The sequence below is a fragment of the Oreochromis niloticus genome, linkage group LG11 (assembly GCF_001858045.2).
Source record: "Oreochromis niloticus isolate F11D_XX linkage group LG11, O_niloticus_UMD_NMBU, whole genome shotgun sequence".
NCBI classification, from domain to species: domain Eukaryota; kingdom Metazoa; phylum Chordata; class Actinopteri; order Cichliformes; family Cichlidae; genus Oreochromis; species Oreochromis niloticus.
The window spans coordinates 17,621,216-17,765,394 of NC_031976.2; the positions used below are offsets into that span (position 1 = coordinate 17,621,216).

At 42.3% G+C, this 144,179-nt stretch overlaps 3 protein-coding genes and 2 long non-coding RNA genes across 9 annotated transcripts; 3 read left to right on the forward strand and 2 right to left on the reverse strand.

Annotated features, from left to right (window-relative positions):
- Window positions 1-6,485: 6,485 nt before the first annotated feature.
- On the reverse strand, window positions 6,486-40,600 carry aplp1 (amyloid beta (A4) precursor-like protein 1). 2 transcript variants are annotated; one of them, XM_013277027.3, is made up of 17 exons: window positions 40,314-40,600; window positions 18,970-19,149; window positions 17,796-17,925; window positions 16,194-16,306; window positions 15,597-15,790; window positions 15,195-15,505; window positions 13,825-13,952; window positions 12,926-13,000; window positions 12,679-12,837; window positions 12,382-12,510; window positions 11,680-11,779; window positions 11,401-11,568; window positions 11,281-11,304; window positions 11,108-11,166; window positions 10,935-10,997; window positions 10,672-10,815; window positions 6,486-9,387 (listed from the first exon to the last, which is right to left on the reverse strand). In XM_013277027.3, exons 1-17 carry the CDS (start codon window positions 40,377-40,379, stop codon window positions 9,289-9,291), a joined length of 2,142 nt encoding a protein of 713 aa, XP_013132481.1. In that variant the 5' UTR covers window positions 40,380-40,600; the 3' UTR covers window positions 6,486-9,288. The 2 variants fall into 2 exon arrangements, with proteins under 2 accessions (XP_013132481.1, XP_013132480.1); XM_013277026.3 differs by having other exon boundaries at window positions 6,486-9,390.
- LOC109204235 (uncharacterized) lies at window positions 22,822-26,308 on the forward strand. Its single transcript, XR_002063813.2, has 2 exons — window positions 22,822-23,628; window positions 25,471-26,308. It is a non-coding gene; the product is annotated as an uncharacterized LOC109204235 (long non-coding RNA).
- A 3,361-nt stretch (window positions 40,601-43,961) lies between the features above and the next one.
- On the forward strand, window positions 43,962-65,195 carry st14 (ST14 transmembrane serine protease matriptase). 2 transcript variants are annotated; one of them, XM_005472501.3, is made up of 19 exons: window positions 43,962-44,282; window positions 51,617-51,761; window positions 52,389-52,549; window positions 54,329-54,399; window positions 54,766-54,935; window positions 55,657-55,692; window positions 56,134-56,362; window positions 57,887-58,026; window positions 58,132-58,232; window positions 58,581-58,690; window positions 59,386-59,516; window positions 59,955-60,059; window positions 60,208-60,315; window positions 60,690-60,803; window positions 61,294-61,413; window positions 61,871-62,051; window positions 62,719-62,987; window positions 63,380-63,519; window positions 63,633-65,195. In XM_005472501.3, the coding sequence occupies exons 1-19, from the start codon at window positions 44,256-44,258 to the stop codon at window positions 63,792-63,794; spliced, it is 2,520 nt and encodes an 839-aa protein (XP_005472558.1). In that variant the 5' UTR covers window positions 43,962-44,255; the 3' UTR covers window positions 63,795-65,195. The 2 variants fall into 2 exon arrangements, with proteins under 2 accessions (XP_005472558.1, XP_005472559.1); XM_005472502.3 differs by having other exon boundaries at window positions 63,383-63,519.
- Window positions 65,196-65,678: 483 nt separating this feature from the next.
- Window positions 65,679-99,549, reverse strand: kirrel3l (kirre like nephrin family adhesion molecule 3, like). 3 transcript variants are annotated; one of them, XM_025911541.1, is made up of 15 exons: window positions 98,872-99,549; window positions 77,617-77,769; window positions 76,839-76,988; window positions 74,753-74,910; window positions 73,157-73,307; window positions 72,911-73,016; window positions 72,504-72,652; window positions 72,250-72,377; window positions 70,915-71,041; window positions 70,485-70,585; window positions 69,577-69,775; window positions 68,630-68,749; window positions 68,328-68,437; window positions 68,089-68,178; window positions 65,679-67,968 (listed from the first exon to the last, which is right to left on the reverse strand). In XM_025911541.1, the coding sequence occupies exons 1-15, from the start codon at window positions 98,909-98,911 to the stop codon at window positions 67,477-67,479; spliced, it is 2,274 nt and encodes a 757-aa protein (XP_025767326.1). In that variant the 5' UTR covers window positions 98,912-99,549; the 3' UTR covers window positions 65,679-67,476. The 3 variants fall into 3 exon arrangements, with proteins under 3 accessions (XP_025767326.1, XP_005472555.1, XP_005472557.1); XM_005472498.4 differs by having other exon boundaries at window positions 77,617-77,772; window positions 98,872-99,548; XM_005472500.4 differs by having other exon boundaries at window positions 67,477-67,968; window positions 68,642-68,749; window positions 77,617-77,772; window positions 98,872-99,547.
- LOC109204223 (uncharacterized) lies at window positions 72,956-95,681 on the forward strand. Its single transcript, XR_002063793.2, has 3 exons — window positions 72,956-73,093; window positions 73,193-73,333; window positions 94,793-95,681. It is a non-coding gene; the product is annotated as an uncharacterized LOC109204223 (long non-coding RNA).
- Window positions 99,550-144,179: the final 44,630 nt, after the last annotated feature.

Below are 144,179 nucleotides of genomic sequence, written 5' to 3' on the forward strand. Positions count from 1 at the left end.
CCACCTAAAAATGATTAGAGACCACCGTGTGAACCACACTCGTCATTAGAAATAGTTGCATTTACAAATTTAATTGCAGTTACAAATGCCCGACAGATTATTGAGAACGTGGGCGTGTGTCTGTCTGTGAATGTGGGCGGGCCACATTTTGCCATTATTACACAAACAAAGATACGTACACACACACACACACACACACACACACACACACACACAGAGGCAAGACTCACAAAGTGAAAACAGTAACTGCCGAGTGGTTAGGAGGGCAGAATGATCAAAAACGGCATTAAAGCTTGTTCTCGAATATTTGTATTAGAGTCCTGCTGTTCAAAGAGCTGTGACCCACTCAGGCATGATGTGCATTGTGGATGCTCATTTGGTCAAAATCTGGGGAGATTCAAGGCTGATTCAAGATCTTTGGCTCTTATTTTAACTTCCTTAAACTGTTCAACTGAAGGAAGGTATGATGTTTAGGCAGGCAGATGCTTTTCAGGAGTGCCGTTGTCAAGAGGGGGTTACCTTGGTCTGCCGCAATATTTACTTAGGTGGTTGGTATTACCTTTATTTCCACATAAATTTAATGATCCTTGGTTTACCAATATAGTACGCCAGTGTAATAAGATGACCAGTGTTATTTACTTCACAAAGTGGTTTTACCACCTTCAAGATAGTTCCGGCTATAATGGAACCTTTCTTTGTGTACACGCATGTGTGGACACATACACACACACCAGGTACACACACAGTGACAGTGACAGGGTGACAAAACAACATGAGGTATGCTGTCATGGTTGGTACAGAAGAAAGACAGTAGACTATTTTTGCACAATTGAACATGCTGCAAGTGTAAAAGACAAACAATCATGGGTACAAATTGAAACAAAACATATGTACAACATAGAGCTAGGACTTTATGTAGTGTTCATTTCAGCAGCATGGTAGCACATAAACTACAACTGGAAAGCAAGTATCAGTATTTCTGAGGCTGTCAGTAGTATTACTTGTAAACCAGTGTTGTCTAAACTTATGTAATATTGTAGAAGCTCTATAAAATAGCTTTTAGTTTGAGTCAACATGCAAAAACTGTTAAAAGAGAACATGGTAAAATACTATTGTGTGTGGTCAAAAGCCTGAAAACACCTTTTTGCATGAATTATATTAATTTTTGCTTTGCCTAGTGAAATGATTTCTTTGGTTTTACTGTTGACTGCCATGTTTACTTTTACTGAAACTACAAGCACAATAAAATGTCATGTTAATGACATATCTAATACTCCATTGCACACAGAATAATGGTTCTCTTTGGCTAACTTGCTAGCTAGCATTACATAGACTCGGTTCCAGTAACAAGCCATTTGTGGATGACTAAAGTTTAAACAGTTTCATGTAAGTATTTCAGTTCTTAATTGAGTAATGCTTACTAAAATGTAGTGTATATACTTGATGTTTACAAAGTGCAAGAACATTTGCAAAGACATTTTTAAAGCGTTATACAGTCATGAAAAAAGAAAGTAGTACAACTTTCATTGCTAAGGTTTTACATTTCAGAATGCAATATAAAATCATCTGGTCCTTACCAGATTCTAAAATTATTTCAATAGAAGCCCATTTTTACAACAACACAGTTAATACAGAAGCCAAAATACAGAAGCTATGTGGAAAGTTCATACTAAACTGGTGCTACTTCCATAGAAATTAAGAGAGCAAGTAGCAACCAGTTGGTGCTAATCAAATGCTCCCAGTTAGCTGATCATCAGCAAGTTTAAGCATCTCTACAAAAACAAGACTTTTGGCAGCTATGGAGCATTCAGATGTACATTAACACAATGCCAAGAAGGAAAGATCAGGTATGTTATAACACAAGCAATTGTTGTTGTCTGTCAGTCTGGGAAGATTGATGAGACAGTTTCCAAACAATCTGAAGTCCATTATTCTACAGTAAGAATGATTATTCATAAGTGGAAAACATTCAAGATATGACATGTGGACGCCCGGCAATTTCACCTCAAAATCAGAGCATCTATTTCTCAGAGAAACTGCAAAACGCCAAGAGCTACATCTGAGACTCTACATGCCTCAGTTAGCATGTTGAATTTTAAAGTTATTAACAGGAACTGGTAAAAATCTTCTTCTCTCTAAAAGAACATGGCAGCATAGCCTAAGCTCTGCAAACCGCCAGCTGTGTTCCTGTATTTACCAATATATTCTAGAGACAAATGAGGTTGTATGTCCAACAGCTAAAACTTGGCTGAAATGGGGTCACGCAACAGGACAAAGATCCCAAGCACAGCAGCAAAACTAAAACAGGATGCCAGAAAAAGAAAAGAATCAAGGTGTTGCAATAGCCCAGTTAAAAACCCGGCCTCAACCCAACTGAAATGCTGCGGTGGGACCTTAAGGTAGTTGTGCGCAAACAATTTCCCGCAAACCACAATCAATTGAAGCAAAGTTGTAAAAAAGAGTGGTCAGAATTTCTCCACTATTATGCAAGAGACAAAATCATTATATCTTTAGTTATACTAGCTAAAGATGGTTCTGCACGCTAGTGAATCACAAAGTGTTCTCCGTTGTTGATTCACTGATTCTGATTTTTTTTTTTTAAATAAATGGTGGCACAGCGTTATATTTCATGTGTTTTTGTCTTGTTTGTCTGAGGTTGTAGGCTTTTTTAATTATGTCCTTGCATGTAAAACTATAGAACTTAGAGTGCACCTTCTTTTTCAAATCAAATTGTTAATGCTCTGTTTACTAGGAAACAGATTTAGTACATTTCTGCATATGTCAGTATGTTTCTACCACCTGTTTTTCAGTGAAATATTAGAAAAAGCATGTGCGGGAACTAGCAAGGCCTCACTGGCCTTCATGTACTAATACACACACCCAAGACAAGCAAGGGAAGTGCCCATTTGTTGAAAAACAGCTCCATAACACCACTTGAGGTAAAAACCTCAGCAGGAAACTTTTTTTCTGTATTTTCTTTACATTCAGGAAGTTGCTCTTGGAAATGCAGAAAACAACAACAACACTGTGTTCGACCTACTGTTTAAAGTAAATCTAACATGTTATATTACACAGTAAAAACTGCATTACTTTTATTTTACTATCAGCTTATTATAACTACACGCATTTCATATTTACGTCAACACCTTCAGAACCAATCTTTGATTACATGCTGAATGAATTACTGACCTTGTCAATAACATTTATTTAGAAACACATGGATCAGATTTTTCCCATTGTGCACTGTATTTTTAAAACCTACCAAAGAATCCTAATTGTCTCATATAAGCTGTATAAATCAAGCTGTTTTTATATAGATTTTTTAACTTAAGTCTCGTAGAGGAATCATAATGCTATTGCTATCATTTGCTATTTCTGTTGTATTAATAAATTGCAAATCGTACTGAATGGATATCATTTACCCTCGTTGTGCATGGCTCTTAAGTTACTATAAAGAACTCTGTTCCTGCCCTTATTGTTCTTGCTATGTCCAGTTGTCATGAGGGATATAAATTGACATGATTACTGCGTCTTATATATTACAATAAACACCACCTAATGTGTTGCATCGTATGCTATATTTTGGTTTGTGGTGAGTAGTTTGTTTTAAGCAGAGATAAGATCTTGCTCTAGAATTTTTTTTCTCTGCAAGGTTTCTGTTTGCATATTAAGACAAAAAAGAAATGAATAGCGTATTAAAACCCCCCACTTGACTCTGTTCAGAGTTGCAAAATTAAAAAAGCGACACATAAAAAGTGATTTTGTTTCTCCACATGCACATGCACGATCATGCATGATCTTAGAGAATTTTAAGTTAACTTTGGGGTTTTTTTGTTTTTTTTTTCCATCCATTTTGCCATTGGCAGCATGTTTTGTGAATGTGAACATTTCCTATGTGGTGAATACAGTGCGCAAACTGCTTTTCCCAATAATTTTCAAGAGGTCATCATTTACATGGAACTTAATTCCAAATATAAAGCACTTAAGATTAAGTAGTATTCGTCATACATGCTTCTCACCTATATGATAAAGGGACATGCATAAAGTGTGAACCACAAGGTGGTTTCCTGTAATGGCTGTGATCACAGGTTTGACAGGTTGTTGCATTAAGAAGGGAAAAAACTAGAAACTGTCATTTTGTGTGGGTTTTTTTTTCAGCTTACCTTTTTTTTAATTTAACAGGTTTTCTTGCAGTTATTAGTGCATTACTGCCATACGTTACAATTCCACGATGTAATATACCATATCTGACCATTCATGATAACTTAATCACGTATAGGTATCGTGCTGTGTGCATGCTTACAAATAAAGGCGGTGACATTTGAGGGCTATTGTTCATACCCTTGTTTGTGCAGTTATTGTCAAATGTTGCTCAAACCACTGGACAGTCTGATCTCATCGATTCCTCTCAGTCAAATTAGCAATTTACCAGTGCTTAAATGTCACCTTGCATTATATAGGAAGAAAAAGCCAGAGCTGATGCAAAGGGCTTCACCTACCAGTAATCTCAAGACTCTCAGGCCCCCCTAACACCCCACTCCACAACACCTGCTGTCCCACCCGTCGTCAGTTGACAATCACCATCAGACATTTACCCATCATCACTGCTGACTCACCGAGGTGTCTAACTGTGTGGGGTACTTGTGCTCATCTGCACATTCCACATTAGTGCATCCACCACCCACGTGTCATATGATGAAAATGACATTTATCTTTTATTTGCTCAAATGCGCATTTCATGCAGTAAAATCTTTGATCCACCTACGGAGGCTTTTAATCTCTGCATTTTAAGGAGTTTCATGTTGTTGTTTTGTTGAATGAATCAAAGTGTTACTGAACTAAACAAAAAGCACACTCAGAATGCAACTTGATTAAAGTCTGGTTTAATATGAGTTGTCGTACATTACCACAGTAGCGGTATGTGAGCAGTTGACTTCAGAGGAACCACTACCAAGATGAGTTATGTGTGTTGGAAGCATCAATGGCAAACTGTCACTGTACAGCCACACAGAGTTTTCACAGTAATCTGGGTAAGCAGGACTACCCGTCAGTGTTGTGGTTTGGAAGAAGTGAACCTGTGTAAAGACAGGGGCTGGGGCTTGACACTTCTTTGTAATTTGTGGGTGAAGGAAATGTGAGACCTGCCCACGCTGGTGACTCTCAGGTGAATAGCTACTTGAGAACTGTGTCAAGGCAACTTTAAAATTAATAAAAAAAAAAGAAAAAAAAAGCAGGCATAAAAAAAAGAAAAACACACGCAGCGCAGTTACAGTATAGCATTACTCATTGCATGACATTCATTTCAAAGGAAAATACCAGTAAGCTACTAACGTACTAAATACCCATTAGAATGAATGGGTAATTAGTACTGTATGTACTGTATATGTCTAGAACTGCAATGCAAGTGAAAAGTTTTCCACTCTGACACCTCATACAGAAGTCATTTAAAGCTGAGCTCAAGTGTATTTGTTGAAACAGTTTTGTTTTTAGAGGTTAAAGAAATGATGGTATCATAGTAGCTTTTCCTGACAAAGGAAGTGAACTGCAATTTTGGCTTCACAGAAGTGACAGTGTGGCTTTAGGAGTCACTGAAACTCCATACTGAAAGCTGAGAGAAAACCTTATCTTAACATTGGTTAAGATTTTTATCATGCACAAAGTCTTACTACCAAATATTACATCAATGCGTGGCACACAAATGAGCAGGACTTTGAATTCACATACACAGCTGCTGACAAATTGCACCTTTAAGTTAAGATAAACAGGCAATTCACTAATGAAACTAACATACTGTTAATTAGCAAAAGAAACAGTGTAAACTGAGATCACGTTAGGTTTCTCTTTCCCAAGAAAAATGAGCCAGTAGTAGAAAAAAAGAAAAGAAACTAATTTTCCAGTGTGAGTAAGTCAGATTTCCCCCCTTTGACTGTGGCTTTTACATCATAGGTTGTATTGCACAAGTTACAACTTGATCAATATTCAATATTCATTTTGCCTCTGTGAGGAGCATGACAGTGAATTTCCTTTTATGCGATTGTGGTAAAGAGGAGTGGTGTCTATTTCTAACTCACTACTGTTGTGCTTTTGTGCTGGACCAGCATAAGCACTGCATATAAAACTGACATGTATATGTCCCTCTCTTTAGTGTGAGTAAGATCTTTTCACATAAAAGATGATGAAGACCCAGATTACAAAGAAATGTTAATGTAGTTAACCAAAGAAATGCATCATCGCTGATCTTAGCTCAGTGTGGTAGGCTGTGCCATAAGTAATGTCTTTGGACAGCTCTCATGGTGTGATTTGTCATTAAAGCCATGCTTTACAATGCTTCCTGGTGCAAAACACAATGAAAAATCCACCATTTTTTCTTACATTTTCACCATTTTCAGAGCCATCAAGCCTGTAGGCCATCTGTTTGACACCCCTGGTACATTGTATAGACAGAGAAACACGCATGTAAGTACATTTAAAAAGCACAGACAATATTTTATGGGTCACTCATTTTTATTAGACTGTTAATTAGCTTCACCAGTTTCAGTTTGTCAGATTGCTTGCAGTACAGTTACACAGGAAAACAGTTTGCCAAATTTGATGATCTGTCTCATTATTTATGGATCATGTCTTTGGTTAAAACTCTTAATGAAAATGAAGACCAACATTACTATCAACACCCCTAAAATTCTGCAGTATAATTGAATCCAGACAGACGGGATCGGTGTCTAACATTTAGCAATCTGTACGCAATTAGATCAATTTGGCTCATCTTGTGCTTAGTGCCACCCCTTGTCAATTAGGCAGAGGCAATGTGTCTGTCTGTAGTTCACATTTACTTGTCAGTGTTTCTTGTCCAAGCTTCTAAAATTACACGTGAAAAGCACGACCCTTGATCCAAATGATTATTACATACAAATAAAAAATACAGAATCATTACATCCAAAACACAGCATTGTAAAAGGCAATAATGCAGCAATTAAAATTTCAATAACATTGTTTATAGTTCATTGGGAAGTAAGGGGGACAGACCAACAAAGAAGTCTAGAATTCGACAGAGGACATAAGTACAAATGTGATTTGAGTAACTACAGTATACACCGTTCTAAGTCTGCTAAATGCTGGTAGGAAACCTTCAGTGGTTTGGGAAACACAGGCAAGCTTATTCTCATCTATGGTTTCAGTAGTATCATTACAAGATCAACTGACTTAAACTGCGAACGTACAATGTTTTCATTCACTAACGTAGCTGTACAAATTATACAGGAGCTATGACTTCTCTTTACCTGTCATAACACGACCGCAACCTGCAATGAACGCACCTAACAAGAAGAAACAGAAGATTGGATAGTCCAATAGTCAAAATCTCTCGCTTATTTCAAAACAAGCTTCACACAAAAACAAATCTAACGCTCGTTACAGTGAACAAAAGCTGCTTTTCTTTCTTGCTGTCTTTGTTTTTTGTTTTTACAGTAAATGTCACCCAGAAATAAACAAACTATAACCTGATTTTGGTACTGATTTTCTGCACTATGTCGCACATAGTTAAAGACTGATGAATCAAAAGCAACATCCCACAACGTGACCTTTTTAACCTAGACGATGTGACACGATGTTGCTAAATGAAATCAAATCGATACACTAAGCACTTAACAATTAATCAGAAAAAAAGGGGGGACAGTCCCTTTTTGTAGTACCTATATGGTGTAGTATGTTGTTCATAAATATGACAAACTACCATGAATCATTTAGTGAAAAGCTTCTTGATGATGATAGGAACTTAAGTACAGCGTCTATACTAGATTACTAACGCTCAAATGTTGTAGTGTTCAAAGGTGTTAAACAGTACGACTATCATGCCAGAGTGTGGTCAGTTTTTTGGGAGTTACTGCACACGCTGACACTTCACATTACTATAGCTGTGCCCTCTTTCCACTCACTGCTCTGTGCGGTACGATACGTCTAACCGTTAAGCCGCTCCGCTCTAATTCAAACCTGCCAAAAGATGTGACGATGAACAGGCTGCTACACAAGGTGATGAGAAAGGGCATCAGGCATGTAGTCTGTTGGAGGTGCTGAAGTTAACTACTCCTACTAAGGTTTTCTAAGGGAATGATGCAGTACCGAAAAGAAGATGGAGCCTCAACATCTACCTTAAATACATTCAGAAAGTAGTTGCTGTGTCGTTGTCTTGTGCTGGTTTTTACAACAGTCCGTTTTCAATCAGCCATGTTAGGAAAATGTTTCTCCTTCTCATAACAGCACAATGTACTATTTTTATGTATTATTCCATTACATCAATGCAAATTAATCATAGAAATGTCTACATCTAGCAGTATGTACTTCTTACGTTATTTACAGTGTCCATTTTGAACTGTGACATTTCCGACTTTTCAAAAGCAATGACAGGAACAACACAAATAAATACTGCAGCATCATACACCAAGTTGTCATGCTTTCATCAAAATAACGGACTTCTGATTATTCTGTTTTACAGTTCTTTAGATAGCAGAACAAATAAAACAAACTCATTCACTGACTAAATAAGCTAAATTAAATATTTGGTGTTTTTTTTTTGTTGTTTTTTAAAAAAAAACATTTTTCTTTTGTACCACCAGCACATAGCTCTGTATCGATTAGTGTGGCCTATTTCTGTGTTTCCAATCAAAGCCTAATGTCTGACACATTCAAAGTTAACACCTCCCCATTCTTGCCTAATGTAGTCGTGCTTTGCACTGTGCGATGAAACAGTAGCTCATGGAGGTAAGTTTAGTTTAAGAATACACTGGAAATGTTTTTGTTTTTATCACTAACTCTTACTTAAATTGGGATTTATGCCATGTTTAAACTCAGCTGTCACTCACACTCATCTACACAGATACATCACATCTAACTGTGGTACAATCTGAACAGAGACACTACTACTGAAAATAAATACTATAAAGCATTATGCACCGTTCAAATTCAGCTTCTCACGAAGAGCAGTAGGTCAAGTCATGCCACTGGGAGGAGGTGAATGGTTTTAGGATTATGAAATGTTGTGACACTGCTAATGCAAAGAAACATCCTCAGACTCTAAGCCAAAGGAGTATTACATTATAGGTGATGAATCGGATGATTGGTTGTTGTCGGGTCATTTACAGTGGGTTTGGGAAGTACCCCCGTACTTATTCAGTTACTTTACATTTGCGACATATCATAAATCCAACATAGGGAGTGTAGCTGGGACATCACTGTTGGGAGGAGTCGAGGGACGCAACGTGTGGTCAGGCATGACTTGCTGGCTGCCCCGACGCTTCAGTTCATCTGTTCAAAGAATTTGTAGGTGGGGTTTTCGTAGCCATGGTTTTGCATTTTGTTGAGCTGTCGTTCTTCTGGCGTGAGCATCGGGTCAACCTGCTGCGAGACACACAAGACCCTGAGTCATAACACACTAAAGACAAAGTCAGAAGCAAGGATCGCACCATGGCCTGAGATATAACTAAACTGTGGGCTAGATGTGACAGAAGATGAGGTCCACGATACTTTAATGTTTTTTGATGGATTCAACACAGTTTTTACACCTGGAAACTCACAAGAGCTACTTGGATATTACTGATGATACAGTTGGTAAACCTGGGATGCCTGGAACAGCATGATTCTATGATAACATGATAAATGGCATCTTAGATTGCAATTACAGTCTGCAAAAAATGAGTTTGGAAACTTTTCATATTGTTTGCAGGTTAAATTTGCAAATGAATCTGCAATTCTGAGGTTACATGCTTAAGAAACATTGAATACACAGGCAAGAAGGGCAGGAAGACATTTAGTGACGCACTGTATGACAGGAAGGATACTGTTTGAGGTCTAGCCCAGATTCTGAACTTCTAAAAACTTGATAATAATCATTATATGGATCTTAAAGTAACAGTACTGTTATTGCTCAATAGAAAGACTTGTTGTACATGTAGCTGGAGCTAGCTGCCCATCAGCAGTTAGAATCTCAAATTCTCAGTGTGCTTAATCTATGCAGTGTTGTTACATTGTGTATAGAGTGCAATGTACTGAATATACATTTTATTTTAACAAGAACCTTTTAACATTATTCATGTTAAATAATAGCAACGGCTTGCATATTTTAGCACAGAGGAAGTTACTATATTTTACATTTTGGCAAGAATAATGCATTCCTGAAATGTTTGGATTGACATCTATCCTTCCAATGAGTTGCTATGATCTTCACAGCTGAATATCAGACTGTAAAATTTAAAAAGAGTCTTTAAAAAATACCTAAACACCTTTAACCTCCTAGGACCTGGCCTCCACATATGTGGATATCACATTTTGGGTTGTCTTGACCAAAATACTAAATTTTGCTCTACAAGGGCCTGATATCCACTTAAGAGGACATTATACTGCCACTGTTTTATCAAAATTTAAAAAGAATGTCCTCATATGTGGATCTCATTTTTGTCAAAAACAAAAATCATGCTACAAAAAAAAAAAAAGGTAATTCTTTGTTTTTACATTCATCAGGTCCCAATCAGCCCAAATAACAAAGAGAAATTAGAAATGCATGCTATGAAAGAGTTTGGGTCTTAGGAGGTTAATCTGAATAAGTAAAGTGTTTTAAGGTCAAGTATGAATTGCATGTTCATAGGAACTTCACTTAAATGAATGGTCTAGCTGGGGTCGTACCTCAACAATGCCATGGCTGATAGTGCCGTATGGCTTCCTGCGCACGAGCAGCAGGCTTATTACCATCACCATGGCGATAGCAACAGCTACGACCAGCAGGCCCACCATGGCACCACGGTTAAATGTCTCCAACGCATCAGGCTGCTGTGGAAAGACAGAAATGTGTGCCATTAAACACAAGTCGAGGCAAGAAATGGGTCTGGTAATTTATTTTCTTTTCTTTTTTTTTGGCTTAAAGGAAATTATAATGCATATACTCTTACCAGTTCATCTCTAGCGATCTCATTAGGTCTGATCTCCTGCTTGAGCTCTACAGACGTGTTGATCTAAGAGCAGCAAGGGTAAGCAAAATTTTGGGTCACAGAAAACAGAACATTTACACACACATAAGTCTATCAAAGATATTAAAAGCCTTTTAGACTGGCTACAATCTTACCTTTTCCTCATATTCATAAGTAGGGCCTCTCTCAGATGTAGTGTAATCATATTCATCATCTACAGACAAAAGTGCAGCAACAGTTTAGCTACGAGAAGTGTAACTCAAAACATACTACAATTCATACAAAAGGGGAAAATTCAGAATTAAAACGATAGGAAACCCTAGCTCACCGTTCTTGTTGTTAGGCTGCAGCTCTATGGAGAAAATCAGGGGGGGAAAAACGTCATTAACGAGAGCAACCCGGATGTCAAATTTTGCTTAAGTGCATATGATTAACAGGGACTGTGTACCAATGCGAGGGGGATAGGGCCTGTTCTGGAAGGCTCTCTCCTCTTCTTCTTCATCATCCTTCTCCTCCTCGCTGTCAGCAGGCAGAAGCTCCTCAGTCGTGCGAGTCTCAGAGAAGGAGGTGGTCATCAGCTCACTGATGTCACCTCGCTCTGCTCTGACCAGCTCCTCTGTGAATGAGACACAAAGTCATCAACACAGATTTTAAAAGCATTAAAACAACAACAGCAACACAGAACAGAAGCCATAGATGTGAAAATCTTCAGGGCAGTATAGCTTACGAATGTCACTGTGCAGTTCCTCAGCCAGTGTAGGATCCTTGTAAAGCAGGGCAAGACTCTGGTTCATTCTCTCCTCAATCACATGAAGGTGTGTGTACACCTGCAGGAAATACAAATCGATTCTGCTCATGCTTCTGACCAAAAGAGCTTAAACTGTAAGTTACAAAGGGGCGATATTAGCTTAAAATGCATTACTTCAACTTTTTCATCTTATTACCTGATTAATGTCATAATATTACATTTATAATCCAAATTATTACTGATATCTTCCTGTTTTTGTGTATTTTAGCAGGTTACTGTATAGCCTCCAAAATATTAATATGCTACTAGTGTCTTTAGTGTATTTCCTCTTTATTAGGATATGTTCCTGATCCCTTAGCACCCTATAGCAAAAATATGAGTCTTAGTTTTAACCAGATATACCCACTGTTAACACTGTGTAATGACGTAATTAATACCTGTTTATTTTTAAATGTTATTACTGAATTAAAATGAAAAGTGCTACCAGATTGTAAATCTTTTGAAGTCAGAAAAGACCGGCTTCGCTTATAGTTGAATAAAAAGAGGATTTGTAGCTGCCTCACATCGTTGAGTTCTCTGTTTTCTGTGTGTTTCAGGGTCTGCAGAAAAGAGACTCACATGTGCAGAGCACAGGTGTGTGCTCACCTCAACCAAATACCTCACACGCTCTCACACACACACCTGGAATTTCATCTGCTCGGCCTTCTGGGGGTCAACTGCCACAATATGCTGGTAATGTCTCAGTGTGTGTCTGCGGTCCTTCTGCTCTGCAGCCATGTAGCGCTTCAGCGCCTGCAGCACACGCTCTGGCTGGAAGACACAGTTTAGGGGAAGATAAGGGTGAGAAGTAAAATACCAGAAAATGAGACAAAGGCTCCTCTAATTTGCTGCCGGGTATAAATATAGACAGATCGACAAGAGATCTGCGATTGTTTATCTCTATCTTCTCTCCTCCTCCGTACTCCAGGGTAGTTTTACCTGAGGGGGATCAGACTGTACAGCTGTCAGGTAGTTCTCCAGGGCCAGGCGGCGGTTGTTGTTGAGAATGGCCTCAACTCGGGCAAGATGAGTCTCCACAAGTCTCTGTCTCTCTCCAGCGACTTGCTCCTCCAGCGTCTGCAGCACAGACTGGAAATGCTGGTAGAGAAAAGACCATAATTGTTCATTTTATCTGAGATACTGCAACTGTAAGTCAGTAAAGCAGGTTTAATAAATGCCTGCTTACCTCATTCAGGTCCTGTCTCTCTGACCTTGGCAGATTTTTTGACTGGTTGTCTGCTTCTGCCCATTCCTTCATGATCTGAGGGATTCAAACACACAGAATGTGTCCAGAGTGCGTGACAGAGACAGTCCTCTCATAAAACTGAGAGCACAAAAGACACCATCTTTTGTCTCTTCAAAACTGATAGGACTTGTAGATACAGCTATCTAATTTGCAAACTAGGTTTTCTTTTTGGGGTTTAGGCATCAGTTCAACAACATGGTCTGACTGCATTCATAACAAAGAAAACGCTGCAGTGGTGCTATGCAATACCACAAAGAAAACCCAAATCAAAAAAAACAATCTTGAAGCTGTATGACGGCTGTCTTGTGATCATGACGAAAGACGCCAGTCAAATACCCCCGCAGTTATTTTCTTCTTTAATCTATGTTTTGTGAAGAAATGTCAGAAAACAACTTGAAAATCTTGTCGCAGGATCGTCAGAGTAACATCTTCCAATTTTGTCATGATGTGCCCAACAGTCCAAAGATGTTCACTTTACTGGAACCATCTACTGTTTGGCATGTATGTGCTCTCCAGCCTGGCACTTTAACATCAGGCAGCAACACAAGTTTGTTACGTTGTAGTATTTACTAATGAAATGAAAGGGGGTTTCCACATTGCACGATAAAATCTTAAACCCAGCCCTATTTGGGAGCTATTTAAGAAATGTCTTTCATTATCAGCTCCCCTGAATGCAGGCAGAGCATGGACAGGCCTACTGTACTGTCTTTTTCAGAATTAGATTAGAGGACATGAGCAACGGATAAGCAAATCTCATTCCAGATTAATGAATCACCTGTCAAAAGTGTGACCTGCCAGCCAAGATGCCATTAGCCTGCTCTTAGCCCTGTGAAATTCACCTCATTGATGCGCTTCATCCTGCGTTCCTCCAGGTCTGTTTTGGCACGAAGGAAGTTGGCATGTTCAGTGTCGTCTACTGGCTTCTCAAAATAAACATCGACACCATCTGTGGGCCTAGCTGTAGTCACTAGATGGGAAAGACAGGAAACAGGTTGTTACTGTCATGTAGGCTGCAAGAGCCAAAGTGAAATTATCTTGCAATTAAAAAGGACAGTGCAGGTCACAGAGCGACAGCATCAAGAAAGAAGCAATGTTTGAAAGACTTGGATATGTTTGAGTTCAATCTATTTCAGAATTTTTTTGTGATAAGTTACACCACGTCTTTTAATGAAATTAATACATATTCAGTATATCTAAGACAATGTTAGGATCAATACTTCTAGTGGTAACAGGTAATACTAAGCCACTGGATTTAACTTTTTCGTTTTTTTATAGTTTCTTTTACTTGAAATGAGCAGAAAGTAAAAGAAAAAACAGTAAAAAAAATGTGTAAATATACAGTCACAGAGTTTAAACAGTTTAATCCCTAACCACATAATTATTAATGTTAGTTTGTTGTACTTGACAAGGTTTTTCTTATTTAAAACCTATTTTTTAAATACAATAAAATAATGATTACAATTCATTTACATTGATATTTTTTATTACATATTTTCTTTTCGTGCTGTAATTTATTTCTTTTAATTTTTTAAATCTTGTATAAAACCTGCCTTTGCAGTTTACGTTTTAACGTTTCCTGCAGTTGTTTACTCCCGGAGACCACAGTTTGTAGTACTCATAGTTCAGTATAAGATAAACATACTGATGGGATGAAGGTTAAAAATATTTTGAGTAAAAATAAACCACTGACAACACCATAACATCACCCAACACAAATATGACTAAAAATGATCAACCAGTTTTGGTTTTTCTTTGCTTACTGTGTTTCCCACACATAATGAGTACTATCAATATTTACTGCTCTGAAATTTAGTGTGAAGTGGTCAACTGCTCCATTTATTGCAAAACCCATAGTGAACCCTGCTGGGGCCTTGCTGTGCTATGCACCAGACTGATGCGACACACACACACACACACAGACACACACAGACACACAGACACACACACACACAGACACAGACACACTCATTTCATGAACTGAGCTGAGCTACTGAAAAGTAGAGCATGAAACCGACATGTGTGCATGTTTGTGGCGTATATTTGCTACATCCATGCATGAGGCGCACTGGTGAGTCCGTATGTGTTTGGAAATGGCAGAGAACCTAGTTGATGTTTTTGGTAACAACAGTTACTAAACCATGAGTGGGGCATGATTTTTTTCTCTCTCTCAACAATAGAAAGATGAACAGAAACAGTGAGGCAGACTTACGGCTGTCTCCCTTCATCAGAGGAGAAGAGGTGGTGGGTTTTTGGCTTTTCTCATAGTAGAAGGTGTCCAAGTAGTCCGATGTTTGGTAGGGACCCGAGTCGATAGGGTATTCATACTCTGTATCCTTCGTGGCCATTTCCTCTTCTTCCTCCTCTCCTTCTGCCTCATCCTCATCAACTTCTTCCTCCTCCTCTTCCTCCTGCTCCTCGTCCTCGTCTTCGTCTTCTACCACTTCATTATCTTCAAATTCCAAATCATCATCAAGATCTATTTCAGGAAAGGGGCTTGGAGTGGGTGCTGTCACTTTGGTTCTGTGTGGGAAAATGGGTGACTATAAATATTTCACACAAACCACAGCCTCATCCTACAACATGTCTGCGTGGTCAAGCTGAATCATCTTACACAGAGCTGAGTTTTCCACTCGTCTGGAATGCAAGTGTCTTAGGACCAGCAGGGACGTCTCTTTCTTCTGCGTCTCCTTTATCACCAGAACTTCCGCGTCCTGGGCAGCACACGTATTCAACACCCCGGTAATGGTCCCCGCATGGCAGCAGCAACCCGTAGCTGTGGAGCTCCAGATTGTCTGAAGTGCACTCCTAAAACAGAGTCAAATTTCGAGTGTATTCAGAAGCAAATACATAGTGTCACAGTGTTTCGATATAGTGTCAAAAATACGTTGTTCACGATAGAAATTTCATTAAAAGTAGACAATTCTAAAAATAAAAACAAAATGATTAATTTCTATTCTGAAAGCAAAACTTTAACATGAGATGTTATGAAGGAGTCTGGCACCTCTCTGCCAGAAAATCATCTCTAGTGGGAGTTCTGACGAAGTATGACATCAAGAACAATACACCACAAAGACCACCTAATAGCGCTGGCTGAATAATTACAGAATGTGTCAGTCACATAAAAATTTCTCATCTTCTTTAAAATGATTGACCTCTCATGTCTTCATTGTGCAATTTTTAAATTTGTCTACAGTAGTCTGCTTCACACCTCCTTAGCAATGTTGTGCCAGTACACGAAACTCTCGCAGACATCCATCTGCTCCTTGTGGAGAAAACGGCATCGGTCGGGCACGAGCAAGGCTTCGCTTACGTACTCGCCCTCTGCAGCAGGAGAGAAAAAAAGGTATGTCAAGCAGTAGGACTATGATAACAGTTGAGATTCTTATTTGAATAGACTTATCAAGACATATGAAACATGGACAGGCTATAGCAGACACTAAATGCAAGAGTGTACACAAAGTTGAGGGACTCCACCTAATAAAAAATGTTTGTTTTTTTAAAAAAAAAAAACCCCAAACATAATGTATGTAAGTATGAGCAGTTACTCATACTTATGTATGTCATCACTGTTGATGAGAGCATGGTTTTGGTCTACGAGCAAGAGACGAAACAACAGTTTTCAGTTGAAAAGTCTGTAAGTTTCTAAGCCCAAAGGCGCATTGTGTCAGAAGCTCAAAAGCCCAATCAGGACCATCGTCTTACACCAGTTGTTTTCATGGTGGGGTGTACAAATCTAAGCGGACAGAACAAGGAGTTGTGTGTAGTGGTCCAGAGGTGCAAGAGTAGATGACCACAAGGCTGTGATCAGCTATATTTAAATCTGGTATTTTATTTATTTATTTTTTGTATCGAGTCCAATGAACCTTATCATGATGCCTCGTGTGAGTGAACAGCAGATGTGCGTTGCATAGATTACACTGATCAGAGGAAGGACAGTGACTTGGAAGACTTAAATGAAGACCGGGTGCACCAGCAACAACCGAAAGAGCATAAATGTATAATGAGCGAGCACTTTAGACAGATAAAATGCAGTTACAGTAGCAAGTCAAGGACACAGAAAAAAATGTACTTTGCTTAGAATGAATGTAAAATATTTATTACAGAGATGATAAATGCAGAATATTAACTGCCTTTCTTAATAAACTGAGAAGAAATGAACAGTTTACACTGTTTCCTTTTAATCTCTTACCGTTATCATTACTCTTCATTTAGGTTCATGCATGAGGAAAAACCCATATGACAGGCACTGCCGTAGAGATCAAACAGGCTATAGCAGGTTTCACGGTATGATGCATCAACATGTAAGTTTTTAATTAATCTAGAGTGACTTACTATTCATTACCCTTTCATTTAATCACTCATCCATCGTTAGCCTATTTGGCCACCTAGTGGCCTATAGCATGCTTGACCTGCTTGTCTGCAAGTCTTTTCTGTCTCACAGTCCAGTTTTTAAGTGCTGCCTAACTACAGTGTACAAATGTGTAGTGCTGGGAGACATGAAAATGCTGGTATTTGAACTGTAAATTAAACATCTTATCTTGTTAGCTTGTGTATTAGTTACATATGTGTGAACACATTCACTTTTTTTTTTACCCAGAATAAAACAAAACAAAACAAATCAGGATCACAGCCTTCACAGTTTAATTTAGACAATTAGCTTTTAAATTGCACATTAAAAACTAATTGGAAAAAAAACAACACAACCAAAGCACAATCATCATAGGAATATGTGAAATATACTCTATTGTTTAAAAAATATATAAATCGGTTATTTTTGTTATTGTGTTAGAGTGATTTGTGTTGTTCTTACCCAGGCAGCGGTAGGGCAGGACTATGAACGGGTGTGTCTGGCAGTGCCCCCAACCTTTCTTACACCAGGCAGGGATGGTGACTGGTCTTTTGGACTCCTCTATATGGGAGATTGAGAGCCCTGGGTACATCTGAGTGTATAGGTACATGCAGAGATAATGGAGACACAGAAACAAATAGGTAGATGGACAAAACAGAGGGAATAAAGACAAAAGGAAGAGCAGATAGGGGTAAAATTGGTAAATTTGGGGTAGAGCAGAAGCAGCAGGATCAGGGAAGAAGAGGAGGGAGAGCAGTATCAGTGGGGAGAAGACTAACAAGGGAGAGCCATGCAGTATATATAAATATATATATACATATATGTATATATTTTTTTAAACTTCATGAAGCTGTGTAGGGGCATTTGTCTAAAGCCACATTAGATATAATCATTTCAATGGCCATTCTTGTCTTTCAATATTTCTAATTTGACACTGGACTATTTCCATTTTCAATTTAGGCCAATCATTTGAAGCACAAGCACATAATGAGATTTAATAAGCGAAAGAAATATAGCTGTAGCCTGCAGTCTGAACACACACTAAATGCTTTCCTCACAAATATCACGGAAAACGAGGGCTTTGTGTAAAAGCCGTTTCAAATGCATAATATGTCAGCTAATCGCATTACTGTCCATTCAAGCTCATGGCTGCTGCTGTCTGTAGCTGCTGCGTCTGCTTTGGCCTCCAGATGGTGCTTGGCTGCCTTTTCTATCATAATGTCAGCCTAAGGAGTGTGTGGAGAGCATGTGTACCACTAATAACTTTACAGCAGATGCTAAAGAGTACACATACAGTAGCAGGTAACAAGAGGACAGAAAGGTAGATGGTAGGCCAGGTGAAATATTGTAGTATTCCAACAGGCCGCCATCACTCCACTATATATTTGTGAATATATAGGTTTGATAGGACACGTGTTAGACAAATCAAATTAGAGAAAAAAATGTGAAATTTTACTCAACTCCCTTTGTTTTATACAGTTTGTTTTTTATTTTTTTATTCATTTTTGCTGAGACCATGGAATAGTATTCCTAAACCAGCAATTTTATAATGCTGCTGTTCTAGTCTGGTCTTCATCAGAGCTGTTTAGTTTCCATTCGCTGAATTTAAATCTCCCTGCAAAGTTTTGCTTCCTACCTCCTGACAGTAGGACTGGATTTGGCTGGGCTCTTTGAAGCAGCCCTGGCGGCCCTGAGGATCCGGTTCCCACTGGCCGGTCTGTGTGTTCATGTGCAGGAGCTGACGGCCACAGAACATGGCAATCTGCGGCTCGGCCACCTGGGGGACTGGCCCGTTCACCTCGGCCATGGCCAAAGCCTAGAAAGCAAAAGGGGAGGGGCGGGGGCAAGACAGATGAGGAGGAGTTAATATAAACACAGAAGCTGAGAATATTCTGTCTGAAGCCGATCCATGGTGGAAAGACCACAGATAATTCCTAAATGCACTCTAGCACTCTCCGACATTATAGACCAAGAGTGTAAGCCTGAGTGCAAGACAGAGTGAGCGAGAGATCGAAAGAGAAAGGGGAAAATGTAGAGGAAGAGAGAAGAGACTAATGTAGAAGTCTGCACACCGCTCGCTTTACGAGAAAACTTAAAATTCAGAAAAGATAGAACCACAGAACCGTCACTCTTGAAATGCCCCAAAATGAATGAAGGAGCAAATTAAATGCCCAACTGTGAACTGGAGGGCCTGTGCTCCCTGTCTGCTGACAGCACTGACATCTGAGAAAACAAGGAACGGCTGGCAGAAGAAGGCGAGAGGTCTGTTGCAAAAGAAAAAACCCATACAAGAGCACGTAAAAGACTGCTTCCCCTCTCTCTTCTCCTTCCCCTCATCCGTGGCCTTCTAGGATGTTGCTATTGATTGTGGGATATGTTGCCTCTGCCTGGGGGGAGGGCCCAGGGGACCCCGGTAGAGGAACAAACAGCAGCTAGGGCTGGGAGTCAGGTGTTAATACAAGCTCATTGACCGATGCGCCACTTCACTACATTAACACACAGGACAGACACAGAGAGAGTCCAGGGAGGAATAAAGAAGAGGAGGGGTTAGGGAGGGAGGAAAAGGGTCTAAAAAACGAACAAACACAGACTTCTTTTTTTAAGAAAACATAACTGAAGGGAGCCCTAAAGCGAAAGTGAAGAAATACAGTGTATGCTTCATGTTCAGCTGGATCCCTGAGTCATGTCTGCTGGAGAAAACATTTATGGAACATATTCAAAGACTCCTGCAGGCCATGTAAAGTAAAAGGATGCAGGTTTCTTAGTAACAATTGAACAAAAACATTCACAGAGACAACATGCAATGTTATTTATTGTCTAACCACGAAACTCCACAAAAAAGGGAGCCCACACCCCAGAGTCTGTATACAGCTCATATGCTTTCATCTGTGCTGACAGACAGAGAGACAGGCCCACTGACGACAGACAAGATGAGCGACGCTGAGCCAATTAGAAGGAAGTTGCCCAAAGGGAAGAAATAGAGGAGGAAAAATATGGGAGAGTGACGCCTGATCAAAGGAAAGCCCTGCTTTGGCCAAATGGAGCTAAAGTGTTTGAAGTCCTAATTAAAATTCATACTGGGTAAAATAAATATATAAACCTCTCTGAGTAAATGTACAATAAATATAATAAGCCCTGAGCAGTCTGTGCATTATAATTATGCTGGGCAGGGTTTGTGTTTCTGCATGTCTTAGCAGATTTCTAACAAATTACGCATCTACTTTTCATTACCGCTCCCCGTTTCCCAGAGCAGTTTTTTTTTAAGATTTGTGAATGACTTTATAGACCTCTTTAGAAATTGATTTATGTCTATTCATTTACATTATATGAATATCTCTTAGAGAGATATGCCTGTGATGACACAATGAACACAAGTATCTCTTTCTAAAATCTAAACTACTTCCAGGGTCATAGGCTGTTAACATAATGCTCATAAGTGGTAGTTGTGATTTAAAGTCTGTCATTTTCTATAGTAATTTTACAAAAGTACTTTCTCCCTAATGAACTTTTTTTTTTCAATGCTGCAAAACTGATTCTCTGAAAGAATGACGTTCTAGCGTTTTTAGCCGTCAGCACTTGCTGACATATTCATTGGGATAATTTACCCATCAAACAAGTTTCGGGTACCTGCAAGTCGCAACGAGTTAATAACGGTAGCGCAGATAAGCAAATGGAAACAATGGCTGCTTAGAAGACGGGAAACGTTCCAAAAATCGAAATGTCTTGATTTACACAACCTCATTTCCCAAAAGCGATGTGATGCTGTGGAAAACTGTCATTTAACGACTGTCTTAAACTGCGCTGGAAACGGAGATGATTTTCTGGTGAAAGTCACTGCATAACGCAAAGGATCATGTCAGTGAATGTCAAGATAAAACGTTACTAACCACACCCCCCTCAAAAAAACCCAACTCCAGAGCAAGAGGTTGTTTGCATTGTAACGCTGCAGTTATTGAGCCAGCAGAGTATTGACGAGTTTGATGACCATCAATCAACCAAAAACTATAGAACAGATAATAAACCAAAGCAGGTCTTGAATTGTTTAGCATATTAAATTCACACAAGAGAAAAGAGAAAACTCCTCTTAAAAGAAGAGATGATTCAGCACAGGAGCTTTTTGAATTTAAAATATCTGTAAAATTTAAAAAGAAAGGCAACACAATTCCACACAGTTTAAAAACATGAGAACTGGTACTATATGCATCCAAATATGGGTTTAAACCATCAACTAACAGCAACAGGGTTCTGTGCTTACACCTGATGGTCAGCTAGGGCTAAGCATGAAAGCCATGTTTCCCCAGTGCCTGAGTGGGTTGTCTCTGGGTGATTTACTCCCACATGCCAAAGACTTTCTTGTTAGGTTAACTGATGATTCTATATTTGCTGTAACTGTGGATGGGAATGGTCTGTCCCACCAATGTATGAGCCCTGCGATGGACTGACAGCCTCTCTGGAGTCTATCAAAGCTCTCCCCCGATATCAGCTTGGATAGGCTCCAACCCCCTGCAATTCCTGCTGGGTAGTTGGTTATGTGAACAGAATTATATTCAGTAGTATGACATGTTTAGGTTAAAACTCTTTTATTGCAGCTCAACATTATTAAATATTACACCTGCTTAAAAACCAACTGTTGCTTGTTACTGACAGAGCTGAATTGGATCGTTTAATTGGTTAAGTGTACTGTAAGATAAGCAAAGGGGAAGACTGCTGAAGTTGCTGAAACAATCTGTCTAGAGTAGCTGCTGAGCTAATGTCTAAATAGATATATCTCTTTGAGTCAGGGAAGGTCAGTGCCACAATGAAAAAAAAAAAGAAAGAAAAAAAGAACTTCCGGATATTTGAGAAGATAACCTGGCAGCTCCCTCTGGTCCAGCTCTCTCATTCTGTCCGCTCTCCACTACTGCACTTGCAGAAAATCAATGCTCAGCGACTGCAACTGTATCGCCACGTTCCCCCAATCAATAGCAGTCCATCAGGAGCCTGAGGCCCTGACCTCGAGCCTCACAAGTCTGCACTCCCAATCTCCAGTCAGATGCAGGACCAGATTAGAACTCTCTTGACATTCCCTTATAACCAATACAACTGTATGATCTACAGTGTGTATGCTTCTGGTCTGCTGCTCCACAAAGAAGCAGAAGCCTTAATTGTTGAACGAGACAAGTAGAAGCACTTCTTCTCCACATTCTTTTCACCACTATAATCATCAACAACATCACATAAACAGCAATCAGCAGCTGAAATCACATAAGCTACGAGACCCATTTTACCCTACTGCGTGAATACCACGTAATGTCTTTGTTTCACTGTTTTTGTGCCATTGTATTATTACAGCAATAACAGGAACTGTCATCAACAAGCATCACATCTATTTATTCTTACCAAAATGGTAAAAATGCTTTTAAGAAGCATTAGTTGGGGGGGCATAAATACATTTTATGGTATTTCACTTTCTTTTTTAAAGAAATGGAAATGGAAAATCACTTAATTCAATACTTAACAATCCCAGAAATACATTTGCTGAGGCTGTCTATGAATCTGATCGTGGCAGCTCTTATGTGTCATACCCCGGTTCGACACAGTCTTTAACTCCAGTGAATATTGCTGCTGAGTGTCCATATTTGGAAAACATGGAACGTTCATTTGCTTTATTTATGTGCTCATAATGCAACTTTATTGCTATGGCAGAAACTAATCCTGACATATATACTACCATGCAGCCATACTTGAGCGCACATGTTGTTCACTTCAGTAAATAGCATTCTGACTACTGCCCTTAAACTCGAGACTAGAATGGGCAGTTCATAGAGAAACTGACGGCTGAAAGCTGATGTGGCTTGCTCGAACCTGTTGAAGCTTGCAGCAGCCTGTAGTTTCACCTGCTGAGTGTCAGGCGTCGTTGTGTAGATGTGAGGAAGAGAGGACCCAAACGCAAGACTCACATGTTGGTGAAGGCTGATGTTTATTGTGATGAACAGATGAACTCAACATGAGAAGTATAGCTGATTGACTGGAAAGACTGGCTGAATGACTGAACTGGAACACAGATGCGGGATCGACGATGACAAGACAATGAACTGGAGGAAACTAAGGACTTAAATACACAGGCTAATGACCGGTCAGTACACAGCTGAACATAATCTGACTAATAAGACATAGGAGGTAGAACTAGACATGATGCACATAGACAGAAAGCTGGCACGGTAAACCAGGAAACATGGACATGTGGAAAATAAACAGAACAAGAAGAAATTGAAAACACTGGGTCAACGGCCCAGGAACCATGTGAGATATGGAAGTAAGTTTATATTTGAGTGTGAGAACAGCTGCAGTGGCTGGCCACTTGATAGTGAAAGGTTTTGACTTTGTTTGGAACTTCATTGCGGGCCAAATTCAGTAAGTTGTAAAGTTTTTAAGGAAATTATGTTTCTGCCATTAATATCCATCCATAGCACAATATCAACCACATATTTATAATTGTATGGCCTAATTATGCTTAATATTTAAGAACAGAACTATGTTTCTAGTGTTTAATATGTAGTATTCCTACTATAGGGTCACCTGGTGGAAAAATTGTGTGAAATTCAGCAGCACTTGACGCACCAAAAAATGAAATTGGTAACTTAAGCAAGTGCAAAATCTGCCTTGTGAAGGTCAGTTGCGCAAGACTTTCTTGACAGGTTGCGGAAAAAGATGCGTACTAACATTCATCCATTTTGTTAGCCATGTAAACCAATCCAGGGTCATGGGCATACCAACGAACACGCAACAGAGCCTCTGCTGAGAGCACTGTTCTGTATATTAAAGAAGCTTTGATTATCACGTGACTCTTCTTCTGCTGACATGTTCGGGCTAAAAGTTAAATGTGTTCAGAACTCACACATACCCATTATCAAAGTTGTGAGTAGAGTTCACCACTAAGCACTGCTGTGTTTCTGTAGAAGCTTACAGAGCTGGTAGACTTCAGCCATGTCTTAATATTAAAAAACATTATTTAAAAATTAGCTTTAAAGAGTTTTTAACTGTAATAGGTAAGTAATGTTTTCAAATATTCAAACACCAAGTGTTTTCATCAGAATGCTGTACTCACTGGCTATATCAGTTAAATAGACAATGTGAAGGATCTGGCTTTCATTCAGTTAAAAATAACTTTAGCTACAATTAATTAATCACACTCTTGTGCTTTGATTAAGCATTTCCATCAATGTTTTATGCCTACAAATTATGGCTATAATTCCCAACGTGCAGTACAAGATTTTCAGTGCGTTCCTGGTATGTTATTCCCATTTTAAAGCCAATTAGACTTCAGAGTGCTGCCACTGTTGTGTTGTGACCATGAACACTCTGAACGCAGCGATCCAGCTGGCTTCCCAATAATGCATCACAATCTGTCAACAGTGACACTTCTCCAGTAACAGACAGGTTGCAGAGCCGCCCGCCATGTCTCGGGGAGAAAATGCCGTGGTGTACTGAAGCATCTCCGTACAGTACAGTCTGCAAGTATGCGGGGGAGAGTGAGGGCTTCACAAGTCGTGAGGAAGTGCTGTTCAAACATCCTGAGCTCCACATATCATGTCCTTGTGCTGATGAGGCTGAACAGGCCGACAGCCCAGAAACCTGACAGCTCCCCACTGCAGGGGATGCTGCATCATTAATAACAACCTGGTGATATAAAGCCAGGAAACGTCGATTGGCTTTCTGCCTTTTCCCCGTATTCTTTGCCTCTGTTAGCTCTCTTGGTATTTTATTATTATTCCTCAGCTCTGCTTCTCCATATGCACTGCATACTGACTGTTCCACTTTGTAATCACGGGTGTACCTCCACAGCAAAAAAAAGCATCACAAGAAAAACTAGAAGCTCCCAGAGAGACGAGCGCACAGTCCACTTGGACCAGACGCAGTGGAAATTTTTGCTTGGATATAATAATGTGTGATTACACTTTAGCAGATGCCTGTCCAGTAGAGCAAATTATGTTACGAGCACACAAAATAGCAGATATGATCTGGTGTATGCTGAACATAAACATAAACTGAGTTGTCTGTCGGGGGCGAGTTTGGGCAGTGCATTTACATGTTCCACCAGCATCTCCCATCCTTCTCTAATTAAATTTTCAGCACCTGTTCCACCCTTATGTTGCAGGATGACTTCATCCTCTGTAATGATGCAATCTCCTGGCCTTTGCAGGCAAGCCAGAGGAGAAGAGGCAGAGGGGAGAAGCCCACCCATCATTTTTCACTTTCTACAAGCCGCTGTTAGACGGTAGTTTGAAGAACCAAACCAATTGGTCGTAGTAATTCGGATGCTGACGAGCTGGGAAGAACTTTGCTTTCATATCAAAACTCACTTTTACAGTTATGATTGATTTTGCTTTCATGTCATCATGTTTTGTGTGACTGTAGTTTATTTATTCAATAACTCCTCTCAGTTATTAGAGGTACACAATGTGCATGTACCTTCATGTGTGGTTATCATGCATTGTTGTGTATGTATAAATCAACTCTCTCTGGGATATACTGAGAGTTTAGTTAACTACTGATAATGAACTACAGACATCAGAGCCCTAAGGAGCTCATCCTTACTAATTCTCTTCCACTATGCAGCAATCTCTTTTATAGTATCTTGTGATGATACCTTGATAATGACATCAGTGGGATATTGGACGAGCTATTTAAACATCACAAATGACAAAATGTAAATAATAAAAAGAAATATGTAACACTTAGTGCTAAGTGCTAAATATGTGCCATAAAAATGATTTAACAGGCAGTCAGTAGATGATTATGGACCATCACTTTACCTTTTGTAAAGCAGAATCAAAGTTCCAGGCAGCAAAACTTGCACAGTACATATCTGCTGGCAATACAATTTTTAGTCAGTGAATTCCCAAAGACAAGATTTGATTATGTCACGATACATAAAAAGTATCAAACTTTAGGCAAACTATGTGAAAAGCCTGATTAGCTAGGATCGCTCTTGATTAGTGTAACACCATCCAACAACCGCTAACTCGTGTGGAGGACTCACCCACACCCCGTGTGAATAAGCCTTACATGAGTAACCCATACATTTATGAAACACACACACACACACACAGGCCTTCGTCTTTGTGCTTTTCTGCAGCACAGATGGCTTAATAGTGGGTGTCTTCCTGCTTCTGAGCCCCTCCTTCACTCACTCTTTCTCCATTTTCCTTTTTTTTCCCTCTCTTCCTCTGCCTCCTCTACAGGCTGATCCACCTCCCTCTTCCTGATGTCCCTCTTGTCTCCCCTCTCCCTCCCTAACAGCTTTCACACAATGCGTGACACTCCGCTGTTTGGCCTCCCTTCCTAGACTAGTGCTAAATGGCCAGATAGATTTAGGGGCATTCATCATTGTAATCATGTTGCTTAATTATTCATAGGCTCCATCAGGCCTCTTCCTGGTGTTGCATGTAGTTATAAGAGGGTAAGCCAGACTCTCATGATGCAAAAGGGACAACGGGGGATAAAGCAGGTTAGCTCTGCATATTGACTCATTATTATACATCTCTAGCTAATGGCTAATTGAAGCCATTAATTTTCAATTCAGAGGAGACTGATGGGCAGAGCGGAACATATTGCATTGTGTTTTTTTTCCTTTAGCTTCCTACTGTAAACCACACATTGCTGCAATGTTACTTATGGGATAATAAACTGAATGCTTTATTTCGATATAAGAAAAAAAATATGTGAGAGGCTTTTGGTTTTAGAGATGTGCAAACATCACAGGCTACATCAGTTCAGATTACAGTGGTCCAGCCTCCAGCTGGGCACACTGGGAGCAGATGGCCCTATAATCACCAGGGTTCATCTAGGTCTGGAACAGCAGCCAAAGTCAGCTCCCAATATTTGATTTAATTTCAAGTATAGCTTAAAAATACAGGACACGTCAGCTGGCATCACTGCAAGAGACTCCACAGAGCTCGAGGCTGGCAGTTTTATGACTGAGGTTATTTAGAAGCAAAGATGTTTACTAAAAGACAAAAGCCTATATCCAACCAGCACTCAAGGATCTTCCCTGCCATTGTTAGTTTCCAAAGCGTATGTGTTTCACGGAGGGCCTTACACAAAATTAATTAGGTTACCAGCAGAGGCAGTCCATAGGATTATGCAAATACATAAAAACTGAACTGATGCACTGTAAATATTATCTAAGCCTATATACATAAGCCATGCAAATGCATAAGAGCATCTTTTTTTCATATGCCAAGAGTTTATGTTACATAGGAGGCTACACCAATGCCAGCTAGAAATTCTTAGCATCCATCCAATTTTACTTCTCAGATTAATATTGCTTAAATAGCTCAACTGGCATGGATTTCAACATCTTGATTCTTCCTATGTGTCCAAGTGATTTTTAATATTAAATCTCAAGCATGTTAGTCAGTGAAATAAATTGAATATTGTTTGTAAGTACAATAAATATTGCAAGCGTCAGCTCATAAACATGGCACAAATGGAAGTCAGAAACAACATGAAAAAAATGTCGGCAAGTTAAAATTTCCTCCATAAAATTCCAACCACTAACCCCTGACCCGGACATCACCTAAGCCCTCTGAAAAGCCCCGGGAAAACCCCACATTGTGCAGACTTCTGCAACTGGGCCATAGGAAAGATTTTGAATTTTGTCTTCTCTAAAAAGCCACATTGTCATCCTTTATGCCCACGTATTTAACTGGATACAGACCTCCCACATATACAATAGCAGCACGAGACCCAGCCAGAAAAACAAGGGCTCGCTTTACTTTTTCAAAATGAAGATCCAATCTAAATGTCCTACAATATCCTTAACCTACTTAAAGTGGCACCTTTATTGTCCTTCCATTATGCATGTATGCATAATCTCGCAGCTATATTTTCAGCAAGCGTCTTGCTTGTTTTCCTATGTAGCCTTCTTATCAGCTTCTGTAAAACTTGGTGAAAAAAAAATGTCGACTATATAACACAAAACGAAACTCCCGCAGAAGTAAAATAAATTTGGGGTGGTGTCCCCACTTCAATGGAAAGGCAGTATTTAGCTATATTCAGACTGAGACGAGTGATTGCGATACTTGTGTTGCATAGAGCAGCTATACAAATGTGCCTCTCAGTTCCACCCACGTTTCAACAAATGCCTTATCTGAGTCACGCACCATAATGACGCCACACTGTGCATGTTTTTTTTCTTCAGAAAAGACAAAAAAAACAAAAAACACAAAGCATCGCTGGTCATTTTCACAAGCCTTTCTGTGCAACCACCTCCTGGAGATATGTGGGAGGGAAACAACTGCGTAATAACATTTCACAAATCCAGCCAAAAACAAGAGAGAGTCCGGAAACATTATGTGCCTGCAAGATTCTGTTCCTCCAGCACAGCCAAGCTGAAATGGTTTTGTCTTAGCGGTGATGAATTTCTGATGTTATGTAACACAGCTGAACCTCCTTCACAGTTAAGCAAAAACAACAGGGGAATGCCAGGATTTTAATGCCAAACACTGTGCGCCTGCAGATGCAATTTCAAGCTGAAGAGGTACCTCGGGGGATTGAAGGAATCAGCAGCTTAGTAGAGATTTAAGCACTGCAGGTCTGTCTGAATCATCCTAATGTCAACACAATTGACATTGAATAGTGGATTTTCCTTAGGCAGATTGAGATTGACACAATGCAACACAGCTTTCCAAATCTGTATTTATGCTGTAAACACATTCAAAAGGCTTGAGTAATGTCTGGGACTCGGTGGTTCAAATTCCTATTAGTAAACACTTTCGTGCCTTAAAGAATATTGTTTATTGGCACTGCTCAAATGTATTGTACACCAGACTTATTAAGACAACTGTTTTCTATTACAGCAGGCTATTGTTACATCTTTTTCCTGTGTAGTTAAATACTGCAATTTAGTTCTAATAGCACATAAGCAAGACTGATAAGCTGGGATCAAAACACAGCGATGGGCATGCTTTAAACTGTCTTTCTAAAACTGGCAATCCACCCTGAAACCAAATTGTCAATTGAGCATGGAGATTATGGAGTAGGACGGTTTTCAGTTTAAGACACATGACATATATCTAGACGATAGCTCAGTTTTACAGCCGAGTAAGGTATCAGATAAGAGTGTATTTGTGCAGGCGAGACAAGGCTGAAGTCTTAAAGCAACATCATCGTGCCCTTGAGCATCTTTTAAGTAGATTAGGGCAATCTCGAAGCCTAAATGAGGGCATGTTTAGGTTAAAACACTGCAATAATTGATCCACTTAAGGACAGGCTGTCTTTCCATAGTGCCTCCGACAAGCAGCAGGCAGCTGGCATCAGTAAGATCTGATGCTTCCTCTTGCCTGCTTCTTATCTTCTACTTGCACTTTTTGCTTATTCCTCTGTGTCTTTCACTCTGTTGTCTTTGCAGCAGATCTGGATTCTTTCTTCCTCTGTATTCTCCTTTGGATCTGCATGTCATCTGCCCTTGTTGTGAGTGCTGCACATAACTGTTTTTCACTTATTGCAAAAAATTTGGATAAACAGATTTTCTGATGCTTGCATGGCAAAAAAAACTGCATGAAAAACATTAAACAGAGGCGGAAGTTTAAAACAAAATTTGTGATTCAAGATTAATGTTTTTAGAAGCCATTAGGAAATTGTGAATTGAAGCAGTTGGCCTATATGTAGTGTGCTGAGTGTAGCTGTATAATGGTAAAGCAATAATAATGTCCCGCACTGAGAGAGAGGCGGCATAAAGGAGAAGGGGAAAGAGGGGCAGGGGTAGAAAATGAGAGGTTAAAACATTCATACATCTTTTTTGCTTCTGTCTCTTTATTTATGCACATACACAATTCTCATCACTGTGCCAGCTCCCCTGAGAGCCTGTCTAGCAGATGCACCTCATGCAAATAAGGCTTTGAGGTAATGTGCTATAGGTTACGCGAGCCCAAAGAAGTGTGGAAGAGTAGTATGTGCTGCATGTATATATCAATATCATTATTATTACTATATATATGTATATATAGTATATATGTATATTAAGTTAGAGATGTGACCAGTGACAGAAAGCAAAAGTGTATAATCTTTTTAGCAGTGGACACCCCAACACATAACATAATACATGCCACAATAATTGTAACAGTATGTATAAAACAGCCTACTTCACACCATGTTGATTCTGTGCTTTCATTCAGAGACATGTGGTATCACCACAGTGAGGACAAACTGGTCTTTTAACTCCCAGTGAGAGGTCAGAATGCTCACGAGTGGTGATAAAAGAGCCCAGCACGGCTAGCGTGACCCCCGCAGCTGCAAAAGCATATTGAGGGAATAGCCTCCTCTTCCCAGGTCTCTCATATAGCACGGTTGGCCTGCTGTTCAAAGTGTTCAGGTGCTCTGTTAATGAACAGCAGGACAAGCAGCTAAGGCTGGGTCAGCTCGTGCTGACTCGTCAGGCCGCTTACACAAAGGAAGCAAACCGAGGGAAGTTGATGAAAGCCTGCAGCAGCGTGGAAGGTGTCGCTCTCCCACATGTTATATCAGCTTCCGCTCACTTGACGTCCCCTTCATCTGTCTCATCAAACACGTAAACACTATTTTTTTTTTTTAGGCTTCTTCTCCACATTCTCTCTCTCAGCATCACTTGGCCACTGAGGGTGGTTGTCATGGTAACACCACCTACAGGAGCCAGCTACCTTCCCTGTTACCGTAGCAACTGGTTCCCTACTGAATTTCAAGCATCTCTAGCACGCTCTCTCTCTCTTCTCTTCATTAAGAATCTGCCTCTATCTCACGTTCCTTCTCACATAAAAGAGTCAGCATATGTTAGCTTCAACTTTCTGTCTTCCTCAGGTCGATGTTTGTTGGCTTAATCGTTAGTTAGCGTTCTCTCGTCACTGCCTGTTGATTGATTCCACTACATACTGCAGCAATAAACTGAAGGTCTCCTTTGTATTGTACTTCTTTTGCTACCCAAATGAAACATGTAAAAGGAGTATATAATAATTACTCGTTAATAACTATCGATTATTATAAATACAGACAACACAATAATAGAATAAACAATAAAACATGTTAACTGTTAACTGATTGGACTAGTATTCTTTCACTGTTTTCACCCTTTTTTATGATCCGTCACTGTTGGTGAATCAGTAGCTGACTGAATATGTAATTTTCTTTTCTTCAGGGTCACGCCTGATGAGCTTTCCATCTTTTTAATCAAGATCAGCAACTGTCTGTCTTTACACGACTTCCTTCAGTTGTACTCACCCAGAGTATTTCAAAGGAAATGATGAGTTATGAATCTGACTCATCCAATTGTCATACCGTCACCTGTAGGCTGGTTTAAGTAGCAAGGTGGTGCCGCTGCTATGCAATCCTGAACTATAAAGCACAGTTTCATAAATCAAATGACAACATATTAATGATAAGTGAGATCTTGTCAGGCTGGCATGTCCTGTCTTGCTTTGACTCTGGTGTTTTTAAACTGGCCCACTCTGGTAAGATAATGTGCGCTGGCTGTGTAGTCTGCAGTAGATTAAATATTAGTGTTATCTCATTTCCTCTGGATATAAAGTCTCCACAGCCTCCCCAATTGAAGAGAAAATGATTTAATCATTGAGACAATCTGTACAAAAAGATCGCTCACATTATGGTTTTTTTTCCCCAAGCCGGAATCACACGCGTGTGAAGTATCCAATTTGACAGCCTAAACTTGTAGAAGTATTGGCTGTTAACTGGCACAGCTTGGCCATGGCAACTGAATGACCCTGAGCTCAGAAAAGAATGACATAATGTGGCTGAATCTTACAATTAACTGCAGCCAAAACAGCGCCTGATTTTCTTTATCCTCTTTAGCTGTCTGAAAAACCAGCACAACCCATCTGTGTACACGGTGTAAAACAGGCACAGGAAAATGCAGTGGGAACATTATGAGCTAGATTTACTTGGTGAAAAAGAAAAAAGAAGTACCGCCAGTATTTACAAAGAGAGCGCAGAGACAAGAGGAGATTTTTGTGACTCACTGTACACAATATGTATTTTGGGGACTTCCTTGCTTAAGCACAAAATATAGCCGGGGGGGGGGGGGGGGCATTTAAATCAAGCACGCAAAGTGATTACTGGTAATCACACTAATATTTAATGCATCTCATCTCCATTTACTTTGATGTGGTGATGAACTGACTGCAAAAGCAGACACAAAACCAACCACACCTATGGATGCTATTTGGGGGTCATGCTCACACAGATTGTAGGTGCTTCCTGTTTCCTGAAACTGTATCCTCACATTTACACCCTATGAATCACCACATGAATTTAAGGTAATCAAAGGCCTGCTGATCTTCATTTTGGGGGCTAAGTATCTATTTTGAGTCTCTATTTTCATCATCAGTTTAACATTTTCTCACAAACTAGCCCTTGAAATGTTCCTGGTATCTTACTACTAAGTGTAAGTACAATAGACACTGGTGATGAAAAGAGAGACTCAAAATACTCTCTTAGCCTGCAGACTTGTTTATATTATATCAGAGATGAACCCAATGTGAAATGTTGGGCATATATCAATGTTTAAAATAACAGTTTGGCTGACAGGCTGTTTGTGTTGTAATTTATTCCTCTTTTAGTGTCACGGAAACGTTATTAAAACATAGCTGAGCTGTTTCAATCTTTCAGCTCTGCATGCCACTCTCTTTGATCATTTAGCCTGTGCAAAATATATTTAAATCTGATGTAAAAAGTGAAGTAAAGGGGGTTAGTAAAAGATGTCAATGCAAATTCATGAAGAAGACAAATAACCTTTTGTGTCTTGCTGCAATTCTAAAGCTCCGAAACGTTTGACCCTGAAGGCGTTAGAAGAATCAGACTTTGATGGCGTCAATTTCAAAGCATGAAAAAGAAATCATTGTGTAGATCCCCTCACCCCCGGCCAGTCGTGGCAGATGGCTCCACCTCCCCAAGCCTAGTTGTGCTGGAGGTTTCTTCCTGCTAACGGGGAGTTTTTCCTTCCCACTCTCACAAAGTTCTTGCTCATAGGGGGTTATCTGATTGTTGGGATTTTTTTAGCGTCTTTACCTTATAATATAAAGCATGTTGGGGTAGCTGTTTTCGTGTTTTGTTGTTATAAATTAAACTGATTTAAATTGAAGCGATTTTGAGTATTTCAACTACCATTTGCAGTTGGTCTGTTAATATACGACAGACGGCAGTGAAAGCAGCAAATCTCTCCATGTACTTTCTACCCTTACACCTTTTGTTTGGACATACCAGATAAAAGAGACTTCTGGTGTTCAGACCAATTACCATACTGTGCATTTGTATTCAGTGGAGAGCTGCTGACATCACGCCACATGGGACACAAGTAATCATTTTTGATTGGCTATTCGCCATCTATTGACAGTGGTTGAAATTTGACCTCACTTTTAAAGGGGACGAATTCTGACATTATAAGTTATATGTGTCCACTGGGAATCGAAGTCACATTGCCTGCAGTAGTTTTTAATTTGGCCCTCGGTGTTGACAGATGAGGCGTTCAGTGGGAAAAGGAATGCGGAGTCAGATCTTGGAAAAAAATCTCAGAAATCACGGAAATGTAGCAGGAGCAGGGGAAAGAAAGCTAGGGGTGAGGAGCAGCATGAATTATTCAGGAACAATCAAAATACACACATGAAAAGGGAAAAGATGTCACCGGCTACTGAGAGCTGCCGAGGCAGATGGCGAGGCAGTGTCTGAGTAGGGGAGGGGTAAGGAGTGCCCTTGGGATGTGGCGGCAGAGAACAGAGGAGGCAGGGACAGAGAGAGAAAGGAAGGACGAGGGGGGCAGAGCCAAGGAGGAGACAGGCGTGGGGATTTTCTTTTGTATTATGTAGGGGTGGATGGGGAGTGGAGTTGGATGGAGGGGAAGTAGCGGGGTACACAAAAACCAGGTAGCATGAAGAGAGAGGGGGGGTGGGGTCTGGCTTCTCATTGCTGAGAGGCGGCGTGACAAGTGCTAAAGCCCTGTCGACAAGCGAGAGCCCAGACCTTTTCATGGCCTTCAATAATTGATGCAGCTTGTGCAGTGTGCCATCTTTAGTGTGTGCTGCATGTGTACGTCCACGTTTGTGCCTCTGAGCCTCCCGTCAGTGCAACTGTGTGACCTATTTGTTAGCAAGTGATTTCTACCCATCTTTGTTCAACTTGGAGGAAAGTGTCTGAAATTAGCTTTTTGTCCTTCTAAGAGAGATGACAGAGCAACAAAAGTGCATCGAATCTCCTCCATAACTGTTTCTGTTCCTCTTTTTTTAACTATTATTACTGCTTTGATTGGTCATAGTGGACCCAACAACCCTGCACACTCTCACACCGCGCATCCAGCCTTGTTATTAAATTAGACTTTGCAGTCACGTTTTCATACAACTTATAGCTTCACTCCTGACATGGTTTTTTTTTTTTTCTGCTGAGGCTGAGCAGGAACAAGGATTGTTTCCTCCACAGCACAGCATGCACTCCACCCTGCAACCCACACAACACTCTACATGCTCCACATCCCTTCCACTCTGTCTCTTCCTCTGTTTCTCAAATCATCCGCCATGCCAGGGCAATCCCCTCTCTCTCACTCTCTCTCTCTCTCTCTCACTTCACCAGCCCTCAATCTCTTCACTGTACACTCTCTCTGTCTCTCTCTGTCTTTCCTCCCGAACATGGAGGACAAGTGTTATCGCTACACTGCAGATGTTTTTCAGGAGGCTCTGCCGAAGCCTCCCACTGGCTGCGGCAAGGCTAAACGGCACGCTTTGCCCCGGCGTTAAACTTTTCCACAGAAATACAACCCCATTAGGCTTACTGAGGCAGTTATGAAGGATGTGAAAACCTCGGGCGGCAGCGATATCTCTGCCCTGCAAGACTCCAGAGAGGAGGCAGAGCTGGATGTCATCATCTACTCTCTCAATCCCTGTAGGTGACACTGGACAAACTTATGATGTGCAAACACAAATCTTCCCCTGCACACATCAAAAATGCACAGTCCCATCTGGGCTTCAGCTGGTACAGACACAGGTGCAGAAAGTCATAAGTGAAGTGCTTCAAGCTTGAAATTGCCCCATGAATCTCTCTCTCGCGCGTTCTCTTTATATAGATATATATATATATATATACATGTATATGTGTTTTATGTGACAGTCAGTAGGTGGATGATGAAAAGTAAAGTAATCTTCAGGAAACTGGGAGCAGCTTTAATCTACATTCTTTTTAAATCTTATCCTTTGATTACACATACCCTAAAAAAGGGCTGCACAGTCTGGGAATCCAGAGAAATTAACTCATCAAATGCAGCACGTCATGACAGGCTATAAGGGATGGCACTAAATGACAAGCCTCCGGAGCAAATTATTAATAAACTTTAATTTGGGAATGACTCCATTTTCTAACCGAGACCTATAATTTGAACGATTTCAGAGAGGCCAGAAAACAAGATGAATCATCTTGAGTGGGATTTGGCAGAGATTCCCCGAACCTATCGGGGAGGGTGCTTTGCAAATGTGCAATTAATGTGAATTTATTTTCTGCACAGAATCTGGATGAACTCTACGCCCCGGGGATACACAAATGTACACTTTTTAAATTTCTACCCAGGCACTCAAAACAACTGGCAGCAAGAACGAGAATGAAACCTCCCAACAGTACTAAACATACGGCACCGTTCCGATGAGATGGGTTGCAACAATTGCCCAAAGGGTGCATTAATGTCATGCATTCGTTTATCAACTCTGGTAAGAACTCTACTGCTGAGGCACTTTTACAGCGGCCCCTTTCCCCCGGTACAGTACAGCTTTTGTTTCGCAATGACTCTGCAAGATCTAATCCTGGAACTGTGTGTGTATGTGTGTGTGTGTGCGTGTGTGTGTGTGCGCGCGAGAATGCGTGTGTGTGTGCGCGCGAGAATGTGTGTGACGCATCTCAAAAACTTGGAAAGGAAGCGAGATACGGAGAACAGGGAAAAAACATGTGATACAACAAAATGGTACGTTTTAATGCCCACTGGCACACGGATATAGCAGAGAAAAGCAAGCACACAGGAATCCATTAGTGAAATACGATTATCTCTTGGCTCTAAAATTAATTAAGTGAGTGTAGGGTAGTGTGTGTGTGTGTGTGTGTGTGTGTGGATGAGAGAGAGAGAAAGAGAGAGAGGGAGAGGGAGAGAGAGAGAGATCTGGTTGTCCTTATCTTTCTTTTTTCTTTTTTTGTTGTTGTTTTTTTAAACAAATCCTCTCGTGTTACTACACTGAGAGGCAGATGGGAGTGGGAGGTCGTTGCATTTGTATGGCCTGAAATTGCTCCTCCTGATGTGGTGGTGGTGGCAGCATGGAGTGGGCAGGTTACACAGCAACTTTGTGAATTACTTTGACTGAATTACTTTGAATTAATTTGACATTCAGGCTCACTAAAATGTATTTTTTGAATCTTCCTGCCTTTTATCTTCTCCACATAATTTCCTGTCACGGTCCTGGGTCGGTGACTGAGCGGTTTCAGTTTCTTGTGTTTTTTGTCATTTTGTATTATGTTAAGTCTTCCTTGTTATTTCTAAGGAGTATTCTGTAAGTGCCTGGGTTGTTCTGTTTAGTTTTGTTAGTTTTGTTTATTGAATCTCCCCTCGTGTCTTTGCCCTCTGCGTCTCCCTTACAGCATCTGTGTTTGTGTTTATGTGTCTTCTTGTGTCTTCTTTCCCCTTCTTGTGGTTTATTCCATGTTTCCCCAGCCCGCCACTTCTGCTCTCTCTCTCGTGTTCCCTCGCTCCCTCTCGTCAGCCTCTCCTCCACTCCTGCATCATGTTTCCTGTTTTATTGTGAAGGTCCCGTGTTTTCATGTTCATTCTGTTCAGTCTTGCTTCCCCTGTCTCGTTATGGTTATTCGTGTCAGCTGTGTTTCTCATGTGTCCTCACTTCCCTTGTTATCCCTTTTGTATTTAGCGTCTGTTTCTTCCTGTGCTCGTTATGGCGATCTCCCTCATTCATGGCTGTGTTTCCCTGTGTGCCTCGTCGTATGTTTCGTTATGTAGCTCTTTGTAACGTTTTCCCTGCCAGCAATTAAGCTGTTTTTTGACTTTGAATTTTCGCCTCTGTGAAGTCTGCTTTTGGGTCCTTTTCCTGCCTGCACACAGCCGCATCAGGACATTTCCCTGCTCTCTCCTTGTTTTCCCTCTTTATGCTTAAAGCTTTCCCACACAATCTTTCGAAACAGCGCATTCGTTTCTGGGTCTGTGCTCGAGCATCTCTGTGCTGGAGAGCTCAGGCAGAGGTTTGCACTGCAGTTATTTATCTAAAACTGAGCATACCTGTAGATCCTACAGTGGTCTTTAAAAAAGAAATATGGCCACAGAAGAGCACAATCACTGTATGAGCGCTTTGTCTAACAACAAACTGCAAATGGATAGAAATTTGTCCACTGTGCAGGTTTTGTGCAGGCATTTCTCCAGGGCAGCTGTTTCATTAACATCTCTGGTTCTGTTAAACCATTATGGGTAATGCTGCAAATCATCAAACAAAATCTTGTTTTTTTAATAGACATGACTAGATTATGGAAATTAAGGCAGTAACCAAGAATTGTTCTTGATGGGAAATTTTAGCCATGAAATGTTTCTATTCTCAGGAATAAAAATCACCCATCCATCCTCTTCCACCATTCCAATTAAGGGCCGTAGGTGGGCTGGAGCGTATCCCACCCCTATCCCAGTTATCATCAAATCCAAAGAAAGAATATTTTGTAATCTGAAGTTGTATCAGTTCCAGCTTTTCATATAGGTATGTTTTTTGGTTCTCTCACACTTGTATTCATGTAGAATACCTTCAGGTGTTAAAGTGCAGGTTTGGACAGGATAAGCAGTCTGAACATGAAATCACAACCAGCGTCTTTCTTCCTGATATATTTTGAAGGCCAAATAAATGGTCCATTAAGAAAACATCCATTTTAAATAATGGACAATGAAAGGAATGTTAGAAAAAGTATAATAAAATAACTGTAAAATGATGTAAGAAACTCATAAAAGATCTGCGTATTTGTGCAAAAACTCACTGAAATTCAATATTGGTTCCAAACAGAAATCACTACAGTTCTAATGACATTTGACCAAATGTGATGTAAGTTATCTTTATTTCCCAGTCTTATTAAAATGGGAAATGCTCCTAACAAATAAAACACATCTTCTGCATTTCATTCAGGTCAGACAGCATTGCACAAGTTCACAGGGTGCCACAAAGGAGTTGTTTCTTTGACCTTTTGCGTCAGGGGAAAAACTGCTTTGTATGTCAATTTGCTAATGTTTTCAGTGTTTCTACAGGTGAGTGCTATTAAAGCTGAGAGAGCAGAGAAGCTCTTATTGGACATACGATACATGTGATTGTCTGGCATAAAAATGTCTGTGCACTCACAGCAAGAACACAGGATAATGCTGAATATGTGTTTGAGTTCCAGTTAAAGGCCTTATGAATACAGAGTAGAGTCTGAAATGTCCATTTTCAAGTGAACATGCTCTGTTTAAATGGCATGCAATAACAGAGAGATCAAAACAATTTTGCACTATTCATGTTTGAACTGTATTCATGTTAAGTGAATTAAGGGAGGCTGACAGTTTTATTAGGACTAATACCACAGTGTAATCCAGCCAGTCAACCCTCTCAATGTGTAATCTTCCCTGTAAACCTTCACGAGCAGGTCTCCTTGTATGAAGCTAAAGCCTGTTCCTCGGTATAGCAGTAATCCCACTAAGGCTCTTACAGAAGTGAAATCATTTCAGAATGAAAGGAGAGGCTTTATGACTGCTACCGATTCACTGAGGATGATGATTAATGAATAAACATCTCACAAACTACCTCAAGATCTGTCTCAACCTGCAGCCAGGGTCCTCCATGTATCACCTCAGACGTTAGAGGTGAATGCAATCACTCTTCATTAGAAGAGGAGTGTTTGACCTAAACCACAGCTGGGACGTCATGACTCATCCATCCCCCTTTCTCCTCCCCCCTCTTCCTCCTCATATCCCTCCCATACTCACACACCTCCAACAAAAACCTAGAGCACATCCTCCAGCCTGAATTCATGCCTCATGATGGGTGACTGAGGAGTTATTGAGAAATAAAGGTCAAGTCCATTAAGCTGAGGGTCGGCTGTAAGTCACGATCAGCCGGAGAGGGGGTTGGAGTAGCTGGTGGCCCATTGATCTTCCACTCTGTACAAGAGACTTTCAGTGTCTACCCCCTAACTATGGGCAGGTACATATGCCAATAGAATGACCCCATATATGTCATTATGATGGATATCTCAGTATGACGCTCCCAAACACCTTATGAAACCAGAGCTATCTGCACAAAGACGCCTCAGTGCAAATCTGACAGCAAATCTGATTCCTGACTCTTCAGCAGGGAGTTTTTAATCAATTCAGTGTTCTTCCATGAAGACCAAATGTACAACAGAACACCAATTGAATATGCATGATGGCTCCATCCTGCTCAAGAGCTGCACCACTTCTCTAAAGGACGGATGCGAGCTGATTTGCTCCTCTGACAGCGCCAGATGGGGTGAAATGAGATGGGATTTAATCTCCATCTTTCCACAGAAGCGAAAAAAAGAAAAAGAAAACTAAAAAAGGCCTGTAACATTCATCATGTCAGTGCAGGCCCAGGCTTGACGCAGCGAGCCAAATATACTGTAAACCATGTTCACGGAGACTCTCCTGAGTGTGGGCTTTCATTTACATCATATATCAGTATTTGCATCTCAAACGTTTTCACTATCACTGCATTTTCGTGGGCGATGCGTGTCATTACTCTTGTTGACACAGGACGGTGCATTTACAAATTAAACCTGTCCCAGATGATTGTGAGCAATTCCGGAGAGAACAGCAGCTGAATGAGAGAGCGAACAATAATAATAATAATGATATTAATGATAAAAATACATTTTGTCCTCTTCGCCATTCAGTGAACGAAACAAACAAACAAAAATTCAGCTGGCAGAGATAAAAGACTGTTTTGCTCTTACCTCGACGTTTTTCCGCACGCATAATGACAATACAGCCATCAATATAGGTATTGCAGTATGTCCCATTTTCTCGCCTTCCTCTGCCTCTTTTTTTATGACGAAGTTGCTGCTATATAATAACTGAGTCCAGCATAAGCTGTCTGGTTACATCGGCTGAAGTGATGGACACTGCGTTTCCTATATATCTCCTGCGTCTTCCTCCTGTTCGCTCGTCTTGCCAACGGGTTCTCCAATGGCAGCCTGGGCTTTTATGTGGATGAAGTCTGACAGAACCAAGCCCTGTTTCTGCGGGTATTTATCACACAGGCTACTCCTGGCGTCCTCGCTGTGGCTTAGTGCAGAGAGACATCTGGTGGGGATCAACTGAAAATGCAACCGCTCACTTTCTGTGTCACATTTAAAGTGTGTACGAGTCAGAGGGTTAGAGACAGAGATTGGGGGGCGGCAGAGATTCACGTAGTTCATGTCTTAGCCTGTGGTCCTACTGCTGTTTGAGCTGAAGACAAAGCAAGCTGACTTGCCATGTAGAGAATAATCTTGCTGCTGATTCACTGAATAACTCCTAATGCGCCTGGTTAACTGATTCAACTGCGTGCAAATTTATGTACGATGATTTTTAAAAATGTATTTATTAGTTATTGCATTTATGTTACCAGTAATTTACAAGCAAATATGCATTCACTGATCTTGAGCTAACTGTCACTTTTCTTTAAATCACAGTCCTTCAACGGAAACAGACGTTTGGAGGACATTTAAGTGGATATGAGCACTCTTGAGAATACAATTGCAGCTATTGTTCCACTGCTGCCTCAGCAGCACATTCCCACATAGCAGACAGGTCTGGCCCGGATCTGGTGTCAAGCCGGCACTGCTGGCTGACTTCTGGCATGGTAAGTGGTATTTCGTCCACATATGGGCCAGGCCTGGTGTAGATGGCACCGTTTATGTGATGGCATGCAACATCTGACCCGATTGTGGTTTGGTTTATGTGGCCCAGACTCATAGAAAACAGGTCTGGCCCGGATCAAGCTGGCACTTCTGACTGACTGGTGTCATGGCAGGGTGTATGTCAACCAGATGTGGGCCAGGTCTGGCAATGATGGCACTATTTATGTTCCTATTTTCCCATTTTAGTTAGAAGACCCAAATGCCATGTTGCAATACTATACTGCTATTGTAGCCAACGTTTCAAATGCAGGTTATACAGGTTTGTGAGTGTACACTTTATCCAAAACCTAGTGAGGGTTTACTCATGTTTACCACTGGGTAGCTGTAGCTCAGGAGGTAGAGCAGGTCACCTACCGATCGGAAGGTTAGTGGTTTGATCCCTGGCTCCTCCAGTCTGCATGTCAAGAGAGTGAATGTGTATGAATGTAGTTAGGAAGCACTCAGTTTGGAGGAAGTGTGTGAATGTGGCATGTTGTATAGAGCACTTTGAATAATCCGGTAGAGTAGAAAAGCGCTATATAAGAATCAGTCCATTCACTGTCTGAACAGAGTTTCGTCATTTTACTTTTGCACTATTATGTTCTGGCACATGTTGTTATTACATGGCTTGATTAAGGTACACATTAGGCTAACATCGGGGGCCAGAGCTGAAACTGTTCTGGGCCAGAAGTGTGTCTGCAACTGGCCTTGTGCTGGCCCGTGTGTGGATTACCTCTGGCAAACCTGATGTGGGCCACTAAAGGGCCGTCATTCTTTGCGGTATGTGGGCCACATGTAAGCACATTATGTGGGCCAGATTTGGGCCATACCAATTTTGCTATGTGGGTTGTTGCTGAGTAGCACTGTGACAGTGGGAAACGTCAATTTCAGAAGTCATATTGTTAGCCTGAGTAAAGAAGGTCTTTCTCACCATTAGGCCATGACAGGAAGGATCCATCCATCCATCCATCCATCCATCCATCCAGACAACCACTGACACTCACATTCACATCTAGGGCCACTTTACAGTCACCACTTAATCTAACATGCATGTCTTAAGAGAAAACTGGAGTACCTTGAGGAAATCCAGGCAGGCACATACAAAGTCCACACAGAAAGGCTCCAGCTGGTGGATTCAAACCCAGGACTTTCTTGCTGCAATACCCTTAAGGGGTAAATACCCTGGTTTGTGAAAAGCAAACAGTAGTATCCAAAGGTTGACCAAGAGTGAGAACACCACCATTAGATCAGTCCATTAAGCTTTGTTAACTGAGAAACAAAGACGCAACCTCATGCTCAAGAGTTAAAGCAGCAAAGGTCTTATCAAAAGATCATCACCTAATACTTATTTGTATTTCCTTCCTCAGGAAGGAAATACAAATCTAAAAACCACGTGTATGTACCAGCAATTAACAACACAATACTATTAGCAGACCAGTAAAAAAAAAAAGATATTTTTTTTGTATTTTATGTTTTTTTAATGATGGCTGGACAATTTACATAGTGCCACCCCACCAAAACATGGTGGGGGGATTTTATTGTCATAAAATCTGCTAGGGGTTTACCCGCTCTCCTCCATTCTTTAGAGAATTGCTAGACCTCCTGCAGGATAGTGAGCCCAAACTTTACACAAGCTACCTTAAGAGCAAAGAAGAGTGAGCAGTGCTGGCTCTCGTGGTCTTTCCTAATCATTTACCTGACCTGAACCTCACTGATCATTTATGTAAGCAAAGCATTGCCAACAACACAAAAGGATTTTTGGAGGCTTGCCAGACCTTTTGTAATCGTAAAGGTCTTAGTAAAGGTCTTGAATTTTTGTACTTGCTATAATAATAATTATTATTTATTATTATTATTATTATTATTGTTGTTGTTGTTGTTGTTGTTGTTGTTGTTGTTTTTGTTACAACAGCAGTGGCTAAGTACTAAAATAACTTAATCAGTAAACAAATAGAGTTATTAAACATCAAAGTACTGTAAAGTATTACTGTCAAAATGATAAAACATCCCAAAAACTTCAGTTTATTCATTCTAAATTAAAGCCCGTATGCTGAGTGTAGTACATAAACTAACATACTATATTTTGAAATAATACAACACGGAGTTTATGCTCTGTAAACAGTCCACATGAATGCAGAATGGCGGATTTTTATGGAAAATTAACTTTTGATTTTTTTAATACTTTGCAGCAACCTCCCTAAATGGTCAGCAGGGGGAACACATGTCTTGAAAATAAAGAAATAAAAGCTTCCTCTTTCAGAAAGTCCCCAAACAGAAAAGCAGCTGGTTTAACAAAATGTTAGTATGCACTCCCGGACAGCATATAGGGGCAGTTATAAGTTTAATTGTTATACATCAGGTGACTAGTTAATACTGCGGTGTAAGGGTTATGATGTGGAGAGGAAAGTTCTGCAGAATAGATTGAAGGAGCGGGGAATTGGGGAATTTAATCTGAAGAGAGTGTTGGAGGGTAGTAGGGCACAGGTGAGGGAACTGGTGGGGTTTCTGAAGGTTATAGGTGTTTATGAAAGAGTGTAAGGTTTTGTTTTGTTTTTTGTTTGTTTTTTGAATACAGATTGTAAGCTCATTGTCTGACCCATACTCCTGAACAGTAGGAGGCGGTAATGCTCCTTTACGTTGGTTGACAACCGCCGTTAAACACAAAGAAGAAGAAGAAGAAGCATCAGGTGACTAGAAACACGCTTTCTATTTTGGGTGGGGACAGGACCTACAGGTGTTTGGGGGCGTGGCTTGTGTTATAGGTGTGTGAGTAAAAAAGTCGGTTTCAGGTGTTTTAGCATTCCCAGCCCTCGACGACTCAGGAAGTGAGTGCTGAAGCTTTGATTCGTCGTCTAAAAGCTGCAAGATTTACTGATTTAGTTTTTACTGAACACTACAGCTTCAAGGTCCGAACCTCTGCTGAATTTTTGTGAAAGGGAACAAACTAACAAGCTACAAAAAACAAAAAAGGGTTGTCTCCATCCCGTGGGACTTCTCTTGGATCCTTCTTTGAAGATGTGTTCCGCCAGATATGACAAAGATGTAAGTTTTGTACAACTTGATATGGGAGTATTTATTTATTTATTTATTTATTTATTAAGTCTTGGGTATCAGCATTACCTCAGTGTTTCCTGTTTGGTCGCGCTCACACTCGCACAGATTTTCTGAAGTTAGACTTGCTGCTGACAGGCTCTTTAGGGGCCGTGTCCACGACAAGAAGAGGCACTAATACAACTCTGCAAAATGTAACCTTTTATCCTCGTATATTTAGCACCTGACAGCGTTTCTGCTAAATCTAGTCTTAAATGACTCTTGTTTCTAGGCCTCGCCCACCTTGGGATCAGCGACGTGATGTCCCCTCATCATAATGAATGGATAAACTGAGACTTCTTGAGTAGAAAAATGGGCCCTTCTCCGTTTTTCATTTTGGGCAAAGTGTCCAAAAGTTTGTGTTTGACATGTTATTAAGACAAACAAACAGCTTTTCAGCTTTTTACAAATCAAAGTTGCATCTTTTAGGCAGGTTTAGTGTGATATCAGATCAAGTATTAATGATTAATTATTAAGCCTGTGAGCTATTTCTGGTTACCACCTGAGAAGAGTTGTTTTCTGTTCCTACAGTAAGAGGAGGTGAAACTGAGACGGTCTCAGACAGTCCTCTTTTGTCAGAATAGCTACTGTTACTAGAAATTAGAATTATCTTCAAGTTTAACTGATTGTCATTTACAGCTTTGAATTAAAAAATCTAAACTGTAGATTGCCCCAATCCAGAAAACTGGGTAGCCTGTGCTGGCAGAGAGGCCCTGAGATTTTCTCTTAGAAGCACACACATTTCTACGAAACTATTCTAGTATCCAGAGCAGCGTCACATTTCCAGTGATTTCCCAGCAAAAAGGTGTGGTGCTTTTGTAGAATGGAGGCTGGCGGATGAGCAGGACCTCAGTTTTGACAATAAAGTTATTATTATTAGCATTAAAAGCTTTTTACTGAACAATATTTACTCAGGCTTGCATGTTCAGTGCTAATAGGATGAGAAAACTGCCGAGAGCGTTCTTTGCCCAGCCTACAGGTCAAATTTTCCAGGAACATGCATACATTATTTAAATGTCCATACCGTTCTACTTATTTCATACGGTAATTCAGTCTTGTTTAAGACTCTGTGCATTAGCAGTACATCATGTGGGTGGAAAGAAAAGTGACAGAAAGCCAAAGGTGAATTTCTCTTAGCAAAGGCATTCATTAATGGTTTCAAGGCTTTGGTCAGTGCTGCTTAAAACCACCAGCACTTCAACTTCTCAGCTTAGTGAGAAATGTTCAAACTTCCAGGCAAGTTCACTGTGTGGTGTATTGTGAGTAAATAACAGGAACTATATATTGAATGACATTAAGAAAGAGCTAACTAATAATGTGTTGAAATATCTCCAGTACCATCGTGTAGGTTGAGGATGCTCTCAATATATGGCATTTGACCCAAGTAAATGGAAGAGTGTTTTCTGACTCGACCTCTGGCTTCTACTAAGACACAGAAAAATACTACCTTTTATATGAGTTCTGAAATGATACGCATATCTACAAGACACAAGCACAAGAAGTTGTAGATGGTAAATCTGGACACATCTGTATGAACACGTTCAGTAGTTGTCCAGCCTTGATCATAAAGATGGTAAAAAATGCACCCAGTCCTTTAGGGTTGTGGCAAAATTTGAAATCTGCAAAAGCTCTTAATGTCTCTAAATTTAAAAGTGTGCATATTGAAATGTGATAAAACAAAATCAGTTTTTGTAAATGTGTGCTTGAAGTCTGTTTGCAACTGCAGAATTACTACATTGTCACATCTAGACCTCTTATCTTTACTATATTTACCACCACCTCGCTGCCTGACCTATTTCCTTTTCCGATGTGCTGTAAAAAATACTCGAGTAACTCAGAACCTCTGACATGTATACATGCTCAAGGACAGAGTTGGGTATAGATAGATTGATAGATGGATGGATGCATAAAACCCAAGAAGAAATGTTTTCAATGCAGAGCCACACAGCTGACATGCCACACCTTAACTTTTTAATCTTAAAGCTATGACAGACTGTTTCTTGAGCGAGACGGTGGTTGCATAGTTTCCCAAAGTTTTTTTTTTTTCTTTTTTAAAGATTTGATTACTCACAATGAAGTTGATCTTAGATACCGGATCAAATGGGAATACTGTGATTAATGCACTCTGTCTGCTGTTTGTGTGGTGACTCAGCAGAGTTGGTAAATAATTCTTCAAGCAAGGCCGTGCTGCCTTTTTCCTCTGTTTCAGCCTACATTTCAAATCAGCCATGTTAAAACATAGCAACAAAAGTGACGGGAACATGATGATGATGATGTCAAATCTTATTTTGACTTAACCGAGTGGTACATCCCTGTTAACGCTGACAAAACTGGAGACGGTTTAAATCTTACACTGTCTTAAATGCGGTCATTAATGTTCAGCCTGACAGACTTTATTGCATAAATCAGCTTTAGCCAGCGTCTGCATCTTTGGGTACAGAATGTGCCAGTGGGCACGACCTGATGTATTGTTCTTCCTTCAATACTGGGAAAGATGCAGTAAGGGATGATTTGTTGAATTATCTGTTCCCAACCTTCTGCCTGGTTCAACATTTTTCCCACTGTATGCTTGGAGCTATTGTCAGGTGAGAAATGTGTGTAGGCGTCTGCTCACTAAAACTTAATGACATCGCTGCAGTCTGTATTGTGCTGATTGGCTCTTTTGGTTGCCGTACCAAAGGCATATAAGTTAAAGCCATAATTTTTAGACAGAAGCGTGTTTATGGATTTTAAGGTTAACTGCTGCATATGTTTAACAAGCTGCATAAAGCCTGCTGTGGCTCCAGAGGGAGCTCGGTAAAAATCTGCATTAATTGATGTCACTTAGGTCACCATCTAGTGAGACTGCACACTAGTTTTACAGAGAAAACTCTGGGTGTCTGGAGTTAAAAACAAGTGGCCAGCCTATCCTCGTCTCTGCCCGAGGCGATCAGCTAGAGGCTGTATTAGCTGCTGCTATCATAACGCAATGGATCTGTATTGTGTGTGTAATGTAGCCTCTTGGGCTGTGCAAGGGAAAAAATTTCTGGATTTTAGTCTATTGATTTTGATATATAAATTGTCCCTCAGTATTCTAACAATGGTATGGCAGTACAATACTTAATGCTTGGCCTCTTGTGAGCTTTGTATCACTGTGGAGCTGTGACTCTGCAGCCCCCCCGAAAATTTCAGAAAGTGTACGTCTAAGAAATGCACAGGGCTACACTTGAGTTAAAAGAACAGAACAAAGTCGTCGCTGTCCTTGGGCATTTTTTAAATATCTGATAGGATTGCACAGAATACCAGGTGGCACCTATGTGAGCAAACACTGGTGTAGAAACATGGCTGCTTGCATGTTGCTTAAATTTTGTTCACACCCATTTTAGAGTCTTAAAGGATCAGTGGGTGTGTAGAAGTGTGTATCTGGAAACGCGTAGTACTTTAAAAAAAAATTTTTTTGATGTTTTTGTGGTACCACAAGTTAATAGCAACATGTGCAGTACGATAACTGCTACATATATATATTTAGATTTATGGCTTTGCATGTCATTATTTACCATCTGTAACCACTTAGCAGTTCACTTTGGCTGTGGCTTAAATGTCAGCTGTCAGTTCTGTGTGTTCCTTCCTCACTAGTGGTGGTTGACTACCGCAAATTGCGTAACATTTGTCTTTGCCTTTCTTAGCAATTTATTATTATAGTCATTAGATAAATGATTATGTCAACAGTGAAGATGTATAGAGTCCTTTGAAAAACAATCAAGTGAAGTGGTAGTATCTCAAAGTATAAGAAACTGCTTTTGAATATACTAAAAAACACAGTAAAAGCTCACAAGTAAGCTTTGAAGCCACACCTCATGGATGAACTTTCCTGCTTGTAAGACTGGTTAGATGACAAAGACGCCTTCAGTGACGACTGTGGAATTACAGCTCACATTTTATGTTTAACACCCATGAGGTGAACCAGATTGTTTTCTTGTTAACCATTAACAACTTTTTAAGTTTGAAGCCAGTAATGGAGTTTGGTGTAGCTGTAGACAACCTGTCCTTGAGCAACACACCATATGCAGCTCCAAAGTCATGAAACTTGAAACACTGGGGGCAATGGTTTAGATCTTCATTAGATGACTGCACTGCTTTAAAGTTAATTTGGGGCTAAAGAAAAAAAAGACTCTCCGCTTTGCTAAAAGGTGTTTGCTTCTTCAATTGTTTGGCAAATGCTCCTTTTGAACTGCGGCAAGATGATGCATCTGTCTGATAACCCCTCCTCTTCTTCTTATTCATACTGTAGTGTTTTTTTGTGTGTGTGTTTTTTGCGCTCCTCCTTCTTTGGTTGTAAAGATGGGGCAATTGGTACATACCACTCAAATCTCCTCCTCCTCTCTCTTCTCCTTTTTTTTTTTTTTTGGATTTTACTGGTGGTGAATAGATCATAAACACATATTTTTGTTCTGTTTAGGTTATACATATTTAACCAATAATTGAAACACATCAACCGATACCAGATTATCTAAATACAAACCATCAAAGAGATAAAATGCTGTTTACTAGATGGGCAGCTTTTTAATTAGTTCTGTTTGTGAGTTTCTTTTTTATAAGGGTTTTGCCTTGTGATTTAATCAAATACCTTTATTGTCATTGCATATAGCACATACAATGAAATTTGTTGTCTCTTTTTAATAAAAGAAACTTGTTTTCTTGTTAACCATTAACAGCTTTTTAAGTTTGAAGCCAGTAGTGTAATGGAGTTTGTCCAATAGATGATATAATGATATAAAAAGCCAATGTATAAAAATTTCAATGTGCTTGAGAGGTAAAAATCTTGCAAGAGTTTAAAGTACTTTAAAACCATACATGCCACAAAAACCCACTTAAATGCCTTAAAAATGAAAAATAAAACATTGTAGAAGGGCCTTTACTGTGCCTTGGAGCAGCTGGACTGATGCTAGGAAATTGAGAATTGACTTTAGTTATGGCTGCTGGATTAAAAACTGTTTGTAAAACTGGAAGTACGGGTCTCTAAAGCCCTGTTACATGTTCCAGATGGCAACATTTGAGAACCATTGAGCTAAGCTAGCTAGCTAAAGATCCATTTTGTTACTATGAGTCATCTCCTGTTGCTGTGGAAACGGGTAACTTCCTTCAATACTTCTACACTTGCGTCTGTCTTATTTTGTTTGTCTTTTTTTCTTTTCTTTTCTGTTTATATCCACAGCCTTGAGGTCTTGCCATAGTTGGTTACCACCAGATGCCAACAATAACGAGCCGTGTAACTGGTGCGCTCTCACTTTTGTGTGGTATGCTCACACAGAAGCTTGAGTGCTTGTGTCTTTGAAGGTTGACGTTCTGTTGCAAGGCTGTGTTGTTAAGTATGCTTCTGCATTTTTAAGTAGGCATATTTAAATGCCAGAGCTTTCTTAGCAGGTATACGCTGTAAACCTGCACATCAACTAGGCTACATTAGTTTCTGCCAACATCTTCATAGTTCAGTGTTGACTGATGGCCTACAGTCATTTAGGATGGCATAGCTCACTGAGTTGGTATTTAAAAAAATGCTGCACATTCAGAATGAGAGAGTATTTCCTTCTTCTAGCAAAGAATAGAATATAATGAAAAGTATGTAATAGTTTTATTAGGCTATGATCAGGGTGACTAATAAAGAGAGACCCTGGAGCACTTGCTGACCCCATATCTAATGATTCCCCTCATTTTAGCCCATGATTGCTGTTGCAGATTCCAATTAGAAAGCATGTGTGGAAGCCCTAGCTGGGCAAGAATAGGCCTTAATTGCCATGAGTTATCATCTAGACTCATGTAATTGAGCCCCCATCTTAAGGGGCAGCACATCTGACAAATTGATTTAATACCAAAGTGATTCTCCATCCCTAATGGCACTCTGGCTTCTTCACTCAGGGGCTACTGGCACTGAATTCATTGTGTGTTGATTACTAACAGGCCTAAAACCTTTCTCTCTGTCCACCCACTTGAGCGAGATTGGTAACAGACTTTCATACAGTATCGGCAGCCAACACACACACACACCCCCTGAAGCACATGTCCATATTATGATGTTTTATCTTGGTTATCATGCTGAATTTCTGAATGTAAAGCATGTGTGCTGCTGCGTGAATAAAGAAGGCACAGTTACTAAACTGGTTTTGTCAGTCTTGTGTAAAAACAAGTCACCTGTTTGAACTTGTCACTCCTGGAAAGTAGTCCAAAGTGTTTCACAACACATGTAACTGTTGCATTGCAGCAACATATTACTTGGAATAAAACAGTTTTTTCTACCTTGTATACAGGGAGCTCACTTCTTCATGACAAACGATGAAACATATGAAGTTTAAAAAGATTAAAAAGTAAAGCTTGAAGAACTCACAGATGTGCTTTTCACTTCTGTTGAGGGATTAATGAGTTTGCAAAGTTGTTTCTGTAATTAAAAGTATAAAAATCACTTTGGATCTACATTTTCAAAATTTCATAGAAATGGTAGGTTTGAACCATAGATGGAGAAGATAATAGCCAGAGGCAAAAATAGTAACCTACAACAAACCCACAGCAGACCTGGGTGCACCTTCATGCTTTGCAGCATCGTTTATTTGCTGTATACACACAGTTGGCTGCAGCTTTCTCTCGCTGCCAGCCACACAGACGACAACAACAATACTGCAGGACCCAGTTAAATCTTTAAGTTGGCGGGGCATGATTGCGGATGCCGTGCAGGTGCGTCCACCTTCGCTGCATGGCACCACAGGCCATGCCCCACCACAATACCACTCCATGCAAAAGTCAAAAACATGTATTGATCATAGTAGTCTGTATATTACATACAGAGATTTGACTTGTGCAGACAAAAATCTGCCATTAAACACTATAGGCACTACATGCAGTGCCACACCCTAAATGACATCATCCTCTAAATGGCACCATTATTTATAATGTCAACAAGTAGTTTTTATGAAACTAACTAACAATAAAGACCATAAGCTAATTAGGAAAACCTTTATTCAGTATCAATCAAATGAGCAGTACAGTAATTCTCTAATAGACTTCTATACTGCTGACCAGAGAGAACTAGCTGGCCATTAGGATACATTGGCTTCATTTTTCAGACCCAGAGGCTATGCCCATCTTCTCTACAGTCTGTTTTAAAGACCCACTTCTTACGGATGAATTTTGGTCACTATTTTAAGGTTTAGGAAAAACTAAATATTTCTCTGTAGCTCGCGGTGTAAATGTTGTCTGCACTGACAATGTGGCTTCCTTTCTGTTTGCTCACTGTGTTTTTTATTCTCTTTCTGCATCAGGATCACAGCAAACATGAGCGGATCGACTTTATAAACCAAAAAGAGAAGGCACCACCAAAGAGCAAGACTGGCATCGTGATTGGTGTTGTTGTGGCACTTCTAATCCTTTCAGCCATCGCAGCTTTCCTCATTTGGTTTTTTGTCTGTGAGTATTAAAAGCTTTCTTTGAATATGCCATCCAGGGTGGGTGCTTGGTGTGCGTGCTTTGATATGCTTGATAAATTCAAGATGAAGACAAGCTGGACATTGTGCGCAGACGATCTGTCCGAAAATCAGAGTTGTCCTTGACAGAATGTAAATAGATAGTTGCGTTGTTAACATTGCTTACTGCCAAACCTTTTAGAGCATGATAAACAGAGAAGTGGATCATTTACACTTGCTGTGAAGGCACAGCTCTTTGGATGTGAGTGCAAGAGTGGCTTGTTTGGGTTTTGTAATTTCCCATTAGTGTTAGCCTGTTTGACAGCTCTGACGTTCTTTTTAATAACGCAAAGGAGAAAAATGTCACAGAGACCATGGCGCAGCTTTCTTGTCATTTACACATACGGAGCCTGATAAAAAGGCTTCTGAAGTCTTGATAAACACCGTCTTGATTCGACTGACTGTTTTAATTGCCCTGAGAAGCAAACTGTCGTCACAGCATAAGATTGCACTGTACAGCCTCAGCTAGTGCTTCAAGGCCTGTTGAAAACTTTCCCCCTTTCATCAGAAGCAACCATCTCATTGCATTTTGTTGATCAAACACTTAACTCTCATCTGCTTCTCTTCCAAGTTAAAGATGCTGATTCAGATGCCGCCCTCAGTAAGCAGCTCCGTCAATCAGTACCGGTTTTTAGCGGGCGTATGAAGCTGGTTAATCAACCTTATGACCAAAACCTGGAGGACACCAGCAGCCCAGAATTCCAGGCTCTGGCAGAAAAATTGGAGACAGTTGTAAGTCTGACCCCCAGTTTTGTTCCCTTTCTGTCATGTGCATTGTTATTGTTAACTATTTTGAGCAGAGTTTTGAGTGCTCTTGTTAAGGATTAGCACTGAATGTTGTTTGCCATTGAGGAAATGCTTTTTTAAATATGTCCATCCCAGTGCACAGAAAGCGCTAAAGGGCACATTTGCGTGGGTGGAATAAAACTCTGTGCATTCCCTGAGTAATTCCCTCAACAGCATCTCCTATTATTGGAGGCAGTGGAGATGTTTGTAGCACCACTTAGGAGAATGTTGATAACAAAAAGCCCTCCCTCAAACCCATCAAGCGCACACTTTCTCACTGAAAGCTACATAAGTGAGGGTGTTAGATGAGAATTAGAGTGGAAGTGCTGGACAAGAATATTAGATGACTAGACAATTGGATGAAAGCTTTGCGATGCGCAACCCCGCTTCCAAAAAAAGTTGGAAAGGATGCCGAGTAAAATCTAGACAACGGATAATGCACTCATTTGCATATCACTGAACCCTTATATTTAAACTAAAATAGAACCAAGAAAGCAAATTACATGCTGTAAGTGAGAATATTTATGAAAATCTACACACACTTTGAATTTGATGCAAGCAACATGTTTTTTTAAGATACACAATCACGTTTACCACTGTATTGCATCATCTCTCTTTTTACCAGCACACTGAGTGTCCTGAGGAAGCTGTAGTTTAGAAAGCAAGTGTTTGCTAATTTTTGCTTGATATAGGATTCTAGCTGTTCAGAACCCCCTTTGTTTTATTTTTCTTGTAATTTTTTTCAATAGACTGATGTGGTGTCGAGGTACTCCAAGAGCAATTCCCAAGTTTTGATTTGTCAGCACACAGGAGAGAATCCCAGTCCCGTCAGTCCATCTTAAATGAGCTCGGACTTGGAGAAGGCCGCGTTTTTCTGACGCGAGTCACTAAATCGTCTGTGTTTTGATGCCACTTGAGAAATTAGAGATCGCAGCCATTCATACTGGTTTTAGATCTTCCCTGGAGTTTCTGAATATTTTTATTATGGCACACTGCAGGTGATGAAGTCCTGAAGTTTTTCATTGAAATACATTATAAAATCGTTGAACTCATTATTCTCCCCATTCTGACTTTTTAAAAGACTCTGCAGTCTACTCATCAAAAAGTAGCCCAACTTTCCAGCATTTTCTTTCCCTCAGTATCTAATTCAAAATGCTAAATGGACCCGTTCTTATATAGCACTTTTCTACTCTACCTGAGCACTTAAAGCGCTTTATACAACTTGCCTCATTCAGCCATTCATACAAGTACTTTTTTTCTATGCTTTTTCTAAGTGAGTGCTTTCTGTCTAACATTCATATACATTCATACTCTGATGGATGCATCGGAGAGCAACTTGGGAATAGTATCTCGCCCTAGGATGTTTGACATGCAGGCTGGGAGCAGCCAGGGATTGAACCACCAACCTTGTGATCAGTTAAAAAAAAAATAAAAAAAATGAGTATGTAGTTTTCAGAAAGACCAAAGTATTTCTCCGTCTGTCTTTTTGCTGTTTTCAGTCAAATATAATTTATAAAAAGGAAGCTTTTGTTTCAGCTCTTATCACTAACTGCATAAATGAGACCTTGTCAGCTCTAACATTTTCTTTTTTTTTTTCTTTTTAACATTATGGGCCCTAGCTTTGAACTTAGTATACATGTTTATGATGTATGCCATTTATATGTTGAATATGAACACATGCACAGATCTTGTAAATGTTAAGTGGAATACATTGTCTCTCCACAGCTGGGGAACTATCTAAAGAAAGATCCAATCCTTGAAAAATACTACACCAAATCTGTAGTCACTGCATTCAGGTACTGTTGTGATCTTGAGTTCCTCTATTTTTTTAAGGAGTGGCGAACAGTCCGCTACAGTGCTTGATTAGGTTTGATGTCCAAAAAAAAGGAAGAAAATGGTTGTTTTGCACAAAGGTTTTTTGTTCTTGCTAGCATTACAGGATTCAATGTGGTCTAATATGTTAATACCACCTGGAGCTATGCTTGTAGTAATATATAAATTAATGGCCAGTAGCAGTAACTACTAATATTAGCCATTTTATCTTTTGGTATTTCGCTTTTTACGTTGTATTAGTTCACCTTTTGTGAGGCACATGTTCATCTCATTTTTGAATGCTCAAGTCTGTTTCTTTCATTCCATTTCTGTTTGTCTGCTTACACCAGTGAGGGCGTGAGAGCCTACTACTGGTCTCAGTTCAACATTCCACACAGCGACCTGGAGATGATACCAGATGTTTCAGAGGAGCGGATCTTGGATGCACTGGAGCATGGCATCAGGCAAAGCCGCTTGGCAACTGCCCCGGATGTCAAGATCCGTGAAGTCACTGCATCACGTATGTAACACCAGGGTCTGGTGGTTGGGGAGGAGGGAGGGGTCACGAGAGGGCAGACAATGGGCACATTGGTGTTGCCCTAGATGGTTTTAGTATTTCTTATTTAAAAATCAAGAAAGATAAAGCTTTGTGAATACAGATCAGAATAACATTACTGTTGTATGCTATCCAAATTGGTATTCTGTTTGCTTTGTATTTATATTACAGGGGCTTGCTTTGAGTTGTGCTGATAAGATGATAACTGATAAGCCAGACCTCTCAGCTTGTGCTGCATCTGAGATTGCACATTTTATGCTGTTTGGATCCTCTAATGATATTAGCTGGGGCCTGGCCTCACTCGAGACAGCCATTTTTCTTCCTTCTGTCTTCTCAGCATTCACGTTGCATTTGTCCACATCCTGGCCACCAGCCAAGTGCTGGCCCTGTGACTCAGTGGTTTCAGTCCTCCTTTAAAAATGATTTCTGTGGGTATGATTTGATGTTGCTGTCCCAGATAGTTAGACAGAGATGTATGAGTTGCTGCTGTAGGGCAAGGTGAGATGGAGCAGAAAGCGCTACACACCATCACCGGTTCCCTTAACCGCAGGGAAATGGAACAGAAAATGTGCAACCCAAATATTTTAGGCTCATGCATCAAATTCTATCAGCCTCCCAACTTTAGTGACCCATTCTTACCTTTCCTTCTGTTTCTCTGTCACCCACCCCCTCTCTCTGTCTCTAGTCACGGATTCTCGTATGGCCAGGGACCCAAGAGCCAGTGAGTACCGCATGTCCCATTTCAATCACTCGCAGTTGTAATTTTCCAGCTGGCTAGATGCTCACACTCCTGCCAGTCTGTAACGAATGGCTGGTCTAGCCTGTACTGTACATGTGCTGCTGCTCTAGTCAGAGATTGAGAACGGAGTATCAGGCAAAAGTGAGCCACTTTTCTTTGACTCCGTCTGATGGGTTATAACCTTCAATGTATTATTTGGAATTACCGTAATTGCCGTCCTCACGTTAACATCAAATGACGGTATAGAACTAACTACAGATGAGTTATTTCTTCAGGCAAAAATCTATTCATTTATTTACAATATTTGTGTAAATGTGTTTTACAAAGTCACTACAGGCCATGATGATGATTGTTTTCTTTTGGCTGTTTCCTAGTGCCACATGTCCCTGCACACTCTGATTTAACCACTGTTCTCATTCCCAGATGATTGTTTCTACCGTCTGGAAGCTGACACAAATCCCCAGAATTTTTCATCTCCAGGGTACCCCACGAGCTACCCCCCTAAGTCACGGTGTCAGTGGCAAATCCGAGCCTCGGAGGAAAACGTTATAATTGTCAATTTCCTTTATTTCTACATTGAGGATGACTGCTCAGACGACTTTGTCTACATCTATGACTCTTTGAGTCCAGACGATTCTCAGGCCATTACAAAGTAAGTAGTGGTGTAAATATCGAGAAGGTTTGTGGTAGGAGTAATAATAATGATTCTTTATTAAAGGAAATTAAAGGATGATGCCACTATACTATTTACTAGCTAAATGTCTTTTTGTTTTCGCTGCCGTATTCCCTGTGAAAGAAATTCCATTATTTAAAAAAATACAAAAATTGTGATCAAATATGAAGTATGATATCAAATAAGCCATAACACCTATCAACATGTTGGCTTTTCAGCCCATTAGTATAAATGGTGGTCAATTGTGCACTTTTCATAGAGGTCTGCTGTGCATTTTTCCACAGACACACCTGTCTATTTGCCTGATAAATTACCAAAAACTGTGTTTGTAGTAGTTCCCACTATGCTGTGTGTCTTCAGGACCACATTTTGTCATGACTAATACAGATAAGGTGACAAAAAGTAAACCAGTAAATTGGGCTTTTGTTTCTACAGTACATGAGTTAAACTGTAGTATTGCCGTAAACCTTGGTAGGAGGATTTCTACCAACATTTGTCTTTTTAGTCCCGATCAAAGAGATTCACAGAAGAGAACTGGTTACTTTATGTTTGAATTAAAGGTTGCAAAAGGATATCTGAACAAATATTTTCTTTCCTGTAGGTGGAACATGTTCCACTCCAATCCTTTCACTGGATTTTTGATTACATTTTTTGGGGGCTCTGAAAGCCTTTAGTGCTATATGTCCCGTTTATTGTCAACTTCTGAGACCTTGGTGAGATTGAGTTGGCTCAAAAGGGACCTCTCCTTTCAAACGTGTGAAAGGTGCCACCCTGAAATCTGCTACAGCACTGTCTGTAATTGCACTTTGTGATCAGTGGGATGGATATGATTCTGAAACTACAAGCTCCTGAATGCAACATCAGTTGTAGCTGCAGGGAATTTCAAACCCAGAAGCCACTGCCAAACAAATGCATGTTACCAAGTGATGCATACAATTTTTATAATACTATTGAGTGATCAGCTTTATCCAAGGTGACATGAGGTTTATGAGAGCCATAATATAATACTCTGTAATGACATTATTCTACTGAGGGTAGATGTATTGCTGCTCTTGCAGCGTCATTCACACCTCCGTGGCTCTGCTGCCAGCAGAGCCATGCTAAAACATTTTTGCTAATGTCCCTGTTGTTTGACTTTGAAAGTCGGCCTAAGCAATTTCTGTCCATCTCTCTCTCTTCTTCATTTTCTTTCTCCACTTCCCACTGCTTATCTATTGATTTCTTCTCAAATTATTATTATTATTATTATTGTTATTATTTTTTTTTCTATGAAGCATTTTAAATCTGTTTGCTTTATCGGTGTTTTAGTGCTTCTGGCTAAAATTGCATACAGTTACGTTTGAGTGCTCCAACTAAGAGAGGGCAATCTCCAGTCAGTAAATGCATCAGACACATGACTTGGCTTCACGGTTGTCTTTCCTGTTTTCAGACTGTTTTTTGGATTCCCAAATCATAATCAATTTTATTTACCTTGCTGCTTTACCGCTTCTCCTTGGTTCACAGGAAGTGTGGTCAGAGGCCTCCTTCTAACCCTCTGGAGGTTGTGTCATCTAACAACATCATGCTGATTAACTTTATAGCTGAGACTGATGCTGAGAAGCCTGGTTTCCAAGCCTCGTACAGGGCGATCCCCAAGGCTGATGGTAAAAAGCAGACATGCATCATGTGCCTTTAATTACCTTTACACTTAAATCCATGACACAAACTCTATTTTGTAAGAATCTAAATGTATGACATGTTCATTTCAGTTAAGTGTGGTGGCAGCCTTTCTCAAAAAGAGGGAAACTTCACCTCCCCACTTTACCCAAGCTTTTATCCTCCTCGTAAAAACTGCAGTTGGACCATCACGGTATGTACCGCTCCGCCTTTCCCCAGCCCCTCCTCTGCTTGAACCTTTACCCACACACACCCCCTGCTCCTCCTCCTCCTTCACCATGCTTAGCCTGCCATGAGAGAGATGCTGAGGCAGCACTACTGCTCAGTACCTCTTCTATCTTCATCTGTCAGACTGCTGTTTCTGCTGCAGTTCTAGCTGGGCTGCAGTGTTTTGTGTGTTCGGTTGAGTTTGTTGGTGTGCATGTAGTGTGTGTGTGTGTGTGTGCGCGCTCAGTTCCACGATATCTGTGGCTTGGTGCGTATCTTAGTTCTGTGTGTGAAGGGGGGAAAAAAGACAATCAGCTATTCTTTTGTATTACAGGTCGCTCCTGGGAGCAAAGTACGGTTGAGGTTCACCATGTTTCGCATGAAAGAGCCTGGGGTGGACACGCGTTTCTGTCACAAAGACTATGTGGAAATTATGGGAAACAAGTAAGAGATTCAGTTCCTCATATTGATGTCCAAAATAACACAAAGTTGATTCTGATGCCTTTTTGTTTGTTTGTTTTCCTCATTGTGCCGAGGCCACAAAGAAATATTATTAGAATACGAAAACTAAAATGTGGCATTAACAGGTGCACATTTGGTGTGTATCCTATCAACCTGTGACATCATGATGCACCAATAGCGTAATTACCTCTGACCAGTTACAATCATGTGGTTTTTATAGCTTTATCACGTGAGGAGAGATAAGCAGTATTTTCATCTAAAAATATCAGATAAATATGTTTTTCAAAAAAGCCTTTCTGGGATTCTTTTATGGCATATAGAAGGTGAATTTCTCTCATGTGCTGTTTTGTTCCCATAATTTCAAACCTATGAGTTTTGTGATCAGTGAGTTACAGTGATGGTCGTGGAGAAGTAATTTTCTTTGCTAATAGGCCAATACCACTCAGGTTAATACTAATGTTGGCTGATATGTGTACTATATCTACGCATATGTATATATCTGTTAACAAAACTCTGTTTCCTTACTTCCTGGTCTGCTTTGACTGCCTTGTGTATTTTCCTTGTTTATTTACTTTTCTGTCTTGTGCTGCCTCCTCATAATCTGAGCAATTACTTTTTCACCAAAGCTACCAAAACCCTATCCGAAACTTAAACTGAATTTTGCTTTTGTGTTCCAGGTATTGTGGAGAAGTCGCATCACTGTCTTTGACCTCTGACACCAACGTTCTAGTGGTTAATTTCCACTCTGATCAGTCTCACACTGACAAAGGCTTCAGTGCAGTGTACAGTTCCTATGATCCTTCAAACCGTAAGTCTTGTCTCTCATCTCAGTTTACACAACATGTTGTGTTATGAGTGAAATGTCTGTCACAATGTGACAGTGACGGCTGTGAGACTGCACGGTAACAGTGTTGGTCGATGGTAACTGACCGGTAGTCAAACGGAGCTGTTCAGTGTTCATGCTTTCGCATCTGTGGCAGGGAAACTCAAGAGTGAGTCTAATCACTGAAGAGCTTATTTACTGACTCCATTTTATTTGTCACTGTCAGTCAGGAGCACGTCACTTTCAATACTCTCCACTCTTTGTGGTCTCCAAGTTTGACCAAAATGGATTTATAATTGCTCTGATCAACAGGGACAAGCATTGGCAGCATGACTCGTCTTGTGAACATGCATAACTCTGTTTTGCTCAAATTGTCACTGTACCCCCACCCCCACCCATGTTTTCTATGTGTTATGGGATAAGCTTGCCCTGACCGGTTTTCCTGCACCAATGGCCTGTGCATCGACCGGAAATTGAAGTGTGATGGCTGGAATGACTGTGGTGACATGAGCGATGAGAGGCAGTGCAGTAAGTTCACCCTCATCCCTGCCCTGCTTTTCTTACCTTTATTCCTCAGAACTACTTCTTTTGGCATCTTTATTTGTAATGTCTCATTTCCCAGTCATTCATATATACATCTTCTTAAGATGAATTGTTGAAATTTCTGTTGTTTCAGGTTGCGATACGGACCAGTTCCATTGCAGTAATGGTATGTGTAAACCGAAACTCTGGGTATGTGATCGTGTCAACGACTGTGGGGATGGAAGTGATGAGAAAATGTGCGGTAAGTATTCCCACCTCTTTGAGGACTCTTTAGGAAATGCAAAAACCCTATTTAGCCTATTTGCTGTGCTAATTGTGTTAACATTAAAAGTCCATCACCACTACTACTACGGCCAGTGACGACTTGGCTGTGTACGCTCATTATTCTATCTAGAATGGAGTTGTTTGAAGCCTTGCCCAGTTTACCCAGCGTCCTGTCAGATGCTTAATCATATACAATACATGCAAGAACTCTGGAGGCAGATGTTAATGGCTCCTGTGGCTGCACCACTAATGTCCTTCTAGAACTCATTAGATTGTCTTTTGTTCAAGTTTTTATTTATTTATTTTAAAATTTTATTGCAATTTCTTCATCTTGTGTTCTATTGCCTCAAGGTTGTGCCCAAAATGAGTTCCAGTGTGGGAACGGGGTTTGTTTGCCACAGAGTGTTCAGTGTGATGATAAGCAAGACTGCAAAGATGGGAGCGATGAGGTTGGTTGTAAAACTGGTGAGTGTCTTCTGTTATTCTCTTCCCTTAAAAATCCCGCCAACATTAATGATTTATTTGGGTTGTTTGTTTTTAAGCATCTTACACAAACCATTAAATAATGAACCTTCATCCACAGCTCAGCAGTTATAGCAGTTTAACAAAGACGTTTCTCTGATGACCTGTTTCTTAACCCGAAACATTTGATGTTAGCTTTGTGTTTCTTTTTGTTTCATTCCCTCCTACTCTGTACTTCGCTCTTTATCAGCTTCCCTTTCGCTCACTCAGACACACACAGGGGGCACCCTTGCGTTTCCTTTTGATTTTCACTTCTGTGAATAAAGAGGGATATTAGACCTGAACCCCAATCAATATGTCCAATCAATGCAATCAGCTCCTCAATCACTCTGCATTGTGTATTCAAGCGTCACTTTGAAGCCTCTCTGATTGCATACTGTTTTACTGGTTAAAGCGTGTTTTCATTTTGGGACGTGTCTCCACCCCACTACAGATAGGAGTATATGCACTGACTATAGCTTCAAGTGTAAGAACGGAGATTGTATCAACAAGGTGAATGCCGAATGTGACCGCGTCCAGGACTGCTCTGATAACTCGGATGAGGCCATTTGTGGTAAGACGTGCTTTAATCGCTTCACCCCTTGCGAGATTTGGGTTTTTAAAAATTGCTGCAAATGGTCCTAATCTCTTCACTGCCATTCAGGTTAGATTGGAGAGGCTGGGCTGAGCTGCATGTTGGCTGTCTGTTAGAAAAGAGCCCCAGGCCTCGACTGCTTTTATTTCATTTTTCTTTGAAAGCAGCTCTTGTTATCTCTGAACTTTTTTGGGGGTTTTTTTTCCTACATTTCAGCCTCAGGCTTTGTCTGTATTTATTAACTTAATTTCTTTTCTTTTTTTGTTTTGTTTTTTTGGATCGGCTAATACGCATGTATGCCTTATTAAGATTCCAAAGAGTCATTATTACATTTGAAGCCAGGTTTGGGGTTATGATGGCCTTAACTTAGTCTCAGTTTCTGATTTTTCTCTCTTGCTTCCTCTCTGCCTCTGTTATATTTTCTGTCAAATTACAGATTGTGGCACCAGGCCTTACAAGCTGAATCGCATCGTAGGAGGGCAGAATGCTGAGCTAGGGGAGTGGCCTTGGCAGGTTAGCCTTCACTTCTTAACCAACGGGCCGACTTGTGGTGCCTCAATCATCTCTAACACGTGGCTTCTTTCGGCCGCTCACTGTTTTGTCACCAGCAACCCAGCGTAAGTCACAGATCCGTAGCACTCATACACAACTGTGGTTCTTTCTGTGTTGCATACGAACTGTTCAGAAAAAAGTTCAGTTCTGCAAAAAATTGCATCTGTTGCAATTCAGGAAGGAATCTTGGTGGTGGTGGTATCCTGGGAATGTTTTCATCAGAGTGCCCTATAGGTGGTGCACTAAGCATACTGTTCAGACTGAGACAATTGAATCATGACTGAGCTTGAGATGGGTTTATTTTCACATATTTGCCATACAGAGCATTTAGTATTCCTAACAGTTCTACACATTTTATTTTTTGAATAATTTCTTAATCCGATCTAAAAGTTGAATGCAATACTAAAGAGTGTAGCAGGAGCTGCATTTGTGAAGTTTTTAAATAAAAAGTTTTTGTTTAGCGTGTAAGAGAGGTCTGGTCATTTTTGTGTGACACCAAAAAATGTGAGATGTTTTTTGCTTTCAGTTCAAAACTTTTTTTTTTTTTTTAAATTTATTTATTTTGGTCGAGCTGACGGAACCAACAGCAGTGATTAAAGTCTTAAATGTTGTTGCAGGGCTGTTGTAATGGATTACATTAGATTATGCCATGCTTACTCATATTTCTTCCCTATTTTATACCTAAATATATACAAATGTCAAACTTTCCTCCATGATACTGTACTACCGCAGGAACAAAGATCCATCCAGCTGGCAGTCCTACAGTGGCATGCAGAACCAATACATCCATGACAACGTGCAGTTCCGCAAATTGAAGAGAATCATCCCCCACCCGCTTTACAATCAAATGACATCTGACTATGACATTGCTCTGCTGGAGCTCAGTGAACCTCTGCAATTTGCCAATACCATACAACCCATCTGCCTACCCGATTCCTCCCATGTTTTCCCAGCAGGCATGTCCTGCTGGGTCACAGGCTGGGGCGCTCTCCGAGAAGGAGGTATTATAAATGTAATGGTGATTCTCTGAACAACTGTAGTCATTTTAAATTTAATTTTTAAAAAAATTCATTTATGTATTTATTTTTTGGTGACCCACTCTGTTCTTTACATTCCATTCACTGTCCATACCATTTCCTAATCTCTCCAATCATGACATACTCCTCTTGCACTTCTTCCTGTATCCCTTTCTCTAATCTGCTTTATTCCCTATACATATATTAACACAGACGTCGGCTCTCCTGTGTCACCTCTTAAACCTTCATTAGCTAACATTAATCTACCCCGTTAACCAGTGACTGTAAAAAAACAGTCATTGGTTAATACCTTTTTTATGACAGCACTGGAAGGCGAGGTCATGTGGCACAGTACTGATCCCTTTGTCATCCTCTAGCAGGTCAAGGTGCACAGATTTTACAGAAAGCATTAGTGAAAATCATCAATGACTCCGTGTGTGACGTGGTCACAGAAGGCCAAGTCACCTCCAGGATGCTCTGCAGTGGATACTTGTCTGGAGGAGTTGACGCATGCCAGGTGAGATTGTGTGCACATTTCCTAAAGACATGGGGAAAAAACAATTTGTTGATGTGGGCAGATCGCATCCAAATGCAGTCTAACAACCATTCTCCTCCAACCATGATCACCAGGGTGACTCTGGAGGCCCCCTCTCGTGCTTCGAAGAGAGCGGGAAGTGGTTCCAGGCGGGCATTGTGAGCTGGGGAGAGGGCTGCGCTCGTCGGAACAAGCCTGGTGTCTACACACGCGTCACCAAGCTCAGAGAATGGATTAAACAGGAGACAAATATTTGATGTTTGTGTGGGGAACAGGCTGGGTTGCAGAGTTAACCATCCTGTAGCTCAAGGTCATCAGTGCTTTAAAAAACCCATCAGACTGAACATGTTATTCTGATCAGAACAAAGCTTGCCAAGATTTACTGAGGATACTGTTGCATGGACAAAGCTACTCGCATCAGCTACTTGACTTCAGGCACGGTATTTTATGTAATTTTTAAAGACAATCTTTAGCACAATGAGCATAGTTACCCCCATCAATTCATGACCCCTTTAAGCGGTAAATACACAGAGAAATATGAAATATGTGTAGTTTTCACTCTTTTTGTCCACTGTGACTGTTTTAAGGGATCCAGAGTGTTTCTGAGTACAGTATCATACTATGGAAAGTGGTTGTATTTTAAAGTTTTTAATGTGATTTATTTTTTTTTTCTCTCTTTTGTGAGATGCTTTCATCCTCTTGCTGCAGTAAATATTGCCAGTAGGCTCATGCGGTAAGTGGCTATAAATTTATGGTTTTATGTACTGACAGAAGTTTCTTTAAAAGCAAAACAAAAAAAACAATAGCTACAATAAAAACAAATAACACAAGAACAAAAATCCAGGTATGGGAATTTTCATATCCTACTAAAATGAATGAAAACCAAAAACTGCCTTGAAGGTAGAAAATGCAGTAATCAATCTAAAAGCCCACAGTTTGCTTTGGAAAATGGCCAGCAATAAAGTACACCAGTTTGTAGTCAGCAGTCTGAAAATAGGAAAAACACTAGCATGAGCATTGAAGAGTTAGACTGGAGTGATTCATAAAAAGTTGTAGCAACCCAGATCAGTTTATTTGATATTTATAGAGGGCCCTGCCGGTGAATGATTTCTCAAAATTTCATACTCAGGAGAAGGGCAGAGGGTGGTGTTTAGGTCTCGCTGGCTTTTGCACATGCCTGCAGTTAAGCTCAGGGCGACTGGGGTCTTCAATCACAGAGCCTGAGTGTAAATCAGTGCGGTTTTCACTAGTTGCAAGAGCAATGCAATCCATTCTTCACCGTGAGAGCTTCCTCTGTTTGATCACGACCAAGTTCACCTTAAGCAACATATCTCACCCGATGGTTTATTCTAACGCACCTGCAACTGTTACACTCAGGATAAGAACTAGAATTTTTCCAAGGATTATTTATTGACGGGAAGGAAATTTTAGAATAGAAAATTGGCAGGGTTATATACATATGTAATTGTGTATTATTTTTTTCAAAATATGTATGTAGAAAGTCAGGAGAGGCTGCAAATTTTAGAAGATATTTTCATGAGCATTGTATACAGACTGTGACTTGGATTATGGACCTTTTATTCCCTGTATGTGTGTGTGTGTGTGTGTGTTTGTATCTATTTTTATATGAATCATGATAATAAACATCTTTTATCTGATTCCTCTGCACCTAATTACATTACCTGTATCATTTGTCTTTGATGGGGCCTTGTTTTGTATTATGTTGTGCATAATGAATGCAGGCCTTGTGAGACTTTGTCCCTTCTCACAGTAGAATTGTAATGAGCGTGTTCTTCTCCTCCCTGTCGTGAGCAGCGGGCCTACCTGGGGAACAAAGGTGACAGGGCGAACTCATATTGTCAAATAATACCTACCTTTGTCGCAGCTCTATCCTGTTACCCTTCGAGATAGGCGCGTTGGCTTCAGGAGGCGGATACACATACAGTGGGGGTTCTACTATCTCATCTGTCTTCATTAAAAGCAGCACACCACTGGGGGAATAGGAAAATCAACATAGACAGTGCTGCTAATTTATGTATTCATCATTTTTGCTACATGGGAGGCTTTGTTTTTCACTGTTCCCCATGCCCAATGAAGCAGCTCACCAGGCTGATTAACTCTGAGGATTCACGTGAGCCGTGTTCTTTATCGGAAATGGTTTTATTTAAATATAAATATGTGTACAAAGGTACAAGCAACAATAGCTCATATTTTTTTAGCAAATAAAATTCTTAATACAATATTAAAAGAATGAACAAACAAAATGGCAATTAGTTGTGTTCCAAAGCATGGTAACTGCATTCAGAGGAATGATGAACAACTCAGACAAGAAAATGTGTGAATACCAAATAAAATAAACCGAGATAGATACATATGTATATAAAGATACTTTACAGTAGAGCAGCTTACACGCTGTACTTTAAGGCGTATACAAAATAGAAAAATAAAGACAAGCGATGATGTTTGCCTCCTCACTTTAAGTGGCATTTGTTCTCTCATTAGGCTGCCTGGGGACGTTTCATTTCTTTATATTTTTAGACAAATGGCAGTACAAGCGTCCACACCAAAAACGCCCAGGAAGAGGAATGCGGCCGGGTCAGGTGCAGTAACCGATGTCTCGAACATGAAATGGACATGAATATAAACGCTGAAGAGTTTCACTAGACACATCATTTGCATGCAACAGAGAGAAAGTATGGACTCAGCCATTTGTACAGATACTCAGTTTCAGGGTAGTACTGTTTCTTGTAAACATAGCGAGACGATTTGATTGAATTGAGTTGTAAAACTTGAGAGCGGGTGGTCCCCCGTCAGGACCGCCTTCCACGTCTTACCCCACCTAAGCCTGCCGAAGTTGACGCTGCGTTCAAGTTTATTTCAAGTTCAAGATTGCCACCATTACAAAAAAAAAAAAAAAATCACCACTTTTGATTGTTCTGGTAAGTTCCTACTCTTGATTTTACAATCAGAAAGTACAGCAGGAAACGATGCAGGGGTAGATCCACAGTTTTCAGCATCAGCCCCTATTTTTATTACCTATACAATTTGTTACCATCTTTGGGTTTTCACTGCCTTAACTCGTCCGTGTCAGTACAACATAGAGTCCTCCATTAGAACGAAGGCAATATGCACATTCTTTTCTCCCCACTGGCAGACGACACTCTGTGTCCAACGTGTTAAGGTTATCACGAGAGGCTCCAGAAACACAGTTCAGTCCAGATGTATTCCACATACAATAGAGTGCCTGTAGCACTTGTTGGTCAGTGCAGCTAGCCTGTTGTGCAGAATAGTTCATGTCTGTCTCTGTGGATAGCTCAGTCATTTGTAGATGATAGAGACACAAATGTGCTTACAATTCCTTTCGCATGCCAACGAAAACATCAAAATGACAGACAACAAAGGTTTTTCACACCTTTTTACCCCCCCCTCCCCCTCAAATACTGTACGTGTTAGCTCGTAATATCTTCTTTCAAAGTATTTACGAGGTCATGTTTACAATTAGTGTCGACACAAAGTAAACTCTGGAATGCAGGTAAACAGCTACCCCAGTCGTTTTGGCCACCCAAATTTAAGGGATGCGTTTGATTTATTTTCTGGTTGGCCCACGAACTCGCAGAACATCTCCACAAGTTTGGGTGGTCATCATGTAGAGACAACCTAGTGAGGTATCGCACTGTAATGTTCATCATATGCTTGACTTGAACATCACAATCTGCTTAATTTTCTAGCTCTACAAGTTCACATTATTGTAGATGCTGCCGTCCATCGCAGGTTGGTTATTCATAACCGAAATCATGCCTCCCTTCTTATACTGTCCTAACAAATCCTTGCAGGACTGTCCGAGTAAAGAAAGTTCATGTTAGTCCGCCCACACATGTGGTGACAAATAGTTATCTACTCACTGCTTCTTTACTCTTTTTTTTTCTTTTTTTGTTCCTATCAGACATGAGTCTGCATACGTTGCGAGGGTCGGCCATAGTCGGACTGCTGGGAGGACACTTGTGACGAGGCGTAAGAGAAGCGAGATGAGCTCGAGACCTTGCTGGCCTGATCTGATTGGTCGTACGCATCCACCTTCTCATAGGAAGCAGGCTTAACATAACTGGTGAAGGCGTGGCCATAAGTAGCAGGTAGGTAAGCAGTGCCACTGTAGAGGGGGTCAGTGGGATAAACTCCCCCTTGCTGGGCAGGCTGCTGCTGGGCAGCCTGCTGCTGTTCGTATGAGGTTCTGCTCACTGTGGTGGTTGCGTATCGGTGGGAGAAGTCATAGGCACGAGGTTGGGTGCCGTGCTGACCGTACACGGGGCTCGGGGAGGGCAGCTGCGATGGAGTGTAGACCGGCCGAGAATTGGGCACGTATTCAGAAAATCCGCTGCTGCGAATATGACGGTCGTCGTGGCCGCGAACATTGTAGTAACCATTGGTAGGATCCTTTGAAAAAAATAGAGGGGAAAAAAAACCATGAATTTGACTTTAGTTCAGTATCATGTGGAAAAAAAAGCATGCTTGCTATTTTGAGAGTTTCTTCAAGGAAGTGTTTTTCAGTTTTACCTTGATGTCCGATCTTTCGTCCTCCTCCTCTTCCAGGAGGTCGCTGTGTTCTGTGCGCGATGTCCCGGGAGACTCGCTGCTGTTTGGAGCCTGAGGGAAGACCAAGAATTATTAGGATGAACAAGACCTTACTAGAATAAGAACAAAAGAAAGCCTGAACATTATGTTATAATAGTAGTGATTTCTCTCTTGCAGTCCATGGAGATGTTTGACAGAGAAGCTGAACAAAATAGACCTACCATGGGTTCTTTGACATCTTCCTCGTCGTCGTTGCCGCGTGTAGCATTGTGATCGCTGTGAACAATCTGAACTCTGATGTCACTCTTGGAAAGACGAGTGCATCTTTTGCCTATGGGAAATGAGAACAGATTCACTCGACATTGCCGGGAAGATTTGTAAATCCAATTTACACGAAGCTTTCTATTCAAACTCAAGGTGAAACGGCACAAAATTGAACATAATCTTTTCAATTTTCAGCTCGCAGGCACTTTATTATGTTCGATTTGAAGAATTGGCTGTTGACCCTCCTGCCCATACTAACCGTTGAGCTCACCTTTGCCTGTGTGCCTGCAGCAGAGGGAGACCAGAGTGATGACACAGATGAGCAGGACACAGCCGCCACCCACTGCCCCACCTACAATTATCAACATCGGCAGTGCTTCTGCAAGAACAATGGTAACAGAAGAAATGCGTGGCAAAGAGGGTGAGGGTCGATGGTTTGTCAAGAGACGGGGAAGGGATGAAATGAGAGATAGCAGAACATAAGTGTCTGTGCTAAGAAAGTGCATATTGGAGCAAATGAAAGAAACAGAAGAGATTCTTTTCTCTTTTTTTTTTTTTGCCTTGCTAATCTGAAAAACGCTCTAGTGCCCATAAATTGATCTGCAGTAAGCCCTGATCTTCTCACAGTGACTGTAACATATGCTCATGTGGGCAATCCAGCATCTCGCAGCCTGGCTATTGTCTCTAATCTCTCTGAAAGAAGGGTAACAAGGCCTGACATGCAATGAAGCAATAGACAGTAATCTAATTAGAGATTCCAGGAGATAGCGCTGCCCATTTCTCTGGAGACCCTGCTCTGCTACGTTGATGTAAATTACTGGCGAGGACCTCATTTTTGGTGTCTACTGCAACAAAGGTTTCCCCTAGCATCAGTGGAGTCGTACCACCGCTGTTTAATTTTAAAACCACTTAAGGGGCCTGCAGCCCGAGATGCTGAGCTTGGCTATAAGACAGTGATAGAGACTATGATCCCAACTGCAAACACATGTGGCTTCCTCTAATTGACTTTTGTCCCTAATCAATATCTATGTTATGGGGCAAACATATTCATTAAAGAAGCCATCTGCTGATTAAATCATATCGATTAGAAGAGCATAATTAAGATAAGCACGAGACGGGGGCACTAGTTTTACCCAATCTTCACAGCAAGAACCGAGACTATCGCTATAACTCCTGTGCAGGAGTATTACTCTCGCCCGTGTGTACCTTGCTCCTTTAGCGTGACCAGGGCAGTGCCTGTGCCGAAGCGGTTCCAAGCAGTGCAGTTGTAGCGCAGCTGGAAATCTTGTGCCAGAGTCTCAGATAGCACCAGAGAGGACACGACTCCGTGGTCACTGGTTACTGTCTGCACTGAGTAACGACCGGAGGAGCCGGAGGACAGGCTCATGTCCCCAAAGGTCCACACCTGTGGAGAAGAGTGAGAGAATAGACAACAGGGAGTAAGTCACCGTTCTATAAAGAATCCTTCACCTGTGAGCAAAGCAGAGGCCGGCACGGCTGTTTATCCTTAGATCCCTGCCTGCTGCTGTGTGAATGCCGGCTCTCTCTCTCTCTCTTGTGCTTTTTCCCTGCTGACCTCTGAGGTGCTCGGTGTCTGACACAACTCACAGACTCATGTTTAAGCTGCCTCCCACGTTTGCCCTGCAGGTGAAGCCTAAGGAGGGTTAGGTAGCTACACTAGGAAATAAGGCTACTTTTCGCCGTGTCTAGCACAGGGCCAGCAGGGCACCTGTCTCTCACTTCTCCTCGCACCCTAATTATCCTCTCTCAGCCCAGCGTACATTCAGCAGTTCAACAGGGTCAGACGACTGATGCCTCTTGGGCCGCTAATTGAATGTGGTCTGGCTGAAACCTGCAGGAAGCCATTCTTTCGGCAGCTCCGATAACTCCACAGTCATTCCAGTCAGTGTCTGTGTATACGTTTTGTTTTAGCAAGCGAGGTGGAGATGTGCTGGTGCAAAGGTGTAGAGGTGAGGTTAGGGGTAAAGCTCATCTTAGTGATGCTTCTTATGTGGGCGGGGAAAGGAACGCGGAGTATGTACACACGGAGTGTGTAAGCTGATAAGCATTAGTGAATGACAACACACCGCAACACAAATAAGAGGATCACTTACAATCTTATCAGGTGGGGGGCTGCTTCCCACCCGGCACTCCAGCTTGCCCTTGGAGTGTTTGACAGCATGCTGCGTGGCCTCTGCTGTGATGATAGGTGGACCTGTGGGCAGATGAAAGAAAGTGAAGGAAATAAAGAGAGTTTTAAAAAAGCAGTACAAGTTCAAGCATGCAAAAAAAACCCCAACTAGACAGTAAAGTGGCGTTAAAAGTAGAGGAAACTTGGTTTTTGAAACTACTAAAAAATCTAAAAAAAAAAAAAAGAACTACACAAGTAACTAGACACAGCAGTTGTCAAATAATGTAACAGAGTAAAAAGCTTAAAAAAATATAGGTTTTTAATGTAATGAGGAGTAACTTTAAAGTAAAAAAAAAAACCCCATATACTTAAGCGACTTATTATTTTCCTTTGTTCTTTAAGAAACTTCTTACCATTTACAGTTAGAGTGACATCTCTTTCTGCAACTCCAATACGGGGTACAATGGCCTTGCAGGTGTATGTGCCAGCATCCTCCTGAGTAACAGCCTTCAGCTGCAAGGTGTTACCATTACTGAGCACCTAGTGAGAAATCCAGGGAGACAAGTGAGAAGTATGTTAGAGACAGAAAGAGACAGAAAGAACAAGGTGGTGAGCAGAAGAGGCAGGCGAAAGCAAAGTGGGACCTTTGTCAGTGGCCCACTCACTGTGCAGGCAGCACAGAGGTGGGCTGACCATTGTAACAAATGCTGGTGGTTTGAGTTTAATTTCATTGTGAAGAGCTTTAATCACAGCATTAAGCACTCCAGCCACCGCTGAGTGACCGTGCTGCTGTGGAGATTGTTGCAATTAAACAGTGGGGACAGAACGAAGCATGTGCGAGTGGGCCCTAGCCTTTGGAGCTGCTACACTCACTCACTCCTTAGCTCATTGATCCTGTCATTCCATCAAGCTGTGATTAATCCATTTACCCCCGCTCCATCCTCCTCCCTCCTCCCTCCCTCCATCTTCACATCTCCCTCTCACTCTGCATTTTTTTTTATTTCGCCACGCTTATGGAGTAACCCAATTAATCTATTACTCATGGCTGTGTGAGGGACAGTGGCAGTGGGTGGATTAGAAAAAATGTCTGCGCCGTTCCCTGAGTGTGGCTGAAAGCATTCTCTCTTCTAGATGACAGCATTGCTTATGCCATCCCACAGCATTCTTGACCGGGGGTGCTTTTTCCAGCATAGCTTCAGAAATTACATTAGTTGCCAAGAGAGATCTCCTATGGGATGCCCCCACTAATGGTGTGCACGCTAGAACACTTTTACCAGCATGATGTAACGTGAAGGTGGAAGTGTCCCATTTGTTCCACCTGCAAAATTGACTTTAAGGAGATAGATACGCAAGCGTAGCCGGGCCTTTGTGCTGTCGAGAAGCGGGGGATGCTGCTCTAAAAGTTACAAGTACAAGTAGTGATTCACCCCTTGAATGACTGATTGATTGACCGATTGATTAAGTCGGGATTGTGACAACATGTCATGTGCTCTGATGGTGCTCTATGAATCTGTCATAGGACAGGCAGTTTTCTGCCAGAGGCTTTAGCCCTCAGGGAGAGTGGTGAGAGGAGGTGTTGAAGTTTCTGCCTGAAAAAAGGAAGTGTGGGAAAAAGTGTGAGGGATTCATGCCTCAAGGCCATGTGTGAATGTTTCTCTCCGGAGGAATGGTGCTGAGGTGTGGTGCTGAAGCTTTAGCATCAAGAAAATGTGGTGACTGGCTTTTTTTTGTTGTTGTTGTTGCCTTACCACACTGGAGCCTTGCTTGGTCCAAGCCAGGGTCAGAGGAGGGTTTCCAGTCCACGCACAAGTGAAGGCTGCATCCATGCCTGTATCCACTGTCATGGGCTTCGGCTCCGCCAGCAGTCTGGGGCCAACTAGAGGGGAAGCAAAGCAGGCAGACAGTTAGAATCAATAAGAGACTTTTTTTAAAGCTGCTCTACCGCCAATATCTGAAAACACAAACCACATCGCATACAGTGTTTGCCTTCAGTTAAACTTACACTGGACATCAACCAGAGTGCTGACATTGGTGCTGCCCACAGAGTTGGACACTTCACAGGAGACGGGGTCTGTGAAGTAGGAGTAGTCCACTGTCACCTCAAGGCTATCCCCATTTGCTTCGGAGATGGGGACTCCTCCTTTCGACCACCTGGAACAAATGAATGATCACAGCTCCATTAGTTCAGGTAAGGAACGGTGTGATGCGTATCAAAGTGGCTGTTAGCCGATTTGTGGCTTGTGCCAATCAAATGTTGCCAATCAAACAGCCCATTTAATCCACAGAGTCTACTTGGCATCTTTTTGTCTCAGTTTATAACATTTTTGCAGCTTATAAAATTCATTTTATTAGGTTTTTATGTCTCAGTGGAACGCAGAGGTTTAGAGTGGACACAGAAAAGACAGATACCTGTATCCAGTGATTTCAGGATTGGCTGAGGCAGAGCAGATGAAGAGAACCTTGGCTCCCTCTGTTACAGTCTGAGGCTGGACTGACAGAGTCACTGAAGGGGGGTCTGTGAGAAGCAGAAATATTCATGTCACTGACATGCATGACTTGGCAAAAGCATTCATTCTTCTCCACAGAACACCGGTGACTGCATGCTGCACATTTATAATTTCAGAGTGTTTGTAGGCAGGTGGATGCTGGACTCACGCTGGACATTGATAGTGACTGATGTCTGTCGTCCAGCAGGGGCAGCTGGGTTAAGAACCCTGCAGGTGTAGGTGCGTCCGGAGTCACTGTCCTCTGGAATGATCGGAAGCATACTGACAGCCGCTTCCCTCTTCCCATCTTCCATTAGGGACTACGAGGAAGGACAAAAACGAAGAGGTGAGTAAAAATCAGCTCAGCGTCACACAACCAAGTCGCATGTCATTAGTGACTTCACCATTTACACACTGCCAGTCTTATTTTATTTTTTTCATGCGTGAAGCATTAAAAATCGCCATCCTGTTCCTTGGCATGGCACTTAAATCATATATTTTATGATGCAGCAGGGGATATTGTGCTGTTCCCACATTTCTGAGAGTGTTCCCAGTCAGCGCTCCTTGTTTGTCATCATCTTTTAAATCTATTTACTGCTCACAGAAATCAATACGCCTAAGTGAGGAAAGGTGTAGATTCTGAGGATATGGCTCACTGCTCTCTCACTTTCTTCCTCTCTTCCTCATACACGAGAAAAAAAACAAAACAAAAGAAAGTGAAAGCTGAGCTGCCTGTGTGTCCTTTTTTTTTGGGTTGGTGACAGCGAGGGAGGGGTGTCACACATCATTGGAAAAGAGCAGGGGCGAGCTGAACCTTTTCCCTGGACAGCCAGATCAATGGAGCAGGTCTTCCATTTTCTAAGCCAGACACACAAAAAGCATTTTTCTGCTAGATCAAATCACATCCCTCCCTGTCGCCAGCTCTCACTTGGACAGAGCACTGCCTACCCCCAGTTTCACTCCTAAACGTTAGAAATTCTCTTGTTCTTTCGTTCTTTTTTTTATTTTCACAAAGCTATTAACAACACTTTGCTCTGTCTTCACTCCCCCCACCCCTTTCTATTCCTCCCCTCCACATCTCATCTCATCTCCTCTCTCTCCCCCTGTAGCCAGCTTCCTTCCCTCCTCACTGTGGGCTCTCGCCTCCTTAAATGTGGCGTTTAGCATCGTTTAGCGTGGTCAGAGAGCATGAAAAATGTGACACTTTCCCAGCCGCGGCTGGCTTACGCTCTGGCGCATCCCCATTGTGTTTTTACAATTGTTGTGGGTGATTTCTTCTTTGCAGAAACTCTACTGTATGAAACACTCATGCCTGTCTGAGCTTTGGCATGCTCCAGTTATGCTGTAGTGTGGCTGCATTAGTGAGCAAAAAAAGGGGAGGGAGTAGAGAGTGAAGAGGGCTGAGGTGGTGTGGGGTGAGGTGGGGTGGGGAAGGAGAGAAGCTAGGGTGGAAGGGGTGGGGTGGATAGGGGGGGTCAGGAATGAGTGGATGCGGGAGGGGGACTGCAGAGAGTAAGCGAACAAATCTTGTGAGGAAAGGGTGGCGATGGAAAAAGAAAGTGTGAGATACCGTGAAAGATAGATGGAGAAAAAAAGCATCCAAACAGAAATGAGGAAAAAGATAGGAGTATTATACCCCGAGAGAAAATATTTCTGTTTTTGAATAGCTTTGCATTTATTTTTGCCCGCTGTTACAGTTTGTAATATTGTGTAGGTGTGTGGTGATTGAATGATAATGCAAAGTGCGGATCTGTTCTCACTGTACCTTGGAATAAATTGCAGTTTCCATGACTTCTCCATCTCTGTACCAGGTGATTTCAGCAGCAGGTTTGGCTCCTGAGGCTCTGCAGGTGAGGTTGTGCGGTGTGTGGGCCTTGAGACGTACAACGGGGCCGCCTTCCACCACAGGGTCAGAGGGAGGAACTGTAAAGCAGAAACAAACATACAGCTCAAAACAAAAAGACTCATTGCAGCTCCGGGCAAGCGCAGAACCGCAAAGACGCATTACTGATATTGAGCTTGCTGTTGCTCTTAGCCCATCGTCAATATATAACAATACCTTCTTATTGCCAAGTGTCTATTTAACAAGGTGTAGTTTCAGACAGGAGAAAAGGCCGAGAGCTGTTGTCATTTGGTGAAAAAAAAAAAAGCACACACACACTCAAACTTATTTATTTCCTTTCTTGGGGCTAGCATTATTGCTCTATTTGCTCTTACTGTTGCAGAGTGATGTTTCAACTGAATTGCTTATTTGTTCATTTATTTGCATGGTTTCGCACGCACCACTGTCAAGCCAAGCGTGCCACCCCTGATGAAGGCGTCTATCTCCCCAACCAATAAGGGAAGGCGTAAACATGGGGTTTGTGCTGGCCTTTCTTGCACCCTCTACCGAACCAATTTCACTGTGTGTATCTGAATTGTCAGAGGTCCTTCCGCTGCCGCGGCACGGACACTAATGGAATCCGAGTGCTAGGTGATTTTAATTTCCATGCCGATTCCCCTGACTGCACTCCCACCGTTGACTCCTTTGACTGTGCAGGATTGCTTTGGTCTCATCTGGCCACATTGATTTACGCACACACAGACACGCACATACACTCACAAGTTAGGCACACGCTCCCTCCTCGTGTCCACACAAAAGCATGAGCAATGCATCTGATTTCATTTATGTGTTTATGAAATGCACATAATGTTCATGAAGCACCAGCCTCGGTGTCGGGCTTGGTCTTTCGAGAGTGCATTTAATGTTGAAGAGGCAGTTTTATCAAGTTTTCATGACTGCCTCCACACATGCATCTCTCTGGTTGTGTGTGGGCATGTGGCGACCACACTGCTTCGCGCTACGCTGCGCAGCTTTTGACGGTGACACGAGGCAGATAAAGGTGGGCAGACGAGCTCGGGTGAGTCCTTAGATTCTGTTCATTTAGCTGAAATGTTTCTACCTACCACTCAATTTGCCCTCCCAATGTAGCGCTATCTGCACCACTTGTCACTCTGCCTCAGCGACTTTGAACAGACACCTCCATGCAACGGATGGATTCAGTGACAGCAGGGTCTTTGTGGAGAAATGTTCACATAAGCTGCAGCAACAGATCTGTATAATTGTTCCCTTTGAGTTTTCCTTTCTTGATGAAAAATGCTTGCCTTGCAGGTCCATTTATGGGCAATTGACAGGGCTAATTTATAGAGTGATATTCCTTTTCATGCCACAAGATGCCAGCAGTACTATGTCAACTCCAATTCCCAAAAGATCTGGCCCCCCTCCTCCCCGTACTCCCCCATCCCTACCCCACTCCGCTCCACCTCACCCCACCTCTGAAGGTCTGTGTGAAGAAGTAGATCACTCACATCACGTTAATGTAAAAACCGCCGTGCGGTTGACAAATGTTGTGGCTCACTGTAAAATGTGCTAACTATGCAGACTTTCAAGCGACTACGCAAGTCATTTGTGACTGCAGCAATCACATTACCCTAGACGTCGAGAGTCTTGATTATCGCGACTAAGAGTGCTGGTGTTTCTTTTTTTTTCTTCTTCTTCTCATGGTTGAGTCTTATTTGGTTTGAATTATGCTTTCAAGGCATGTTTTCCACTCGGAAACTGTAGGATAGTGTTATCTTTAAGTGCTGATTGAAAAGAAACAAACAAACAAACTATGAAGTTTAAGACATTTAATGTTGTGTTTTGAAAGTGATTCATTTCATGGGATGAACATGTATTATTAGGGTAGTTGTCTGCAAGCTTTTATGCTCTGCAATGAAGACACTCCCCTGATTTTTCCCATGCACTGCCAGCCTGCAGGCCTTGGCACAAGGGCCGGCTGTGAGGATCATGCGTGAGCTGTGTATCTTACCTAGTACAGTGAGCTTGGCACGGTGGGAGCGAAGCGCTGCCTGTGTAGCCTGACACTCATACACCGCGTCATCCGCCAACTCTGCTGAATCGATCTGCAAGCTGTGCTCGCCTGATAGCGGGTCGCCCATTAAGGAATAGCGTGTCCAGCCTGCATGAAGCCAGCACAGAGAATAGAGTCAGAGACAAACAAACCAACCAACAACAAACACATAATGAAAGGACTATAAAATGAACAGACTTGTGCCCCGAACAAAGCCAAAAGAAACGTGGCAAGGCTCTTTAAGACACAAATGAAAGCAAGCAGCACCTCACAGGGCCAGGCATTGAGCCATTGAGTTAGCAGAGCAGCGTGAGCCTAGAGATGCAACACGTGAGGAGGCTGCTGCATGGGAAGACTGTCCTTTAAATGCAGGCACAATGAAGATGGGGTGGCTAAGGTCAAGAGGAAGCTTCTCCACCTTTACGCTAGTCAGCCACACATTTAAATGTCAATGTGTGGCAAAAGCCAATTGATTATCCACCTTCTTACAAGAGTTAAAATGCTAAACAACAAATTAAAGTTCGGTGTGTGCAGCAGTAGCCGACCTGTCTGCAGTACATTGTTCACTCACCATTCATTTGTGTAAAACCCCAAAGGTTGACAGAGAGAGACTTGATTTCTAATGAGGCCTGGCATTAATTGCAGCAGGACAGACAGAGACAGAGAGAGCACTAAACACAGAGAGGGCAGGAGAAGAAAAAGGAGGGGGCTGGAAAGAAGAAGTCAGTGATAATACCTGGTAGATCTCTCTCTCCTCCCAGTGCCAGGCCATCTTTGGTCCACTGTACCATTCCCCGGTAACCCACGATGACACAAGGCAGGGTCACCGACTGACCGGATACAACCACCTGGTCCTGGGGCTGCTGGGAGAAGTAGGCTGCTTGGGTGGCTGCTGGAAAAAAAATAAAAAAGAGACAACGTGAACATCTAAAATCTTTAAATTGACCTTTTCCTTGATGGCAAATTGCAAATTCATACCGAGAGTCACAAAATGGGTATAAAATCTCGACGTACTCAATTCAGAAAATGTAATCACAGTAGATTTCTGCAGTGCCAGCAGAGACGCATCACGAGGAAAGTGAAACTTTCTCTGGACAAAATAATGCAACTATTAAAAAAAAAAAAAGCAGACTGACACAAACTGCTCAGCTTACTCTCCTGTTACCACAGCACTTGGTGGGAGAATGGACATGTGTGAAAATATTATTTGTTCCCCCACTACAAATGCGTCTTCTAAGAGGAAGAGTCAGCTGTTACTCATAACTTATTTAACTCTTTCCCAAGACCATATGGTTACATGCTCACTGACATGAAGCAAACACGCTTGTGGAGAGAAAACACAGCCACTCCTTCAATGTGCTTTTTGTAAAAACGGATGTTAAACAATCAAAACTCCATTAAAGTTCCCGGGGGACCCGTTCATTCGAGCTTGCTGAAAGTCAGCGGAGACAACTGCCGCCACCGCTGCCGCCGTTTCGCTGCTGTGTTTAAGTCAAAGTCTCCCCGGATTGGCTGGCTTGCCTTCACACGCATGCAGAAACACAGCGTGAATACGGATTCGCAGCTCCTACAGTTTGTGCCACTATGCTTAAGATTGTGTATTACAAACCCCACTGGCAGGGGGGAAGATGGCAGCACTCCAGAGGGAACTAATTCGTAAGGGAAGGCAGGAGGTGAGAGGGAGAAAGGCAGTTGGTTGGTTATCTAAGTAGGATGTCTGTGTGAGCTGGGAAGGGGACTTAAAAAACCTTCCCTCATTCTCCTCTCTTTGTTGCTCGGTGGAGAATGGAAGGGAAGGGGGACGGTGGAAGATAAAGAGGGTTCTATTCAGGCAGTGCTAAGCCCCCACTCCCCCCACCCCGAACTGCTTCTCTTGGTGGGAACGCTTAAACAGACAGGATCCCCCCTCCCTCCCAACATGAAGAAAGCCACTGAAAGGAGGGCAACATACGGCGGCCAGAGACGCGCTATTGTCCTCTTGTCCCTCTCTTTTAATAGGCCTCTTCATTTCTAATCAATCCTGCTAAATGCAAGTTTAATAGCTTTTCAATAGCAGCTTTTCCCCCCAGAGGGTAGCTGGGATTTTCTCTCTCCCTCACCCCTTTTCTCTTCCCCCACCCCGTGTTATCCTCCCCTTCTTTTACCCTCCATTCTTTCTAGTTTTTCTTTTCTGAAGGGGTGGTGTGTTGAGGGGCTTCCGTGGTTGTTGGCACTGTTTATCCTGCACTCAATTAACCACTTCATCTCAGGACTGAACCCTACCCTTTGCCTCCCTCACCCCTTTGCACCCTCCTGCCTCTGTCATCCAACAGCACGATTAAAGCCGCCAAACAGTGAGCTCATCAGGAACATGAGCGCTCAACACTTTAGACCGTTGTGGCTCTCGACAACTGCCTCGAAATCCATTTTCACATGCTCCCATTGTCTGTTACTCTCCATCTGGGCCAAACGAGGTGTTAATAGATCGAGTCGAGATGTAAAAAAAAAAAGATGAGAGAACAATGCATGTCGGCTCTCCAGTATTGTCTCCCTGTACATCATTTTTATGAAAGAGCTTTAAAAGCCGATTGAGCTGTGGGTGCAAACAGGTAGACTGCTGTATGTGTGTCACGCACTGGGGATCAAAAGAGGCCAATTTGAGAGCGTCAATAAGAAGTGAAACGTCTTCGAGTGAAGGCCATTAGGCATTTACCGAAGGCTGGCATTTTCCAGTCATACCTTCAAAAAAATGCTGTTTTAACAGTCTGCCCGCCTGTCCCTTACATTCTGCCGTTATGAGCTATTGAGCGTTTTCATTTTCCTTCCGTTGCAAAGCGAGTTGGGGGATTTTCCTCTTTGTACTTGCAACAGTACAAACATTGATTGTAATTAAGTATCTTGCCCAGAGTATCTAAATGTTTACAATGGGTAATAGTTCACTGCATTGGTTGATTGTTTAGATGGATTACATGCATTGAATTACTTCTCTTTACCTCGCCCACGTACGATTTCTCATGCTCACAAATGGCAATTAACACCATACGCACAGACACTCACGCATATGCAGCCGTACAAATATAGAGTACGGAGCATGTGCTGTAGAGAATGTCTTCACGCCATATGAGTGATTCATTGCTCTCCAGATCCCTTATTGAAAATGCTCAACAGAACATCTCGACTGGCTAATGACTCATGCCAGATTCCTTTAATTCCTCCTTGCTGAATTAGACAATTCTTTGACGGTGTATTAGCAGCTTAATTACATGAATACATTTCTGACAGGGAGAGAGGGAGGAACGGAACCAGACAAAGAAGTAGTGGAGGAGAAGCAGTCAGAAGAAGTAGGGAGCTGTGGGTGTGAGGAGGCTTGTTCTTGGTATGCTGCAGTGTCACGTACACACATGCATGTACACAAACGAAAACACACAAATAGTTTTCGGTGATTTTCAGCAGACTAAAAATGGGGAGCTTGTCTATTGGCTGCAGTTGAATCGCAGTCGCAAAGAAAGACTTGAATCCCCTTGAAATTCCAACATTTCTGCAGAGGATGTGAGTTTATTTATCGCGTTGTCTCGATTGCTGCGCAGGTAAATATGTGCAGAGTAGATTAGTTATACAACACGTTGTGTGCTTAAATGTGACACTGACACCAAAAATGCAATATTCGCTCTTTCTCACCTTGCTGTGCGTATATGTATGTGCGTGAGTGCTTTTCCGTCCCCTAGTAACAAGGTCAAAAACACATTTGGCCAGATACATTTTAATCCGGATTTCTCAAAATGGAATATCATTTCACACCGCTGGATGCACATGGGGCTAAGTTTGTGTGTGTCTGTGTGTGTGTGCATTTCTGCCTGACACCGAGTGCTGAGTGTGTGTTTGCCTCTCTGAAAATGGGCTATGTATGTTTATATCTGCCGTTTCATCTCAACGTGTGAATGAGTGTGGAGGTTGGGGCAGCGTTAATAGGGTAAGCAACTTGTCAGGCACTGGAGGGCACATTTAGCAGTTACTTTGACACAGTGACTTTGCTGTTTCTGTCACATGGTTGGTGTTAAGTGCAAAACAGCCTCCCCGACTTGGGCGAAACCTATTAAAGAGCTTTGCGTTGACCCTGGAACTGCTTGCTCTCTCTCCTTCATCTGAACTGATAGGGGATGCGCTCACATCAGGAAGGATCAGGAAGGGATGGACAGATGTCGGCAATGATCCGTCCTCCACTGGACATCTGCCTTGATAGAAATAGATTGAAGCAGTCATTCTGCGTGTGCGAGCGCGCGTGCATACGTACGTGTGTGTGTTTCGTGTGCATTTATCCCGGTGGGGACTTTAACCTGACTGCACACAAACCCGTGGGGACTTGTGTCACTGTGGGAACAAAAATCAAGGTCCCCAGAGGTATGGACTGCTTTTTGAGGCTTAAGACTTGGCTTTAGGGTCAGGGATAGCATTAAGTTAAGGTTACGTGGATAACTGCGGATACCCAGACAAGTAGTCGTTCAATGTCATGGTCCGAAAGCGTTGTTGTTGCTGCTGTACTGTAGTTTCTGTGTGGACAAGCTGCGGTCACAACAAACTCAAGGGCGCTCGGACACCCCCTGTGGAGTCTTGCGTTCAGCCCTCATGACAAAATTTGCACCAGTAGGATCCAAGCTTACTCTCACGTACTTGGTAAAGTGGAAAGTGTAACGCTGCCATTAGGATTAGGCATTCATTTATTGTGATGGATAAGGTGAAGGCAAGGGGATAAGAAATGCATTATCAATGAGGGAGTCCCTCTGGGCTACAGAAACAAGATTGTGTGTGTTTGTGTTGACCTTTAGATAAAATGTGGCTCTAACACACAGTGCATTTACAGCCAAATCATTGCACTAACAATCAGTTACACTGTCTGATAAAATCAAAAATAAAAAAAAAACTTAGCTGCTATTCATTTATTTATTATTTGAGGGCATAAAAGTCAATTTAAGTGCATAAGTCGGAACCTTCAAATGAAAAATAAAATAACATCAGCCTCTCCGCTCTGTTCATTTTCCTATGTTTTACAATGACACTCAGCTGCTGATGGCAGTGTTTGCAAAGAGTCCCTATTTTAGTCCCGATTTTTTTTTGCCATGTCCTCATTCCCATCCAGTACGAAGAGTACAACATCCAGTCCTGTGGGGTCTATAAATGTAAGTGCTCTCAACTTGACTGGACAATTTGCTCTGTGCAGTAATAATTCAAAATGCTAAAAAGAAAAAAAAATAGCACCCGATATCTACTTGCATTTCAGCCCTATGCTAACGGCAAAGACTCCCGAGCCCAGCTGGTGTGAGTTTTCCCACAATAAGAGCCAGAGATGAGAAAATGAGGAGGAAAAGCAGACAAAAAAACATTACAAAACAAGGCAATTGGCAAAAAAGTGTCAAGCTTGGAATAAACAACCACTTTCTCCAAATGCCATCCATTGTGCCTTGTCTAGATAAGGCTTCTAAATCGGGCTGGAAAATGGGAGCTCCATTTCTCTCTGTATGGAATTATTATCCCTTTGTTTTGAGTCAGCCTCTTTTGTCTTCCTTTTCCTGTGTGTGTGTGTATGTGTGCTTGTGTGTGCATATAAACAGAGAGTAATGCTGAGTAGTAGCTGAACCAAAGAGTATGTCCCAAAGGGGACACGGCACCCATCTTATGTTTGATCTGGCTACTAAGCTCATTTCCGTGACTCTCATAGAACTTCTAAGGGGCTTGAAAGGCGCTAACAACAGATACCACCCACCAGCCCATGGCAGTATGGCCACCCGCCCCATCACATGCACTATATGGGTGAGCACATCTGTATTTTTCTTTAACTGTTGCAAACAGCTTCACCCTGTGCCTCTGCAGATGTCTGCATCTAGCGTACCTTAATGCAACTGAGCATCTCTTCCATCTTTTCTCTCCCACATTGCATTTCAGCTGCACTCCCAACCGCCCACTCTCACTATCTTCTCTCCCATTTTGCTTTTTTGTGCCCAAATTGCATCCTAACAGCTTTTTAAGAGCTGTTTTGCTGGAGTTTAATCCTCCTAGCCTCCCCTTTCAGCCTTTATTCCATTGTGAAAATCTTGGCTCAGACCTAGGCCCCTTTTTAGAGAGTAGACCCGCTCATCCACCCAACCCCCCCCGGTGTTCTGCCGAAACCCCAACTGCGGGCATTCTCTCCCATTCCTGCATCCATTCACAATCCAGCCCGATCCCCTCATTCCTCTGCTCATCACCTTTACGACCACACTCAGTGAACCATGATACCTGAAATCAATACTTACCAGCCCCCCCAACCTTGCGAGTTATATAAGGTGCTACTAATTGTTGATTTGCTTTCTCCGTCGCTCTTCCTGCCATCACTCTGCTTTTCCAGACTCTGTGTCAGCTGTCATCTCTTGCCAGACTCTCCCTTGCACTTTCAGTCCCCATCCCTTCCTCTACTCTATCCTGTATCCCCTTCCCCTGTCCCTTTTCTCTCGCTCTCTGCATCCCTGGTGTGAAAATCACAGGGGTTTGTGTCAGCTTGTCAACACAACACTCAAGAAAGCAGAGTAGGGGGGGAACAACAGCAAAAAAAAAGAGGCACTATATTTTAGAAAGACCAGAAAAAAACTGAGGTAAGGTAAAAATGGAAAAAGTGGGCTCCTGTCAGCTTCCAATTGCAAAGGAGCGAGCCTGAGAGGGGATTGATGGAATGCTGTAATCAGTCTGTCTCCGAGGCTGTCACCATGAGGTTTTTTCCCCTGCTGGAATAGGGCGCTGCACACATCAGGGCAGCAGTGAGGCTGATCGCATGGGCGAGCAGCAGCCGAGGTTCTCCCTGGGTAGCTGCTAACAGATGCAGTGGATAGTGTAATAGAGTGGTATGCATACGGGGAGAGGAAGGAGTGAGGGAAGAAAAAGGGAGGCTGGGTAAGAACCCAAGACTGCTGATGTGACATAGTCAGCGTGTGAGTGCACGTGAATGGTTCGCACAGTCAGTGTGCTGCAGTGCCCGACAATGTGCCATAAATACACCCATTCTTATACTGTCTTCTCACACTTGCCACTCACATGAGCACATTGATGCGCACTCAGTGTCAGAGGCCCATATCTTTAGGGTTTCTAGTGGGCAAAAGCATCTCTCCGAGTATAATTCCAGCACGGCTTTTTTAAACAGCTCCCCTACACTGAAGCCGAGAGCTAGGGGAGCTGAGAGCTGACTCCATGCAGACAGATAGTAAGTGACTGGCTGGCTGGCAGGAGGACAGGAAATAAAAAAGCCATATAAAAAGGAGAGAAAAAGGGGAGGGAGTCAGTGGCAGTGGTATGAAATTGTCTGTACACATCAGCCAGCAATGTTGACAAGATGTTGATTGAGCTAGTCTTGTCATTGTGCTCCTGCTTACCCCCTGGTGTTTCCACCACAAGACAGCTGCTGGCGGGATCTGTGTCACAGTTCCAGCCCTCTTCTGCCCCCCCCCCCCGCACGTCACCAACCCCTATTTGCTCTTTGCTTTCTCTCTCTCTCTTTCTTTCTGTCTCTATATCCCAATTTCTCTCTCTGGCTACCCCCCAACCCCCACCCCTCCCATTTTCGCCAGTGTTTGGATGGAAGGGCTTTCAATATAATTCACTGTGCTTTTACATCATTAACTTCTTGCGCTGCTTGCAAAAGCCGTGGTTTAGTGTGTGCATAACAGCTGACATGGTGGATAAAATAGCAGTGGTTCACAACATGTGGCAGTGAGGCAGCTCAAAGATGAGACAGGAGTCGGGGGGGTAGAAAAAAAATGGCAAATCTTTTCAATCTCAGCTGCCGCCATAAAACAAGTAAACAAAACAAATATATCAATAAATGACACGTTAAAATCCATAAAACAATGAAGAGATAATGTGAAAATTGCTTCCATATCTTGCTTTAAAAAAATGCAGTGGAAATGAAAACAAAGGGATTCTCTGCACAGATTCGGTACTGGGACTCTGGCTCTAATGCTCTGGGGTATCAATTAATTTAGTCAAGGGATTTGCGGCCTGCTCTCCCTAATTGAGCCCAGTGGAGACCCCCTCGGCTCTTCGCGATAGGAAGTAGTGCGTTTCATAATTAATACTTTTTTTCCCCTTTATTATTATTATTTTTTAATGAGGGTGGTAATGTTGTAAATGTATGCATCTTATTACAGTAAAGGGGCCATCTACGCTATTGTTCACTTACGCAGTGTTTGCTGCTGGTGAGATAAATAAAAAAGACAACCTCATTGAGAAGCTGCAACGGCACACTGCAAGTCAAAGCCGCGCTTTTGTGTGTGTTTGAATATAAAACACAGGCAGCTCAATGAGAGTCTCATTAGTGTTGCTTAATATGTGTGCTTTTTAAAGCTTAGAGGTTAATGCCCGACTTGCCTCCATTTCAGTGGAGCTCTCTTTAATTTGATGCATAATTCTTTTTTGTCAGCAGCTGACAAGAGCCTCTTCAGAGAAAGCAGCTGAGCTCTGTAGTGAACTCTGCATCCAACAGGAACACAAAGGCACACAAACACTCCTAATTAAACCTGTTCACAATATTTCTCTGCGCTCTCCCTCTCGCGCTCACGCCACGTTGCGGAGCATATTTCTGAACGGTCCTATCTTCCCATCTCTCTGTCCGGAGAACATAACTCTTGGCGATTAAACAAATTACCTCCTCTCCTGGGAGACCCGTGAATCCGGTGAAGAGAATAAGTGTGTGATTCACAATGCTGCCACCTCTCTGTTCTTACAAACAGCCTTCAAATTGCCGCGTATTAATCACTGTCTCAGGATAGTCCGTGACCAGAATTCCTACTCTTTTTTTTTTTTCCTCATCCAGAGGAGATGAAAGTGCGAGTTTTAATTTAACATCAATTTTATATTCTGTTCATCAGATTGCCCGTTACTTGAAACATTCCTTTAAAATTCCTGATGACTAAGAGCTTCCAGAACACAAGAAAGTGAGAGGGTGGCGGTGGGGGGGTGGGCGGAGGGGAGGGGGATGTTACCTGCCGACCTCAATACGTTCTGCTTTGTGCTGAGAAAAAGAAGGGAAGGGGAAAACTAATTTCCTGAAACTCGATTTCTTAAGCGTTGATTAGTAAAAGGAGCATAATTAGAGTGAAATGTGAAGTCAGGGGTTTTTTTTTTTTTCAGATTGCACCACTTCCTCTAGAAAAATCAGGCCATGATTAATGAATAAATGATTAATGAGCGAACTAATTAATCAATTAATTATTAAGCAAGCACTCGGAACAAGAAATGGGTAGGATGACAGTGAACAGTGGATAAGAGATTTTGAGGCTGTGTGTTAGAGAGAGAGAGAAAAAAGGATTTAGGATAATCTGCCTGTTTGTTCTGTCAGTTTGTTTTGTCTTCTGATAAAGAGGAGGATGATGATGAGGATGGAAGCGGAGGGGAGGAAATGCAAAGTTCAGAACTTCATTTGAGCTTCCTGAGTCAGACATTAGCAATGCATCGCATGAGAGCAGCGACCCCCTCCCCTGCTTCCTCCAAACTGCTACCTCTGCAAGTTCCCCCGTGGTCAGGTCTCTGGGTTATACGGCGGTGAAGCCCGACACAAGTCAGATGCAGTGATGATGTTTGCACTGGGCTAGACATTGCCATGCGAGCCCTCCAATCATCACCTCTGAAAAGGATCAGGGTATAGTTCCTGCCACTAACCAGTCATCTCTCCTCCCCTGTCTTTAACTAGGACACCCCATCAATCTTTGATAATCTGCAGCGTGGGTCTCCCCAGTGTGACCAGGCTGATGAGACATCACAGCAGGGATTGATGTATGAAACGCCGCCTCCAAATGTAACTGTGATATACTGGACCGTTTCAAGTCGGGTTTGACCTTTTTTTCCTAGATATTAATCGCTGCGGTGAACGAATATATGTGAGATATATCTCTCCCCCAGGAGCTCTGCACTCTTTATTCTTTGGCATGAGGTTTTCTCCTAGGTGGGTTTTTCATGTCTGCCAAAAAAAAAAAAAGTTCCCAGAGCTGTTGCTACACACAACAGGATATGGGACACAAAATATTATTTTATAAGCAGTTTATTGTTTCTATTAAAATGCAGCATTACTCTAAAGCTGCATTTCTCCACCTTCCCCTGACACCCGGAAATACATCCTCAAAGCGAGAACATGAGAGAAGGATCTTTCATCCCTGCATATTTTTCTTGCCGTTTACTGCTGGCCTTATTAAGAGAGTTGTGAGTGACGGAGGCAGAGTGTGTCGGGGAGTCTCAGGGGGCTTTGATGGAGGCAAGCGATGGAGCTGTAGCAGGCTGAGGGCAAGATCATTCTTACGTTTATCCGCTCAAAGTGCTTTTTAAAGTTCTTTGTCTAGATACCCCTTCTTCCCTAACAGTCCTTTTATTTCTGCGTTTGTTCTAGTCTATTGTTTTTCTCTAACGGCCGAGGTCTGCGCCAGTGCTGCATTCTGTCCTAATCATACCATGGCATTGCAGATTTCCTTAGAGTCAACTGGGTGTGAATGGGTCTTTGTCACAGTGGGTGGGTTGGCTCATTGACTGTGAAACCCCGGACATATGGTGGCTGTGTGTTGGGATGTATCACAGCAGAGAATGCCATGGGTCGGGCTCTCGACCCTTGCCTGGCCTTTAACACCTTACCGGCTGCACCGAAGTCTGTGGTTTAATGAAGTTAAACACTTTATTGTGTGTTTTGTCTTGGGGTGTGTTTTCTTAGCGGCTTTTACTCGACCTTAAGAATGCGCAGTTTGCAGTTGAGGCAGATGCACTGTTATGTGACTGTTTTACCAAACATGTAACGCATGCCTGCTCTTGGGCTGCAGTGACGCACCGCTCCTCAGCATAACACTTTGTAACACGCTGTTTGCATGGCAAAAGTAAAGCAAAGCTGGTATCTCTGGTGGCCAGGCTTCTGGAGAGAAATCTCCTTTTGTCACGGTGTGATGTGACTGTTAAGTGCCCAGCCTTTTCACGCATCCAGCTGCACCTCAGAACTTTTCTAGACACCGATGATGACGCTGCATCCGAGGGACGCAATTGTCCCGTGAAGTTGAAGCCGACATTATACGGTCCCGCCAGATCGATAGTGTAAAGTCTGTTTGATGGCCAGTTGAGCTGATGTGAGAATAGTGTGGTTAACAGTCAGAAGAACGCACAGCAGGCAAGCAGGTGTCTCGTCTCCTGCCTCCTGCAGGCTGCAACCAGTAAGGGCAGGTCTAATCTGGAGTATCTCTTATGTTTGCGAGGTGCAACACTAAAACCCAAATGTAATGCAAAGAAAAATCAGTTTAGCTTCAAACCATATCTGATTATGCTACAAAAAAAACAAACATTTTAGCTTTTAAAACATGCCCCCCTGAGCTCTCTCCTCCCTTTCATGCATTGTATCTATCTATCTGCAAAACAAGAGTTTCTTTGCTGGTCACATTTATGGAAAACATTCTAGTTCGGGGCTCTGATAAACAAGTGAGGCGTTACAGGCTCTTAAGCTCATCGTGTGAGATGATCGATCATTAGACAGAGTGTGGCGATAACTCCCTCGGCTTGCCTGCTGGTTACCACTGATCCCATATCACCCTCACAGGATATGGTATGAATCACAGGAAGTTTAGATCAATCTATATAGATTGTGCCGTGTGATTACAAAAAAAAAAAATCCAATTTGGCTTATCCATCCAAATGCCTCAGTGTCTGCCTGTGTTTGCATTAATGTGTGGGCGTGTCCCGCGTGTTAAATAATAGCTTTTTCACATTCTCCTTTTACCGATTTCTGATATTTGCTGAGACATCTCTACAATCTGTCCTACCTTCGCTTATTTACTTTGCTTAGTCCATCCTGCTCTTAAATCTCCCTTCTTGAGGGAGTCGTCTTTTAAATCTTAATTAAAACAGACTCCAAAGCCCCCCACCCTCCCAGGGGCTGAAAGCAGCTTAGAACAATCAAGAGGACGGATTAGAAGTGAGAAGAAAAGAAGAGGAGAAGAGATGCAAGAGAGAGAGATGGGGGGAGGCTGGATGGGGTTGCAACAGAAATGGAACGTCAGAGAACAATATTGAGGGGAACGAGAATAATGACCTCTTCCCTTCACTCCCCCTGATTCTCACTCCTTCCCCTCCTTTTTTGCTCCGTCTCTCCCTCTCTCGCAGGGCTCTGGAGTCTTGGCCTCACCTATTGACATTCAGCTTCTCGGCAGATTAAGCAGCGAATGGAGCCTCTGGAAAGGGTAAACACACTGGAGGAACAATGACCAACAGGCGGCAACCTTATTGGATTCTAATTAACTGCCAGGAGAGATGGCCAGGGGCATGTTAAGTGCTGTGGGACACAAGTTAGGGACCCAAACCTCAAGTTCCACAACTCACATCACCTACTCTCCACTAAATTCTTGTAGATTGTTTCTGTCTTTCCCTTTATTGTTCCCGGTATCGCTGTCTCCTTTTTAGTATTCTCCTATCTTTGAATCTATTTGCCCACTCTTTCACATATGGCCCATGAGAATGGCAAACAGAGGCATTTAAAAGCACTCCTTGGAGAGCTATTTGCCATCCTTCTTTTCCTGGGCTACCTCTTCCTCTCTGCTCCCCCCCTCACTCCCCCCCTTTTTTAACAAGGTGGAACGAGGCCCAGCTCCCTGAGGTAGCTGTTTGAGCGATAAGGTTAAAACAGGCTGAAAAATTGTGAGAGATTATTTGATATTAAACAGATTGAATTATCTGGAGTGAAAAAGAGGGATGAAGAGATGAAGGAGAGCTAAATCATATTTCTGCATCGCCCTCGGGAGGAGCACTACCAGAGGGAGAGAGGAAGCTAAATGGGAATGAGCAAATAACCTATCCTCAATGGTCAGAAATCTGAAAATATAACCACTTTTCTTTTTTTCTTTTTTTTATACTCCTACCCCAATGAACCAACACGTTAATTTGAGTGTGAGTCCAGGCAGGTCTCTCTATATGTGTGAACTTTCTCACTGGTGCAGTGGGTCCTCGGTCTTTTGAGTGGTCCCCTGATTAGGCCAGCTCACAATGGTGCTGTGTCTTCCAGGGCCCCCCTGTCTGGAGCCACAGGCACTAATTAGACCGGTATCATTAATGAGTTAGTGTGAAAGAAGGTCCAGCCCACCTTGAGTTATCACTGAAGCAGGCAAAAAAAAAAAAAAAAAAAATCCAGCGCCCCACCGGAGACAGGCCATCGTCACCTCAGCGAACATATAAAGCAATTCGTTAATTGGTGTGAAAATCCGCACACAAACTTTGAAGCCATGCATGTGCAAACACAGACACGAATGCGCACACTCTCACACCTTAATGTGAATACACATACTGATGTTAAGGGTACTCCATGAAGGCACTGCTTGTTAACATGCTACCTGGGATCAAAGAGGCAACAGCTGGAAGGAGAGAAGTCTGGAAGAGCCATTATTTGTTGAGGAAAAAAACTGCAGCCCAGTGTTGTGTTTGTCCTTCGGCAAACCTGGCAGAAAAAGAGGTTTCCACAATTCCACAAAAACGAAGGGATATTTCTTTTTCCTTCTCACCATCATGTGAGGGACTCTTTGAAATACTCAGAGTACTTTTTTTAAAAAATCAAAGCTGGGAGGAAATGAATCACAGCTTCACTTGTGATCTAAGCCCGGAGATATAAAAGGGATCCACATGACTACTGTCCATTTCCACACCATTACAGCAACAGTCATGGCTGTAATAGGTTGAATTGGGCCATTGATTTCTCTCATGCACCCTCTCTTTCACCCACAAAACTAGTCTCTGCCAGTTCCGAGATACACCCAGTTCTTTTTTAACTAAACATCACATGCTCAAAGACTCACACACACACACACACACACACACACACACACACAAACACACACACACAAAACAAAAAAACACCACCAAATCTAAGCCACAAAAGGGCACAGACACACTCAGTCGCACACAAACACACACGGCCAATACAATATGTCCCAGCTTGAGTTCCTGGGGAGTTAAACAAAGAACTGAGTTTAAATTGGCTTTTAAAGAACTCCCCCAGAACAATCATGGAGTTGACTTGAGCCACTATAGAGTGTCAGAGGACTGCTTTAGAGAAAGAAGGGTAGTTAGGCTGAGGTCTATAGTGGAGTGAGTGGCTAATCTATAGTGTGACGACGCAAGAGCTTCTCTTGACCGGCTTCAATAGCCCTCCAATCAGGCCTGACTGCCCCTCAATCTTCGGTTAGCTGTTTTAACTTGCCTGTGATTGTGCGGCTTCATTAAGGGCCTATTTATCTTTCCCTGTACTACAGTCCTAAAAGGCTACATGACATGTTCAGCACACCCATGCACCGCCTACACAAGGACCTGAGCAGATGCACGACTCCATTAGCACACAAAGAGAATCTAACATAGCAAAATCTGCTGAAATCACGGTCCAGTCAGCTGCAAACATTGCTGCTTTTATTTTTCTTCCTAAACTGTGATAGTTTTAACAAATTTTTAACTTCTCTGTCCTCTAAAGCAGGCAGTCTCCATCTGCTAATCAGCGTTCCTGCTGCTTGATCGCTTCGTAAAAAAAGAACAACAGAAAAAAGTCTCTTAAAAACAATTGTTCAGGTGATGAAGTAGCCTGCGAAGCGTTCGGTGTGTGGCTGCGCTGCAGCGTAATGCCGCCTGAACAAAATAGCAGACCGGGTGAACCCATGACCCCACAGAGACAGAGACCCTCCCAAACAAGCCACAACAAACAGCCTTCTGTAGCCACTCTCTGCCTTTGATCTGAAGAAGCTGAGATGAGATCTGTTTCCTCTTCCCTCTCTTCTCTTGTGCCCTTTTTCTCTTTTCCTTTACAACATCTCCTTATACTTTTCCCTCCCCTCCCCGCTGAGCAGGTGTATTAAATGAGGTGACTATTCCGGCGGCACTGGGCCGCACCTCAAAGTGCAGTCTGTGAAGAGGGCTTTTCTCTCCCTCCCTCCCTCTTATCTTTTATCCCTTCTATCGGCCCGTCTCCTTTACTCTCCCTTTTCCTTTCCCTTTATCCCTCTCCATCCCCTTTACTGCGTTTAACATGTTCCCTCGTACTCTTGAATTTGAAATGGAGAGGGCCAGGCCTCTCATCTATTCGGATCTATCTACACCTCCCTGTCTATCTCCCTCTGCGAATCTCTCGGCCTATTGTCTGTTTAGCTATATGTCTAATTATGCTGTCTCACTTATGCAATTAGTGCAAAAATAAATGGCTGCCATAGCTTTGTGTCTCCCCTTCACCCCTCCCATTGCAGGCTCTGAGAAAACAAATTATAGAGAACAATAGGTACAAATGGCTTCTGCACCAAACCACATGATGGATGCAGCCTGGGTTCCCTGCATCTCATCCCTTCCTTTTTTCCTCTCCCTCACTCACTCCCTTTACTCTCCCTCCCTTCTCCATTATCTTCGGCTCTATATGTCTCTGTTTGGATACAGGGGAGGACTTGAGCACTCTTTCGCCCAACTACCCGATCACTGTATGGCTGTATCATCCGTCTTCCCTTCTTGCCAATGACACTATATTCACACTGACATCATATTAAGCAGGCTCCCTTTTTTCCCTATACCTTTCTTTCTCTTTCTCCCCCTTGCCTTGTCTCTTTCCCTTCCCCTGCTGTTGTCTCCGCAAGAACTCTCTTCTCCTCTATCCCCAAGAGCATTCTATACACCATGACTGCAAAGCAAACGCTTGGGACTTTCTAAAGCAAACAGCAAGCATCCTGTGCCATAGCCCCATCTGTGGATAGTCTGAGCAGGGAACAATCAGTCCCTCTCCTCCTCCTCCTCTGCTTCGTTCTCTTTCCAGCCCCCTGGGATCTGCACAGCACTAGGATGCCTCAGTCAGACGGGTGCAATGTGCTGGAACAATGGTTGGGCTGCTTCCTCCAGGAGGGGTGTTAGGTTTACCTCAGCCAGCTTGGGAAGCACTTAGCCATGTGTTCTTGCCCTCCTCGCTGATGCTGCTTCGCAGGAATGTGGCAGAAAAGCTTCTTTCCAGCATACGCCTCCCTTACTTCTCTCTCACACACCTGCTTCCCCCCCACCCAACCCACCTCCAGCACACACACACACACACACACACACACACAAACACAGGTAGGCACACAATCACTTTCTTTGCATTCAAGTGTACACTTGAGATGTAATGTTTAGCCTGAGGTGCTATTAATCCCCCTCGGACTTGCAGTCAGTTACAACTTTTCTTTTTTTGTTTTTTCACCTCTGCCATGCTCAAAGAAAAACAGCAGGTTTGGTTTCCACTGAAACAAGCATATCCATTACCTGAAATTCTAGGCTCCTGGCAGTAAATCCCTTTGACCCCCTCTGCCTCCCTCTGCTCCCTTTCTCTTCCTCCCCCTATTCTCATGCTGAGCCCATTGTTGTTTTTGCATCAGCTTTCTTTTGCCAAAAGCAGACTTCAGGAGAGAGAAAGGGAGAGACACACCCTTCAACCAGTTAACTGCCACCCATCTCTACAAAACACCCTCCCACCCACACACACACACACACACTTCGCTGCTACTCACGTCTCAACACGGCTCGATAACATTAACATGTTTTGCCATTGAGGGAGCTGCAGTTAAAGGCTTGATCAATACGCTTTGACTGACATCCCTCAGTTGATAGCAAATTGGTTGCCTTCTCTCGCAGACCTCCCAGCGAGAGTTTCTCAGCCCTGTCTGAAATTCTCCGCAGAAGAAATGTAAATAAAAGACACGGCTACACTTTCTCCAATCCTTCACACAGTCTCTTCCAACAATAGGAAGAACAACAGCAGCAGCAGCACAGGACAATCTTTCATTGTGCAGAGGAAGACAAGGACAAGCCACAACCAACCCACTATTTTGGTTAATGGTTGAGTCACCAACACAATATTAGCCACGGCGTTCCAGGCAGTTTCAACTGACAGGGTGGAGAGATGAAAAGGAGAATAAGGAGTGAGCGTGGACTTCTTCAAGGAACAAGTAGTTGGAATATTTATTCCCACAAGGGTACACACTCTTTCCATATCTAATAAAGTGAGCAGCAGGCAGACAGTTTCTTGTTTCCTTGAATGTGTTTTTTACCCTTAGCTGGTTAAGGAGATGACATGTCCTGAGAGCTGGAGCATCATTAATTAGACAGTTGGACTTTGACTAATCGCTCCAGAAAGAGCACACAGCCCTGAAGATGCCAAACACTCATCTCGGCTCATCATCCACAGCCCCAGCGTGCGCCCTTGACCTCTGTGGGTGCGCGTGTGTGTTCAGGGTGTTGCTTCCGTGAGCTCCTTGTGATTCATTTCTGGATGATGTGCACACGCCATATAAGCCCTAGTGCACTCTGCTGAATATTTCACATCTCCTTCTAATCAAGTGCCACTGCCAATCATAGTTCATGCAAAGAGAGTAAAAATAGAAGTAAAATAAATCTGCATCTAGTGCTAAATAAATGTTGTCTGATGGGATTCCCAACTGAACTTTTTTCTTTTTCCTGAAACTCTTCCCAGCTGCCAGAATTCTACTCCAATAAAGCTATCTTTAATACAAGGTTAAGGAAAGCGGCTGGTGAAGATAGCACAGGAACAGATATTGCTGCAACGCAGAAGATAAATTTCAATTTGCTGTTGGTTTCTGCGTCTCGGCAGGAGATATGAAATTCTTGTCTTGCAGGGCAAGAATTGATTGGAAAATAAAAATGAATGTGTGGTCTAGTGCATCTGTTGTATGTTGGTTTCTGGGCTTAAGGTCTTTTGAAATGGTGATATATCTCTGCAAAAGGAAGTGACACTTGCATTTTAGGGGGGAGATAAATGCAATACAAGTCTTTCTTAAAATAGCTGCTACTGTATAAATTCAACTCTTTCCCTTGGGGGCCTGTTCTAATGACATGCACGGAATTAATCCCACTTTCTTCCTCTCTCTGTTCTTTCCATTACTGTGTTTGTACAGAAGAATGAAAGAGTCAACAAATTTGTGCCGTCCCCGCCCGTGTGTATGCTCACAACACAGCCCCGAAGAGTCACAACTGGGGAAGAAGACTCTAGGAAAATGGCAGGAAGCTCCCATTGTCCTGTTCCCTGTCATATCCTTTCCGGCTCCTCAAACCACCTCAGAGGAAGACACGCTGAGGATGTGCAGACAGACACAAGGAGAGAGTGAAGACAAAAGGAGGATGGGTGGGAAGAGTTAAAAATAATACCAAAGAGGCCAAGTGTCATCAACAGTTTGCTACCTGGCTACTTGAGCTTCCTGTGTTGAGCCATACCAGTGCGCACATCCACTTAAGTTGCTAACAGCTGATAACAAAGCCTCGGGACACACTGCCAAGTTCTTTATCTGTGTTTACCCACATGGCAAAGCTGATTAGAGATGAGCAACATTATGAAGCCCCATTGTTTCCTTTCTCAATCCAGTTTCTCCTTCCGTAAAAATGCTGCAAGTGTGTGTGCAGGAAGGGGGGCTCGGAGGATATGAAGAACAGCAGAAAGACAATGCCTCGTGTGCATGACGGGTCTTCGGGATGAAAGGAAATAACAGGTCTTTATTGCAGATTTTGGACATTCATTTCTGTCGGCTTGGGTGTGCCTGTGCGTGTGTGTGTTTGCATGACCACATCATTTGTGAAAAAGAAAAACTGGATGCCTTGCTCTAAAAATATTCTTCCAGTCATCAACTGACCTACAGTAATCTTGGCAAAACTCTTAAAATGCACATGTTGGGATAAAGTTTAAAATATAAAAAAGCACATGTGAATCTTTCATTTTGTGTCTAGTTTTGTGGCAATCTAGAAATTTCAGATACAGCGTTAAAAACGAGCAACACGGACTGAACATCGAGTTGACCACATGTTATCTATCTTTGCCCTGACTTTGTCTCCTAAATTTTGCAAGGCACTTCTGTTCAAGAGTCAGCTGCATTCAGATTCTGCTGTGTCTGCACTTGGTGCACCTCATATCTTACACTCCTCCCTGGCTGGCTACAGTTCTTACCTCCAAACTTTCTGGCACTTAGTCTCTCTCACTTTATCTCCGATCTTTTTTATCACAGAGGAAAAGAAAAGAAAGGAGCATGATACAGGGAGAGGAGGTAAAACGGAGGCAGAAAGAGAGCGCATTGGTTTGTTTGTGTGTGTGTTTGTGCGACAGACACAAGACTAACAAGACAGGGAAAAGGTTAACAATGCTCAGCGGTCTTCTTCTGTGTTTACCCGCTGCTTGTCCGCTTAATCTTCAAGACACTGGTGACACATCCAAGTCTTACCCCTCCTTTAAGACTCTCCTTCCATCTTCCACCCCCCAACTTTGTCTTCAGTCTGACTCCCCTCCGAAAGAATTCAAAGAGCAGCAAAACAGCAGTTCATAAAATATGCGCAGCTCCCTAAAACAAAACCTCCCAGGCCATGTTGTCACTGCATCCTCAAGCATCGTTGTACTCTATATTTTAAAGACAAATCTGGTAATGGGAAAACCCAGGGTGGTAATGCGGGGAGGAGGGAGCTGGGGCTGCATTTATCACTTTCTCGGCTCGAGTTTATTTCTATGTTTGTGTCTGTATGAGGTATGAATGCGAACAGGCTTTCAACCGTCAGTGAAAGTCTCCCATCTGCCTGCGGCCCATTAACCAGATACGCTCTCCTGTCCCCGTGTTCCACAGTCACACATTCTGCGACCGGGCAAAAAATAAAAAATAAAATAAAATGCTGTGAGAAGAAGCAAGGTGGAAAATTTCCACACTGCCACACTATAGTGAAACATGAGTGGCGACACGACTTAAGAGGAATGGAGAGAAACTTGTAATCTCAGCTCACAGCCTTTGAACTTGGCCCGATGAGACGCAAGCGACCCAAAGCAAAAGGTTCCAAAGAAGAGCTCACTGAAGATTACTCGGAATACTGATTCAGTGTGGAATCCAATTCCTGTGGGAGCCCAGGGGACTATCCGGGAAAGTAAATTATCTGTGTTGTAGTACAGACTACATACTTACAAAATGTATGCAATATGCCATACATAAATTTCAAAGTGAGTCCATGTGTTGGAGCCAAATTTGGATACCACAAAATACATTTATGAGTGCAAAGAATTTTGAGCATCTGTGACTCTTTATAAGACTGACACAATAAATGAGGTCTAGGGTCTCTTAGGTTCTAATTAGGGCAGCTGTTACCATTTTCATTATTTGTGTGCTTGAGTGTGAAAGGGGGGAGAGTGTGTGTGTGTGTGTTGGGGTCCGGAAAATATGCCACTGTCTGGCTACTGCTCCTTCTCATCCAGCTGTTGCTAGTCTATCAGGGAGTGGAGGTTTACTGGTTTCACATTCTTCCCCCGAGCCTTGAATGATGACAAAACCACGCTGAAGGTAAAGATGTACGCACAACACATGGTCATTTGGCACGCTTGGGCTCTTGGTGAAAGTCCGTCTGAGGCGAAAATACAATAAAGCCTAAAGGATTTCAATTTCATTATGCTATCTTTCCTGCCTCCCCACGCTCCTCTTCCTCCACTCACCCCGGAGAACATCTGTGTTTAGTGCGATGTTGTTGTCTATTCTCTTGCATTCAAATTTAATTATTATTTTTCCTCCTCCCAAAGTGTTAATACCGCGCTCTAGTTTATCGACGCTGAAAAATGCTGATAAGTCAACAGTTGCTCAGTGTTAATTGCCGAAAGCGTCTTTTCTGCAACAAGAGCAGCACAAAACGATTCAAATAAATTGTAGCAGCTGTTCAGAAAGCCTGCTTGCTTTTTTTTGTTTGTTTGTTTTTGTTTCGTAATAATTGCATTTACGCCTAAAAACATCTGTTTTCGGCATCGTTCTGTTAATTCCATTACAGGATAACTAATAATAAGTTACAACGTTGAAGTGTGGAGGGAACACAAAAGCTGACAAGTCGCATTTTCAAAACAAGACGTGCATCAAAAACATTTTTTTTCTCCTCACAACTCCTTCAAAATTAAAGCATTTTGAAATCTCGATACTGGAAGGTCTGGGGGCAGAATGAGCAGACTTTGTTATAATCACTCATAAACTCTGTTCTGCCAATAAAAAAGCAACAGGGCGTGGTGGTGGTGTTTGTGTAGGAGAGAGAGGGTGGGGGCAAACAGGTGCATTATGTCTGCCCGTCTCAAGAAAAACAAATGCTCTCCCTCTCTAGTTTGTGTCTCCCTCATTCTCTCTGCCCCTTCGCTTTCGCGCTGCCTCCCCCTCTTCCCCGCACTCACTCTCACCATCTCAAATGCGTGTCCTCGGGAGACCGTGTAGTCCCCGTTGGAAGATACACCGTGTCCGTTTTTGCCCGTTTACGCACCACATGAAAGGAAAAGAAACTTTAGACGCAATCCTGTCAGCTCAGCAGAAACCCCCTCTGGCTTTTGTGTTTTCCCCTTCTTTTTGTTTAAGGGAGTGCAGCGTGTGCAACACCGGCCAACTTCAGGGCAAACAAAAAAAAGATGCAGGGAGCTGCAATGAGCTGTCTCATTCCCAGCTTTAGTTGTTCTGTTATCACCTGCTTAAATGCGCATTCTCGACGAGCCTCGTTTAAAAAAACAAACAAAAAAAAAGCATTTTATTTAAAAGACACTCGCGTGTGGAGAAACACTGCGGTCAGGCGCAACCGGTCCCCAGATTTAAGAAATAAAATAAGTGAAACTTTCCGTCTGTGCACCCTCGTACCATGATTCTGAGCCTTTCCATTAAAAACAAGAAAGCTCACTTCGCTCAGCCTTCCGATGTTTGAATAAGATCAGGGGGGCAAAAATCACTGCAAATCTCACTTACGCAGTGCCATTTCTCATCAAGGACTGCTCGCAGACAGAGAAACCTCCTGATGTAATCACTCTTTCAGAACTAATTAAACATTTACCGGCAATTAACAGCAGTGAAATGTAGCATTGCAGCAGATCAGATGCCCACACTACTACAGCAGCGCACTGAATGGCTTGACGCAGCGCGCCAGCACGGAGCGCGGTCCATCCTTCCCCGTTAATAAGGACCCGGGTGGTTAAATGATAGCAAACAAAAGAGTGTCTTACCTGTGACCATCACGCAAAAGATGAGGTATAACGAAGACATTTTAGTTGCTCTTGCCGCTGATTGTGTTCTATGGAAAGAGTCTCGCTCCGTCTATGCGACTGAGCTGGTTATGGTCCACCGCGGCACCGGGCTCGGGATCACCGGAGATTCGTCTACAATAGCATCCAGTTTAAAGAAACGACTCAGAATGGTCCGAGCAGTCAGTAAACTCGCAGTTAGCAATACATCTCCACAGTTGGTAACTTTCCCCTCTGCATCAGCTTCTTTCCCAGTCTCCGTTCCTTGCCACTGTGGCACAGCTCTCGCCTCACTGTGCTCTCCAGCAGTCCATTAGAGAATCGGGCGTTTCAATCAGAAGGTTCATCCAGAGTCCACTTTGTAACCTGCTTCAGCATGCTGCGCGAAAAAAAAAAAGCGATCACTCCACCTCGACAGTGCGCAGTGATAACCTCGGTGAAGTTACCTCTCGCCCCTCCGCTGGAGTCTCTCACTCTGTTCCCTCTATAACACACTCACTCCCGCTTCTCTCTCTCTCTCACACACACACACTCTTCCCCGATCGGTCTCCTCGGTTTACTTCTCTCTCCCTCCTGCCAATTGGAAATGCGCACTGACAGTCATCTGGTGGTGGTACTGGGTAGCCAAATCTGGCAGAAGCTGAGCCCGAGGAGCCCCTTCTTCCTCAGATGCTTGCCGGGGGGTGGACCCCCGCCCCTAGGGGACTGGGATTGGCTGAGCAGGCATCACGAGGAGAGCATTTAAAAAACTTATTCCCAGTTAAATGACTGCTCTAACAGCTTTGGGTGGAAAAACGCTTGAATAATATGAATCCACAGAATAGAATGCTGGAAAAGCAATGTGCTCCCTGTCCTGTAGGGGAAAATGCAGATTCTTGGTATGGCCATTAGTTTCTTTTTTCCAAATCATACACAGCACAAAAAGCACTTGCCCCTTCCTCATTTCAAAGTTTTTTGTTTGTTTGTTTGTTTGTTTTTTGCATATTTGTCACGTTTGAATGTTTCAGATCGTTAAAGAAATTTTGATATTAGACAAAGCGAATCTTAGCAAATTCAAACTGCAGTTTTCACATGATGCTTACATGACATTTATTAAGCAAAAGAAATATTCAAACCTACCTGGCTCTGTGTGAAAATGTAATTGCCCCCTAAACCTAATAACTGGTGTTGCCACACTTGGCAACAAGAACCTCAATCAAGTGTTCGTGTAAGCTGGCAATGAGTCTTTCACACCGCTGTGGAGGAATTTTGGCCCACTCTTCTTTGCAGAATTGTTTTAATTCAGCCACGTTGGAGGATTTTCAAGCATGAACAGCCTGTTTAAGGTCATGCCAAATAATTTCCATTAGATGCAAGTCTGGTCTTTGACTAGGCCACTCCAAAACCTTCATTTGTTTTGTTTGAGCCATTCAGAGGTGAGCTTGCTGGTGTGTTTTGGGTCATTGTCCTGCTCCATAACTCAAGCCTTAGGGTTCAAACTGGCCAGACATTCTGCTTCAGGGTTTTCTGGTTTAGAGCAGAATTCATGGTTTCATCAATTATAACAAGTTGTTCAGCAGTCTCTGACCATCACACTACCACCACCATGTTTGACTGTTGGTATGAAATTTATGAAATGCTGTCTTAATTTTATGCCAGATGTAACGGGACTCAAACCTTTCAAAAAGTTCAGTTTTTGTCTCGTCAGTCCACAGAATATTTCCCCAAAGGCCGTGTGGCTGATCAAGATGTTGTTTGGCAAATGCAAGAGGAGTCTTTATGCTTTTTTTGGTCAGCAGTGATTTTCCCCTTGGACCGTCCCATGGATGCCATTTTTGCTCAGTCTCTTTCTTATTGGTGAATCATGAACTCTGACCTGAGGCAGATGAGGCTTGCAGTTCTGTAGATGTTGTTCTAGATTCTGTTGTGGCCTTCTTTGAGTAATTTGTGTAGGTTGGTCACTCCTGGGAAGGTTCACCACCATTCCAGGTTTTCTCCATTTATGGATAATGACTCTCACCATCATTCGCTGGCCATCATGTGTTGCTTTTTGACATCTTTTGGCCACTTCACCTCGCCAGACAGGATCTATTTATGGGTTTTCTTAATTCAGCAGGTCTAGCAGTAATCGAACCTGGCTAGTGAAAGTGAACTTTCCAAAAAATGTGGTTAATTACAGTAAATGAATTTAAACTCAAATTTATGTCATTTTTCTTCAAACAATAACTGTATCTTCGTCATTTATTCATTAGCTATGGTCATGCTTTATATGCCATAGACAACATTTCAATGTGAGAAGGAAAATCATTTTAAATATGCACAAAATCTTCCTTCCTCTCAGTGAAGTTACACAGCAACTCTCCTATTTTGGTCAGACAAGGGCCAAATTTAGCACCCAAATCAATCCCTGCCTTCCATTATGCAACATATTTAGAAGTTAACGAGAATGGGTATGAAGTACAGAATCAGTTAAAGATGTTTGGACAATCTGTATAATGATCACTTGACACATAAACCCCAACACAGATGAAATAATAGCCAAAACCATCAGCTGCTGTTTCAGAAAAGTAAACTAGTTTAGTTGATGAGCCTTTTGTCTTTTATGTACTCACTTTCTCCCACACAACTGATGACTTTTACCCCAGCCATGTGTCACTATTATTTCAGTTAAAATGATAACTGGATTTTTAGTTAGTCAGGTAGCAAAAGTTCATGTAAGTTTTTTCAGTTAGTTATTGTTCAGCGTCATGTAGTGGGCACCAAAGTGAACAGAAGAGAACAGAATCATTATCATATTTCAACAAAAGCTAAGGCTTCTATAAAGAGATGAAAACACTGCAGTCTATCACTTGCCTGTGGCTGTTTGTAGGCTTGTTCTTTGATGTCGTTCATTAGTTATTCAAGGATCTATTGATTAACCAAAATAATAGGCCTCGGAGTCATCTGGTTAATCAGTCTTTCACACATGCAAAGAATGAATTTAATGTTAACACATCCACCCTTTAGAGGCACACACATGTGTGCGTGCGCGCACACACACACACACACAGACAAAGACACAAACACATGTGCCCTGTTAGCACATCCAGGTGGTTGAAGCACCATAACACTGTGAAAAATTCATCAAAGTGTGTAGACTTGGACACAGAGGACTTCAGCATGTGTTGATGTGTTCCAAAATAAATAAATAAATAAAATAAATAATAAAATAAAAAAAAGCATCAACAGCAAAAATAAGAATCTCTCTTTTTGACATTTAGCATTGCATTTAATTAAACACTGAACCACGCGGTGATTAGGGCTCACGCCTCATGAGGGTGCCCCCCTCCCCAAACAGTAGTTTTAAAACCCTGGGGCTGGCCTTCCTGTTTATTGCCTCCCTGTAATGCAAACATAAGGGTCCCCTGCCAGTAAACACATGTTGATGGAAAAAACAGCTTGCACAGCTGGGAAGCCAACCCAGGTTAGAGTGACTGAGCACATGGCTAAATGAGCATGTCTGAAAGTGTGTGTGTGTGTGTGTGTGTGTGTGTGTGTGTGTGTGTGTGTGAGAGACACACACACACACAGACAGATACTTGCTTATTGTACTTGTGTCAGTGTGCAAATCAGGTTGGGTATAGGAAGGATAATCAAAGGAAATCATTCATCAATCACACACACACACAACACATAGTGTGTGTTTGCCGGGCCATAGTGAGCATGTGTTAAACCGTCAAGGAGTGACTGAAGGCAGGGTTAGGGTGAGCTGTAAAACAGCAGGGTGTCTCCACCAGTTGTGCTGTGATAATAAAATCAACATCCATTGTGCAAAGTCTGTCACCAGGCATGCTGCTGTGATTGAAATGTATGATCTCCTATGGCTCGCACAGATGGACAGATAGATGAGGGCAAAACAGATGATACTTGCACCAGCATCAGTTCGAGCCAATAGTCTTAATTATATTGGCCTCCGTGGCATCAAATGGAGGGCGCCCTTGCTCCCCGAGCTTTTGAGCCTGTGAATAATTTATAAATAAAAAGGGGGTTTTCAGCTGTGGGTTTATTAATAATAAATATGGTTTGATATTTACTAAACTGTTCAGAGGGAGAAAGGGGTGACAGTTAAGACATCGTTTGCATGGTAATTGTAGGGAGGTAATAAATAAGGCATGAAGTGGAGATATATGGAAATGTGATTCACAGGGAAATGAGAATAATTTAACAAAATATTATCCCAGTCCCTATTTGACCTGGGGTCAATTAAAAAAAAGAGAGAGAGAGATGTCAGTCATGGCGAATGGAGTTGCGCTTTAAAATTACAATCGCTTGCGTTCTCTTTTGTCTGGCTCGAGAGTGGATAACGCTCAAGTGGGGGGAAAATGCAATCATACCGACACAAAACATGTGTTTATCTCGAATGAATATTAAGGGGAATAAAAATCATCCCCATCATTGCTACCAGAGGAAAAGAAGACATTTCTCTATCAAAACTGAACTCTGAGCGGCTCGAGCTGAAAGCCGAGGAATGTGAGTTGTGTTTTGCTTCAAAATCTTCAATTCTTCTGGGAAAACTCTGCGTGGTTTTCAATGAAAACACATATTGTGCTGGCACTATAAAAACGTTTTCTGTAAAAATATGAAAAGTTCAAATGCAAACTAATCATTTTCCCCTACCTGAGTCATGGGATATGAAATACAGAGTGATTAACATCTTGCTCTATATACTGTGGTGTATGTCCATATTGCAGTGATTCAGTTCCTGGTGGGGGTCTAAGGTTTATGCTACTATCCATATGAGAAACATTACACCAGCTCTTACTGTAATTGTGATATTGAATGTTGAGCTGATCTGTGTCAACCATAACTCTAAATGCCGCTACAAGCTCATAACTCATAAGTACATTTACCTTTACTAGGAAGTGGTATCCATCTGCACGGCTCACAAGCAATTCAAAACCTGTCTCCTCTCTCCCATTCCGCTAGGATGATGTCAGGCTACTGCATCGGTCTGAAATCTGCAATTAAGCATTTTCCTTCCGCGTGATTGATGAGCAGGAGGAGGTCCATTAAAGCTCAACATGTAACCCGGGGCTCACTCTGAAGTCTACAGGACTATTTCCAGGCTCATATCAAATCCATGTCCTCTGCCCTAATATCAGAATATGACTCTGGCCACCCATGGATTCTGTTTTTGTCTGTAATGAAAGTCTCTCCGGGGATCAGGTTGAGGGATTCTTTTCCTCAGGGGTCAAGGAGAGGTTGAGGCTTCTGGTCCATGCTGTGCTTAGAAAAGGGTGTGGATTACAGGAATGTGGATGTTGACCTCAGTGTCTACACATATATTGAAAAGATCTACAGTCTGACATTACACTAGATAAATAAGCAGCAAAGCTTTGACAGAATCGCCATTGTTTGACCCCGGATGAAGAGGGCTTTGTTTCCATCTCATGCGTGCTTGCACAATTTCTTCTCCCTCTTTTCGCAAGCCAGCACTTCGTCAACCTATTGCGCATTTTTTTCCCCATTTCTTCACTAAAGTCGTTGCAGCATCGCCGAAATTTAAGATCAGACCGGCTGGGTCCTTGCCCGGCATGAGTGTGTTTTCACTGATAAGTACAGCAGTAAGCTGTCTAAAATATTCATAGACTGATGCAGAGTTGTTGTCCCTTGATGGGCCTCACCATGTGCAACATCTGTTCCTGATGTCATGGCGCGTTCTTGTGTGCCAGAAAAGCCCTGATGGTGTCCGTGGCATCTCTCCTCATTTCTACTGTCGTAAGCCAAGTCCAGGCACACTCCTCTCCGCTCAGCTCCGATAAATAGCTGAGACAACGATAGTGACTCAGTCGCCTGGACAGAACTATTGAACACGTCTGCTAATCCATACACATAGATTTAGTCACTCCGGTCTCACACTGACATCAGCAATTCTGCCATTCACTGATAAATGTGTCAGTTGATTGTTGGCCCTATCAACAGCCCACGATGATTTGGAGACCATTCCACAATGAGTTGCTGCGCAGTGAATCGGAGGAGTAAATACATCGTAAGCTGCCAAAGCGTTAATGCACTTAGCTCAATAAAAATCTAACATATACATTTATGTTCTAATGCTGCACTTAACATTGCGTTATGCAATTAAAATGTCAAGTTTAACGTAAGCAGCCGAATTGTTTTGAGCAGCCCACTGTTGACACTGACTCCACGTATCTATGACAACGTGAGGGATGGAAACGGAGTCGGCATCAGTCAAGGTGAATCCCGTCCTAGACGCACCGTCCATACGAGGCCACGGCTGCAGTCACAGTTCCTTCACCACTGGGCTTGCCTCGCTGTCTGCTGACAATCACATCAATAGGCCACGACTGGCTGCTTGTTTTGTGCCATGATCCCTTGCTGCTCATGCTGCTGAAAAAAAATAAATAACCAAGCTCTGCACTGCTATAAATAATGGATGACTCGTCCACTGTCACTTTTCATAGCATGTCAAGCCACGGCCTGGCCATTATTAGGGTCTGTCCTCTCCCCCTTTCTGCCTCTGACTCCAGTTTTGTTATTGTTCTGGTCGACTTGCCTGCACACCTCCTCGGCGGGTCGGCTGTCAGTCTTTCTCTCGGTTGTTGCAGTTGATGGTAGCCACAGAGAAGAAAAACATGCTCCGGGGGCCTTATATAAAAACGGGTGATATGGCAAGCCTCCGCTGGTCTGGCGACAGCGGGAAATCTGCCTTGAACAGGTAGCAAAGCACTTTCAGCTTAAGGTCTGCCAGGGCTGCGGTTAGAGATTGACCTCATCATCTTGACACAGACTGTCTGTCGCTCTCAGACCCCATGAAAAGCTAAGGATGTTGCTTTAAAGTCAAAAAACAAGCACACACACTGGGTACAAAAAGAAGAGACTGCTTACTTAACCAGACACACAATACGCCCCAGTCCACTCGTCCAACAGGAGAAATCATGGATTATTTACACATGCAGCTGCATCTGAGAAAAATGAATGAGGAACATCTGGCTGAAGGGGGAATATGAGAGAAAGATAAGAGAAAGATTTAGTCATTTGGCCTATGGAACACAAACACGAGGGTGTGTTGTAGAATCAGAGGAGGTTGTTATTTTAGGGGGACTTAAAAACGGTTTTACTCTCCATATCAGTTTCAGCTCTGTTTGTTCAAAATGTGCTTCGGTGCCACCAGGCCAAGCCCGAGGCAAGCGGTGTCCACCAGCAGCTCTCGGCTCCCGCAGACCGAGCCAGCCTCTCCATCTGCAGAGTAATAGCATCAAATCAAGGCCTGCAGCAAACAAACCCTGACAGATCCTCTCATTTGGGATTCACTTTGGGACAGCTGTGGTGCCATCCAAAAAGGGGGGACGGAGAGGGGGAAGCCAGCAGTCAGTAATGTATGCAGAGTGCCTGCACGTCCTGGATGACAGCAACATGAGCGCTTGTCACAGGAGACATCAGTTCTACTTAGTCACAGCGCTGCGGGGCAATCCATATGACTGCAGTGCTGTGCGAACTCTATTAATAGTTATCTACCTTTCAGGAGTTATTATGCTGAGTAGGGGATGACAAAGGAATATAATGGAATAAGTCCCAAATGAGGAAAGGAAACAGGGTCTGCGGAGCATCCTTTTTGCCACTGGGGTTGTTACAACTTAAGAATCTTCCTCCAATCTTCTCTCTCTAACCCCGTTCCTGGCAGCCTTATGCCAGACCCACATTTTATGTGAGAGGCATTTTAAGGATTAGTTATGGGGCAGGGGGAGGGGATGGGGTGGGGGTAACGATACTGGAGGAAAAGATGAGCAAAAGCGGGGTGCAATGGAAGAGCTGAGACAAGGCAAAATAGATTGATGGCAGAGAATAGAGCTCACTAGAGGTCCCGTTGCCACTGAGGAACTCGATGCAGTGCTTGAGTCAGACTGGATCTAAAATGTCTTAAGCCAGGTAGTGACTCATTTTATTGCAGCATGCCTGGGCTTTAAGTATCAATACTTCCTGAAGCCATGTGATATGCACCTTAGTGTGTATCTTCCATTTAAAACAGCATTCTATTTGATTTCATTGATTGAATTAATTAATAACAGATGACACTGCAGCTTGTCACTCTGTTTAGATCAAGTGCATTGCGGTTAGGGCTGATTCATCCTCGGTCTACTCAGATGGATTCTCCATAAGTCCAATACTGATCAGGCCCAAAGTTTCTGACTGGTGAAGGTCTCGTGCAGAGGGAGGAAAAGGTAATGCAGGAAAGACAGGTGGACCTGTTTAAAAATCAAGGTCTTGAGTTGGCCATGGTTAATTTTTCATCATACTCCTAAATTAAAAATGTGGATGGTCATCACTTATTTGTCAAATTGTCTTCGCTCAAAAAAGATGAACGTCACGTCAGGTTCGCAAAAAGGTCAGGGGAGCCAACAGCTAGGGAGGAGGAAGAGCGGATCAAAGACTGCTGATCCCACCAAATGCTCTGCAAAACTGCCTTGTTTAAGGGGGCTTTTACTCTAAATGGAGTCCCTGAACTTTTACACTAAGTAGAGATGACAGGATTTCAAATACAACATCTGGAATGGTTTGGCATACTACTTTCATGGTCCTGTATAAATATGGGGAAGATATAAACAAAGTATACCACGGCATCCATACATCCTCCACTTAAGCCTAAAAAGCCTTTAAGTTAATACCCACATGCTCTAAATCAATACCAAATTCTGCTCACTGTAAGCATAAATATGTATCTTAGTTTCCCTGGATTGTAAAAACCACTCACATCTGTAGTAGATATAATGTAAAGCGAATCCATTGGATTTCGCCATATTATTTGATTAAGTCTCACTGTCCATCATTGCTTGACTGTTTGTCTTCTTCTATTTCTTTTTCCTTGTTCTTGGAAAGGAGAAGCAGTGTGTCAGAAGTAAAAACACAGTAAAGTAATTAACTTCCCCCCCATTTATGCTCACCGTTCCAACATTTCTAGCATTAAGGGTAAGAAAAAAAGGAAGAAGAGAGGGTGTTGCTTCTACTTCTTCAAAATTGCAAATGTGTAGATCTATGGATGAGTGCTTAGCCCACAGCTGCCAGCGAAAGGAGAGAGAAACACAAAGGTCCCTTGTGTTCAGGCCTAAAGACTGGCCAAGAAAGGGAGCTAAAGATCTACCAGTGCACCTCAGCTGCCTTGAGGGTCGATAGATCTTTTCCATCCGACTAAAGGAGCCTACCACCCCCACTGTTTTCAACAGACAGGTCAGTACTCGCAAATCAACTTGATGAAATATGGCATGTAAATAAACACATTTCAGCTACATCTCTGTGAGATTGTCTACTGCAACGTTAACTATATAGCTGCACATCAAATTTGTTTGTTTCCTGATTGAATAAGAAACTGGATCGCTCAGAAAAGACTACATAAGAAGAGAACCAGACCCCTGCCATTACAAACACGGCCCTTGTTTTGATTTGACACATCTGGGAGAACTGGTTTCTTTCGCCTGATCCCCTCATTTCTTCTCGATAGGCTAAGAATAAGCATCTGTTACTGGGGACAGCTTGGGAGATAGAGCAGCCTAGCAGATTGTTTTTGAGAATGAAGAAAAGGTTGTTTTGATACAAAAAAAGGAGGTTTGATTTACCACAAAGCCTTCCTGTTAGTCCCCTGATCTCGCCTAGCGCAGGAAATAACAAATGATGATTTTCAGTGGAGGCTGCATTGGAGGACTGCTGGGGTTAGAAAACAGCAAAATGCTAAATGTATTTGTGCACATTGAAATCACACAACTTTAATGTGTTTGATCATTTTACAATATGAAACTGAATTAGCTGTTATTCGAATCTTCTAATCTTATTGTAAGCTACATATTTAAAAGCAGGGGTGGGGGTGGTGGTAGTGGTGGTGTCGGCCCCTAAGATGTATGAAATATTGGTTATATTTCATTGCGTCTGCATATTCAGCTCATGGGGATTGCCAGAGTCGTGCAAATCATTAACTCATTTTCCTGCAAGACCAGATTTAAAGGAGTTAGTCTGCATACTGTTTGGGTTACACTGCTCTCTTATCAGCTCTATTATTAGCTGGCCACTTGCTCTCTGCAGTTGCCTTCCTTCCAGTATTTCCTGATTGCATTTTTCATCCTTGTCTTAAACACATCCTCGGCTCTCGTGTGCTCTGTACTTTCCCTCTTAGTCCGTGCGTAAGGCCACATCCCCACCATGATTAGAGCTGTATTTAGAAAATAACGGTCTTAGAGGAAGTTTATCATGCCCTTGCCACCCAGGCCTTAGTCAAGACACACCCCAATTACCAATGCAACTTAATTACACTATACTTTACAATGGTGGGTGGGGGGCAGGGGGTTACAGGCAAAGGTTGTACTCTACTGTCTGTCAAAAGCTAAAGAACAGCATGAGGAATCACATATTGTCAATCACATATTGTTACACGTGGCGGGAAATAAAAGAATTAGCAGCAATTGAGACCTTATGTAAATATTAGTGTTATTATTTCATGGCTTGGCAGAGGCTTTCATCCCAAGTGACTCACAAATTCTGGAACCCATTTGCAAAGCGCAGCTTTGAACCAGTGAAATGCAGGTAAAGTACATTGCTCAAGGGTACAACTGTTCCACATAATATGTGTTGTATTAAAAAAAGGTCGTGCTCAAATTAAGTGGATCCATGAATTGAAATGAAAAAGGGCCCCTTTTGAGAGGAAAATAGATTAGTTTTGCTGATAGATGATCACTTGAAAGCTCTGTGATGTGAATAAGGAAATTTTGACCAGTTGCAGTAAAGCTGATTTATATCAGTTAAACGTTGTCCTGAGGGCCACTGCAGGGGGGTGGGGGATATGGCAAATTATCCATGAATACATCAAAGCCTTCTAAAGTGGCTTATTGCTACAGATATTCTTTTTCATTGTTTACATTGAATAATCTAATTTAGGCTGTCAGGAGGAATTCCTAAACAGTGATTTAGCTTTGTATTCCTGGAAATCTTAGCAAGATAGCGATTGTATTTGCCAATGTACAGTATGCAAGTCTGGTGCAGTACTGCCTTATTAATAAGAGTATATTAAACAGAGATCCCCGTGGTACCATTCATTATTGTTGTAACACTAACTCAAGCACTTTAGTGGAAAGCAGAAATTGTGGTTCCCCTCAACCAAAACCTGCTCATTATTGTCCATGTGAACAGCTTGTCTGATTCATTAAGCGTTTCCCGCACTATGTGCTCAAGAGACACAGACAAAGCAAAGAGGAAATGTAGGGGAGAGGGAAGATGACGGTAGGTTGCGGTTTAGCCCAAGCGTGCCTGGAGTGAAATATGACTGATTACTGCATTCTTCAGTTGACATGCCCTCACTACACCTGAAACCTGTTAACTCAATGTGCATGGAACGGCCCGAATGAAGAGTCAAACCTGTTTTGACTGCCACATGGCAAATATTATGTTTGGCTGACCAGGCCACAGCTCAAGTAGGCTAGGCGAGATATAAGCAAACATCCTGCTCTGAGAATGAGGGTGTGTGCAACACTCCACTTCCATATTTGTCTGAATATGCAAACACGTGGCTGTTTGCATTTTTATGGATCCAGGCATGCAGTGATGGATTGTGTTTTCTGTGGCTGACGTGCAGCATGATGTGTCAGATGCTGCAACTTTTAAACAACATAGATGTCTAGCACAAAGTCAGACAGCCCTGTATTTTTTGGATACCTTGAAGGCAAAGAAACAATGACAGTACATGGTGACATAAAAACGTTTGTTAGCTTGAGTCATCTTTGTTGGATCACTGACAAATAAGCTCTGTTTCTTCATTCAGGTTAACGGGAACTCAGTAAATGATCAGAAGTCAGATTACATGTATTCTTAATAAAGAAAGAGCCCAGTATGGGGAAATACTCCTGCTGTAATTGTGACTACATCTGACTGGATTTAAGTCCAGATGAGCAACCTGGTCACTTTTATGAAGTAGCGATAGTTGCTTATCACTTTCAAGACTGTGTAAGTATTCAGTTGCAACTCACTAAAGTCAGCTTGTTTTGGAGAATGCCCTAAACAGCAATAAGAATTTCTCCTGGAACGCACTCAAGTTTGTCTGCATTATAATTTGTGCACTCGACAGGGTCAATCTCATAATGCAAACGTTGCTTTTTCCAAACCAACTCAATGAAGATGAGAGGAACATTAACTTATAACTAAGCTATGAAATGAATGAATAAAATAACAGCATTATTTAAACAGACTTATGAAGCCACATATCCTGTGTTTGTAAAAGGATTAAGAAGCGACATAAGCCAGGTGTGAGCTTTTCTTTTCCTCTAATTCAGACACAGGTCAATTATATTAATGTTAGTCCAGGCTTCATTCAGACATTCCCACAACAGAGACGTTAAATGTCCAATTTCAGCCGTACGTGCAAAATTCTTGCAGTATTTATGTCTGCACCCGCTCCAGTGCATTGCAACAATTTTGAAAATTTAGTTTGCTGTGCCATTGCCACTGAGGGCAGTGTCTGTGGGTGTTTGTATATGTCACTGTTTTTGTAGCACTCTGTAGCAGCTCAAACGGAGAGCTCTGTCACCTGGATTAGTAACAGCAAAAATACAGTATAAACAAAATATGTCAGACGGAAATGGTCAGTTAGATAGTAACACTTTATAATATGGCCTGCAACTAAAGACTCAATTCCCCTAGAATTAAATATAACTTCTATTTCAGTGTGAAAAATATAATTACATCATTTCAAATTGCAATGTAATTATATTTTTACTACAAATATTTCAAGGTAGTGCACTCTGTTAATGTGCATGATTGATTTTCTGTTATTCAACTGCAGTTTTTTACTTACACTATACTTAAAATTACTTACAGTATCGTGCATTTCTCCTTGGAGATATATAGGCCACTCCAGCCTGCTTGTGCCCTGAAAAGTACAATGCACTTACAATCTAAGATTGGCAAATATTTTATGTTTTTCTGTTAAATTACCGAGAAATTATGCACAACTTACTTACAGAAGTACTTAGGTGTTTTTTAAATTTACTCACAGTATAATTATTTCCTTGTTTCCTATAAAAACCCAACTTTTTACCCCCTTATTCTAGTACCTTTAAGTATCTGTATTATGTCCTTAGTTGCAGGCTGTATTGTAAAGTGTTAATAGTTAAACAGATGTGTGCCATGCCAGTCTTGTGCAGTCAGTTTAGACTTCCATCGTGTTGAAAGTTTTATGCAAAAGTTACCAAGGCCGACCTACTAAGAGCACCGTCGCAGCTTTTGCAGAAAAAAAGTCACCATGGTGCTCATAGAGCCAACACACTGAGATGCCATCGGATTAACAGAAACGAGTACAGGTCTGAAAGGGGCTTCTGTCAGCAGCCATTAGCGGTCACATCAAAGACTCAATGAAATTAGACTCTTGCTGAGAGCTGTCATTATAGGGCTGTTTGAGACTCTGCAGGGCCAAGTTCCAAACCTTCCCTCGACCCCGCAGTGCTTGGTGGAAACCGATGCCTCTGCATCAGCAGCAAACGCCACTTGCTATTCATTCCACTGGACAAAGTTCACACCTGTTTCTGCTGCTAATTAATGAACAATAAAGTGAAACCGGGAGGTGTTTTAAATTCACGAGGGTATGAAAATCACTGTTCTACATGCGTCTTCATGTCCCAAAAATGGAACTGCCTTCAGCACTTTTATGTCCTCTCCTCTGTGGTTGATAATGATTTTCTCTCACATAAGACAAGTGAAATCTGCGTTTCCAATAAAGCTGCTAGTTGTTCTTTTACTCACACCGAAGACACGTGGGGAAAATGCGTGAGGCTCTATAGTGTAGCGATTTGCACATTTGCTTGGCAAGTTGAAAGGTCAGTTGTTCATTTCCAGCAGGATACCCAAATCCCTTTGGGGCTGCATCTCGAAGGGCAAACATGTAGAGTAACAGAAGTAGCTTTTACTGACATAGAATACACCAGGTGAAATATCTCTCTGTCTTTGCACTATTAACCCATTCAGCATTTGTTACTTTGTTACTTCACAAATGCATGCTTGCATAATTTACCACAGGACAGCCAGGTGAGGTTCACGGAGCTCTGTGTGTTGATCTCAGGTCACATTTCTGTTATACCATCAGAGACAGAGATATTTGAGCCGGACTGCCAAACATCTGTGTTCGGTGACTTTATGGGTGGCCTTTGCAGTCAGGACAATCATTGTAATCTTGACCATGGAAGGGGAAATAGTAGCTCACCAGGAGTTCAGTGTGGCTGTCACAGGAATCCATGCTTGACAGGCTTGCACTTGAAAAGTCCCTGTACTGTGAGTGACTGTCCTCTCCCTCCTGTCTACCGCTTATCTGGTCCTCTCAGCCCCTGCCACACACACAAGTGCACACGTGCACGCAAACACACTACGTTTATTCACCCATCACACAATAGTGTGCTGACAAACTGTCTCCCTCGGCCACCTCTGTTCCCTGCCCACTCGGGGAAGATGACATGTGTTTGATGGCCAAAATCATTGCACTGTCTACTTTCTCTGTCTCCTCAGCGCCAAGCACACCACGACCTGAGAGTGGGGGGTGGGAGGTTGAGCGAGTGGCATGTTTGTACTGCTCAGCGCCTTCAGAAGAGATTTAATGTAGCTGATATGTTGTTTTGTTTGTTGCTTTGTGCATCGCTCTTAATTAGCTCCACGGACAAACAGTGAGACTGTGCCCCCTCAAAGCCACTACAACTAATCAGGAATGCTGAGGAGCCAGAGATGAAGAGAGGAATGACGCTGACCTCAAAATGTCAGCTGGTGTTGCATTTCTTATTGTTTACTCTCACTTTTCCACGCAATGGTGTGCATGATCATGCTCAAGGCTATTTACATATTTGAACTCTGCTTTTTGTCTATATTTCTTATGGAAGGAATTAAAAAGCGCAGAAAAAAAGGCTTGTGGCTTATTGTTGAAAGGACGGAAGCTCATTATAGGGAAACAGGCTGAACCTTGGCCACCCACGCCATTCATTTGGGCAGCCATGGGGCTCATTATCCTTTTGGAGAGACTACGGGTCAGGGCGCCACAACCTGCCCTCTACAACTGCCACAAAAACACGTCCCACAGAACTCAAAGGTGACGTTAGATGGCACATTACTTTTTTTTCCCCCAGTTATCTTATTTGCTAGTCAGCCGACAAGCAGGGAGGAGATGACAAGAATGAGATGAGAATAGGTGACATCTGACAGTCACTGTGAGCGTGGGTGATTGATGGTGGTAATGAAGTCATCCGCACCTTCACTCTTACTGTTTTTAAAGATTTTGCCCGTGGTCCTGATTTGGTTCAATGTCCCGGTTACAGGGACTAGGACGGGAAAATTATTCCACTGCTATTTCACATTAATTTAATTTTTTTTTGTGTTTGTCTGTAATTATAAATACTCAGCAATACTCCAAAGTTTAAGGTGGCTGGGTGGGCCTCAGCCTGAGACAGGTACAACTGAGCTGATAAAAGGCCCGGCTCAGGCAATATTTAGTCATTTTATTTGAAAGAGCCCACAGTGGAACCTGCTATCATTGTTTGTTTACTTATTTCCTTTTCATTGTATCACAGATTTGTTATTGTTATTGACTTCAAAATCCTTTGTAACAACAGCAAAATGAAAGTGAAATCAATGCGAAAGAAAACAAAAGCCAGGATTTTTGCTCCTCATATTTTTAACGTGGATGACAGTGCAAAGAATGCCTGAAATACCATTAGAAATTGCTTCAGAGAGTCACACTATTTTTCTTCCTCCGAGGTGAGCTGGATGTACGTGATGATTTGTCTGTTTGTTTGCTGGTTTCATCTGCTTGTCAGCAAGATTAAGCAAAAGCTTTCAGAAACTTGGCAGCTGGGCGGAGCACGGGCAATAACCTAAGCTCATATAACCGAAGCTCTTGGTATGTAGGAAAGAACCCAAACAAATATCTTACAAGAGGCACATAAAAGGACCCAAACCAAGACTAACAGGACCCAGCTTACTTCACGGTTCTTGCTCATTTGGAGATCTTCTGCGCGTGTTTATTACTGTAATAGGTGTGAGAGGCCTGATTGTGCTCCAGAGGGTGTTGCATTGGAGAATATAATATTATTCTCATACAGATGATGAAAAAGGATGCAATGAAGAGGCTGCAAAAACTATAATATACATGCCAAAGCACTTTCCAGGTCTGGCTTTCACAATCAGCGCAGGCGAGCACAGCACCTCCTCTACTGGAGAAACCCCCCTGCTGCTCCTTCATCCCGGGCACCCTGCACTCTTTGTTCACGTGCCTCCTGTGCAATGCAGTCAGAGTTCATTCTCTCCGCTGGAAACACTGCATGCTATGTGTCATGATGAGAAAGCTCATGCCCAGCATCTCCAAGTAAACTAATTACGACTGTTGCTAACTTTACCTGTAACTTGGACTTTACCTGTCCAATCAACTCCTTGATTCTTATACTTTAAATAATACAACCATGATCAGGATTTTTTAAAGCTTCATGAGACACGTGATTTTTTTTCACCGTTTCTAACACAAGCTCAAATTTGCCACATTATTACACCAAAACATAAAAAAATGCATCTTTAGTGATGAAAATTTTACATATTTCCGGTTACTCTGGCAACACAACTTTTTGGTATTTCACCTGTCTCCTGTCCTGAGGTTAAACAAATCAGCAGCAGAACTTTTCCATGGGCACCAGCTTTTTTTATCTGCTTGTTGCTATTGGAAATGACAGCACTTAGACTCAAGGGCCCTTCCTTAGCCTTGATAGACCTAGCTATCTATTCTGAGCCTCTTGGCTCTTTCTATACCCCTGCTAACAGTATGGCCACAATCTGTCCTTATCACTATCCCCACCATGGCCCCATCTCTGAGTCTGGCTCAAGGATAAGGGAGGGGAGGGAAAATGGAAAACGGTGGTTTGGATGATGTTTATGATTCCCACTCTTGCTGCCCTTTCCTTCTTTACAGCCGTCATTCTCAGAATCCCATGCCTGACTGATAATGGAACAAAGCTGCTCTCCACTCATCTGTGTGTGTCACATGTCCCACTCAAAGCCCCCCTGCAGTTATGGTGAATAATCTGCGACGGAGCAACTGGAGCACACGGCCACTGTGCCCCTTGGCTCTGCCTTCCCAGTGCCAGCGCAGAATCCATGGCCTGCCCAGGGAGAGCAAAGAGAAGGCAAAAGACTTTCGCTGAGATCTCCCTTCCCTTTCCCCTGAAGCTCACAGAGATCCAGCCTATATGGGTGGCCCTGTCTGAGGCTGTTTACTCTTAATTGAGTTGCTCACTCAGCCACTGGCCCTGGGGGACACCTCTGTGTCACTTCCTATGATTAACCTAAATTTCAACTATCGTCCAGGACTGCTGCCAGATCTGGTAAGGCCATGAAGTATGCGCTGAGACATCAACAATAAATGAGCAAGGAGAGGAAAAGAAAAGGGGTGAGGAGGAGGCTAAGGTAAGATGTGACGATTACGCCGGAATAAATCCACCCATTAATACTCGCGTCTATAGATAAAACAGAGAGGAGAGAATGGAGATAATTAGGATACCTGGTAAAAGGCCCAACTTTACTGCCTCAGCAAAAGCTACACTGCATTGATGTCACAGAGCCCGTATTGAGCTGGTCAAGTGGATTTAAAAATGGCCTCTCATCAGACTAGGTTCCATTAAACAACGTTGGTGCGGACCAATTTGGGCTTTTTAGCTCTGGCCTAGCTCCAGGGGATAGGATGGTAATGTATGTAGCTTTCTGAGAGTTCGTCTTAGGCAAGGTTCCCCATTTCCCCAGTAAGTAGCAGAAGATCAAAGGCTGTGAGTGAAGAGCTATTCTGTCCAGTTCTACACTGAGCCAATCAGACCTTTCATTTATTGGCACTCCAAGAAGCGGTATAAATCACGTCAACCAGCATCGACCAGAGCCTTAGTCATGAACAGTAGCTCACAACAACACATGGATTTGCTGCTATCTTTGATCAATGTGAAGTTATTTAACGGCTTTGATGGGCAACCCCTGGCAAGTACCATTGTTTTCCTTCCTGGTTTTCACAGCTTTTTCTTGCGTTCGCTCTCACTCGCTTACTTTTTCATGCCTATTTTGTTATCCAAACACTTGTGTGCGTCGGCAACCCTCTCCCTGCCAAGGCACTCATGGAGAAGTGATAGGCATGGGGAGTCTGTGGGCCAGCAACCATGAAATAAATATGGATGGTCATGAGTGAGATGAGCGAGGATCATCTGTTTTGCCATCTGCTTGTGCGAGAGTGTGGATGTAATGACTGTAGTCCTGCCTAGCCCAGCGAGCCCTCCGTCGCCGGGAAAAAATGCTTGACAGAAATGCACACATACTGGAGTCCACAAAGTCATGCAAACACACACACACACACACACACACACACAAACACACACAGAGCCCATGCACATCCATGCATGCACACACGCACACACAAAAGAAACAAAGAAACACGACTTGTACTGTACACACTTAGTTGTTTCCCCTAAAGAGTACAGTACACACCAGTGCCTCCACACTGAGCCACATAGACACAACAGTAACTTCCCTTCTAGGCTCAGGTACAAAGCTCGGGCTGCTGCGTGTGTTCGACTGCCTTGCCTCTTCTGCGAGCACCTGGCCCACTGTGGCCATTAGAAATGACAGGCTGACAATTGCCAGGCAGGATTGGTGTTGGTGAGTGTTCAGCTGGCAGTGTCCTACCATGTGACAGTCTGTTAGTGTCTCTGCACGAAGAACAACATGGGACTTGTGTTAGCAGCATCTCTGGGCATTGAGGGGAATAAAAAGCAGCACCAATCCACCAGCAACTCCTCCACCACCCCTCCGCTCTGTCCCCCAAGCAGACAATCCTCTTTTTTCCTTGGATGGCTTCGTCGCTGAGGGTTGGTAATAGTATGAGTGTATGTTTATAAAAAGAGAAAAAAAAACAGAAGGGGAAAAAAACAGGCTGTTGAATTATACATATTCCTTATGGAGGGTGACACAGTAGGAGCTCTAAGAATCAATCTTGACGCTTGGATGGAATCATAGAGCGCAGAGAAAATGGCAAACATTGCTGTGGCTCAATGGCCTGATGCTCTCATAAATATGTTTTTATGGTCCTGAATGAGTGGGGGCACAGAGATGTTTGGGGCTCATAAAGGTGTGTGTGTGTGTGTGTGTGTGTGTGTTAGACCTTACAGTATGGAGCTTTAAACCTGAGGTTATAAAACACCGCTAATTTAATTAGTTTATACAACGTAAAAATCAGCATTATGTCAATCATGTTCAGCGTGCTATACACCATAAATCAGGAGCTCAGTGTAAGAAAAGGCGCTGATTGCTGATGATATGTCATTCCTCAGTTTGTTTTCCATAGGATGGTAATACTATACACTGAACTGACCATTTATACAACAAAGTTACAAATGGCTCTGGTGCGAGGCAACACTCTCAAATCAAACCTCATCTCATTTACCGGATCCTCTGTGGAGAAATTGGACATTCTGCTGCCTCTGATTTTTCATCCATCCTTTGGGTTAAGTGTTGTCTTGGGAACTCGGAGAAAAGCAGGCGGCTGGGGGTGGAGTGGGGTGAGGGAGACTGTTAAGAGGCTCTTGAACTATAGTCTACTGTCAGTGAAGAGCGCTGAATGAGAAAACTGTCCAAAAGAAAAGAAAAGAGAAGCACAAGAAGCAACAGATTCATGGCTAGGATGATTTGTTTTGCTTGTCTATACCGCCCGAAGCCACAAGCCTCCACTATCAATGAAATACACTTGAACAAAACCAATCATAGCTCCTTGCCATGCACAGAGTCATGAGATTGGAGTGCTGAAGCTGCTTTATGCAGCTTTTCTGCCCTCTGTTTTTTGTGCTCTGTTCCTAAGTTGTCTGTTTCTTTTTTTTCCTGATTAGGAATTTTACAATGTTCTCTTTGGTAGAAAAAAAAACTGTACAGAGAAACAACGAAGCAGCCACTGAGCTGTGATGTTTTTCTCCCTCATTCAGTTTGAAGCTTCACCAACTGGCACACTGTACTGCTTTTTTTCATGTTGCCCTGGCATTTAAGCTGCAGTGAAAGCACTCTTTGAAATCTGTGGCTAAAAAAAAAAGTTATATCCATCCCTGCTGATATGTGGTGGCCACAAGACACACCGCTATGTTTTGAACCTGTGTAATTTGGTGATTAATGTTGACCCTGTCTGCCCTTTACCTTATTTATCTCCTGTTTTATTGAACCATAGGGAATCGCAAGGACTGCAGAAACTCTGACTCTGGATGCCAATACTGTGCGAGTATGATGCAAAGGGAGTCCCATACCTCTTGCCGGCCCGTTCTCTTATGCCCTTTAGCTCTCTGATGATTCATCTGCCAATAATCAAACGTGGCTCACTTTCATGTCTTGTATGCTTCAATAAGGCTTAAGAACAAGTTGTGGATCTAAATAGCACAGGCCCAACTCTGGCACCGTCTCTATCCCTCGTTCCGCACGGGGCTAGAAATAGCCGAGATCTGGCCCAAAACGTCACAGGGAAATTGGGATTAAGTTCAGCTTGATGTCGCCTGTCTCTCCTCTGCCCAGCTTTCCACAAGCACTTTCCCAGCAGCACACTCGCATCTTTGTGGGTCACATCACAGAATTCCTGTCATCAAGGGCGGCGGGTTTTAACGTCAGGGACTGTGATATCTCCTCCCCAAGCCCTTCCCTCTCCCTCTTCCCTTCCACCGATAACAGCTAATCCTTGCCTCACATTAAACTGTGACCAAGATCAATTAAAACCCTGCCTCACCCCGATAGCAATCTCCTTCTGCAGCCTATGGTGAGGGGAGTTTGTGCGTGTCTATGTGTATGTGTGTACAATAATGTGTACACATGCGGATGCGCCTGACTCTGTGTGTGTCTGTGCGTGCGCGCACATTTTGTGAGTGTGGGTTAAAGAAGGGAGCTATAACAGAGAGTCATCTCCATCCTCTACAGTGGGTTGTAGATGGTTGCCAAGCCGCAGGGAGAGCCTGCCATTGATTTTCATCGCCTCTTAAGCGAGATGAAAGACAATAAAAAACAACAACAGTCATGATCACAGCACTGCTGGCCATGTATGCATATAATGATTATCCATATCTTCATTAGTATTCCTTCCTTTGTTGTAATTATTTTTATGTGGCACTGGCCTTATCATTGTAATGAAAATGAATAATGCTTAGAGTGTGTTATATGTGTGTTGTGTGCAGAGGTGCTAATGCAGCACTGCCGAATGTGGGTCTGCACCAGCGTGGTTCCTCATTCTCTCTTTTCTCATTTTGGGATCCGTCCAATCGTGATATCTCACACACACACACACATACACACCCACGCGCACACACACACACACACACACACACACACACACACACACACACACACACACACACACACACAGGCTTCTGCTCGCCTATCGTTTTTATTTAGAAAGTTTAGTGTTAGTGGGCAGCATTTCCTGTTGCATATGGTGTGCTATTTTCATGGTGCACGGTTGCTTCCAAAATCATTGGCATAACAGCGAGACTGGTTGGCAGAAATGGGAGGCTTGGTTATGGGGTGCCAAATGTGCGTTGGCATGTGAGATGGAGGGTTGGGAAGTGGGAAGTGGGGGACGCCATGAAGATGGGGAGGGGATGGCAGTGTGCGCGGCAGGACAGGGCGGGAATAAAGGCGGAGTACAGTCTCCCAACGTGCGGACTGGCTGCCAAGCTGACTGTCATGTTAGCCACTGGGACTGGTTGCTGTGGGCCTCAGGTTGTTTTGGTGCGCACATCAAAAGGACAGGCTGTGAACATGAAAACATAACTCATTCTCCCCTTATCTATCCCATCTTCTGCATCTCCTGCACTCAGTTTTTCCTCTTGCTCTTAGGGCCTCTTTTAGTCTGCTCTCCCACGAGAGGCACATCCTAGGTGCTGCAGAATCTTTGAGCTCAGGAGGGGAGACAACATGCCTGCAGGGTTGCCACGACAAAGTGCAGAAAAGACCCGGGAGAGGAGAGGGAAAGGATAGACGTGGAGAAGAGAGGTGGTCAGCAGTCTGAGAGGCTCTAGCCTAACTATTGCGTTATCAGAGATGAGAGGGGAACTAGTTCGGCCGTATTTCCAGCACAGAGGATTACCTAAACTAAACACAAGCTTCTCACTGCATCACAAGCCACAGGAAAAGTGCCGTCTGCCATTTTCACCCTCCCTCCGTTGTGCCTGTGTTTCATCTTTTGCACTGCTGTCAGCACTGTTTCAATTACATTCTGCAGCTTATGTCTATAGTGGATTACACCAGCTCGGTGTTCACGTGTAAGGCTCTGGGTTGGCTTGTGCTTGTAGGCTGTGCTGGGCTTTCTTCTTTTTTTATTGTCTAGTCCAAAGACAATAGCGTTCTTGGCCTGCGAGCAGTTTCCGCCTCTCTGTAGCGTAGTGGAAAAAAGAAAAAAAAATGTGAATGATCCAAATTCAGAACAAAGAGATCCAATTTTGATTTCTTAATGTTGTTGTTGTTGTTGTTTTTTTCTTCCCTCTTTGTACCATGCTGTTTATTTTTAGTTGGTGGGGCTTTTTCTTCTCCTAGATTGGCTGTGCTTAGTTGTGACCTAGTTTATTAAAAAAAAAAGGGGGGGGGGGGTAGTTTGGCCAAGCCATGGGAATCAGGGGCAGATTAACTTTCTGTTAGTTCTCCCTAGTAAAGCTCCATATGTCAGGGCTGCTGCTGTGAAAAAGAAACCAAAGTCACTAAAACAGTAAAATAACTTGTGGGGTTAACATGCTCGCTTCTACTGAGCAGCTGCCTCCCCAGCATGAACAAACTAAAGGCTAAGTTATGCTCCTATGCAGTGCTGTTGTAATAGCCACAGTGTAAATATCCGAGCTATACGTATGCATTCAGAGGCAGAGAGTTATGAATGTGCCACCACAACACTGTTGATATGTTGTGCATTATCTGCCTGCTTTTGCGCTTCTTATGCACCTGAAGTAATCGTGTTTACTGTCACTCACTCACTCGATGGAGAATGACAAATGCAGCACAAAGAAGGTTAGAGCTCGAAATAGCTTAGCTAAATAAGAAAATAGAAATCTGTCTAGCGTTACAGCAAAGGAGAAAATTACTTACCCTTCCTTCAACCTGCTTTGTGTTGTCCAACCTATCAACTAATACCAGCAGCACTGCAAACCTGTAGAGGAAAAGTGCTCACGAAGGTCAGTCACAATTCTTTCAGCCCCACAAACATATTCCTCTAGCCCTGATGTGTGCTATAATTGCATTTCTGAGGAAGTACACACAACAGGATGTAGGTACCCCAACACCTCAATGCTAAAACATCCTTCAGCCTTAAAAGCTTGTGTTTGCAGCTTAGAGGTGAGCGGACAGCAGAAGGAAGCAGTGCTGCGTGTTGCTTTATTACAACTGAATTTCCAGCTCGAAGGGAATAAGCAGTCATCTCCAGTTTCTAATCACAGCAACCCCAAAACACAGGCTGTATTTTCCAACAAACACAACCTCCCATCCGTACTAAGGTTATTACTTCACTGTTGTATAGAATCATTTGCATTTGTGGTCAAGAAAGGGTTTTGTGCAAAGTTCTCTTCATTTATTAGATCCGCTAAAAACATGTGAGGGATCTCTCCTCAAGTCGTGCTCTGTAACTTCCTTCTTCCTCTATCCTTTTCTGTTTTTTCATCTGCCAATTTCATGTAAACACCTACGTGTTAGCCACAACTGTGTCTGTAATTAAGCATATTCTGAAGTGATAACCTCATTGAATTTCAAAGCATTTACGGGGTTATCCAGCCGAAGACGGCTTACAGAAGAAATCAGGGATCAGGCGTAAATGACAAGAGGATAAAGGGATAGGAGATTGGGGAGTAATGGGGAAGGGTGTTGTCTTCTTGTCTTGCTTTACTGCAGGCAGTGCAGGGGCTAGTTGGATGTTTTGATGGCAAAGAGCCTTGAAAGATCTTGAGGGCGTAGATTTTAGAATACTTATTTTCTCTGAGCGAAACCCTGAGCTTCGCGCGCAGGAATGCATGAAACCGCTAGTATAAACACTGGACCGAGGATAGGGGCAGAATCACCAGTATGAAGTGTAGCAGTTGGGTGAGCTCTGAACATTTAAAGTAATCAGAGTTGACCCTGGTGTCAAACCTTTCACAGGGTTTAGCAACACATTTCAACCTCACTAATCTGCTGTCAAAGCAGCATTAGGACAACAACATAGTACAAAACATGGCAAACAGCTACAATAACAAGAAGACTTGTACCCCACCTCCTCACTCTATGACAGTTGGGAAAACAACCACTCCCACAAAACCCCCTACCCCAACCCAGCAACTCTGAATTAGACCTAAGTGGTTAAGAAAATGGACGAATGGATGTTTAAAGGAATAAGTATGCAAACACTACTTCAAATGACATTGTAAATGGTGGAGAGAGGCTTGATTCAAAGAAGATCCAAAGCAGTTTCCTGGATATGCAAACGTGTACACATTTGCATGGTCACACAGGATGCACAAGAGGTCACATCCTGCGTGGGAGACACTTGACATGGACAAAGTGTTTCTAAATGGACACAGGATAGGGACATTCTGAGAAAATGCGATGAATGTGATGTGGAATGAGAGCTTTTATTAACTGCGGAAACAAATACCTCACTCAGTTCCCTCGTCTGTCTCTCTCTCTGCTTTTCATTACCTGGCCTGCTTCATCTGAGGACAGTTGGATAGAGCCGCGGCCTCTGCAGAGCATCTCTGCAGGGCCCCCTCATGGTGGTCCCTCCTCCCCGCCACTGAAAAACTACCCATGGCTACTTTTAAACTTGTAGCGGATGATTAGACTTGGGTTGCATCCCAGAACACCGCTCAGCCCCAGCAGGGATTCAGCAGGGAGCATCGCAGCCAATGCATAATTTCTCAAGATGGGGGGACTCACACTGAGCAAGTGAATCCCAATCCTGCAATGGCAGACATGTGAGAAGCTTATTGAAGAGCTAAATAAGACAATATTGAGCAGATGAGAAGAAAAAAAAAACAAATTTGACCTTTTTCCTCTTACACTCAGATGGAACAAGTTTTTAAGTTAATGTGTATTATTGGATAAAGAGCTGGGGCTTTTCTGTCCCTTATTTGTTGTACATCCTCCTCCCCTCACCATCGCCCCCATTTTACATAAAGGGATTCACGTGAATGCACTCTCTTCTCAAACTTATTGAAGGTTTTATGGGTTTTCTAAGTTTCTTTTCATTGTTTCCCTTCAGTTTTTTTAGTCTAAATGCTGCAATGATGGGCAATTTTCAAAATCTTATGAAAAAAAGCAGCATTTTTTGGAACAACAACAGCTACAGAATAATGTTATGGAGATATTTGTGGGCCTCTCTATCTACCAAATGAGGAGATTGCAGTCTCTTTCATCCAGTTCTAATCAACGCTGAACATGTGGGAAACTAATGGTGTTTTTCTGTTTGCAAAACACTGCTCGCTTCACCTCTGAGTGGGACAGTATACCGGATTGAACAGATTATAGGCTGTGCTGTACATAACAGCGGGTCAAATGTACAAAATGTGCATCTTTTATTTTTAATGGCTTATGAATATTTAACTGCCAGGGTCACTTAGCAAAAATCCACAGTGGAAATCAATAAATTGGTTTTTTAAATGGAAACCTGGGTAAAGCATTTATTTTCACCAAAAATACTATAAATTACCCTGAGCTTAATCTCTTGAGCACTATGCCAGAGTGAAAAAAATAGCAATTTCTGCCAGCACTGAGTGTGTGTGAGAGACTTTTCTTTTTATGCATGGTTGAATGTGTGTATTTTTGATTTTTGTAGTTGTTGTTGTTGTTGTGAGCAAGTTGGTGTGCATTTTGCAGTACTGATTGGACTTTTTGGGGTGCCTGTGTTTACAGTGCATGACTTGTTCCGAGTAGGATTTATGTATACGGTACGTGTTTACGCGACTATAAAGGCATCTTTCATTCTGTCATGCTCATAAATTTAATTTCTAAGTCAAGAAACATGAAAAAGGAATTAAAAAAACAGACTTCCACTGTGACTGGATGTGAGCCAGCATACTTTCAGCCAATTTTCTTCTCCTCAGCTTTTTTTTTTTTTCTTTTTCTTTATCCAACAGTGAAACGTTTTAACTGGGAGTGATTGTGCAGACCTATCTGCCAAGGGTTCTGGGGAGAGCAATGGTGTTACCATGGTACTCGCACCCCTCTCTGTGTTGTAAACAGGAGCCAGTGATTCCCCATTGGGATGATTTTGCATGCAGGTTGGAGAGAGAAAGCTGCTGGCCCCCCAAATGCATTCCATCACCATCACCCTAAGGGTTCACTGTTGGAGCCTTATTTCGACACATAGAGAAGAGAAGGTAAGGAGAGGTTTGAGGACATACAAAGGGATGGTGATATTAGGGAAAAAAATTAGGTTTTCAGGGGGATGTGTTAGGTGAATGAGAAGCAGAGTATTAAAAAGATAAAGAAGGCAGATATAGAGCTCGGCGAGGATGGTAAATAGAGACCCGAGAGAAGGGAAACAGTAAGAATAAAAATCAGCTGTGATTAAATGCTTTGAAGGTAAAGCTGTCTAAATTTACATACATCAAAAGTTACCCGGGATGATTGCTCTGCTGTAGCCTTGGGGGGAAAACTCATCAGCACGAGACGTCAGAAATCAGCCCAAGACAACTATAAGCAGCACAATCTAACATCAGTAGTTTCTTCAGGGGAACGTTATCTGAGCTATCCCCGGAGGTCTTAGTGAGGCCCCATACACAGCCCTAGGTTAGTGATAGGCACTATACTGATGAGCAGTCACAAAGCAGCGCGAGTCTGAAACTGGCTGCTATAGCTTAGAAGCCGGAGTCTTATCTCAGGTTTGAATTTTTTTTTATTTACTTTTTGCAGTCCAATCCTTTTTTATCTGTGTGATCTAACCTGCAATGACGAGATAAAGCTGTGCTGACTTTTCCATAAATGCACTTATCAGAGCTGTACAAGCTCTCCAATGCCAATGAGATGGGCAGCATAATCACTTAGCATTCAGTATGCATGACTTCACCCTCACTGCCCCTGTGTTTCACACACTCTTGCCCAGAGACACACAAAGGCACAAACAAATGCACACATACGCTTACAGTACAGTCAAGTCACACACACACACACACAAAGCACAGAGGTGCGTACACAAACACACTTTTCCACTTGTGTTGCAGTGTCTACAGGCTATTCACGGTAATAGCTTGGGCTTTCAGCTTTAAGTGTGTATTTTTTTCCCTGCTCCAATCATACAATAGTGCCTGCTGAGCTGGCAAGTAAGAATATCAAACAGCAAATGAAATTCCTGAGAGCCATCTGCACCAACACCAACTTGTAACATGAATTTTTCATCATTTGGTGTGGTAATATTACCTCATTAGAGTACTCAGGCAGCCATTCAATAAGCACGGTCATTCTCCCTGCCAAGACTGGATCAGCAGTTGTATCAAAATGGCTCAGTTCATTCACCACCACCCCACGCACAAATATCTTACGCTTAATGTTCGTGCATTACACCGACGTGTAGTGAAGATCGTGCGTGACATGGATCAGAAAGCAAATGGGACCATGTGCCCGTTCAAATAGAGATATTCACAGTGCCTAGCTGCACATAAACACTCTCAATTTTTTTCTCCATCTCTCTCATACACAGTCTTTCTATCTTTTTTCCATCTACTTGTCTGTCTCACCCTGTCAGTTTCACTCATTTTTCCACTACTGCGATCAAAAGGTATCAGGCACAGTGAGGAGTGTGTGCTTGAGCGTGTGTGTTTGTGTGTGTTGTGATATACATACAAATATCCCAAGCACCTCTAAGAAAGTATAAGTCACTCCGATGTGTTATATTCATTACATCCCTGGCTCTCCACCCTTATGCTCACTCGTAGCCGGCAGCTGCGAGCTCTTTTGGTACGTTGAAGTCTCCTGATGGAGTCGCGAGAAATCACTATTTTCAACCTGGCTGCTATTTATTTGTGGGATGAAAACATCACAGATTGGGACACTGCAGCATCTAGCAGGTGTTCAGCACACTCGGTAAGGAAGGGCTAGCTAGTTATTTATTAATTTCTCTAGCTAGGAAAACATTTACATGTCTTTGCTGCTGTTTTTTCCCGTGTGTTGCAACAGGAGTATGTTGTTGTCTGGATTTTTTTTTCTCTACTTGTCATTCAAGGTAGATTTTCTTTACTATTGCTATTTTCACAGCAGGTAGCCATAACAGTGGTAGAAGTAATAATATGATAATAGCAGCAAGAACACAGGTTTCAAAAATCACATGTTACAAGACTTTATTTTAGGGAGAGTGAGCGGCGTCCCTTGATAAGACTTATTAAGGAGTAATGGATTAGATGCATCTTTTTTTGGTGTGAGTGTGGTGACCTAAAGGAGGAGGGGGGAGCGGGGTGATGTCCTAATGCTGTCCATTAAAGTAGGACAGTGGGTGATGCAGGCTGCACAGAGCAGAGATTAAGTATCATTGTAGATGTTTGTGTGTGGGTGTGTGCGCAGATACATTTTGCATACCTTCATGCTGTGTTGGGAAGGTCACTTTTGAAATGTAAAAGATTGCAGATTAACCAAACAAAGAGGCAGCTCCTGGTAAAGCACTATCACTTGATGGCATTGCACCAATATTTGTCCTAATGGCTTTGCTGACCTGTGTACACCAGAAATATGGCAAATAAACACATGCCTGCATGGGAAAAGATGCAAAACAAAGGCATGAATGCTATATTGTAATATAAACCTTTTCTTATACTGAAAAAAAGCATTAGTTTGGATATGTAGACACAGAAGTTTTGATTTGTCACACTTTAATAAGTACACATCTTTTCAGTAATTGGGCCTCTGGTCTAAAGGTTGGCTGGTCGAGCAAATTCTCATTGGCTGAACAATCTGCAGTGTTTATTTCATTAGGAGAAAAGTGCAAGTCATAAATAGTTTTTCAGGATGAATTCACTAGTTTTGACACTGAGGGGACACCATACCTGCTTAAAAAGGGAGTATATCGTTCCAACTTTGATCTTGCACAACCCCATGGAGAATGCTAAATCTAACTTGCTAACATTTACATGTGCACTGCGTTAACTCTGACTCAGCTCCAAACTAATTAACACCACATCCTAAGAAGCTGTCAGTGTGGCTCTGTTAAAACGAATGGCCTAAAAGTAAACTTTGCAAACAGCAATTCTCACTGTAGGCCAACTTGGTTGCATTTAGATGTTTTTGCCAACTTTTATGTTTAAAGCTCAAAGATTTTGGAGTGAACATAACCGGACTGGGTTATTTGGGTGTCTGGAGCACGTCCAACGCTCGAAAGGGTGAAATGCAGGGTACCCCTCCGGACAGGTTTCCAGTCCATTATAGACCTAATGGTATCTTATTAATATTTGATTAATATTTAATTAAGTGCACCCAGAGACAGTTTTGATGGCTTCACAAACTGAAAGTAGCAGCAACTACATGTGAAGCTTTTACTCTCAAACAAAAAAACTATATTCATATATGACGTGAATTATGAAATGTATTGCTCAGGATATGAGGTCTCCAAGCTTTATTCCTTAACAGTTCTTATGCTGGGATCACCAGTGAAAACATTTCTATTTTCTTAAATCATATTGAAACAGGTAGGTGCTTGCTGTTTCGCTTTGAGTCTGCTTCATTACAAAATGTATCATCATATCATCACAAAATATGGCACAGGTACTAGCTTTTGTGTTTATCCCTAACCATTTTATGCTAATAAAGCTAGCAGTTAAACTGCACTAACTCCTATAAATCACTGTGTTCGCCTCTCTTTTAGTAAGTTAATCCAGTGTTTTGAATCATTAATACTTACATTTTATACTTTTTATATGTACAAATTTTATATGTAACTTTGTATATGTAAGTGTTTATCTCTGCAAATGTTTAAATGTGCCATTTGTGGTTAGTATAACTGTAAAAATCTTGCAAAAATCTTTTGGAATGTTTGTTAACTGATAATAATATTAATAAAGAAGGTATATGTTGACTATTTCATCAGTGTCACCAGTCAAAGTTACTTTGTATACATTTTTTACTACTATGAAAGCGTCTTAATCTTTCACCAGCCATAGTGCCCTAAACATCCACAGATGTCAAAAGGAACAGATAAGAGTATGTCAAACTGATATCACCCATATCAGTAAAGCGATTTTTTTTCCAGGGCAACCAAGTTAAGGATTTGGCCAAGAAGTCCACCTCAATCTGTTCCAGTGATATAAGTGTATATATGTTTCAACAGGTCTTAATCCACATTACACGGATTTAACATGAGATAAACAGGGATTTGAGAAGATCAGCGTCTGCTCAGAAGAAAAAAAAAATCTCTCTTTTCCTCTTTTTGTCATCCTTATATCAAGTGCAGTTCAGTTCTGTATGCTTGTGTGTGTTTAGGGGATGAGGGTGTGTGTGTGTGAAGCAGCAGACTTCTTTTCATAATCTTTTTTGCATGTTCATGTCAAATTTATTGTGGTAACAAGTCCCACATCTTTCTTCTCCCATAAGCCCTAAATCCTTTATCACTGTTGTTGTCATGTATGCTTAGCGCAGTGATGTTTCTTGCCCACCTCCCCACCCCCCGCCCACATTATGTTTGCTGTTGTAATCATCTTATTTACAGGTTATGGTCCCATAAAAACTGCCTCTCATGATCTCAGTCACAATTCACTATGATGAGGCATGATGTTCATGATGCAATCAGGAAAAACTCCCTGACTAACCTGTCTTTGGAACAGCTCCTCTGGCTGCCTTTGTGTCTGGCGGAGCCTGGTGCATGCTGCCATGTCTGACTTCCCCCGACCTTCATCATACGCAACCCTACAGCACGCTGCACAGCTTCTGCTTGCCTCATGCTAAGAATCAAATCTGGCACAAGGCCGCTTAGTAACAAGAGGCTTCTGCGCGGTATGGCTTTATGTTAAGAAAGGAAATTAGGCTACGATCTGAGCATACAGCGACCCAATAAAGCTAACCCCTTTTATCTTCACCAAATCAGATTCAACCTGATGAGAGCAGCTCTCGGAAGAAACGCTTTTTTTTTTTCTAGCAGCAACCTTTGCAGAGTTTTATTTTCCCGGGATATTATGTTTTGAGTTTCAGAGAGGAAGACAGAAAAATGACGGGTTGTATAATGAAGCCTTCCTAAAAATCCACCGATACTAAATATTTGACAGGGAATAATATTTGATACAGTACACGTTTCGTGCCTATGAAGAGTGACGGTTTTTGGCCCGAGAACGTAAACATCACAGTAACTCCACAAACAAAAAGGAAAATCTACAGTATATCACAAAAAGAAAATAGGAAGATTTGTTTGAGGGTAGAAATGCGCTCAGGAGCCATGGCTGCCTGCGTCTTGGCCTCTGTCAACCTTATTGCTTTGGTGCCGTTTCCCAGCCCCTCTCCCTGCTCCAATATGATAAGATTTACTGGCATGTCCAAATGGGTAATCTTGTTTATTCACTGTAGCTGTTTGGATCCCAACATCACCAGGAGAATTAAAGCCTCTGAATCTCAGCAGGAGGTCAAGCATTAAAAAAGAAAAAAAAAAAGGGGAAATGTACTTTTGTGTCTCTGTTCTAACTCTGTGTTGATGTTCATTAGTATTGTAACAGCTGATATTATTTTCACTGGAGCTTACTCTCTTCTCTGTTGTTTGCCTCACTCTGTATGTCTTTCTCTCGCTTGAGCCCTTCAGCTCTGCATGCACCTGTGTACGTGGATGCATATAAGCATGGGTGTGTTTGGAAGAGTGAGACGTCTGGGTTCAAACGCAAAAAGAGCTCACAAAGGATCTAGCAAGCAACGTTTTTTAATGATCTGCTAGAAAAGTCCAATTCTATCTGGGCCAATGGTGCTCAGAGGCAGTGGAGCCGATAACCCCGTGGGTTAAGCAGGGGGGTGTGGCCTGTCACATGAGCATGCTCTCTCTCTGGAAGAGATCTTCAATTATAAGAGGCTTGCAATCCGTTTGCATTCCCCCCAAACAACCCTTCACCTTATTCAGATAAGCCCACGCCCTTACCACTTGGTTTTATGAGTGGAATGCGCGCAGAGAGTTGATCTCTTGCTATTTTTTCCCCGTACAAATCCTCTATGCAGATCTTTCTTTTAATCTGTGTTACTTTACGGATACTGCCCTGCTTTCACCCTTTAGGAGGTTAAGATCAGCCCATAACTCAGCCCATCACTGACAAAATGTTGTGAAATGTGTCGGGCTTAAATCTATGATACAATTTCACCATCCGTCCACGAGGGCAGCGCGAAAACAATCCCGAGCGAGCAGATGTAATCTTGGGATTCGGATAGGAGCAATATGCAGTAACTGCAACACGAGCACAACCACAGCCCTGACACGGCAACGTGCACATCACGGTGCGCTTCGGTCCTCCTGGGTCCGACAATCTCACCATCAGCGAAGCGGTTCGCTCACCAAATCAATTCAGCAGCAAGGAAGAAACGAAGCACATGGACAAGACATCTTGGGTGACAGAGAGCTTTTATTTGCTCTGTTTCTCACTTTCACTTCCTAATAGATAGGACATCAAGATACCCGCAGGGAATTTTTTCAAAGTGTCTGTGTGAGTGGGGGCTGATGGGTGGGCACGGGGATGCAGCTTGTAAGGGATTGCATCAGCCATAGTGCTGAATGTGGATTCCTGGATTTCACTCACGTATTGTGGGGCCATTGAAAGGAAACAGGTGGCAGAGTACAGCAGGGGCGAGGGACGGGATGGGGGGGGGGCTATTGTAATTAATACTGCAGATGCTGCTCTCTGCATTGCATCTGGGCAGCACTCTCATTTTCAGAAATCTCCAAATTCTCTCCAAATCCCTACAGTCCTTCAGAATCCTATAAAATCTCCCTGCACTTCCTCTACTTCCCCTCACTTCTGGACCATCACCGCATCACTCCTGCACCGTGCGGCTTGTCCCAAACCGTTATTTCTTCTCCATTTGACACATCACTTTAACTCCTCCTCTTGTTTTTGCTTTTTTTTTTTTTGGGGGGGGGGAAATATGTTTAACCCACCTCCTCCCCTCCGGTAAAGTCTTTCAATTCTTCAGCCCTCACCCTCTCACCCCCAACCCTCGCCATCTTTGCAGAGTTCAGCAGACCAGTGGCACGTGTTTTCGCGGCCACAGTGGTAGGAAGCCCAGTCTCCTCTGATTACAGTGTGCTCAGGATTAGAGGGAATGTGCTCTGACATATTCAGTCTGGTATTATGGTAATATCCCTTGACGCTACTTCACAGGAACACCACAGCCAGGCCAGGACACAGCTTCATTCCAAACAGCATGCAGAGCACCAGGTGGAATATGGCATCAAAACTGGCTAAATAGGACTACAAGGGCTTTAGTTCTGAGGCAGAGGAAGGGAGAAAAATGCACTAAGTTCCTATGGATTAAAGTGAAAGTGTTGGAAGCTTTTAAATAAAACATAGGGCAATTTAGAGGGCCAGGGAAATAACCAAAATGATATACTGTATGCAATATCATCATCTGCTCTATTCCACTCCACTGTCATTTTGTGGAACTGCAACATGCAATACATTCTGGAGAGAAAAGCAGACATATTTTGATTTGCATTCATTCACACATCAAGGGCACATTAAAATAAGGGCAAAGAATTCAACAATCTTGTACTTTTTTTCTCCCCTCTTATCTCACTCAGCTTGGCAAGCACTGTGCCAATGGAGCACTGGGAGAAAAAAAAGCATCTTTGCATAAAATAGCAAGCAGGCAAAATCTAAAACAGTTGGTGAGGAACTCTAAATAATCACGCTGCTTTTGGAGATGAATGCATTAGCATAACTTAGTCCCAGTGAAGTAATCACTCGTCTCAGGGTGAGAAGATCCCCTCCAGGCTCATCTCACTCCTGCTGCTTCTATCCCCCTGAGTTCAGCCTCCGCAGAATGACTGACCCCCTGAGACTGAGGAGTAGATAGGACACGTGGCAGAGAGGAACAAGTTCAAGACCCCTTCTGGGTTTGCAACAAAGTGCCTTCAGCAAGTGATAAGATTATATGCAAAAAAGGGATAACTCCATTACAAAGCATCATTTGGTCTGTCTTTATCCTCATATCTCTGTAGGAGTGACCACATGCACTGATCACACATTGAGTACACAAATGAAGCTTTGACTATGTCAGCAGGTAACAGAGAATCAAGAGAAAAACAAAGCAGCATCAAGATAGGAACCCAAGAAATGCTTCATATCGAAGCTAAATGCATGCTTCTTTTTGTGATTGTACATGAGGACCTGACAGTAATATCTTTTTTATGTGATGAAGTGTAGTTAAAAACACATATGCAACATGTATAGCAACCTATTCCAATGTTTTTAATATTATTTTTGTAATTTTCGAAGACAAAACCGTTTCTCTGACGTACAAAACTGGTTGGGGGCAAAAGGGAGGAAGACGGGACAAAATCAGAGATTTGTGATTTGTGTCTTTGAGGTTAAGTAAAAGACTTTTCTGCCCAACAACAATGATACCATTACGTTATCAACGTTTTCAAAATCTATCCGTAGAAACCACTTTCAATATTGTCAGAACATCAACAGGGAGTGCATGTTGTGCCGCAGTGTTTATCTGGGCGGTACATATCAAACTAACATCCCCATAAATGCCTGGACCCAGGGTTTCCCAGCAGATCACTCGCTTTAAATGCGATCATAAAAGTTACACAGTTCACCTTTCAATTATTCACAGTGTATGGATATAGATGCCAGCTAAAGGTAGAAAGATTGTTATTTCAGCTTACGGCTCAATTTAAAACAAAATAAGACTGAAAGGGTTAATGTTAGCAAACATCACTCACAAATTACACACTAGTGTCAATAGGTGAGTGACCAAATGATTTGAAGCACTTGAGGCTCTGGCCCACAAACTGCTCTGCCCCTGCTGATTGGTGGTATGCATAGCAGCTGCAACACCTAACAGCACCTAACACGAAGTGGTAATCTCCATACAATTAGCAAGACAGCAAGAAATTAATTACACAAATTAGCAAAGGGAAGGCGGAGGGTCAGCAGCAGCAAGCAGACATTAAATCAAGATACGTAATGTTTGGTGAAGTTCCCTTTCCTTTCAGGCATAGATTATCCAGATTAGTTTGTCATGACACTGCTTTTGTTTCCTGTTTGGACATTTTGTTGCTGGTACTCACCATTAGCTCCTGTCTGTTTCTGCTAGCGAATGACTCATACACTAAAATCCACTTGCAGCATCATTAGCAAGCCCAGGTACACAAGCGAACCCTCAGCTTGTTTCATTTAAACAACGCTGCCAATTTCCATTTCAATGGGGGATGACAGTGACTGCAAATATTTCCGTACTAGTTAAGTCTCTTATTAAAAAATGTCATGTTCACTTTCATGGACCTCAGTGAGGATGCTAATGGATTTTGACTGACCAGAGGGGGCGTTGTTTTCATTTCTTTGAATGGCTGAAGAAGAATACACGACCACCACAAGGGAATACTAAGCTGTTTGATGTCTGAGAGGAAAACCTTGAAATATTTTTTATTAAAAAGCACAGTCAGTGCTATTTTGGATGGTGAGGAGACCTGGCTTGTTTTGGAGTTTATTAGACGCCTCTGCCTCAAAGTTTGTTTGCACCTGGAGAAGCTCATTGCAGTAAGAAAGGAATGAATGCTATTAAGTTGGAAAAAGTATGTATGCAATAATCTATATATGCTTCACCCAATAGAGGCTCATTGTTCTGTAAAACATGAGTTCACAGAAAAAACTGTTTGTATTATGTATAATGGTAAGTACACTGCACTGACTAGCACAGAACTCTTCATGCAAGACAGCCTCGCTTTGGCTTTTATTGAAGTTAACCATTTGTTCTCTCTGTGCCTTAGAAAATGATCATGTTTACTGCTTTAAATAGCGTTAATCATCTTATATATATATGACATCTCTGTCTTGTTCACTGATCACCACATCTGCATAATCTAAACTCAGGCAGATGAAGTATTTTTCTTGCCACATGCAAAAACTAATAACCATCGCTGTACTGCATTAAATAGACAGTGTGTGTAAGGTCTGAATTTAATTAATTGGGAATCAATGCTGAGTGTGTTTTTAAATCTTCTTTCATTTCCTAGGGGTCAAAAATCACCAAAACAGCTTTGAATAACAGATCCAGATACATAAGTGGGACTTCCACCTACAAAATAGGCTTTTATGGGTAATTTATTTATTTATTTTTTAATTAACACTTGGCGTGTGTCTTTTTGAATATAGTGACACAGTTCCTCTTTTTTAAAGATATCCCACAGATGATGTTTTTGACATTTCTGCCATCTGTAGTGAGATAAACAGTTGGCAGAAAGTAGTTTTCAAACTGTTCACAATGACATCTCTAAAAACGTTGCTTTTTTTTTTTCTCAAACGAAAAGCTGCTGTTGAGCTTTTCAAATTTCCTCCATGCTTTCAGTACTCTAAACCCACAACTAGCTCTGAGGACTCTGCACTGGCATGATCTGTGCAAATATGGGACAAGACAAGGTTATGAGAACTGTGTCTGTATGCCTCCATGTTTATGTCGGTAATGGTAACAAAGGGTATTCCTAAAGAAGTTGCCTTTAATTAGATTCCAATGATTCAGACTAAGGCTAAAAGTGAATATTTCCATCAGAGCGCTGGTCATAGGGAATACAAAGCTCATTCACTAGCGAACACTGGGAGCCTTTTGTATTTCAGTGCACATTAGCATAGTCTTCTTGAAGTTTTATGCAGTGGAACATATACGTATTTCATACAATGCTGACACTTACATCATCAAGTTGCATGACTTACATTGGCATATTGTGATCTAAAGTCTCTTCTTTCTTTCTCTTTTGTGAGCTGTATATGCTAACTAATCCATAGGGGAAAAAATACTGCATCTTTACAATAAATCTGACAGTACGTTGCTTTCATGCTTATCTTTTTTCCCCCCACATAACACCATTCATTTCTTTCTTACTTCTATTTCCTTTCTTTTATTTGCTGATAGGCCTGCCTGTTGACACCCCTCATACAGAATCAGATTGTGTTTGAACAGCTTTTGAACAAAAACAGAAAAGTGGTTTTGACTTTCTGACGGTTTTCAATTTTCACAGGGTTTATCAGGGTGGAGATCTCCCACACTGACTGATTGGTGATTCCAGGGTCCAGAGCAACCCTTAAAGCCGCACATGCGTGCAGTAACATGGATGCACAAGGACTTGCGCATACCTTAAGATAAGCGATTTAAAAGAATCTGCTCAAAAGATATTTTGAGCACCCTTTTTTGGTGCTGAAATGGAAAACAAAAGCTGTGCACAATCCCTGTCCAAGTTTTTCAGTTTTCACTGCTAAGCTCGTTGGCATTGTCACTAGTCTGTCTCTTGATGGGTTGGCCATCAAGAGACAGACAAATATACATATGTGTTTGTGTGTGCATTTTTGTGATCTGAAGTCTTGCTTGTTATCATGTCTGTGCATTGATGGCTTGCATGAATTCAACGGCAAATATGGTTTGGATGGGAACGTGTTGGCTTACTGACTTCCTGGCAAAATCGAAATGAGATGAAAAATGCAGCCAAGGATAGAAGTTGGGGATGAATGGACAACGAGAAGACGATAAAGGGTTTACTTAAAAGCAGCCAATTCTGTAAACCGTCCGATTTTTGCAGGTGTCATTGTTTAATCCAATCACTTTATGCGACTGCCATTCACTAACATATCACTACCTCCTCTCGCTCTGTGTGTTTATGCCTGTGTGTTTCTCTGCTCCATCGTCTCTGTTTCCTCCAGCCTGAGTAAATGTCAGAGCAATCTGCTGCTCTTCCCAGACCACGCTGTGGGAGACAGACCAACCTCATCGCCGTGGCAACCCTCTGTTCTGGCTCAAAGAAAGAGGCTAGGGTGGAAGAAGAAAGGAACTTTTATGCCTCTGAACCCCCACTAGTTTCCTCATCCCCCCTTGTCCTTGTGCATTGTAGCCTAGGCCTGAACCATGTGGCCAAGCTCCCAGGCTTCACTGTGCGACAAGAGAGGATGAAGAGAGGCTGCAATTACTAAGCAGGTGATCAAAAAAAAAAAAGTTAAACATGACGTTATCAAAATATTGGGGAGTCACTGCTATAGGTGCTTCATACATTTATTGAAGAAACTGAAAAAATATGTTCTGTAATAAATGTGAAGAACAGAAAGGACCAAATCCTGGCAAAGACATGTAGCAAGTAAAGTAAAGAAAACTTCACTAGAATTACTAGCAAGGCAAAGAAATGGCACTATTAGATTTCCCAAAATGCCTACTTGGCTTGGAGCCATTGTATTTGGTTTCAATTTATACCAGCGGGAGGCTGCCAGATACCTTTCTTCTCTGGTAATGGCTTTTTTTCCCCCCAAACCGACTTGTCAACTCTAACAAGAAGTGCACCTTAAGGGATTTCAGTGGTCATAAGAAGTAGTGCTAGGAGCCTGGCCAAAGACTGTCACTCATATCCAGAATAAAGACTATTTTTTTGTGACAGCACAGTTGGTTGTAGCACAAAGTTGAGTCGCTGAAATGACAGCGTTTAGCTATTACCTACCCCGAGAGAGATGGAGGAGACTTTTGGAGAAATTAAAGCTGAGAGAAGGATAAGGGGTGTGGCAGAGGCAGAGGCATCCGATGTGAGGGAGCATCTGGTTGCAGGTGACGGACCATATTTAACACTGGCAGAAGCCCAGTATTGTGTTTCCAGTGGATCCACATCTCTGGCTGTAAATTTGTCCTTTTCCTTGTATAAATCTGTTCATTCTGTCCCTACAGTATAAATCTCTTTCCATCTTTTATCCGCAATTTTTTTTTTTTTTACTTCTTGGGCTATCAACAGGCAAACACACAGACACCTATGTCACCGTCTTATCAGTACCTCCCTCTCCTATTCTTGTATCAAAAGCAACTGGAAAGATTGCCTTTGATAAATAGACAAACTCGCTTTTGTGCCTTCACAAAACCCATTTCATTTCACCTACACCGACAACAGTGCGGTCTGTTACAGCATATTTAGACACTGTGTATAGAGAAGAAAGGCAGCCATCACTCTATTTCACCCTTGCAACCTTTAGAGCTAAACTTGATCACATTTTTTTTCAGTGCATGTGTGCTTATATAGCTTATAAACTACCACAAGGCTACAAGCAGTAATATGGGCATAAAAGTCCACACAAATGTAAAAATTCACATCTGTTTCCTCAATAAGGGGCTGTTATGCCAGTAGTTACACATATGTGATTGCGTTTCCCCTTATTAGAGCTAATATGCTGTGTGCATGTGCATGGAGGAGAGCGGAGAGGATTTCCATGCGAGGTACACTCCCTTTCGTGATCTTGATCATGAGAAAGTTTTTGAAGGTGTGTGTGCATGCATGCATTTTTGGAAGCACATGTGCGCCGCGTCTGTGTGGGCTCTGCGTATGCATAATAGTGTTTTCTGCTCGGCTGGCCGTGCCAGTGTGCTCCTCTGTTCAGGTTGCACATGACCCTGACTCCATTGGGAGGCCTGTCTTTCATGTCCCCTGTTCAGTTCTGCCTCAAAATCTGGGTCAAAGGATAAAAGAATAACCCTTACTCGCTATGACACTAACACACACTGACACGCACAGCCCTTTATGAAAAATGACTTCCTGAAGATTCAAGTGGTAACAAGGTGCCATTGTGGAGGACACTGAAGTGGACAACTTTTTAAATACAGCTTATGTAGCAGCAAACGCATTGTCCTAAATCTAGATCCTGTCACCTTTCCCTGTTATCAACGGTTATTCACTGCACCATTTACTCATCCAGTCCCTCCCCGTGTAGCGTCTTCCTTGGTTTATTTCAGTGCATCTCAAAGTCGACCTTGCATGGACAATATGAGAAGTCGGCAGAAAGTCGATTAAGAATGTTGTGGCTCAGTGTGTCCTGGCATCTCTTTGTCTGGCCATTTCTCTCTTACAGTCTTTCTTTCTCCTCCTCTTGTAGACTTTTACTCTCTCCCTCAGTAAGCCTCTCCAACAATGCTGATCCTCTGGACCGGCTTCAACCCACAGAGGAGGATGGAGCCATGCTGGGGCATTTGTGCGTGTCAATGTGTGTGCAGGCATTCATGTGTGGTTGTGTATATGTGTGTGCGTGTGTGTGTGGCAGTTTCGGAAGATGGTCCTTGCCAAAAGAACATAGTAAGCATCTGAAGTCCCATGTGTTTCCGAGCCGTGGCTGTCACTGAGGTCTTTTCTTTCTCCGGTTACGAAAAAAAAAAGAGAGAGGGGAAGCAGGGAGTTGTTCTTGTACTGGGACCTCTGACCTCTCTCTAACTTCAGTCCTGTGGGTCTCAGGCTTGGAACAGGACAGTGTGTGTGTGTGTGGATGATGTTAAGACCTACTGCCTGTCATAGATAAAGGCTGAAGACCTCCTAGTAGCACTGGGAGACAACCATCTGGGAGGACCACTTGCAGTGCATTATATCCATGCAACCCCCTACCGCGCACCCCTGTACTCACACAAAAACAGCATCCTTAGAAGTCCACGCTGAGTAAAGGAGAGCCCTGTCAGATTGATGGAGAAGTCCATTTGGCACACTTTTTTGTCTCCAACCACTATTTAAAAAATTGCTGAGCACAGACACCTCCCCACCCGACTCCTTCACTTCCAGCAGCCTGTGCATTCTTTCTACATCACCTCCTTGTCTCTATATCCTGCACAGCTCCCTGCTAATAGAAAAGGGGGGTGTAACTTATGTGTCATTGTGTGAACAGTCATCAGTGCCTGGCAGGGGTCTGTAATGACAAAAAGGTGTTTTTCTCTGCCAGCCAGCATGTTACAGTAGACAGGAGAAATTGAAGGCCACTTTGTGTCCTGGTTAATGTGCTAGTACATGTGTATCAGTGTGAGCATCCAAATTGGTCTATTTCAGCTTCAACACCTTTCGAATTTTTAACATCCCGGTCCACAGTTGTTCCAGCAGTGTGCAGCTCCTTAGCTTGCTTTTCTGTGCAACCTGTAGCTCTACTGAAAAAACAAGGTTTTTATTCTTCTTTGTGCACCACCATGTGCTGTTCTTTTTATTTATAATGACCCGGACTGTGCAGATATGTAAATTCCAAGAAAAAGACTCTCTGTAGTGCACTCAAGCTTGATTATTTAAACAGCAGCAAATTATCAACAAAGAATTGTCTCCACACAATCCTAAAGAGACTGTTCCCTCATTCAAATCAAGAATATCTCTTGCATCCCTACAGTGTTACCCAAAACCACCCATGCAGGCAATATTATTAGATTAAATTCTTCTTATGATTAAGGAGGTAAATAAGCAACTGATAGGAACGCTCTCGTATACTGTGACATCTGGCACAATTCTGTGTTTTAAGCTGAAAAATGTCTCCAATCACGTAGATTTTTAATACGCATATGTTGTTTACATGGGAAAATTGTCTGTAGCTGTAAAACCTTTCCAAGTTCTTTAGATTGTCTACAGTATTGCTGTGAAAAATAGCAGAAATTTAGTTTCTCTCATTTATTGTTTCTTCTGCAAACAAAAGTAATGCATTGGATTTACCTGGCACACATCAACTTTCAGTGTCATTTCCTAGTGTACTTGTGAGTAACCCTCACAATGAAAAGAGCCCAGTAGCTTGCCTATTAACGATGGCAGCACAGAAAAAGGCCACAAACAGCATGGTGTGCATGCTAGTGATGTAAGTAATCTGAGGGTGGACAGCGCATGGAGGTATGACTCTATATTTATTTTGTTTCCTTTCCAATGATTCAGGTGCTGATCTTCTATCTTCACCAGCAGAACCATGAGGAGTGAGACACAGAGCCGCCCTGGGAAATTACCCTGTCGACAGACGGCTCATTGAGACTTTGTTAGTGCAGCCACCCAACCTAGTGCCTCTTCAGCTTGATCGAATAGAGCAGCTCTCCATGACAGAGTAAACAAAGCACGATCACATGGATGATCAGGAAAAGAGGGTTTTTCTCATGCAATTAAATCGCTGCCAAACTTTGATTTGTGTGTTCATGTATGTTATTTGCACGCCAGTTAACCAGCAGAAATATCAAGTGGAAAGTGCATGCCTTCCTTTTTTGTTTTGCTTTTAATTATGCATATAAATGTTCGATCTGAATAGTGCATTGTGAGGCTGTTTCATACATGAATATGTATAATATTATACATTTAGTTGTTTGGGTGTTTATAAACTGCAAATGTTTGTGGGTTTTTAAATATATATACGTGTGTGTGTTTGTGTGTGCGCATGCTTTTCTGTCTGTCTGCTGGTCTGTATGTGTTTCTTTGGCAGCAAAGAATGTCTGTGTTGAGGAGACAGAAGAAGCAGAGAAGAGGTATAAGTCTGAGACTGCAAGTAAACAACCTGCAGTAGCTACAGTAAGTGTCAGTGTTCCTTCCCCTGCTTCCCTGCCTTCCTCCTTTACTTTTCATTCCTGTGCTTAAACAAACATACACAGCTATTGTGCTGCCAAGTTGCTGAAGAACTTGCTCAGCAAACTTCATTGTGCCTCTGCTTAGCTTTTTGTGCCTAAATTGATAATTGAATTGACTATCGCCATGTAATCAATTAGGGTGTTCATCCCCAGCTCTGAATCAAACAGTTAATTGGCTTGTGCCACAGAGAGCCTGAGACGGAAATCAGGCTGGTGCAGGAGGGACTGTTGGATTACTACAGATGGGCTCCCGGACCTATTTGCATTGTGTCTAACTTTAAGTCTTTGATTGCCTTCTGGTTCGGAAATTGCCTGGGTGTGTGAAGCACACAGGTTGATATTGGACCTCGGTGACAAATCCTGCCTGTTTTAGAGAAGCAGGTAGGAATATAAATATAGAGAGAGCGCAAACACAGCTGGTTATCTCTTTGCTTTGATCACAATCTTTCAGACAGATGCATGCAGGTTTCTCTTCCATTAAACACCCTTTGTTACTTTTTACCCAATGTCCGGAAAAATTCTTTGCCACCTGCAGTCAGCACTGCTTTGTCTGAACACACAGAGAGAGCAAAGCATTTCAAGTCCAAACAACCCTGCCGTATTGATCCACCCCACACCTTATTCCATTTTGTCCTCTAAAACATGCCTTTTCACTCAGTTGACTTCTATTCAAAGCCATCCAGAGAGACCTGTGTCAATGGGGAAGCTTGACTTCATTCCATAGCTCTGGAAGCCCCCTGGGGACTAAGCATAGGCTGCTAGACCATGACAGGCAGGGGGCTAATAGGCCGGATAGGATTGGATAAAAGAAGAGAGGGGGGTTGTTGCAAAAAAAAGTTTTAAGACCAGGACACCGCCATCTGCTTTTGTGGTGATGAGCATCAAAGCCTGAAGGAGCTCTGTTGGGTCCCTCTTTCATAGGGCCGTCCTACATATGGGCTTCATATTTCACCAGGACAGACAGTCAGCAAGGCCCATTGGGCCACAGTCGAGGCCACTATTCTGTCTCCCTGCATGGTTTCCAGCCTTTGAGAAGAGCAGCAAGATTACTTTTATTTCTCCAGAGAAATGTGGCTAATAAATGACCAGGCCTGACCCAGAGGATTTGGGCCCGCAACCCCTCCTTACTAAATGGAGGTAAAGAAGAAGAAGGGCTCTGTGGATATGTTCCTGTTGAGAAAAAATGTTCAAGAAATGGGTCAACGCATGGCTCAAACGACATGCTCCCAGGGTGATTAATTATTTAAGTGACTAATACTACATTTGCCTGGCAGCACTATGGGCTTCGGTCGGCATTGGTGGCACCCTAACAATAATCAGCCCTGCTGCATCTTTTATATCCATCAGCCACTCTTCGTTCCCCCCGTCTCTCTGACTTCCCCTTAATCTTTGTTATTTTGCCCTTACAGATTTCTGTCTTCTTCTCCTCTTTCTCCCACTTGACAAACACAGACCTCATTATCTAATAATGCCTTTTCACTCATTATCTCAGTCCCGCCTTTCCTCTTCTTTCAGCCCCTTCTCTTGTTTCCCCACTGACGCTATCTCACATCCTCTATATCTATAAGGAAGATTGGCAGAAAAGTGTACAGCTCGATGAGAAACATGGAGGCCAGACAAATATCAGCGCTGACGGAAACCAGCCACTCTAACTGCGCGTCTCCTTCGCCTTTTGCTAGACTTTGCCTGCCTCAAGGTAGCATATGGCATTCTCTCAGACTGCTGGACTTGTTGGCCTCCCACACAACAGTGTGCATCCATCTCCGCCTCACTCACAGCTCCTTTATGGGCTCTCCAACAGTTATTTTCTCCCATATCCCTTTCCCCTGATACTGTGCAGAGAGCCCCATCCCTCCACATTCTATTTCACACAGCCACACTTCAGTGAGGTTCACTGCAGAGATGGCTCAGGTCTGGCAGTTGGTGAGAGGAGGGCGGTCGAGTCTGGAAGACACAGTCATTAGTTAAATATTAGCCAGACTGTGCTCTATTCCCCTAACATCCAGGGGAAGGGTGCAAGAGTCATACACTTCCAAAACAATAGGCCATAGGGGAATGGCTCTGTGCCCTCATGCTTAGATATACAGTATGTGCGGACACAAAGACCTCCCTTTCCCCTAAACCCATACAGATGATGCCCTTTTTCTTAAATTTTATATATAAGGTACAGTGTGATAGTGTCAAAAAGGTAAAAGCAAAAAGAAGAACAACAGCAATAAGGCCCACAAATGTAGGAGGGGAACGTGACCAGACATATTGGTTCTGTGTGCTATGCCTTCAGATGCATCAATCCTGAGGTGAGGATAAAAAAGTTAGGTCTCACAGTCAAGCTGAACAGATGGTTGCACATTGTGAAAGTTGTGTAAGCACTTATTTACTGCACTTTTAAATCATGGCTGGGGGATATTGGAAGCGAAAGCAGTCATTTACTGTTCGATAAAAATCACAGTCTAGGACCCCAACGCACGAGTTTCTAGCATGGAGCTGTGGCATCTTTGAATTGCTGTCGAGTAGCTGTGATACGTTTCTGATTTGAAGACCATAAGGCACAGCACCACCTTGGAAGATGACCAGTGTAAATGGGAATTTAAAAAAAAATAAGTTGTAAAAGCAAAAAAATGATGTTGTCTATTGTTTGCCTCCAGATATGAAGATAATTCAATTCAGTTTTATTTATATAGCACCAAATCACAACAACTGTCGCCTCAAGCTTAGTCAACTTATTTGGTGATCATAATGACAACTCTGTGGACAATGGTCAGAGTTCTAGATCATGGTAGGAGTGA

Bases quoted from the DNA above. Each gene is read 5' to 3' on its own strand.
- aplp1 (XM_013277026.3), bottom strand. From the start codon at position 40,379: ATGGGACATACTGCAATACCTATATTGATGGCTGTATTGTCATTATGC. The intron at 12,838-12,925 runs GTAAGCAGGCAT...TTTCTCTACCAG, and splicing joins AGAGACAGGACCTGAATGAG to CATTTCCAGTCTGTGCTGCA. The intron at 12,511-12,678 runs GTAAAACTACCC...TGTGTCTTCCAG, and splicing joins TACAGTCTGATCCCCCTCAG to CCAGAGCGTGTGCTGCAGGC.
- st14 (XM_005472501.3), top strand. From the start codon at position 44,256: ATGTGTTCCGCCAGATATGACAAAGAT. The intron at 56,363-57,886 runs GTAAGTAGTGGT...CTTGGTTCACAG, and splicing joins GATTCTCAGGCCATTACAAA to GAAGTGTGGTCAGAGGCCTC. The intron at 60,316-60,689 runs GTAAGTATTCCC...TATTGCCTCAAG, and splicing joins AAGTGATGAGAAAATGTGCG to GTTGTGCCCAAAATGAGTTC.
- kirrel3l (XM_005472498.4), bottom strand. From the start codon at position 98,911: ATGTCTTCGTTATACCTCATCTTTTGCGTGATGGTCACAG. The intron at 73,308-74,752 runs GTACAGTGAGAA...CCTTCCTCGTAG, and splicing joins AAACTGCAATTTATTCCAAG to TCCCTAATGGAAGATGGGAA. The intron at 71,042-72,249 runs GTAAGGCAACAA...ATTTCTCACTAG, and splicing joins CCAAGCAAGGCTCCAGTGTG to GTGCTCAGTAATGGTAACAC.